Source organism: Canis lupus, chromosome 25 (genome assembly GCF_011100685.1).
Source record: "Canis lupus familiaris isolate Mischka breed German Shepherd chromosome 25, alternate assembly UU_Cfam_GSD_1.0, whole genome shotgun sequence".
NCBI lineage: Eukaryota > Metazoa > Chordata > Mammalia > Carnivora > Canidae > Canis > Canis lupus.
In genome coordinates this window covers 50190451-50314630 of record NC_049246.1, presented here as the reverse complement: position 1 = coordinate 50314630, position 124180 = coordinate 50190451, and the positions used below count along the sequence as shown (strand labels likewise).

Below are 124180 nucleotides of genomic sequence, written 5' to 3'. Positions count from 1 at the left end.
AGGGGAGAGGCAGAGGGAGAGAGAGAAGCAGACTCCCTGCTGAGTAGGGAGTCCCACGTGGGGCTGGATTCCAGGAACTGGGATCATGACCTGAGCCAAAGTCAGACACTTAACCAACTGAGCCACCCAGTGACCCTGTTGTTTCCTTTTTTTAAAATAAAAAAACATCTTTGTGTATGGTGAAAGAGAGTGGTCTAGTTTCATTCTTCTTCATGTGGATGTCCAATGTTCCCAGCACCATTTATTGAAGAGACTGTCCTTTTTCCAGTGGATAATCTTTCCTCCTTTATCAAATATTAGTTGACCATAAAGTTGAGGGTCCACTTCTGGATTCTCTATTCTGTTCCATTGATCTATTGTCTGTTTTTGTGCCAGTACCACACTGTCTTGATGACCACAGCTTTGTAGTACAGCCTGAAATCTCGCATTGTGATGCCCCCAGCTATGGACATCCACATGCAGAAGAATGAAACTAGACCACTCTCTTGCACCAGACACAAAGATAAACTCAAAATGGATGAAAGATCTAAATGTGAGACAAGAGTCCATCAAAATCCTGGAGGAGAACACAGGCAACACCCTTTTTGAACTTGGCCACAGCAACTTCTTACAAGATACATCCATGAAGGCAAAAGAAACAAAAGCAAAAATGAACTATTGGGACTTCATCAAGATAAGAAGCTTTTGCACAGCAAAGGATACAGTCAACAAAACTAAAAGACAACCTACAGAATGGGAGAAGATATTTGCAAATGACGTATCAGATCAAGGGCTAGTATCCATCTATAAAGAACTTATTAAACTCAACAGCAAAGAAAAAGACAATCCAATCATGAAATGGGCAAAAGACACGAAGAGAAATCTCACAGAGGAAGACATAGACATGGCCAACACGCACATGAGAAAATGCTCTGTCACTTGCCATCAGGGAAATACAAATCAAAACCTCAATGAGATACCACCTCACCCCAGTGAGAATGGGGAAAATTAACAAGGCAGAAAACCACAAATGTTGGAGAGGATGCGGAGAAAAGGGAACCCTCTTACACTGTTGGTGGGAATGTGACTTGGTGCAGCCACTCTGGAAAACTGTGTGGAGGTTCCTCAAAGAGTTAAAAATAGACCTGCCCTACGACCCAGCAATTGCACTGTTGGGGATTTACCCCAAAGATACAGATGCGATGAAACTCTGGGACACCTGCACCCCGATGTTTCTAGCAGCAATGTCCACAATAGCCAAACTGTGGAAGGAGCCTCGGTGTCCATCGAAAGATGAATGGATAAAGAAGATGTGGTCTCTGTATACAATGGAATATTCCTCAGCCATTAGAAACGACAAATACCCACCATTTGCTTCAACGTGGATGGAACTGGAGGGTATTATGCTGCGTGAAGTAAGTCAATCGGAGAAGGACAAACATTATATGGTCTCATTCATTTGGGGAATATAAAAAATAGTGAAAGGGAATAAAGGGGAAAGGAGAAAAAATGAGTGGGAAATATCAGAAAGGGAGACAGAACATAAAGACTCCTAACTCTGGGAAACGAACTAGGGGTGGTGGACGGGGAGGAGGGTGGGGGGTGGGGGTGAATGGGTGACGGGCACTGAGGGGGACACTTGACGGGATGAGCACTGGGTGTTATTCTGTATGTTGGCAAATTGAACACCAATAAAAAATAAATTTATTATTTAAAAAAATAAAATAAAATAATAAAAAAACATCCTGGCAGGTGTGAAGTGGCACCTCATTGTAGTTTCCATTCACATTTCCCTGATACTGAGAGACACAGAGCATTTTTTTGATATGCCTTCTGGCCATTTGTACATCTTCTTTAGGGACATGTCTATTCAAGTCCTTAACCCGTTTTTTACTTGGGTCCTTATGTATTTTTCTTTAAATTTTGAGTTGTAGGAGTTGCTTACATGAGGAGATTAATCCCTTATCAGATAGATGGTTTGCAAATATTTTCTCCTATTCCTTAGGTTGTTTTTGCATGCTATTGAATGTTTCCTTTGCTAGGCAGAAGCTTTTTAGTTTGATAGAGTCCCGTTTGTTTATTCTTTATTTTGTTGCATGTGCCAAGACTATTCCCATGGAGTTTTCCTTGTGTTTTCTCTTAGGAGTTTTACAGATAGGGGTCCTACATTTAAGAGTTTAATCCATTTTGAGTTTATGTTTGTGTATGGTATAAAATAAGGACCTAATGCATTGTTTTGCATTTTAGATACCTAACTTTCCCAGTTCCGTTTGTTGGAGAGCCTGTCCTTGCCTTATTGTGTACTCTTGTACAAAATGTCAAAGATCAATTGAACATACATAAATGGATTTATATCCAGGCTCTCTATTCTATCCTTTGATCTATGTATCTGTCTGTTTGATGGTATCATACTGTTTTGATTGTTGTAGCTTTATGGTACATTTTAAAACAAGAAACTGTGATACTTCCAGCTGTGTTTTTCTTTCTTTGTTTTTCTTTTCTCTTAAGATTGATTTGGCATTTAATGGTCCTTTGTAGTTCCATATGAGTTTTAAAACTGTCTTTTTTTATTTTTTTATTTTTTATTTTTTAAAGATTTTATTTATTTATTCATGAGAGAGAGAGAGACAGAGAGAGAGAGAGAGAGAGAGAAGCAGGCTCCATGCAGGGAGCCCGACGTGGGACTCGATCCCGGGTCTCCATATTCACGCCCTGGGCCAAAGGCAGGCGCCAAACCGCCGAGCCACCCTGGGATCCCCGTCTTTTTTTTATTTTTGTAAAATGCCATTGAGATTTTTTTGAAATATAATGAACATACAAGTGTTATGTAATTTTCAGGTGTATGATATAATGATTCAACAATTGTATGCATCACTCAGTGCTCATCACAATAAGTGTACTCTTAATCTCCATCCCCTATTTGAGCCATTGCCGTCTTCTTCTCCTCTCTGATAACCCTCAGTTTGTTCTCTATAGTTAAGAGTCTGTTTTTTCTTTTTCTATTTTTCTTTGTTTTGTTTCTTAAATTCCACATATGAGTGAAATCATATGGTATTTGTCTTTCTCTGACTTATTTCACTTGGCATTATATCTTCTGGATACATCAGTGTTGTTACAAATGGCAAGATTTTAATCTTTTTTATGTCTGAGCCTTATTCCACTATCTTTATCCATTTATCTATGAATGGACACGGGCTACTTTCATATCTTGTGGGTTGCAAATAATGCTGTGATGAATACAGGGATGCATATGTTTTTGAATTTGTATTTTCATTTTTGCAGGGTAAATACCCAGTAGTGGAATTGCTGGATCATATGTCAATTCTGTTTTTAACTTTTTGAGGAACTTCCATATTGTTTCCCACAGTGGCTGCATCAATGCAACAACTATGGATGGACCTACAAAGTATAATTCTAAGTGAAATAAGTCAGAGAAAGGTACCATATGACTCACTCATGTGTGGAATTAAAAACACAAAACAAATGATCAGCTTTGTAATATATTTTGAAATCTGAGATTATGATACTCCAGTTTTGTTCTTCTTTTTCAAGTTTGCTTCGCCTATTTGAGGTCTTTTGTGGTTCCATAGAAATTTTAGGATTATTTGTTTTAGCTCTGTGAAAAATACTGTTGGTATTTTGAAAGGGATTGCATTAAATCTGTAGATTTCTTTGGGTAATATGATCATTTAAACAATATTTGTTCTCCCAATACATCTTTTCATTTCTTCTTTTTTTATATTTTTTATTGGAGTTCAATTTGCCAACATATAGCATAACACCCAGTGCTTATCCCATCAAGTGCCCTCCTCAGTGCCCATTACCCAGTCATCCCATCCCCCTGCCCACCTCCCTTTCCATCACCCCTTGTTCGTTTCCCAGAGTTGGGAGTCTCTCAGGTTCTGTCATCCTCACTGATATTTTCACTCATTTTCTCTCCTTTCCCCTTTATTCTCTTTCACTATTTTTTACATTCCCCAAATGAATGAGACCATATAATGTTTGTCCTTCTCCTATTGACTTACTTCATTCCCTCCAGTTCCATCCATGTTGAAGCAAATGGTAGGTATTTGTCATTTCTAATGCCTGAGTACTATTCTAGTCCACAATAGCCAAATTGTGGAAGGAGCCTCGGTGTCCATGGAAAGATGAATGGATAAAGAAGATGTGGTTTATGTATACAATGGAATATTATTCAGCCATTAGATATGGGGTTAATATCCAAAATATATGAAGAACTTACGCAGCTCAAAACGAGAAAGAGAAAGAGAGAGAGAGAGAATTAATCCAATTTAAAAATGAGCAGAGGACATGAATAGACATTTCTCCAAAGAAGACATACAAATGGCCAACAGACACATGGAAAGATGTTGAACATCACTCATCATCAGGGAAATGCAAGTTAAAACAACAATGAGATATCGCCTCACATCTGTCAGAAGATGTAGAAAACAGGAACTTTCATGTACTGCAGGTGGGAACGCAGCCACTATGGAAAACAGTATGGAGGCTCCTCAAAATTTAACTATAGAACTACTAGATAATCCAGGAATTCTACTACTGAGTATTTAACCCCCACCCAAATGAAGACATTAATTTGGAATAGATATATACACCCCGATATTTATTGCAGTATTATTTTCAATAGACAAGATCTGGAAACAACCCAAGTGTCTACCATAGATGAATGGATAAGGAACACATGGAATAGGTATACAATAGAATATTACACAGCCTTAAAAAAGAGTGATATCTTGCCACTGAGATTTTGATAGATATTGCATTGAATCTGTAGATTGCTTTAGGTAATGCGGACATTTTTTTAAATAATAAATTTATTTTTTATTGGTGTTCAATTTGCCAACATACAGAATAACACCCAGTGCTCATCCCATCAAGTGCCCCCCTCAGTGCCCGTCACCCATTCACCCCCACCCCCCGCCCTCCGCCCCTTCCACCACCCCTAGTTCGTTTCCCAGAGTTAGGAGTCTTTATGTTTTGTCTCCCTTTCTGATATTTCCCACACACTTCTTCTCCCTTCCCTTCTATTCCCTTTCACTATTATTTATATTCCCCAAATGAATGAGAACATACAATGTTTGTCCTTCTCCGATTGACTTACTTAACAGTATTAAATCTTTAGTAAAAACCATATTAATATCTCACTTAGGTTTTTCACTATAGGATGTGAGTAGATGTATTTTGTCAAGTGAGAAAGTTTATAGAAAGTTTCATATAAATAATAGTTTAACTGTATCATCTAAATTTTGCTATTCAGAGTTTTCAGTACCATTTAGTTTTACTTGCTTAGGCTTTCAGTATTCTTTCTACTTTGACCCATGACTTATGAGGATGTGTCTTAAATTTCCAGATATTTAGGGGATTTTTAAATTTTTATTTTTATCCTATTATCTATCTATCTATCTATCTATCTATCTATCTATCTATCTATCTATCAATCATCAATCAATCATCTATCTTTACCTATCTATCTACACTTAGTATTTTGTTTTAAAAGGTTTTTTGTTTGTGAAAACTTTCCATCTATATTTATTAGTGAGTAGGGCCTGTGATTCTATAATGTCCTCATCAGATTTAGAAATCAAGGTTAAGCTGCCCTTACAAAATGAGTTCATTGGTATTACTTCCATTTCTATTTTCTGAAAAGGAATGACTATGCTTCTATCTTATATAGAAAATCACTGACAGAACTCTTTGCATCTATAATTTTTCCATGTGGAAAGCTTGGACTTTCAGAGTCAATGTCTTTATATAAAATTATTATTCAGTTTTTTGTTTTGTTTTTTTTATTTTTTATTTTTATTTTTTAATAATAAATTTATTTTTTATTGGTGTTTAATTTGCCAACATACAGAATAACACCCAGTGCTCATCCTGTCAAGTGCCCCCCTCAGTGCCCATCACCCATTCACCCCCACCCCCTGCCCTCCTCCCCTTCCACCGCCCCTAGTTCGTTTCCCAGAGTTAGGAGTCTTTATGTTCTGGCTCCCTTTCTGATATTTCCTACTCATTTCTTCTCCCTTCCCTTCTATTCCCTTTCACTATTATTTATATTCCCCAGATGAATGAGACCATATAATGTTTGTCTCTCCGATTGACTCATTTCGCTCAGCATAATACCCTCCAGTTCCATCCACATCAAAGCAAATGGTGGGTATTTGTCGTTTCTAATGCTGTGGTGTGTTTTTTTTTTTTAAATATCCCATTTGATGCTTCATCAATTTTGGAAAACTCAACTATTAGATATTCAAATATTGGTCCCAGCTCGTTCCTTCATTCCTTTATTTGAGGATTTCAATATATGTGAAGGCTTATTACCAAATCCTCTCTATCTCTTATTACTTTTCCAGTATTTTTGTCCTTTCATTTTTTCATGCTTTTAAGTATGAATATTTTCTTTTGATTGATATGGCAGTTTACTAAGTCTCTCTCCAGCTATGTTTAATCTTTGTTAATCCAATTCATTGCATTCTTGTTTGCAATTATTTTATTTTTTAATTTATACCTTTAATTCCTTGAACATACTTATTTTCAAGTCTATGTCTGAGATCTCTTTCTAATGTCTACTTTTTATTTTTCTTTTGTCACGTTTTTCTGAATGGCTCATTACTTTTGATTACATACTAGATAATAAATATTTTTAAAGGCAAGGGTAATTTAAGGCACTGGATGATGTTAACTCTCCTCTGAGAGAATTTCCTTTTGCTTCTACTCAGAAGTCAGACAAACAAACCTGACCACATTAATTCAATTAGAATCTAAAAAGATTTGGATCTGGAAAATGGTGTGAGACCTTGTGAAAGCTGGTCTACTAGGAACTTACTGCGATTTCTAGGATGTTGCCCTTCATACTCCCCCCTATTCATTGCCGATTTTTGCTGTCTCAGCCCCATGAGTCTGGCAGTCACTTCTCAGCATCTAAGCATCAACCTTAGTAGTTGACAACTTCCTCAAGGGAATTTTAATCTCACCTGTCTTGGCTTCATCTGTATTCCAATCTTTGCCCCCAAGGTCTTTCTGCCCTAGTTGGTGTCTAGTGCTTCCCAAAATTTTAAAAATAATTTAAAATACTCTATATTTCAGAAAGAGGGTGTGTCTGAAATACTTTTTCCCCATTGCCAGAACAGAATTCCTGTTATATCATTTTCCATTCTTTTCTTTTTGAACCTTTGATGCCATTTTGTTTTAGATTGTGTCTTGTGTACGAAGCATCGAAAAAAAAGTAGCATATTTTTCTTACCATTCTAAGAGCCATTTTCTCTGAAAAGGTAATTTATTACATTTATCTTTATTGCAATTTTTGATATGTTTAGACTTATAGCTCATGTATTTTCTTATGTGTTGGCCACTTTTCTTACCCTTTTTTGAAGAATTTCTGTACAAATTATTGATATTTTTCTTTCTCTTTTACTCTCAGTATTTGGAAATTACACGTTTATTTCTATTCTTCTAGTAGATACTCTTACATTTTTACTGCACATGTTAAAGTTATATTTTGTATTAATGTCTAGACTGAATCAGAATCTCCTTCCTCAAAGCCTGGGTAGCTCAGCAGTTTAGCGCTGCCTTCAGCCCAGGGTGTGATCCTGGAGACCCGTGATCAAGTTCCATGTCAGGTTCCCTGTGTGGAGCCTGCTTCTCCCTCTGCCTGTGTCTCTGCCTCTCTCATTCTCTCTGTGTCTCTCATGAATAAATAAGTAAAATCTTTTAAAAAAACAGAATCCCCTTCCTCAAGAGGCCAAGAGCATTAGAATATTCTTTCCCATAACCTCTCTAAATTAACATCATTTAGCATTTTAGAACTAGATTTCACTTTAAAAATAAACATTGTGTACATCCCGTATTAATGGTCATGAGGCTTAAAAATACATTTTACATTTTATTTTTTTACCATAATTTCTTTTATTGCTTGTTTTTATCTTTCTTTGAACCATTATTTTGCAGGAGCACATCACATAAACTATCTTGTTGTTTACTTGATAAAAACTATATACCAAATCTTGTTTGGGGAGTCTTTGGCTGCTTATACATGGCCATTCCTCTCTGGATCCAATTCCCACAAAATAGCACTTTTAACCTAATCCAATTCCCACAAAATGCCCTGCTATGCACCTTACTAAGATTGAGGTTGGTTTAGATTGGTTCAAAAGTAGATCCCAATCAGCGGGTGAAATCATGAAATTGCTTTCTCCTACTTGCATCTAAATACACTGGATTTAACACAACCCATGCCTACCTCCATAGCAATCTTCTCCTGTGTATTTCAAGGTTTTGATTACACTGTATTGGCTGCTCTTCACATCTTTTCCTTTTTGAAGTAATTCTTTAAAGTGCCTGATCACTGATTATCTTATTTCTGATTTTTGAGATTATCGTAGAGTTATTACATTTCCTATTCAACCATCTTGGCCCAATATAGATTTTTAGTAGTAGTATTTGTTTTGTAACAGTTACACCTATTATTTAGAGCTACACACTGGGCAAAGTGGTTTGTATTTCATCTTTTTTCCCTCAAATTTTTAATTAAATTCTACTTAACATAGTGCAATATTGGTTTCAGGAGTAGAATTCAGTGATTTATCACTTACGTACCATACCCAAGTGCTCATCACAAATGCCCTTGTTAATACCATCAACCATTTAACCCATCCCCCACCCATCTCCCTTCATCAACCCTCAGTTTTTTTCTCTGACTTTAAGAGTCTCTTATGGTTTGTTTCCCTCTCTATTTTTTCTGCTCGCCCCCCATACTTATCTGTTTTGTTTATTAAATTCCACATATGAGTGAAAGAACGTGGTATTTGTTTTTCTCAGACTGATTTAGCTCCATCCACATCATTCTAAAAGGCAAGATTTCGTTATTCTTGATGGCTGAGTAATATTCCATCACATCTATGCATATATATCACATCTTCTTATACCACATCTTCTTACCCATTCATCAGTCCGTGGATGGACGTTTGGGCTTTTCCATAGTTTGGCTATTGTTGATAATGCTGCTATAAACATTTGGGTGCATGTGCCCCTTCAAATATGTATTTTGGTAGCCCTTAGGTAAATATCTAGTCATGCAACTGCTGGGTCATAGGGTAGCTCTATTTTTAACTTTCCGAGGAACCTCCACACTGTTCTCCAGAGGGGGTGCACCAATTTGCATTGCCACCAATAGTGCAAGAGGATTCCCCTTTCTCTGCATCCTCACCAACATATGTTGCATCAAGAATTGTTAATTTTAGCCATTTTGACAGGTATGAGATGGTATCTCATCATGGTTTTGATTTGTATCTCCCTGACTATGGGTAATTTTGAGCATCTTCTCATGTGTCTGTTAGCCATCTGGATGTGTTCTTTGGAAAAATGTCTATTCATATCTTTTGCCCATTTCTTAATTGGATTATTGGATTTTGGCTGTTGAGTTTGATAAGTCCTTTACAGATTTTGGATACCAACCCTTTATCAGATATATAATTTGCAAATATCTTCTCCATAGGCTGCCTTTTAGTTTTGTTGGCTGTTTCCTTTGCTGTACAGAAGCTATTTATCTTGATGAAGTGCCAATAGTTCATTTTTGCTTTTGTTTCCCTTGTCTTTGGCAACATGTGTAGTAATAAGTTGCTGCAGCTGAGGTCACAGAGGTTACTGCCTGTGTCTCCTCTAGGATTTTGATGGTTTCCCGTCTCACATTTAGGTCTTTCATTCATTTTGAATTTATTTTTGTGTGTGGTAGAAGAAAGTGGTCCTGTTTCATACTTTTGCATGTTGCTGTCCAGTTTTCCCAGCACCATTTGTCGAAAAGACTGTCTTTTTTTTTCCATTGGATATTCTTTCCTACTTTGCTAAAGATGAGTTGACCATATAGGTGTGGTTCTATTTCTGGGTTTTTTATTCTGTTCACTGAGCTATGTGTTTGTTTTGTACCAGTACCATACTGCCTTGATGACTATAGTTTTGTAATATAGCTTAAAGAATGTAATTGTATGCCTCTGGGGTGGGGCCGCTGATCTGCTCAGCTCGGGTCCACCGGGCGGCAGGAGTATTACTCAGCCATTAGAAACGACCAGTACCCACCATTGGCTTTGATGTGGATGGAACTGGAGGGTATTATGCTGAGTGAATTAAGTCAATCAGAGAAGAACAAACATTATATGGTCTCATTCATTTGGGGAATATAAAAAATAGTGAAAGGGAATAAAGGGGAAAGGAGAAAAAATGAGTGGGAAATATCAGAAAGGGAGACAGAACATGAAAGACTCCTAACTCTGGGAGGCACAAGGGGTGGTGGAAGGGGAGGTGGGCGGGAGGTGGGGGTGACAAGGTGATGGGCACTGAGGGGGGCACTTGATGGGATGAGCACTGGGGGTTATATGTATATGTTGGCAAATCGAACTCCAATAAAAAAATATACCAAAATTTTTTTAAAAAATAGACTTAAAAAAAAAAGACTGCTTTTGCTGCATCCCAGAGGTTTTGGATTGTCATGTTTTCATTTTCCATTTGCTTTCATGTACTTTTTAATTTCTTCTTTAATTTCCTGGTTAACCCATTTCATTCTTCAATAGGATGTTCTTTTACCACCATGTTATTGTGGTCTTTCCAAATCTTTTCTTGTGGTTGACTTCAAGTGTCATAACGTTGTGGTCTGAAAAATATGCATGGTATGATCTTGATCTTTTTGTACTTGTTGAGGCCTGATTTGTGAACCAAGATATTATCTATTCTGAAGAATATTACATTTATTATCAAAAAAGAATGTATTCTGCTGCTTTAGGATGAAATGTTCTGAATATATCTGTTAAGTCTATCTGGTCCAGTGTGTTATTTAAATCCATTGTTTCCTTACTGATTTTCTGCTTAGATCATCTGCCCATTGCTATAAGTAGGGTGTTAAAGTCCTCTACTATTATTATCAATGAATTTCTTTATGTGTATTATTGATTGATTTATATATTTGGGTGCTCACAAGTTGGGGGAATATATTTTCTTTAAAAAAAAGATTATTTATTTGAGACAGACAGAGACAACAAGCGGGATGGAGGACCAGAGGGAGAAGGAGAAGTAGGCTCCCTGCTGAGCAGGGAGTGCAATGTGGGGCTAGATCTGAGGACTCTGAGATCACAACCTGAGCCAGAGGCAGGTGCTTAACTGAGTGAGCCACCCAGGTGTCCCGGGGGGGAATATATTTTCAACTGTTAGATCTTCTTGATGGATAGACTCCTTAATTATGTTATAATACCCTTCTTCATATCTTGTTACAGTCTTTGTTTTATTTACTTTTAATATTTTATTTATTTATTCAGGAGAGAGAGAGAGAGGCAGAGACATAGGCAGAAGCAGGCTAGGGCTCAATCCCAGGACCCCAGGATCATACCCTGAGCAGAAGGCAGATGCTCAACTGCTGAGCCACCCAGGCATCACCAGTGTTTGTTTTAAAATCTAGTTTGTCTGATATAAGTATGACTATTCTGGCTTTCTTTTTCTGTTAGCATGATAGATGGTTCTTCATCCCCTGACTTTCAATCTGCAGGTGTCTTTAGATCTAAAATGAGCCTCTTGTAGGAAGCATATAGGTAGGTCTTGCTTTTTATCCATTCTGATGCCCTATGACTTTTTTAATAATAAATTTATTTTTTATTGGTGTTTAATTTGCCAACATACAGAATTACACCCAGTGCTCATCCCATCAAGTGCCCCCCTCAGTGCCCGCCACCGAGTCACTCCCACCCCCTGCCCTCCTCCCCTTCCACCACCCCTAGTTCGTTTCCCAGAGTTAGGAGTCTTTGTGTTCTGTCTCCCTTTCTGATATTTCCTACCCATTTCTTCTCCCTTCCCTTCTATTCCCTTTCACTATTATTTATATTCCCCAAAATGAATGAGAACATATAATGTTTGTCCTTCTCCGATTGACTTATTTCACTCAGCATAATATACTTTTGATTGGAGCATTTAGTCTATTTACATTCAGAGCGATTATTGAAAGATATGACTCTAGCCCATTGTGTTACCCATAAGTTGGTGTTTCTGGTGATGTTTTCTGAAACTTTATAGTCTTTGTTGCTTTTGGTCTTTTCTTCCCACTCAAAGAGCCCCGTTTAATATTTCTTGCATGGCTGGTTTAGTGGTCATGAACTCTTTTAGTTTGTGTTTGTCTGGGAAATTCTTCATCTCTCCTTCTATTCTGAATGACAGTCTTGATGGATAAAGTATTCTTAGCTGCATATTTTTCCCATCCAGTACATTGAATATACCTTACATTCGCTTCTGGCCTGCCAAGTTTCTGTGGACAGATATGCTTCAAACTTGATCTATCTTCCCTTGTAGGTTAGGGACATTTTCTTTCCTTGCTGCTTTCAGGATTCTTTCCTTGTCAGTGTATTTTGTGATTTTGACTATGGTATGTCTTGGCAACGGCTGACTTTTGTTGAATTGAATGCAAATCTTCTGCTTCTTGGATTTTGATGTTTGTGTCCTTCCCCAGATTAAGGAAGTTTTCAGCTATAATTTGCTTTAATAAACTTTCTGCCCTTTTTAATCTCTCTTCATCTTCTGGGACTCGTATGATACAAATATTATTATGATTTAAGGAGTCATTGAGTCCCCTAAGTCTACATTTGTGATCCAATACCTTTCTTTTCCTCTTCTTTTCAGCTTCATTATTTTCCATAATGCTATCTTCTACATCACTAAGTTGTTCCTCTGCTTTGTCCATCCTCATTGTCATGATGTCCATTCAGTTTTGTATCTTAGTTATAGAATTTTTAATTTTGGTCTGACTAGATTTTAATTCTTTTATCTCTGCAGTAAGGAATTCTGTTGTGTCTTCTACACTTTTTTTTTCAAGCCCAGTGGTTATCCTTATGATTGTTGTTTAAATTTTAGTTCAGATACCTTACTTATCTGTATTGATTAAATCCCTACCCATTACTTCTACTTCTTGTTCTTTCTTTTGGGGTGAATACCTCCATCTTGTCATTTTGTCCAGAGTTGGGGGAGTGAGGTCGGAAGCTAGATCCTGGGTGTGTTTGGTTTGCTTGTTAAAAGAAGCTTCCACAGGGTAATCATTTTTTTTCTACTTGTGGACTTTCAGTTTTGTTCTCTCAGTCCTCAAATTTATTTCTTGGGTGTTTAGCATAACTTGATATTTATCTAGCTATGTTCAAGAGATGAGGCAAGTGTAGGATGCCCCTTCTCCTCTGCCATCTTAACTCCTCCTCCTTTTCAATCCAATAGAGCTTTAATTTGTATAACAATGTAATAAATGACACCCTATGTCAGCCAAGTATTTGTATTTTTATTATGAATTTTCATTAATTTTCAAGTTAATTAATTGTATTCAGAAAAGAAAGGGTTCAAAAAGATTCAAAGGACAGAAAAGAGATTTTTAAATTTCTGAACACATGAATACTGGCATATCATTTGAATACATAAAATTTATTTAAATATTATATATATTCAAATTATAAATTATATTATTAGTATATACATATAAATTATCTTATAAAGTATAAATTGCAAATTTTTGAATATATAAATATTTATACATTTTTATTGAATATTTATATACTTATATTTATATCAAATATATTCAATGATATATCAGTATTCATGTGTTCAGATACTATAGTCAAATAGTAAAAAAAAAAGTAATGTTAATCGACCTCTTCTTATACTATGCTATGCAGCTAAAATGCACTTGTGTGCTTATTTAAATAAGAATAATACATTCTAACAATATTGTGAGTCAAATATTAATAGTTCCTACAAATATGTAATGCCCTTCTAGGGAGCGTACTGCTAGTGACTGAACTGGACTCCAACCCAGGTCTTCTGAACACATATCCAGAATCAATTCTACACAAAAGCTTCCCTTTTCCATTTGCCCTCTATCTTAACCCTATCAGAAGTGACTTAGCCATTACCTTGGACTGTATACTAATAATATTAGAATTTATTTTTCTCTTACCGTGAAGTTACATACTCCCCTGGGCTCTGCCTTTGAACGAACTCAGCTGATTCATTAAAGAGTATCTAATGAGCTAATTAAACAGGAATAGAGTTTGACCAAGGAAAAGGCCCACAGAGAATGTAGATTCTGAGGCTGGGAGAATAGGGATTTAACCCCCTGGAGAGGTCAGCCTGATGACTCAGGATCCTAATGAGCCTGGTATGGTTCCCAACAAGCTCCCAAGGAGCATATCTGATCAAACTGTGTATCATAATGATTGTGGGCTTTTGACCCTAGCCTCTAGTGACCCAGCTTGGCAAGCCACATCTTCTAAGGTAGTCACTTTGCCAAACCACCAACACCTACAAAGTTAAGTTTCATAATCCACTTGTTCTGCTGAGCAACTCATCTTCACAAAAAGTCTCCTCACCTGTTGAAACTATCAAAACACTAAATAATTCAATACCTCATGGGACTAGAGTGGAAGAACATAGAACTATCCAAAAGCTAATTTGGCCAAATCCCATCTATATCCTTTATCTAGGAGATGAGGCCTAGATAAACTGGGATTTTACTTGCTAATATAAATTCAGAAAGCAAGCATAAGTAGGTACAAAAATAACAAAGAATACTTTGAAAAAGAACAATGAATAGGCATTTTTTCCAGCCATATGTTAAAGTTTATTATAAAAGTAATGGTCTCAAAAAAAAGTAATGGTCTCTTGTGCTTTTTGCTTAGATGAATGACCATTTTCTCTGTTATCAGCCTGAGACTATAAGTACCAGATACTAGCTTTCCTAGCAACTGGCCCAGTAGTGACCAACAGCACATAATGGGGAAACATCTGGAAAACACTTTATTCATGAACAAAAGAGGGAGGCCAAAGTATTTTCTGTGAAATAGATTGATAATGCCTTTCAACATTCAGTTCCCTTTATTACATTATAATAGAATCCTTATTATTAACTGTTCACATGATTACTCAAAATAAAGACAGTAATTTCATCTTCTCTTGCAATGGGTGTGATCACATAACCAAGTACTGATAAACGTAATATAGCAACAATTTTATTAAATAAAAATGACTAGAATTTGGTTAAGGACAGCAAAGCCTATGTCATTTTGACCTGGGCTTCTCCCATCTCTCCCTTGGTACCTCCATGGATTGGTAGCCTTGAAAAGCATCCTTGCAGACACTAGAAGGGGAAGACTGATGTTACAGTTCCTCAATCCCTACAGCACAGTCTCTGCTTCTCCTGATCTGTAGTCTCTTGGAAAAGCCACATTCATGCAGTAGCTGTTTGGTCTGACCCAGAGCCCCAGTCTACCCCTAGAGAATTATCTAAGAGTCACTCAGCAGGTGATTAACATTGAAGTTGCCCAATGCTGCAATATCAGCATTATTGGGATAAAGAGGAGCTCAATCAACATTTTAAAGGAAGATCTGGAGAATTAGAGGTCCAAAAAGGGGTTTGAAAAGCTTATACCTATCACTGGAGATCTATAAATTTGCATTCATCATATGGCTGTGTGCATGCCCAGGAACTATCAAAGGGGCCTAGTCACTCACCTGTCAGTGATCTTGAGGCTCTGCCCAAGCAGGAGGTGAAGGCTAAGACAGATGTGTAAATTGTCTGAACTTTGAAGTAGAACCTCAACACACACAGATCTTAGCAAAGGGTGGTAGATTTACCACTGAAGTCATTTAAGAAAATCTGAGAAATCATTGACTGACTATTAATGTAAGTCTGAGCAAGTAACTCTTAGGATCACAGGCTTAAAAATAAAAACATAATTTAAAAAATACCAAAGACTTTGGTATCCACACAATGTAAGGACTACAGACTACATAATTAAACCAGAAAAGACATTAAACAAACAAACAGCAACAAAAGCAACTACAATGAACCCTGGGGTTTATCTTTTTCCAGAGTTGCATTGTTATATTTTCCAAAATATCAATTTATCAATTAAAAATTATGAAATATCCAGAGAAAGAAGAAAATATGGCCACATTCAGAAATAAGGCAGTCAATTGGAACTGTCCTTAAGGGGGCCTAGATGGTGGCCATGTTTACTAGGCAAACATGAAATCAGTTTTTATAAAAATGTTCAAAGAACAGAAGGAAATCATGTTTAAAGAATTTGGGGAAAGTAGGACAACTGTGTCTTCTCAAATAGAAAATATCAATAAAGAAATAGAAAAGAAGTTGTTGGTGTGTGTATGTGTGTATCCATATCTATATCTGTATCTATACCTCCATATAAAAATTATGAGATGAAAAGTACAAGAATTATCATGAAACTTCACTAGAGGAGCCCAACTGTAGAAGATTCAACCAGCAGAAAAAAAATCAGTGAACTTGAAGACAGGTCAATAGACTTTATTCATTCTGGGGAACAGAAAAAGAATCGCCAAAAATGACAGAGCTTCAGATATCTGTGAGACATTATCAAGCATATCATCATATGCATAGTAGAATCCCAGAAGGAGAAAAGGGAGAGAATAGAGCTAAAAAAAGTTATGAAGAAATAGTGGTGGAAAATTTCCCCAAATGATTAAAAAAAAACCATTAATCTGTATATTTTGGAAGCTCAATGAATTCCAAAACAGAAATCCAAAGATATCTACACCTAAACGCATCATAACCAAACTGTCAAAAGTCAGACCAAAAGAGAAAGCAGCAGGATTAAAAATAATCCATCACATAAAATGAATCCTCAATCAAATTAATGACTGACATTGACATTAGAAAACAGGGAAGTCAGAAATTAGTGTGATGATATCATCAATCTGCTGGAATAAAATTGGCTGTTGACCAAGAAAAAAATCAATATATAGCAAACTATAAGGATATTTTGAATATCCTTCAAAAATGAAGAATAAATTAAGACATCTTCAGATTTTTTTTTAATTTTTCACTAGATCCTACAAGAAATACTAGAAAGTGTCTGACCGGAAAGAAAGGGTACTAGATGGTAATTCAAATCATGAAGAAATAAAGAGCACTGGTAAAGGTAATTACACAAGTAAATATAAAAGACAATATAAATGTATATTTGGTAACTTTTTTAAATCCTAATTTAAAATATAACTGCATGAAACAGTAATTATAAAACTCTATTAATTGGCTTATAACACAGAAAAATGTAATTTGTATGACAATAATAGTACAGAGGAGAGGAGGGAAGGAATTATATTGGAATAAAGGTTCTATATATTATTGAAATTAAATCAGTACTTAACCAAACTAGGTTATTTTAACTTGAAATGTTAATCTAAATCACCAGGGGAACCACCAGGAAAATTACTCCAAAAATAGTAAAGAGAAGGAACTAAAAGGGGACATTAGGAAAAAAAATATAAACATAAAAGAAAGAAATAATGCAGAAATAAAGGAGCAAAAAGGGCAAAAGACTTATAGAAAGCCAGCAGCCCAATGGCATGCATAAATTCTACAATATTGATAATTACATTAAATGTAAATAGATTAAACACTCCAAAAAGCAAAATGAACAGAATGGATTTTTTTAAAAATCAGAATCTAATGAATGTACTATCTACACAAGGCATACTTTACATTCAAAGACATAAATGGATTTTTTAAAAGTGGAAAAAGAAGAAATATACAAACAGAAATCACAAGAGAATTGTATTGGCTACACTAATAGCAAACAAACAAAAAAGACAAACAAAAAAGACTTTAAAATGAGAGTTTTACTGCAGATAAGAAGATTTTATACTAATAGATGGGTTAATTTAATAGGAAGGAAGATACAGCAGCTATAAATATATATGTACCTAAGAACTGAGCCTCAAACAAATGAAAAAAGAATGATAGAATTGTAGGAGATGTAAACAGCTCAACAACAATAGTGGGAGACCCTCAATAATTGATTTTAAAAAACTAGACAAGAGAAGATGTGATATACAATGGAATATTACTCAGCCATTAGAAATGAATACTCACCATTTGCTTCGACGTGGATGGAACTGGAGGGTATTATGCTGAATGAAGTAAGTCAATCAGAGAAGGACAATCATTATATAGTTTCACTCATATGAGGAATATAAGAAATAGTGAAAGGGATTATAGGGGAAAGGAGGGGAACTGAGTGGGAAAAATTAGAGAGGGAGACAAAACATGAGAGACTCCTAACTCTGGGAAATGAACAAGGGGTAGTAGAAGGGGAAGCGGGCAGGGGGATTGGGTGACTGGGTGACAGACACTGAGGGAGGCACTCGATAGGATGCGATAGGATGAGCACTGGGTATTATACTATATGTTGGCAAATCGAACTTAAATAAAAATATATATATTAAAAATGTACTTATTTTAAGTTGCAAATTTTAATAATAATATATGTCATCTCACAAAAGTGAATGTTCTGTGCTGCCCACAATGCTTGGCACATTAGATGTAATCAGTAAAATAAATATTTGTTGAGTGAAAAAAAAAAAACTAGACAAAAAATTAGCAAAGATAGAAAAGACTTGAACAACATTATCAACCAACTTGATCTAACAAACATCTATAAAATACTCCACCCAACAACAGAGTACATATTCTGTTCAAGCTTACATGGAACATTCTTCAGGATAGACCATTTTTTAAGCCATAAAACAAGTCTCAGTAAATGTAGAAGAATTGAAATCATACAAAATACATTCTCTGAAAACAATGGAAGCAAATTAAAAATAAATAATAGAATAAAAATTGGGGGATCCCTGGGTGGCGCAGCGGTTTGGCACCTGCCTTTGGCCCAGGGCGTGATCCTGGAGACCCGGGATGGAATCCCACGTCGGGCTCCCGGTGCATGGAGCCTGCTTCTCCCTCTGCCTGTTGTGTCTCTGCCTCTCTCTCTCTAAAAAAAAAAAAAAAAAAAAAGAATAAAAATTGGGAAATTCACAAATATTTGGAAGTGAACAGCATAGTTTTAAATAGCCCATGTTTCAAAACAGAATTTATTGCAAGATAGGGGAACATGGGTGAGTCAGTTAGGCATCTGCCTCTTGATCTCAGCTCAGGTCTTGGTCTCAGGGCTGCAAATTCAAGTCCTGCATTGGCCTCTACACTTGGAGTGGAAATTACTTTAAAAAATTATTGCAAGATAAATGAGAAAGTATTTTTGAATTCAATGAAAATTAAAACACATTGTATCAAAATTTATTACATGCAGCTAAAGCAGTGCTTATAGGTAAATTTATAGCTTTAAAGACCTATATTAGAAAAGAAGAAAGATCTCAAACAAAATGCCCTAAATTTCTACCTTAAAAATCTGGGGGAGAAAAAAGAAAGCAAATTTAACCAAAGACCAAGAGAAGGAAGGAAATAATAAAGATTAGAGTGGAAATTGATGCATTATACAAGAGAACAATGACAGAGAAAATCAATTATTTTTTAAAAATTTTTATTCATGAGAGACACAGAGAGAGAGGGGCATAGCCACAGGCAGAGGGAGATGCCTGATGTGGGACTCAGTCCCAGGTCTCTAGGATCAGGCCCCGGCCCAAAGGTGGTGCTAAACCACTGAGCCACCTGGGCTGCCCCAATTCTTTTTTTCTAAAGATTTATTTATTTACTCTTGAGAGACTTAGAGAAAAAGAGAGAGAGGCAGAGACATAGGCAGAAGGAGAAGCAGGCTTCTTGCAGGGAGCCGGATGTGGGACTCGATCCCAGGACTCAGGGATCATGCCCTGGGCCAAAAGCAGGCACTCAACCATTGAGCCACCCAAGCATCCCCAGAGAAAATCAATTCAATCAAAAGTTGGCTCTTTGAAAAGATTGACAAAATTGTAAGACCTTTAGCTAGACTAAGAAACAGGATGGAAGGGATACATAGTTCATAAAAAGTAAAAGTGAAATAGGATTGATTAGTATGCACCCTTCAGAAATCAACATTATTATAAGAAAATACTGTAAACAACTTGATTCTAACAAATTTGAAGACTTCAATAGAATGGACAATTTCCCAGAAAGTCACAAATTACCAACTGGACTCAAGAAAAAATAAATGTAGACTATGAAGTAATTAAATTAGTAACTTTAAATTTTGCCACAAAGAAAAGCCCAGGCTTAAATACTTTTACTGATCATTTTTATCAAACATTTAAAGGGAAAATAATGCCAATACTCCAAAACCCCAGAAATATACCCATGCTAACATGACCGGCTGATTATTGACACAGGTATGAAAGCAATTCAATGGCATGAAGATAGCCTTTCAACAATTGGTACCATGGCCATTGGACATCCAGAGCCAAAACCAAACAAATCAGCAAAAACAGCTCAACCTAAATTTCCCACCTTGTATAAAAATGAACACAAATGGATCGTGAGCCTAAGTGGAAAACTTAGAACTATAAAGCTTTCTGTATGACTTCTTATTTCTTACAGCTGCATGCAAACCGACAGTTATCTCAAGGTAAAAAGGTAATTGAAAACACTCCTCGGTGAGCTTGAGGACAAAACAAAACCTAACTGAACAAAGCCTTAGAAAGTGCCAAGGATTTCATAGGATAAAAAAATTCCACACACACAAAAAATCCATAGCTGTTTCCATCTTTGACAAAACTCTGTAAGGAAAAGGAATCCATTGTGCGGGCAGGGGAAAGGGGAGGAAAACACAGGCCGGCTTTCCATGAACTTTTAGTCATGTCATCTTTCTGGTATTGGGAGATGGAACCTAGAGGAGTCCTAGCCATGAGTGGCATTGCAGCCACCAGGAAACCTGTAGTCATGGGTCTTCACCTTCTGCAGGGGATAGGACACCAGGGGGTGGGGGTGGGCAGAGAACGAGTTGAGAGATGTCAGTCCTGCAAAGGGATGTACACGTGTGAGGCGGTGCGGGGTGGCTAAAGAAACCCATCAGAGGCGCCCACGGCTCTCAGCTACAGAAGCGTGGTGTGTGCAGCTACACTGAGAACTGCAGACTCTTTTGTGTTCCATCTCGGAGAGGCTGACGATGGAGCAGGGAAACTGAGAGAAACCCCTCCAAGTCATTGCTGACATTCCCAGAATGGGCCCGCTGGTATTCACAGCACTCTGCCATCCCCCCCCAACACCTCAGCATATTAAATATCCTACACTGAGGGCCACCTGGGTGACTCAATTGGTTACATGTCTGCCTTGGACTTGGGTCATGATCCCAGGGTCCTGAGATGGAGGCGTGTCAGTGTTGGGCTCTCTGCTCAGCCTGGAGTCTGCTTCTCCCCCCTGCTCATTCTATCTCTCTTTATCTCAAATAAATAAATAAAATCATAATAAATAAAATCCTAAAATAAATATCCTAAGCTGAAGGAATTTTTTTTTTTAATGGCAGAAACAGGAAGGTCGCTCTGACATCCCCTCCTCATCCCTCTTCCCTGAAAGGGGGCCATCAGACATCCCTGTTAGGAGGGCACTTGGTGTAATGAGCACTGGGTGTTACATGCAACTGATGAATTACTAATTTCTACCCCTGAAACTAATAATACACCATATGTTAACTAACTTGAATCTAAATAAAATCTAATATATATATATAATGTATTAGATATATATGTATATCTCTTGGTAGAAAGAAAATGATAAGAGATAGAGCCCTGCATCTTCAGGGAAGGAGTAAAGGATGCCAAGAGAGTACGGCTGAGCATATGAGAAATAAAAAAAACAAGTTTTGGAAAAAATAACAAGAGCCAGAAGTTCAGGAGGGGAGTCAGATGGAATCGGACAGATGGAACACTCCTACTGCTTATGTAATAGCGTAATATTAATTGGAGGTAGATATGCTATATTAAAGATGCATGTTTCAATTTCTAGAATAATCCCTGAAACTAACCGTATTACTTTCCTGTTGCTGCTGTAACAAATGAACACATCCTTAGTGGCTTGAAGCAACACAGAACTATTATCTTATAATTCTAGAAGCCAGACATCCAAAATGGGTCTGATGGAGATAAAATCAGCTGCACAAATGCTGTGCTCCCTCCGGAGGCTCCAGGAAAGGATCAAGGCTCTGCCTTTTCCTGCTTCTGGAGGCCACTGGCGTTCATGGCTCATGGCTCGTGGCTCCTGGGGGTGACACTGTAATCAGCACTCTTCCTCCCCTTCCATCCTTGTGATTACATTGTACAGATAATCCAGGACAATCTCCCTATCTAAAGAGGTCCTTATCGGGATGCCTGGGGGGCTCAGTCTGCCTTTGGCTCAGGTCGCGATCCCAGGGTCCTGGGATCCAGTCCCATGTGGGGCTCCCTGTAGGGAGCCTGCTTCTCCCTCTGCCTGTGTCTCTGCCTCTGTGTGTGTGTGTGTCTCATGAATACATAAATAAAATCTTTTAAAAAGAGAGAGATCCTTATCTTAATCAGATCTGCAAAGTCCCTTTGCAATGTAAAATAATATTTACATAGCTTAGGAGTTAGGATACGGGCACAGTGGGGGGACATCATGTGGACATCGCCACTGCTATTCTGACTACCACACTAACCAAAGAAGTAGAGCTAAAGTATCCATATGGACTACAAAATGAAACACTAAAAAATACACAATTTACCCAAAAGAAGAGAAGAAGAGAGAAACAGAAGCGAAGAACCAAAACCGTAGATAGAAAACATGGTACTAATGTGGGACATTTAGAACAGAACGTGCCTTTAATTATATTAAGTGTAAATGGAGTAAATATTCAAAACAAAGGACAGAAAGTTGCCTTTGTTTTTAAAACATATGTTCTAATTTCTGAATCAATAACCTTGCTTTGAAAAGACAGAATGTTTTGAAAGTACTGTTCACTCGGTTTCTCTGTGCTTGTCCAAGAATTGCAAAATGCCTGTCTCCTTTGCTTAGTGGTTTCCTGAGCTCGGGCATATGGGGCCAGTATCTTTCTCCTCCAATAAATATCCACTGCAAAGGCTGACGAGCATTTAATTGGCATTTTCCCCTTTGCAGAAAGAAAGGGGAATGTAGGCCAAGTAAAGTAGAAGCTTTCTCCAAGCATCCTTGACTGAAAGGATGTGAAATTCTCAGCCCGACACAGGTTGAACTGCCAAAACAATTTTCATCCTACCACTAGCTTCCAAACTCAAAGACATTAGCCAAACCTAATGTAACCTACACGGTTAGTATTAGTACCACGTTGCTTAGAAAGGGAACTGTTAAAAAAAAAAAAAAGAAAAGAAAAGAAAAAGAAAGGGAACTGTTCCACTAGGATTCTCTCTTCTTCTAAGTCCCAGGAACCTAACATTTAGAGTAAGCAGAAAATATTTTCCAAGGAAACTACTCTGGGTACTTTGTGACACCCATATTCCTCCGCTCAGCATGCCTACCCCATATTCCCATGAATATGTGCTTTGAATGAATGCTGCCACTTTCTTACATATTCAGAATCTTGGTCACTCTTGTTTTGTTGGAAGAAGGCACCAAATAGAGGATGGGGCAATTAGAGGTCTCCCCCCCAGGATTTTTAAAACAGCTTTAGAAGGACCAGAAGAGCAACTCACAACTGCCCAAAGGGGTGAAATAGGAAATGTGGAGCATGGAAACTGGTGGCAGCTGTTCTCTGCTGTGTAGACAAAGACTCTCTAGCCAGAGAAGGTCATAGACAGAGGAAATCAGGGTCTGGAAAGAGTGAGAGCGACCCTGAGCCCAGGAACCCCTGAGACCAGCTGGTCAACTGCTGTACCCGTTCTTCCACAAATCCATTCTTCAATGTCTTAGCTACCATTTCAAAATATAATCCAGCCTTTTCAAGATATAATCTCTTTCTCTCTCTCTCTATTTCTTTTCCTCATGGGACAGTCTTCTTCAAGCCAACACCAAGTTCTCTCCACCTAGGATATTCTCCTCCAAGGACCTCGCAGTTATTCCAATTACAGATGAAGGCCTCAAGCTATAATTTGCCTTTCTAATGTAATATGAACTTTCTATCCTCTGAGCCTATAATCACCAATGATATTGCTTGTTTGCAGCAGGACTTCTAGATGTGCTAAAAATTGTTATTTTTTTATTAAGGCAATTTTAAAAAGTATAAGAAATATATATCTTTCTCTATATATAAATATGTTTTTCTATCCATCTGTTTTGCTGTGTGACAGCTATTCTTGAAGATTTGGTAATTGTAAGAATATTATGCCAACAAATTTGACAATGGTGATGAAAAGTCTACATACTTTAAAGATTCATCTTATCAAATCTGACACAAGGCACAATAGAAAATCTCAATAGCCATATTTCAATTAAATAAATAGAATTTGTAAACAAAATCTTCCTACAAAGAAAATTCTAGGTCCATATGGTTTCAGAGAAATTGCTATCAAAACATAAAGAAGACATCAAAAGATAAAAAGATTGCAGACTAATCCTGCATTAACATACTCACAGAAGTTTCTAAAAATATTAGCCAAAATATGCATATATACAAAAAGAGAATCAAATTACGATCAAGTGAGGTTTATTCCATGAATTCAAGATTGGGAGAACATTTAAAAGTTTCATCATTGTAATTCACTATATTAACAGAAAAAAGAGAAAAAAAATATGATCTTCTCAATAAATGCCGAAAAAATATATCTTTGACAAAAAAAATCAACACCCATTCAAAGTTATTATCTCAGAAGTAGGAATATTCACTTGAGTTGAGAAGGGCATCTTCAAACTTATAGCTAATATCATACATGATGGCAAAAAACAAAATGTTTTTTCTGACATCAGAAATGAGGTAAGGGTATCTGCTCTCACCACTTTCATTTAACACTGTGCTGGAGGTTTGAGCAAGGTCAGGAAGACAATAAAAAGAAATAAAAGACACAGAGAATGAACAAAAAATCATTAAAATGTTTATTCACAAATAACATGAGTTTCTATGTATAAAATAATCAGGAATCTACAATCCAAAACTATTCAATCTAATGAATAAACTTAGGTAGGCCATAGGATATAACTTATACAAAATTAAATGTTTTCCTATATACCAGCAACAAATAGCAGGAAAATGAAAAACTTAAAAGTCATTTGTGGGGATCCCTGGGTGGCCCAGGGGTTTAGCGCCTGCCTTCAGCCCAGGGCCTGATCCTGCAACGAGTCCCGTGTCGAGCTCCCTGCATGGAGCCTGCTTCTCCTTCTGCCTGTGTCTCTGCCTCTATCTCTCTCTGTGTGTCTCTCGTGAATAAATGAATAAAATCTTTAAAAATAAATAAATAAATAAATAAATAAATAAATAAATAAATAAATAAAAGACTAAGATAATTATGTTGGCTAAATAAAAACCCTATAAGCTCCTTACAAGTGACCTTCCATAAATATAAGGATGCAGAAAAGACGAAAGCAGGAGTGAGGGGGAAATGTACATTACATAAAGTTAAACAAAAGAAATCTTGTGTAGTTAAACTAGTATCAGGTGAATGTACTTTAAAGTAAGAAGAGACTCAATAAATAAAAAGAGAAATTTTATAATGATAAAGGCAGGTTTGCATGCTGTTCGGCCTAGGCAAGTGTACCCCCCCAACCCCTTATGAAAGACTGGGGTCTTAGTAGTTTCTTGGTTGAGGTGTTAACTCATTCTGTATGCAACCTGGGCCACTCAACATCGTCCCTGTGGTACTGGGGAGTGGACAAGGGGAAATTGATGCAAGTAGGAAAATCATTCTGCTGACTATGTCAAGAGTAACGAAATCCTATGTCTCTGATCTAGGAGCCTCATGTCTTCAGCCTCTATGAAGCCACGGCAGACCTAACCATGAACTTACAAGCTTATAAAATCTCAGGTCCTTCAGTTCTTGACACATATGGGTTGCCAATAAGCACACGAAAAGATATTCAACATTATCAGTATCAGAGGAATTAGGATTCAGAGCAACAAAACCCTCTAACATTGCTCTGCATTCCTCACCCAGATGGAGTAATGCCATTTTTTAAAATATTACTCATCCTAGTGACTGTGAGATATTTTATTGGTTTTAACTTCTCTAGTTACTGATGATGTTGAACATCTTTTCATGTGCTCATTGGCAACCCATATGTTGTTACAATCCATTGTAACACTGAGAATGTAAAATAGTACAGCCAGTATGAAGATTATTTGTCCGTGTCTTATACAGCTCAAAATACATTTTCTATATAACCCAGTAATTGCACTCCTTAAGTATTTATCCAGGAGAAATAAAAACCTCTGTATACACAGAGACACATACACAAATTTATTTATTTATTTATTTTATACACAAATTTATAACTGCATTGTTCATAATGGTCAAAACAGAAACAACTGAAATGCCAATTAACAGGCAAATCAATAAAAAAGTATGGTGTATCCATAAGATGAGATACTCTTCAGCAATGAAAAGGAACAAATTACTTATATATACAACAATATGGATGAATCTCAAAAATGTTACGGTAATCAACAGAAGCCATCCTGCCTGGTTCCGGTCACATCACATTCTAGAAAAGGCAAATCTAATCTATGGTGGCCAAAAACTGATCAATAGTTTCCGAAGACAGTGGGTGAGGTCATTTGCTGCAAATGGACTTAAAGGAATTCTATGGAACGATGGGATGTTTGATCTTGATTGTGGTAATGTTACACAACTATATACATTCAACAAAGTTCATAAAACTGTACATTTAAAATGGGTGTATTTTAATAAATTAAAGCTCAATAAGATTGCCCTAAAATATTGTAATAAGAAAAATCTACAGAAGACATTATATTTCATAAGATATTAAAAGCTTCCTCCCCCCCCCCCCCAGTACACATATATTCACCTTAAGAGACTTCCTTCTTATTTCCATTGTTTCAGGATCATTTGTTGAAAACTACTTTCCCTACCTTGGTACTTTTCTCAAAGATCAACTTATCATTTTATACATGGTCAATTTTTAGGTTATAGTATATTTTGTTCCATTGGACTATTAGTCTATCTTTATGCCAATCTCACATTGATTTGACTACTGTAACTTTATAGCAGATCTTAAAATCAGGTAGTAGACATTTTCCAATGTTGTTTTCTTTTTCAAAAATGGTTTTGCATTATATGGTCTCATTCATCTGGGGAATATAAAAAATAGTGAAAGGGAATAAAGGGGAAAGGAGAAAAAATGAGTGGGAAATATCAGAAAGGGAGACAGAACATGAGAGACTCCTAACTCTGAGAAACGAGCTAGGGGTGGTGGAAGGGGAGGAGGGCGGGGGGTGGGGGTGACTGGGTGACGGGCACTGAGGGGGGCACTTGACGGGATGAGCACTGGGTGTTATTCTGTATGTTGGCAAATTGAACACCAATAAAAAATAAATTTATAAAAAATGTTTTTGGCTTTTGTAGGACTTTTCCTTTTCTGTAAAAATTTTAGAGTAAAATTTTCAATTTTGAAATCCTAATGGCATTTTTAGTTTGAGTGCATTATTGAATATATAAAACAATTCTGGGGAGAATTAACATCTCAATAATATTGGAAAATTTAATCTATGAACTTGGCATATCTCTCCATTAACTTTAGGTCTTTGTTATTTCCTTTCAGAAATGTGTTGCAGGGGATCCCTGGGTGGCACAGCGGTTAGCACCTGCCTTTGGCCCAGGGTGTGATCCTGGAGACCCGGGATCGAATCCCACGTTGGGCTCCCGGTGCATGGAGCCTGCTTCTCCCTCTGCCTATGTCTCTGCCTCTCTCTCTCTCTCTCACTGTGTGCCTATCATGAATAAATAAAAGAAAAAAAATTTGAAAAAAAAAAAAAGAAATGTGTTGCAGTATTTAGTCTTATGGATATTTTTCAGTCTTTAGTATGAGGGATGACAAAGGGTCAGGGTCTTCTGGCTCAGCCATTGGTTGGAGATCCAGCTATACACACTTGTGGGTGAAATGGCCAGAGGGTAGAGAAAAAATTGGGGGGGACTCTGAGACCGGGGAGCTTAATGCACAAGCCATCCAGGCTTGAATAAAGGGGTACCACCAGTGGCACCAGCAGTTCCTATTGTGACTTCAACGGTGTGAAAAATGCTGCAAGCTGAAAGAGATGTGTACTCTGGGGTATGTCTGGCAAATGCTTTTTTCTCGATCTCAGTCTCAGGAAGGAGTCGGCCATAGGCTGCCTTCATGTGAAAGGATCCCAATTTGCAAACAGCCAGAGTTCTCCGAATCCGCCAACTTACTGTCATAATTTGGTAGAAAGGATGCGGACTTGGTGCAGGTCTGAGTGTAAAAAAAAACACTGAGTTGATACCATGAGGATGGATGTCAGAAACTCGAAGAGCCAGCTGGGACTGCCTAGGGACAGGGCTGGTACCTGTCAACAAATCCAGCACAGACCGCAGGGCCCACGCAAATGGCCAGATTCTTAGGAATAACACGGTCGGAAGCCACCCGTGATGTCCCATGGGTGACTGAGGATAAGCTGCAGCCACAGCCTGACCCTGGGACGAAGGAACAAGCTCATGCATGACTGAACTGGACTTGGGAAGCAGCACATCCCACACCCGGGAGCGTTGCTGACTTCTATCCCCACCCAAAGGAGACCATGTCTGGAGGGGGGTCTGGACAACAGCAGGCTGCTGCGTCTGAACTGCAAAAAGCAGGAGCTCTATGGTTGCTCTTGGCCCTGGTGATTCACTCACACACAATTCTGGAAGGATCTGCGGTTTTCACAGGCTCCCAACCTGGAGCTCACAGCTAAAGCCCACGAGTGCCGCCTAGCGGCACACACTGGAATTCTGGATGCTTCTGGGGCCACCGAGCGGTGCATGCCCTCTGTCAGACAGTTGCCGGGTTGTTAGGTTGTTAGCGGCATTAATGCAAGCAAAGGCAGAGACCTAAAGTGTCTTGAAACTCGAAATATCCAGAATGTCTTGGGTGGTGTCAGAGAAGCAGTGATCAGGAGAGCTGTGCCTGGAAGAGCTCCGTGGTTAAACAGGAATGGTGCATTCTGGAGCAGGAGGCCTGGGGAGCATGAGGAGGGACTCGCATTCAGGACCGGAGCGGCCGACAGCCAGCTGATGACTCCCAGATCCTACTGTCGCTCGCCGGTGTCCTGTGAGCGGCTCTTTATTGACCAGCCGTAAGCCACTTAGGTGTAGTTCAGGGTGGCCAGACTGCCACCGGTTGCAAAGCTCAGCCACCCTTTGACCAACTGGTGGAAAAGCCCTGGTTGAGGAAGGTGAGAACCAAGCAGCTCAGAAGTCAGGGTCGTATGCTGTGTTCTGGGCAGTGATGGAAGGATCGGACGACAAAGCCCCCAAGTTGGGGCGTTCACTCGCTCACTGTGCGGCCGGGAGATGGGTAATGGGGGGATTGGCTAATAAAGGGCTGGCCGTGGGGGGCGCAGCCCTACAGAAAGCTCTGAGGAGGCCTGGGGCCCATTAAAGTAGGACATGTCAGTGGCCCTCTCGAGAACCATTCAGGGCCGCAGGGTGATCGGAGGCACCCAACAGGTATCCTGGTGCGCTCACTGGAGGGGCTCGGCAGGGGGAGGAGACCATCGAGGGAGTGGCCATGGGGCCGCAGCAGCACAGGGGTGGGCTGAGCATCCACACATTCCTGTCGCACCCTCGGAGGCAGAACTGACTGCAGGTGGTCGTGGGGCGAGCCGCTCACACCCGCCCATGCCTCCGGGTGCCTACGGACGGTCCCGAGAGGAGAAGACGCCCGGCATACCCGAAGGTAGAGGAAAATGCTCGGGGTGGTATGAAAGGACTGGGAAGACGATGCTGTACCCATTTGGGCCACACAGTGACATTTCTTCACACCAGGGACACGTCGCAGCGGCCAGCCCGTGGTGTCCAACGGCGGCCAAAGAGCGGGCTCATCAAACGGGCGCGCATTTTGTACTCCGAGTGGTGGCTTGATGGGGGGCTGGAAGAGGCAGTGGGGAGCGCACAGGGCTTGAGGGCTGGCTTGCACACTTCCATGGGTGTGCACTCACACCCAGCATGAGGGAGGCCCAGGGAGGGTCTCCACCGGGGAGACCCCCCCCCTTTGCTGAGGGATCATGAGCGGAGGTGCTGGGGAAGATGCGGTTCTCCCCCGACTTTTCCTGTCCTGACTGGTGGTCCTGGGAGCGGGGCTGAGACCAGAGGTTCGGCAAGAAACTGTAACGACGCTGGAAGCCTTTGTGCCCGACTTTCTGCGGGTTGACGGGGCGGACGGGGCCCAGGTCCTACGAGGACACCCGGAGCTGGCGGGGAATGCAGCCGTGCCGCCTGGTGGTTGAGAAGGTCCCCGGCTCCGCACTAGGCTGGCCTTGGCCACCAGCAATCAGACCCGCTCAGAGGCCCGACCTCGCGTCCCTTCCCGAGATGGAAAAGCTCATGCTAAAATCAGCGACAGGTGGAGAGAAGCAGCGATAAGCCTGAGGAGAGGGGAATGCATGTTTTGCAACAAGGGGATCCAGACGGGCTTGGAAACAAGACGCGGCAGGCGTCTTTATGACTTCAGAGAAAGCAGACATCTCTTAAACGGGATGTTAAAAATTAGTGCCCCCCCCCCCAAAGGAGCAAATGAGCCAAGGAGACTGTCGATGGAGGGGAAGGAAAGCGTCTTCCCGACGGTGTGACGGGCCAGCGGAGGTCCCGCGTCCACCCGAAGCCGTGAACTGCTTCCCAGGCGGTACCGCGAGCTGGTTTTCTGAATCTGGGTTCCTGTGCGTCCATCAGGGCCAATGGATGAGATTAACCGCATGCGGTTTAGAGGCTTGGCCTAATTAATACTTGTCCCAGGAGGGAGGAAGGGGTCCCCTTGGCCTGCGTCCCGCGAGCTGGGCTGGGGAGGGACGGACACCCAGACCGGCGGGGGCCCAGGGAGCTGTTGCTCCTGTGCAGCATGAGAAATGAGTGAGCGGATGAAGAGGGAAGACACAGTGAGAGAGCGGACTCGCGCTACGTGTAAAGGACAAAATATGTCTAAAGACACGAGGCCGAAAATTCCTACAGACGATGAGAGAAATCCAGGGAACCTGAACAAATAAGTGTGGGAGGCACTTGCTCCCCAAGGAGGGTCGCTGGGCGGCCAGAAAGGGCCTGAGTGCACGCCTGGCGCCCGGTTGTACGAGTGTGAGGGAGATGAGCCGCGAAGACGTCACACGTGTGCCCCAGCGTGGCCCCGACCCCACTGCGCCCCCCGACCTCCGTGGCCCTCCAACGTGGCCCTGACCCCACTGCGTCCCCGACCTCAGTGCCCCTCCAACGTGGCCCCGACCCCACTGCATCCCCCCAACCTCCGTGGCCCTCCAGCGTGGCCCCCGCCCCCCAACAAGTGAGGCCTCGAGGCTGCTCCATGTCCTCCGCCAGCTTGAGAGACGGTTCCCAGAGGGACCTTTGTTAGAGTTTAGGTTGATGATATTTGTGGGAAAAGTTCTTATCTTATACCAGAAACTCGGATTTCCGTGTCCCCGCGTGAATAACCACGTTCACGAGCTCTGGGGTAGCGCGGCACCCTGAGTGCACCCCCGGACCAGGCCATGGTGGCCGCGCCTGAAAAGTCCCGCGTCCCCGGCAGGGGTCATGCCCCCAGCCCTGCAGGGAGGCATAGGGGGTCCGAGGGGTCCACACCATGTGGATGGGGCTGAGTGGACGGGGGGGGGGGGTGGACCATGGGCAGGCGCGGGGCTGGTCATGGAGAGGCTGCCAGTGGCGGCGCCCAGGGGCCCGCGGGCCTGAGGTTCTGTGCTAATTGGTGGCGTGGGGCAGTCACAGCTCCGTGGCAGGTAATTGGGCCCTGGGGCCCCCACACGTGGGCCTGACGGGGACGGGAGCCAGCAGCCCTTCTCCCTGGCGCCTCCTTTAAGCCGGCAGTTGCTCCGGGGTGGCCCCTCAGGGTGTCGGAGAGAAGGGAGGCCAGTGGGCCTGCAGCCGTCCCAGGTAGGGTGCTGGCATCCTTCCTGTTGCCGAGGGGGCGTCTAGGAAGCCTGGACCCGCTCCTTCAGGGAGGCGGCAGGCGTGAGGCCCAGACGGAGCCGCCCGGCCCTGGCCCTGGCCCCAAGTGGGCGTGGGGGGACTTCCTCCCCCACGCTTCCCCCACCCTCCCCGGATCTCCAGCGGCCCCCTCTCCCCCTGAGCTCCGAAGCCTCCAGTGAGGGGCACAGCCCCGCCTCCCGCTGCCCACCCCATGCACCCCCGTGAGATGCTGTGGCCTCCCCGCCGCAGGGCCCCAGGGTCCGGAGACCACCCAGCGCCGCCTGGACCCCGCTCTCTGCCTCTCTGCCCCGCTGCCTGCCAGCCTGGCCCCCTTGCCCTTTGTCCTCCCAAGGACCCTGCGGTCTGCTGAACCTGGGCATGGAGGAAGGTTTCGGAAGGGGCCACTTTTTCCGGCTGGCGTCGACCCAGCCAGCTCCCAGTCTGCTGCCATCCAGAGCGGGGGCTCCCGGCTGGTGGGAGAGCAGGGCCGCAGTGGGTGCTCCCTGCAGAGTGCCACCTCGCCGCTGCCCTTGCCCCCATCAGGGTGCCGACGGGCCAGCCTGGGGAGGACGTCCCTGCCCTGCCCACCTCCCCGACTGCCCCTCGCCCCCCCATCACTCTCCCCTTCTCTGCCTCCACCTCCTTCAAACCTCTTACCTTGTCTTTGATGAGGCCAGAAATGACCACACATTTGCCTTAACACCGGGAAGTTTGGGGAGCTGCAAGAAGTGCAAAGGGATTCAAAGAAAACACGGAGATTGCGTCCCTCACACGCTCTGCGGGGCCCGGTGGACGAAGGGCCAGGGGCGGTGTCCACCCTTTAGTGGGCCGGTTTCCCGGTCAGGGTGGGACTGGCGCCCCTGGGCAGGTGCATCGGGCCGCTCCAGCCCTAACCCATAACGAAGCCCGGACTCCAGTGCCAGGCTGGACTCCTGGGCAGAACCCACGCTCCACCCCAACCTCGCAGCTGGGCGGAGCCCCCACCCCTGCACGTTGGGCCGGGTGGGACGTGGCGGGTCTGAGAATTCGGGGAGGAGCGTGGAAAGGGACAAGGGCATGTTCTCGGTTCCGTCTGCTTTCCCTGCCCTGCGGCTCCTCCCTCGACTGCAGCTCGTACCTTGGGGCCTGAGCGGGTTTCCCAGACGCTGTCTCTGACCGGCCCCCAAGTCACCTCCCGGAGGACTCTTGTTTAGATGCTGACGCTTAGATTCTTGCTCCGTGCACTTCCCGCGCTGCCCTCCATGGGGTCCAGACGCGGCCCCCGGGCCCAGGCAGCCCCCTGGGGGCTAACACCACCTCCTTCAAGACTCTGCCCCAGGCTCGCCTTCCCCTGATTGCCCGGCCCCCAGCGCCCCAGCCGCCCGGCCCGACGGCTCCTTGCCCCCCCCCCTCCCTGCATGCTAACAGTTACCTCTCTGGGGTGGCTAGTCTCTGTGGCCGGTCTTCTCCGCCTCCACTAGAACTTGCTCTTCGCCAGGGCGGAAGGTGTAGACAGCTTTCTCTCCCGACTTATCCCAGTCGCCTTGACGCAAGGACTGCGCATAGCAGGCCCTCGTGACCACACAGTGAGCCCCAGGTGACACCCTGCCCTGCGTCTCCCTGAGCTCGGACACCCTGGGCTTGGGCGGGAGGCCCCCGGGCTGGTCCACAGGCACCTCCACTCCAGCGCATCTGAAACTGTCAGGTTTAATCCGATCGGTAGTGAAATGGAATGGAGAGGCCAGGCAAACGGTCGAAACAGGCTTTTAATGGGTCGCACTCTCGGGTGAGGTTCCGCGGCCCGCAGGGGAGGGAGAGAGCAGGGAAACTGGCTGGGGAAGTCGCGCCGGGGTAGCCGGCAGGGGGGTCTGAACAGTTCTTGGCGGGGAAGATAGGGGCAGGGCGGCATTCCAGTTAGGGCAAGGGTTATAGGTTTTTGTGCGCTAAGTTAGGGTAGGGCGGCAAGGCGGCCTTATTGGGAGGTTGCTGGCCTGGGGTCGGCCGTCTTGAGGTCCCCAGCCTCGCCAGCCCAACAGAAACCACCTCCTCATCTCCGTCTCTTTCCGAAAGAGTGCTTTGCCCTCTCCACCCGAACGCAAATGAAGGCAGGTGCCTGGAAGACACCCCGGGAGTCTCCGTTTCTGGGGGGGCATCTAGTGGCAGTGCTGGGGGCTCGCGGGAAACCTTCAGGAGGAGGCTGTGTCCGGGCCCATCCTGCCCGTGGACGGGACAGCCTGGGGCCCGTAATGAGCTGGAGGCCACAGCTCATGAGGGGTGGGAACAAGAGGCCTGGGGTTCACGCCACGGGCGCTTGATGGACGGGGCTGGGACGGGGTTTCACACGCCTTTCTCTGCGGGCGGACGCGGGACCAGGTGAGGGCAGGAAAGACTGGATGGAGGCCAGCTGAGGCAGTGGCCGTGACCCAGGGTCGGGGTGATGGAGCCTGGATGGGGGGCAGTGCTGGAAGCCCACAGTGTGGACCCAGGAGACCTGCTTCTGGGGACATTTAGGATGTGCATGGGAAGGACTCTGTGCTCATGTAGCGGGTGGGCAGGGGGAGAGAGACGAGTGGAGCGGATGCTGGGTTCCTGTCCTGGACGGGGGGGGTGGACCATGCGCCATTTCCCGAGAGGAACAGGGGTGTGAACCCCATGGCCATGGAGGTCTGTCGTTGGCGGGGAGCCTGAGTGGGGTCCGCAGATGGACAGGGAGGACCGGGGTGGTCAGACGGGCACGACGGTGGAAGATGTGAGGCGGGTGTCCGCGCTCAGGCGGACGGCGAGAACAGGAGGCGGGGCCCCCGCTGCCAAGTGCAGAAGAGGCGGGAGTGAAAACGTGTGCCCAGAAACCAGCGACAGGTGGGTCCCTGGCACCTGCAGGACAGCCAGACCCGGATGCGTGGGGACGGAAGTCAGGGGGCGGTGGGGGGGAGGCAGGGGCAGACCACGGCTGGAGGTGGAACAGGAGAGGACGGGAGGCTCCTTACAGAGCCGGGCAGCGGCCACAGGGAGGACAGGAAGGAGGGAGGCGGGAGGGGAGCCGCGGCAGCCGGCTCAGGGGTGGGGGCGCTGGCAGGTGCCGCAGGGTGCCCTGCCCGACGGGGGCTCGCAGCGGCATCCAGCCAGCTTGCCCCAGATCTTCCAGTTTTCCAAGAGAAGCCAGAAATCGGGGTTTCTACGTGAATGCTCTGGTTTCCCACCGTGATGGCCGCAGGGAAAGTCGTCAAGAATTCTCCTTAAGGAAAGCAAAGGGTAGAGTGGAGCCGTCGTAGCGGTGTCCGGGGCGGGCAGATGTGGTTCAGATTCTCACCGCGCCCGCAGGGACACCCCCTCCCCACCCCCGCCCCGTGGGGGAAATGTCAGCCGCAATCTTGGACGGAGGCGTCGCTCGCGGGCCACGGTGAGCGGATCTGCCTGCAGCATCCCTCGAGTCCGCGGGAAGGGAGCCAGGGGCTGCAGGACCCGCAGGCAGGCCCCCGACGCCACGTCCCTCGGAAACTCAGTGCCTGGGGTCACAGGAAGAAGAGGCCTCACTGCTTCCTTAGCAGACGTGCAACCCAGGGGCTGGGCATCATCCACTGAGCAGCCCACCCTCACCTGGCCGATGACATCCCGGTGCCCTCAGGTGTGCCTCGGCGCTTTCTGTATCGTTTCTGCGCCGCCCCATCGACGACCAAGGCGGTGCTCCCTGTTCTTCGTATTTCTTCCTATCTTCATTTTTACGGTCAATCCAAACTAGCAAGTCCTCTTCATTGGTCTCCTTTTCTTTTTCTTTTTCTTTTTTTTTTTTTTTTTTTTTAATTTTCATGGCTATTCCCATCGGTTCATATTTTCAGGTGATTCTAAGAATTATTTCTTCCCGTTTTAAGAAAAGCAAGACTTGGTGAGATTTCGAAGACAATTCAGTGAATTTTTGACATCAATTTGGAGATATTGGGATCCTTGCGTTAGGATGTTTCTTCAGCATGGAGCATTCTTATTAGTAATTGCTGGGATATGGGATGACTACTTTTTTAATATTCGCTTTGAAATCCCTTGATCGATTGTAATCATCTCCCGGGCTTTCTAGGTTAAAAGCCACGTGATGTGGAAACAAGGATAGTTTTGTCGATGCCTTTACCCCTTGTGTAGTGGGTACCAGCGCGTTTTCAGGAGGCTCCATCTCCATCCTGACCTCAGCGGGATGGGACCGACCCTCGTGTTCGGCTGCAGGGCTGCTGTAGGCTGTTGGCTGAGACGGGGATTATTTATCACGTTAAACCAAATCACCTCTCTGGGGGGACAAATGTATAAAACACTGGCGCAGTTTTCAGTCGAAGCTTTTCAGCATCGGCCGGGCTGTCACCGCAGTCGTCCTAATAGATTTGCTAGCGGCGAGCTCCCCTCCCAGCCCTGGAACAGAGGAGGACGGTGCACGGCACGTGCGCTTGTGCGCGTGTCGCCCAGCTCTGCTTGCCAGCACGCTGCTGGAATTTCGTGACTATAGTAAAAACAGGTTAGGCCGGCGGCAGGTGGCTTCCCTTTGTGCGACGCTTGCCAGGGCCCTGTGGTATCAGGGAAGCACCGGGCCTGCCGTGCACCGGCTTACGGAGCTCGGGAAAGCCCAGCCCCTTGCAGAGTTGCAGGCACAGGCGGGGGAAGGAGCATCGGGGCCTGTCGGTGTCCCTGCAACGGCTCCAGCCATCCCCAGATCGCTTCCGTGACCATGTTGGGCTTTCTGTTTCCACTGGCCGGTCTCTCGGACGGTCGTTCCTCTGCCGCAGACTCTGACCTTTGCTGTCCCGCAGCAGCTCTCAGGAGCCAGGAAGGCTCGGGGGCACCGGAAGCCACAGGAAGGCCGCTGCAGGGATGCGCACAGTAGGTGCTTTATGGTGCTGCCCATCCTTCCCCTGCCACCTGCTGACTCTCTCTCTGTAGTCGGTACCTTCTCTCATCCCTCCAGTGGTGGCCGTGGGTTCCCTATTTTCCCATTTATTGGATGTGCTCCCTACTCTGTGGCTGCCCCCAGCCAGCTCTTGCCTCCGTTGATCAATCCTGTTCTTTTTCTTAATTAAAATAGATTCTTCCCTTCTCTTTCTTTCTTTCTTTTTTAAAAGATTTTATTTATTCATTCATGAGAGACACAGAGAGAGAGAGAGGCAGAGACACAGGCAGAGGGAGAAGCAGGCTCCATGCAGGGAGCCCGACGTGGGACTTGATCCCAGGACTCCAGGATCATGCCCCAGGCCAAAGGCAGGTGCTAAACCACTGAGCCACCCAGGGATCCCCCCTTTTCTTTCTTTCCTTTTTTTTTTTTAAGATTTTATTTATTCATGAGAGACACAGAGAGTTCCCTTTTCTTTCCTCTGCTTGTCCTCCAGTGGGCTTAATATATTTCCTGACTTTTTGAGTTTAATACTTACCTATTTTTTTCCCCTCCTTTCTGGCTAAAAGGGAAAAAAGCATTTAGAAGCACAGAACCGCCCGTGAACATGTCTGGCCGAGTCCCGCGTGTGCATGCGGCGTTGCTGGCCTCACCCCCACCCACCCCCCACCCCCACCCCAGGTCTGTAACCGCGGCTCTGGTTTGCTCGCCGACGTGGGAGCTCGTTAGCAGAGCGCTTTCCTCTCTTCCACACGGTCAGGAGTCCCGTTTAGCTGATGTGAACCGATTTCGATGCTTTGGTCCCATTGCTTTTAGGAAATTGGGGAATCGATGATGTCCGGTTTGGAGATACCGTGGACTGTCTTACGCTATTACAGATCATTTTTTTCCAAACTTTCTGTGGGCCCTTCCCTTTCTTCCAAGGTCCTGAATATAACAGCCCTTCAATCGGCCGTAAACCATGTTATTCTGACGCTCCGCATCCTCACCCGCTCCCGCCGGGGGGCCGGGTGGGGGGGTAGGTGAGCGGCAGGTGCTTGTCTGCGGCCTCCTTCCTTCTGCTGCTGTCTCTGCACCGGAGCCACCGCGGACTGCGGAGGTCGTGCTGGGGACCAGCAGGTTCAGAGAGAAGACCGGCCAGCAGGTCGGCAACATTACCTGATCCGAGGCTAATTCTGAAATCAGGCTTTCTGGTTGTTTGTCTGATGCACCCGAGCTAAGCCTGGCCTCAGCCCTCCCGAGCGTCTGCTTCTGCAGGGTACGCGTAGTCTGGAATAGACTCCCTCACACGCGGAGAGTCTCCTCCTTGTGCCAGATGTTATTCTGCTCACGATGCTCGTGGCGACCGGTGCACTTCCTTGCCTGTGACCGTCCCCCTTTATTTACCTTCTCAGTGTTTTCTTCACTTTTACACTCTAGTGTGTCCTTTCAGGACCTACAGGGGCCACATCCTTTTGGGTGCTATTGTTTACTTCAAGGAATTTTAAGAACTCACGTTACTCTATTATAAAGTCTGAGAACAAGAAATACCTGTGGTTTTTCTTTTAAAGATTTTATTTATTTATTCATGAGGACACACAGAGAGAGGCAGAGACCCAGGCAGAGGGAGAAGCAGGATCCATGCAGGGAGCCCGACGCGGGACGCGGGACGCGGGACTCGATCCCGGGACCCCGGGGTCATGCCCTGGGCTGAAGGTAGATGCTCAACTGCTGAGCCACCCAGGGGGTCCCCGTTTTGTCATTCTATGCGATACCTCATTCGAGGCCACAGGATAGCTTCACTCCCAGTGACCCAGTCTGTCTGTAGGTTTTCCATTGGGATGTGAACTGTGGGGAAATGTTTACCTACTGACTGTTTAATCCAGCACATAACATTATTTTTTTAAAAGGAGCATTTGAGAATTTAAAAATAAGTAATGGATCACCATTTTGAATAACTAACACGAAACAAAATGGAGAAAGTAGCAAACTATCTCGTGGAGCCCTCTCTGTCCACCACTGTGTTCTAGGCACCTGCTTCCCACCCGGACAACGGGCATTGCCGGGTCCCTGCGTGAGGGTCCCACGTGGTCTGCTCACCTATGTGCCCTTACTTACATGCTAAGAATATCTAGAAGATTCAACTCTATGTCTCCGAAATCACTCCATACCTGCAGAGAGCCATGTTGCTTCTCAGTGACTGCTCGGTCGTCCAAGTACAGACGTGACAAATTTACTTAGGCAGCACTTTGTCCTTAGAGGGTACTGTCTGCCTTTCCTGCTCAAACACTTTTTATTTTGTGACCTTTCGTTCATAGAGCCTATTAGAGTCGGGTCAGAAGGCAGCCCGCAGCTCCACGTATCCATCTCAACAATTCCAGACTTCTGGCTGGAACCAGATGGGTTTGTTTTCTGTCTTGTGGATACCTCTGGTAGGGGGAGCTGCAGCCGTGGGGTCAGAGGGCCTGGGTTTGTGTCATGGTCTTGGATAAACCCATGAACATTTTGATTTGAGTCTCACTTTGTCTGAGCATGAAGATGTCAGCTTTGCTTTCCCGGGGCCCCGGTGATGATGGCAGGATGTGTTTCATGTTAAAATACTTGGTTGGTGATGGTGATGAGGGTGACATGGTCCTTTGTCCCATTGAGGCCAGATCCGGGGACCCACACGTAGGATGGGGAGAGCCACATGGGGGCAGCCACTGGACTGTTCTGGAAACAGAATGCATGTAGGAGCCCTGTGTTCACCCACCTTCCCCCCATCACACCAGTCAGGTGCTGGGAAGATAGAGGCCCTGGAGAACATTCTAGACTTTTCTACTCTTGCTGCCCTAGCCACCTTTCTGTCATATCTTTTCTTTCCTCCTGAATTGGATCAGAATCCTTCCCTTGCTGATATGCCCTCCTGGTCTCTTTTTGATGTTATGGGTCTTTATATTTTTCTTTTTAAGATTTTATTTATGAGAGAGAGAGAGAGAGAGAACATGAGCAGGAGGAGAGGCAGAGGGAGAAGCAGCCTCCCCCCCACACCAGGCTTCATCCCAAGAGGACCTCAGGATCATGACCTGAGCCAAAGGCCGGTGCTTCACCAACTAAGACACCCAGGTGCCCCTGAGTTTTTATCTTTTTCCTCTTTTGTCGTATTTTCAGCGGTACTGAGATGACACAAAGATTGACATGTGAGCGCTCTCCTCTCTTGACCTGGGAGACTCCTGCCACTCCTCAAGGCTCCCAGCCCTGTGGGTGTGCCAGGGTCTGGGGTCTGGCTGCCCTGGGACACTATACCCCAGCATCCTATAAGCCTGCTGCTGTCCCTTCCTCTTATAAAATTGACTCTGAAACCAGGTGGAAGGTTTAGTATCTATTGATTTAGAAAGAATGTGCCAGATGACCAACAACAGGCCCAGGCAACCCAGGGTGCAGACAACTTGGATTTCCTATTGTCTTTAGAATCTTTGGAGAACTCGGGGCTGTGGGGAAACAAGACCACCAACAAGACTTGGGGGAGGATGTGGGTGGGTATTCCAGAGCCCTGTCCTCCTCAGCATGACCAGCCTCAGGGACACCAGGAAGCTCCTGATGGGAGAGGCTTCAGCTGGAGATGGTTCCTCCTCCCCTTGCTGCTGATAGAGCCAGACATCTGATCGTTGGGCCCACACCCAGCTGGGGGTGAGCTCCATTTCCCCCCCGCCCCGAGCCCCCGCAGCCCCTCACTCCGGGACGACGGTGTTTTGCAGGCCTGGGCGTCCGGCTCACAGGATGCGGGGACGGAACGCCACCAAGCTCAGCGTCTTTGTCCTGCTGGGCTTCCCCACGGCCCCTCAGCTGCAGTACGTGCTCTTCCTCGTCTTCCTGCTCACCTACCTCTTCGTCCTGGTGGAGAACCTCGTCATCATTGTCACCGTCCACCGCAGCGCCCCCCTCCACAGGCCCATGTACTACTTCCTGAGCACCCTGTCTGTCCTGGAGGTCTGGTACGTGTCTGACATCATCCCCAAGATGCTGGGGGGGTTCCTCCTGCAGCAGAAACTCATCTCCTTTGCTGGCTGCATGACCCAGCTCTACTTCTTCAGCTCCCTGGTGTGCACCGAATGCGTGCTCCTGGCCTCCATGGCCTACGACCGCTACGTGGCCATCTGCCACCCCCTGCGCTACCAAGTCATCATGACCACGGGGCTCTGCGTCCGGCTGGTGGCCTTCTCCTTCGTCAGCGGCTTCTCCATCTCTGTGATCAAGGTGTACTTTATCTCCAGGGCCACGTTCTGTGGCTCCAACGTCCTGAACCACTTCTTCTGTGACATTTCCCCCATCCTCAAGCTGGCCTGCACCGACTTCTCGACCGCGGAGCTGGTGGACTTCATCCTGGCCTTCATCATCCTGGTGTCGCCCCTGGTGGCCACCGTGCTGTCTTACGGGCACATCACCCTGGCCGTCCTGCGCATCCCCTCGGCCACGGGCCGCTGGAGGGCCTTCTCCACCTGCGCCTCCCACCTCACCGTGGTCACCATCTTCTACACGGCCTTACTTTTCATGTATGTCCGGCCCCAGGCCATCGATTCCCGGAGCTCCAACAAGCTCATCTCTGTTCTCTACACTGTCCTCACCCCGATAATCAACCCCTTGATCTACTGCCTGAGGAACAAAGAATTTAAGGCTGCCTTGAAAAAGGCTCTGGGCTTTGGTCAAGTTCCCACGTAGAGGGCATGCCCTGGCATTCTACTATTCTGGAACATAATCTGAAAAAATATATTTTCTCTGATGGGGCAATTTAGTTTGGAATAATGGGAATTCCCTCCATCATGACAAAGATTGCTCCCGCTTCCTATGTCTCCTTCAGCTCATGGAAGGAGCTCAGTACCAGAGGAGCTGGTGTACTTACACGACTAGTTTCTTCATTTTATATCCGAGCAAAGTGGAATTCGTGTTTTTTTTCATCCTTACCATTGCCCTGCGCGTTTCAGGAAAGAATCAAACATACCAGGTCATCTGAGGTGTTAAAGTCCTAATAATTGCAATGTTTTATAGAGTTAACTCTTGGGCAGCCCGGGTGGCTCAGCGGGTAGCACCGCCTGCAGCCCATGGCATGATCCTAGACACCCTGGATCGGGTCCCGTGTCGTGCTCTCTGTATGATGCCTGCTTCTCCCTCTGCCTGTGCCTCTGCGCCTCTCTCTGTGTGTCTCTATGAATAAATAAATAAAATCTTTTTAAAAAGTAAAGAGTTAACTCTTAGAGATGCCTCGGTGGCTCTGCAGTTCAGCATCTGCTTTGGGCTCAGGTCATGAACCCGGGTTCCTGGGATCGAGTCCTGCTCAGGGAGGAGCCTGCTTCTCCCTCTGCTGCTCCCCCTGCTTGTGCTATCTCTCAAATAAATAAATAAAATCTTAAAAAAAAAAAAGTCACAGTTTCAGGGGCACCTGAGTGGCTCAGTGGTTGAGTATGTATCTGCCTTCGGCTCAGAGCATGATCCTGGGGTAGAGATCGAGTCCCCCATCGTGCTCTCCTCAGGGAGCCTGCTTCTCCCTCTGCCTGTGTCTCTGCCCCTCTCTCTGTGTCTCTCATGAATAAATAAACTCTTTAAAAAAAAAAGTTGACTCTTGGACTATGTGGTGAGATGAGCCTCAAGCGTCCCCACAGCAAACTCCGTCCAGGATCGTAAGAACCTATAGACTTTTGTTTAAACACACAATATTTCTTCTGCAAAGTCCTGAGCTAGCCACCAATCTCTCCTTTTTCTGGGCGTCAGCCCCTCACCCATCAGCTGCTGAAAGATTAAGACGTGATCTTGGTTGAGCTGTAATACAGGCAGGCGGGGACCATGTCTGGGGACCCTCGCAGTTCTACATGGTGCCTGGTGGGCAGTTGACAAACATTTGTTGAATTAGTTCCCCGAGATACAAAAAGGACATTCTCAGTGTGGTCGTCAGGGAACAACCTGGAGCCTCTGGAGACCCCAGCCTCATCCCCCAGGGAGCCCTGCCCCAGGGCCACGAACAGGACCTGGCACCCTCGGAGTGAGTGTCCTGTGGGGCCGGGCACGCCGAGCCCCAGGTCAGATCCTCAGGATGTGCCCAGCGTGTGCCCAGACCCTTCAGACATTCCAGGTGACTCTGATCGTCTCCAGGCTTCCAAAGCCCCAGTCTGTTGGACGACTGGGACCAAGTAAGAGAACACGTGGGCAGGCACCCACACCATCAGGGCAGGACTGGGGACATGAGGAGGATGGAGGGGTCCGTGGAGACCAGCAGACAACCCCAGGGCGCAGACGGGACAGCCCCGCGGCCTCCTTGCCCTCCGCCCCCAGGGTCTGCAGCCACCAGCCCTCCTGGAGCCCTGGAGTGTAAAGATGCGCATAGGCCCTTTGTCCTCACTGGTCCTTATCAGGAATCCTGTAAAAAGTCCCGGAGTGATGGGCACTGAGGAGGGCACTGGACGGGATGAGCACTGGGTGTTATTCTATAGGTTGGCAAACTGAACACCAATAAAAAATAAATTTATATAAAAAAAAATCTGGAGTTCAGGGGAGCGGGGGCTGAGACCGAGTCCTGGAGCGTCTCTCACAGGCGGCGGGACGGGCTTCTGCACTCGGAGCAGCCCCGCCGCGCTGCCTGGGACTCTTGCCCCCGTCTTCGCTCACTTCTTTGCTGGTCTGTCCCGGTTTGGTGTCCTTGCTGGCCGGCCTCCTGCGTCAGGCCCGAGGTCCGTGCTGGAGGGACAGAGGATGGACACTCGCCCCCGGAGCCCAGCGAGGCGGGCATGGCCACCCGGGGCGACGGCCGCTCGGCAGCCAGAGGGGAGAGGGCGAGCCCATGGGGGGCTGCAGAGGCCCCCCCGGGGCCTGTTCAAGGTGAAGGGTGGTCAGGGGCCCAGGCGTGCTGGGCAGCGTCCGTGTCACCAAGGCCAGAGGCAGGGGCAGCTCGAGCGTGGGGAGCTCAGAGAGGCCGGTGCTGGCGCCCTGCGCTCACAGAGGGACACCTGAGGGGCAGGTGGGGGCAGCGCTGAGAGTGGCCCAGGCTGTGGCAGGCGGCAGATGGGGGATGGGGGGTTAGGATGGAGAGGATGACCAGGCCAGCGAGGGGAGGCCGTGGCGGAGGCTGCAGCTCCTGGGAGGGGGGAGCACCGCCTGCCCCGCTGGGAAGCTCCTCGCAGAAACTTCTGTGGGTAGCAATCGGCCCGGGGCTGAGGGGGCTCCAGGGCACTTCCAGATTCCAGGGGAGGGGCCGGATGGAAAACAGCTTCTCAAGGAGACGGAGGCCGGGGAGCTCGTCTGAAGGGCAGCAGGTGTTTCCTGGGCCCTGGGATTTGGAGACCATCTGGAAGCCCGAGGTTCCGGGAAATGCCATGAGATGGGCAAGATTAGGGCCCAGGGCCGAGGAATTGCACTCAGGCCAGGGGAGCGGTGGGGCTTCCCTGAGGCTCAGGACGGTAGTGGCAGTTGGGGTTTGGGGTGTTTGGTTTAAGGGTTCACGTATTTCATGTTCACATCAGGAGGAATCTGGCAAGCAGGGGCAGGGGCAGGTGGCAGGTGCAGGGGGCAGGGGGCAGATGCAGGGAGCAGGGGCAGGGGCTGGGGCAGGGCCTGGGGCTGGGCAGGCCTGTGGGAGGAGCGGGGCAGGGTGGGATTCCAGGGGAAGGGACGGGAGGGGCAGTGGTGAGGCACAGGGGAGGCCCCGCGGAGGTCCTGAGCGGGGGCGTCGGGACCCGCCTCGTGTCCTCCTGGGCCCTCTGGCTGCGGGCGGCCACCTGGGGGACGGGGACAGCTCGGGCGGGGTTGGCTCTGGCTCTGACCGGCAGCCGCTGTCCGCACCGACCCGCCCTCTCGCGAGCCAAAGCTCAGCGCAGCTGTGACCTGCCCGTCGCTGGGTGCAGGACCCGGGCTGGCCTGGGGGCGCGGCTCCAAGGTCAGGGACACCGCCACCAACGTGTGTGCCCATCCAGCCAAACGGGGGCCACGGGGCCTGGGCTCCACAGACCTGCCCAGGGGCCCTCAGCCGGGGTGGGGGACCAGACTGGCCCCAGAGGCACAAGGACCCGCTAATTGGCAGAGAGTCGCGTCGTCAGCTTGGCGGGGGTAATTGGGCCCTGGAGTCCCCGAGCTCCCGCAGAAAAGGCCACAGGCGGTCCCCCGGCAGCCTGCTTCTGCGGAGCGTGTGGGTCGCGCCGCGGGCAGCCTGGGCGTCGCTGGGCACGTGGAGAAGCCGGTCCTACCCCGCGGGCCGCCTCCGTCGCTCCGTGAGGCTTCCGGGGCCGCAGGTAGGAGGCAACAGTGTCCAAGCCCACGCCTGGCCCATTTCGCTGTGACGTTAGAGTAGGACGCTTACCCTGCGATGCGGCGGCGTGTGCGTGTGTGCTCGCGTGTGTGCACGCGCCTGTGCCTCCCCGACCACAGATCTGCCCACACCCGCCCTGGGGCAGGGGCTCGGAGCGGGTCCCCTCTGCAGGACACCTCGTGGGGGAGGTGGCCTCACGGCAGCCGAGGGAAGGCCTGGGGACCCGCGGAACTGTCTCCGCCGTTGTCTATTCATGTCGAGTTACCCCGAAATGAGTTTATTTATTTATTTATTTATTTATTTATTTATTTATTTATTTATATTTAAATATTATTTATTTATGATAGTCACAGAGACAGAGAGAGAGAGAGAGGCAGAGACACAGGCAGAGGGAGAAGCAGGCTCCATGCACCGGGAGACCGATGTGGGATTTGATCCCGGGTTTCCAGGATCACGCCCTGGGCCAAAGGCAGGAGCCAAACCGCTGCGCCACCCAGGGATCCCCTGAAAGTTTATTTAAAAAGAAAATACATCCGTTGTCCAAGAGCAGGGGAGGGGGAGCGCGCTTTCAAGGGGCCTGGATGTGTAAGTAAACTCGGGCTTCCACGGAGCTGATGGGTCTGGCACAAACGCGCCGGCTCCCTGGCGCTTCCCAGCGGGCTCACGGCGGCTGCGGCGGCCGGACACACAGGCTCCTGCCAACGTCGCTGTGCTGTGCACGTCGGAGCGTCCCCCAGGCTCCCCGAGTTCTGCTCCGCTCCCCCCCCCCCCCCCCCCCCCCCCGGCCTCGGCTCCCGCTGGCTCCTCCACAGCTCTGGCTAGCCTCCTCTGCTGCCTTGAGGAGCCCCCGTGGCCTCCCGGGGGGTCCGCCCGGTGCCCTCCTCCCATCCAGCCACCTGAGCACCCCGTCCCCGCCGGAGCACATAGCGCCCTTCACTCACCACGTGGCCTCGATGACCCCAGGCCCGCTGGGGCCGGGCACCACAGCCCCTCCCTTCCCGGGAGCTTTCCCGACACGTGTCCCCTACCCAGGCTGGCTGGGACTTGCTCTGGTTGTCTGGTGGCCCCGACTTCTTGCCGAATTCCGTCTGCTCCTGCTCAGTGTCCACTGCATGGACTTGAAGGGACCTTCCTGGTCTGTGGCAGATGCTGAGGCCTCTGGGGGTCACCCAGGGGCCCTGCTCTGCATGTGCCCACCGGAGGGTCCCTAAGTGAATATCACCCAGGGTCAGAGCTCTGAGTCCTGGTCCTGCGCCCTCCCCCTCCCCGGGCGTCCTGCCCCTCTGTCTGCACAGCTGCTGCCTGGGCACCCGTCCTCGTGTTCCCGGTGTGGTTCCTCCCACGGGCCGGCCGCCCCAGGAGCATGTGCGTATGCATGTAGTGGTGGGTGTATGTCCACAAACGTATAGGGGTGTGTGTGTGCACCTGTGCATGTAGTGGTGTGTACATGCTCGCAGCATGTGTACGGTGGTGAGTGTATGGTGGCATGCATGTGCACGTGCACGGTTGTGTGCTGTGCTGTGTGCATGCATGTACGTGTATGGTGGCATGTGTGCAATGCTGTGTGTGTATATAGTGGTGCGTGCATTGCATACAGGTGTGTGTGCACACATGTGGGCAGTGGTGTGTGTAGAGTGGTGCGTGCTCATGTGTGTACAGTGCATGCATGCGCATAGTTGTGTATTGTGGTGTGTGCATGCCTGTGCGTACAGCGTGTACATGTGTGCCTGTGTACAGTGTGTGCATGTGTGTGCAAGTGTGTATGGTCCATGCATGGAGTTTTGTGTGTGGTGTGTGGGTGTGCGTGTGAGTGTGCAGCACGGGTTGAGGTCAGGGCACGTCGGCCAGAGAATCGGGGCCCCTCCGTCACTGGCAGCAGCTCGCTTCTCCAGAGAGAGGTGGGCACGACCCCACTTTGCTGTACCAGGTTGTCTTCCCGTGGCGACCGTTCCATGCCCTGGTGCGACATAGCAGGGTTGGATCACCAGCCTTGACCATCTCTAAAATTTAGGGGGAAAATTAAACAAGGCTTCGTCATGACCGTCCTGACTGAGGTGGTGGCAGCAGTGGATGTCAGCGATGGCCAGGGCCCCAAGGCGGGTGTGTGCTTGTCCACAGGACCCCACGCCCAGCGGGACCAAGGGAGCAGGCCCGGCCGTCGCCACCCGTCCAGGAGACGGCTCCGTTCCTCAGGCCCCGCGCACTCCTCCCCCGCCCCTCGTCTCTCCCAGCTCCGGCCCCGTAACTCAAGCACCAGGGCCTCCTGCTCAGGAACGTGGACCCAATTGTGTCACCACTAGGTCCACACCCAGTTGGGGTGAGCTCCGTTTCCCCCCTCCCCCGACCCCCCGCAGCCCCTCACTCCCGGACGACGGTGTTTTGCAGTCCCAGGCGCCCGGCTCACAGGATGCGGGGACGGAACGCCACCAAGGTCAGCGTCTTCGTCCTGCTGGGCTTCCCCACGGCCCCTCAGCTGCAGTACGTGCTCTTCCTCGTCTTCCTGCTCACCTACCTCTTCATCCTGGTGGAGAACCTGGTCATCATCGTCACCGTCCGCCGCAGCGCCCCCCTCCACAGGCCCATGTACTACTTCCTGGGCGCCCTGTCTGTCCTGGAGGTCTGGTACGTGTCTGACATCGTCCCCAAGATGCTGGGGGGACTCCTCCTGCAGCAGAAACTCATCTCCTTTGCCGGCTGCATGACCCAGCTCTACTTCTTCAGCTCCCTGGTGTGCACCGAATGCGTGCTCCTGGCCTCCATGGCCTACGACCGCTACGTGGCCATCTGCCACCCCTTGCGCTACCAAGTCATCATGACCACGGGGCTCTGCGTCCGGCTGGTGGCCTTCTCCTTCGTCAGCGGCTTCTCCATCTCTGTGATCAAGGTGTGCTTTATCTCCAGGGCCACGTTTTGTGGCTCCAACGTCCTGAACCACTTCTTCTGTGACATTTCCCCCATCCTCAAGCTGGCCTGCACCGATTTCTCGACCGCGGAGCTGGTGGACTTCATCCTGGCCTTCATCATCCTGGTGTCGCCCCTGGTGGCCACCGTGCTGTCTTACGGGCACATCACCCTGGCCGTCCTGCGCATCCCCTCGGCCACGGGCCGCTGGAGGGCCTTCTCCACCTGCGCCTCCCACCTCACCGTGGTCACCATCTTCTACACGGCCATGATCTTCATGTACGTCCGGCCCCAGGCCATCGATTCCCGGAGCTCCAACAAGCTCATCTCTGCGGTGTACACTGTCCTCACCCCGATAATCAACCCCTTGATCTACTGCCTGAGGAACAAAGAATTTAAGGCTGCCTTGAAAAAGGCTCTGGGCTTTGGTCCATCTTCACGGTAGGACAACCGAACGTCCTGAAACCTAATTTGTAGCGATGATGAACCGCTATCTTAGGTGGCATTTCATGCTTTTTAACGTAAGTCTTCAATGAAATTTAGCAAGCTGTAATACCACGCACAGATAAGAAACCCTCAACAGCTTTCATTTCCATAAAGGGTAGCAGTCCGTTTGGGTGGTTTTTTAAAGTTTTTTATTTATTTATGATAGTCACAGAGACAGAGAGAGGCAGAGACACAGGCAGAGGGAGAAGCAGGCTCCATGCACCGGGAGCCCAACATGGGATTCGATCCCGGGTCTCCAGGATCGTGCCCTGGGCCAAAGGCAGGCGCTAAACTGCTGCACCACCCAGGGATCCCCGTTTGGGTGTTTTTGAGGGTCTTGTGCATGCAGTGGTGCAGATGCTTTTATGTTCCTTTCATTCAGCGTGATGCTTGAGTGAATCCTGGATGTTAACTGCATGTAGCAATGATGCGTGCACATCCTGTAGAGCATTGCACTGTGTGAACGTATCACATGCACCTACACGTTGGTTGTGTGGACAGTGTTACACACAAAGCCCATTATTACTATGGCCGGTACTGCTGTAAGCATTTGAACTAATTTTTTTTTTTTTTTCTGACATGCATTCAGTTTGCCTAGGCTAGATAGAGGTACGCACAGGTGACACAATACCTGCTGCAACACAAAGTATGCGTTTGGGCGGTTTTAGTAGAAACTGCCAAACTTGTTCTCCCGGGGCGGATACACCAACTTTCGCTCCCATGAGCAGTGTGGAGGGTCTGAGCAGCCTGGAGCACACCCTCCCCATCCCCGACCCTTGGTGCTCTATTTCTCAGTGCAGCCGTTCTGCTGGCGTCATAGTGGGATCTGGCCGCACTTTAAACTCTAGTTCCCTGATGACAAATGCGGAGTGCCCCTGTGATGCTCGCGGTCTGCTGTCCTTCTCGGGTGCCCGTCACCATGGCGTCACCTAGTCTTATATCTAGTTGCCGTTTCTGTTTAACGCAAGGACATTCTTACGTAGTCTGGACACATGCCTCAATTGTCGCATTTACTGTGAAAATGTCCAAGCTTCTGGGCTTGCCTTCTCATTCCCATAAGGGCATTTTTAATTTATTTATTTTTTAAAGATTTTATTTATTCATGAGAGGGACGCAGAGAGAGAGAGGCAGAGACACAGGCAGAGGGAGGAGCAGGCTCCCTGCAGGGAGCCAGATGTGGGACTCGATCCCGGGACTCAGGGATCACGTCCTGGGCCGAAGGCAGACACTCAACCGCCGAGCCACCCAGGTGTCCCCCATAAGGGTGTTTCTTTAATGAGGAACACTGCTCTATTATGACATCTAGCTTGTCCATTCTCTCCCTTTATACTTGGCTTATTTTCCATTTAAGAAGTGCTTGCCTATTCTAAGCCATAAAGATAATTTAATTCCTATTAATTCTAGATCCTCTTTAATTCTAGAAGCTTTGCTGTTTTACCTTTCATGTCTAGATTTACAACCCATCTGAAATCGGTTTTTATTGATGGTATGTGATACACGTTAAAATTCATTGTTTTCTATAAGGATATCGATTGACCCAGCGCCCGCCCTGTATTGAGAAGATCCTGCCTTCTCCTCTGCGCTGTCACCCTTTCCATAAACCAAAGGTCTAGCTGTCTGCCCACCCATCTGTCCATCCATCCTCTTCTTTTCAGACTCCTTGTTCTATTCCATTTGTCTATGTGTCTGTTGCTGCACCAAGGCCAGGCTGTTGTAGTTACTATAGTTTTTTTTATATCCTGATATCTGGTATTAAATGCTCCATCCTTGTTCTTGTTTTTCAAGACCACCTTGGTTGTTCTTAGCCCTTCCCAAATGGGTGGGTGGGTGGGGATATAAAACTGAGAAATGGCCTGAAATCGGGGATCCCTGGGTGGCTCAGTGGTTTAGCACCTGCCTTCGGCCCAGGGTGTGATCCTGGAGTCCTGGGATTGAGTCCCACGTCGGGCTCCCTGCATGGAGCCTGATTCTCCCTCTGTCTGTGTCTCTGCCTCTGTGTGTGTGTCTCGTGAATAAATAAATAAAATCTTTAAAAAAAAAAACCTGAGAATTGGTCTGAAATTTGTTGGATTCTTATTGGGCTTGTAATGAATCTATAGATCAACCTGGAGAGAACGGTCACCTTTACGATTTTGGGGCTCCTAATCTAAGAGCAAGGCACAGTCCTGTATTCACATACGACTTCCTCAACTTCTCAGTACTATTTTGTGATTTTTCAGCGTATCTATCATCTGCATATTTCTGCATATATTTGAGTTTGAGTTTTTTTTTAAACTAACACAAATGGTAGCTTTTATTTTTAATTTTTTAAATTAAAAAATTATCTCTGTTCCTTCATTCCTGGTACATATAACATGATCTTTAAACTTTCTTTTTGAAACAGTTATAGATTTTCAAGAAGTTGCAGACAAATACAGAGGGAGGTTCTCTGTGTCCTTTGCCTAGCCTTCACTGCTGGCACCATCCTGCATGACCAGTTCAGCATCAATACCAGGACATTTACTTCGATGGAACCCACAGAACATATTCACATCCCACTATGGGAAATGGGAAATTCACCCATTTCCCTGGTGATGGGTGACGCTGAGTGTCTTTCCGTGTGTCTGGTGGCCATCTGGATGTCTTGTCAGAGACAAAGTCCATTCATGTCTTCTGCTCATCTGCAGTTGGATCATATACGTGTGCTCATCTGTGGGTGCCTGTGTGCATGTAGCTCCATAGTTTTATCACCCGTGTGGCTTTGTGGACTACCACCTTCACAGGATGTGGAATGTTTCCATCACCACAAGACACATCCTTGATGTCCTAGCCTCTGGCTACCGCTAATCTGCTCTCTGTCTCTATGTTGTTATTTCAAGGATGTTTCATGAACGCAATCATAATCTATTTGAGGTTGGTTCTCTCTATTCAACAAAATACCGCTGTTTCCACCAGCAGTAAGCAAGTGAGCGGTTTTTGCAAGTTCCCCAGCATCGGGATCATCACCATGTCTTGCTTAGCGTTTCTGGGAGGTGCGTAGTGACATCTCATTGCGGGTTTATTTTACATTTTTCTAACTGCTAATGATGTTGAGCATCCTTTCCTGTGCTTATTGGCCATCTGTGTGTCCTATTCAATGAAGTCTGTTCAAATCTCTTTCCTAACCTCTCTTTCTCTCTCTTATTTTTCAAGATTTGAGAGTGAGAGAGAGAGAGAGAGAGAGAGGAGAGCAGGGGGAGGGGCACAAGGAGAGAGAGAATCTCAAGCAGACTCCATGCTGAGTGGGAAGCCCCACATAGGGCTTGATCCCAGGATCCTGAAATCATGACATGAGCTGAAGCCAAGAGTTGGATGCTTAACTGACTGAGCCACCTGGGCACACCTCCCGTTTCCTAAGTGGATTGTTTCTGAATGTTCAGTTTTGAGAGCTGTTTACATATTCTGGACCCAAGTCCTTTGTCAGATCGCACACCTTTTCTCCATCTGACACCTGCCTTTCCATTTGTGTAGGGTCACTGATGGAAGCATTTCAATTTTGCTTAGTTCCAATGTACCACATTTTCCTTTTGTGTATCATGCTCTTGAAGCCAAGTCCAAGATTTCTTCCCCTGACCCTTGGTCCTGAAGGTTTTGTTCTATGACTGTTTTCTAAAAGCTGTATAGTTTTACATTTACATTTAGGTCTGTAATCTATTTTAATTTTTGCATGTGGTGTGAAGATCATATCAAGGTTCATTTGTGTGTGTGTGTCCATGTTCGTCCAGTTTCTGCAACACCACTGTGCAAGAAGCGATCCTTCCTTTACTGAATCGCATTTGAATCTTCGTAAAACATCAGTTGAGAATATTTGTGTTGGTTTATTTCTGGTCCTGCATTCTGTTCCGTTGATCTGTGCGTCTGTCCCTCCACCAACATGCATGGGCTTGAGAAATGTTGCTATTTACTAAATTCTTAACATAGCAAGAATGATTGCTTCCCTTCATTCTTTCTTCTTTTTCAAAATGAATGTGGCTATTCTAGGGTCTATATGTTTCCTTATAAATTTTATAATAAGCTTGTTTATGTGTACAAAGAATCTTGATGGAGTTTTAGTAAGAATTGCATTGAACCTACAGATCATTTTGGGGAGAATTGGTGTTGTTGCCTGCTGAGTCTTCCAACCCAGGGACATAGCAAATCTCTCCGATGATTGATGTTTTCTCTGACTTCTTACTCTGGTGGATTGTGGTTTCCAGAACACATATCCTATATATGCCTTGTTAGATTATACCCATGTAGTACGCTTTTTTTTTTTTCCTGGAGCAATTACAAACAGTACTGCATTTTTAAATTTCAGCCTCCAATTATTTGCTGTTAGTATACAGAAAGGCAGATTTTTGTGTGTTGACCTTGTAACCTGCAGCCTCACAGACCTCATGTATTAGTTCTTGGGGACTTGGGCGTACATTGCTTTGGATTTTCTACATAGCCAACCATGTTATCTGTGAATAAAGGCAGTCTAATTTCTTCCCTTTTCTTCTTCCTTTCCTATCCTTTCTACTCCTGCCTTATTGTACGGTCTAGGATGCCAGGGCTGTTGAATGAGAGCAGGGATGGTAGGTATCTTTGCTGTTTCCTCTCTTACAAGGATTAGAAGGAAGGCATCAGCCCATCACCATCGAGTGTGATGTCAGCCATGGGATTTGCAGACATTCTTTACCAAGTTGAATGAAGCAGCTCTCCCTTTATTCCCTGCTTGCTAGGTTTGGTTTAAAAAAAAAATCAATGAATGAGCGTTGTTATCTTGTCAAATGCTTCTTCTACTGCAGGGGTTCTGATCACTGATTCTTCTTCACCTGTTAAGGTGGATTGTAGTGACTGACTTTTGAATAGAAAGTCGGCCTTGCATCCTTTAAACAAATCCCATTTGGTGGTGGTGTAGTCTTCATTTTATTCATTGCTGGATTCAATTTGCTAAGGTTTTGCTGAGGATTTTGGGGTCTAAGTTCAAGAGAAATATTGGTCTATAATGTTATTTTCATTTTTTTGTGCTATCCTTGCCCATCTGAGTATCATAAAATGGGCTGGGAGCATTCGCTCTTCTTCTGTTTTCCAGAGGAGACTCTATAAAGTTAAATCTTTAAGTGTTTGACAAAATTCTCCACTGAAATCATCTGGGCCTGGAAATTTCCCTTTTGGGGCAGGGGAGGTGGGGGAAATTATAAAATTACAAATTCAATTTGGATAACTTAGGTTATCAAATCATTGTTAGGGCTTATGTCTCTTTTCCGTTTTGTTTCTTCCCTCTGCTTCTTTTGTCTTGCCTTATGGTTGGAAACCTTTTCACTTTCTAGAGACCCATCAAGATTAGTTCCATCATAATAATAGTTCAATTTCCTTATGAGGTGGTGTTTTGGTTAGTGCCATTCTGTATCCTATGGTTTCCTTACCGGTTGCTCTGGATGTGGCCGTGCATACCTGTGACCTATCACAACCTGTCATATCACTGCTTTACCACTTTGGGTGAATAGTCAACTTCTGTTGACATCCTTGTGCCTGCCCCACTTTCTAAATGTGAATGCTCTGAGTGTTTCCTCCATGCACAGCAAACATGCTTCGACCATCTGATGTGATCTGAGCAGCTCATGATGAAAGGTCATTTAACCCTATGCCATGGTTTTCCCTTCATTCTAAAGTTCCCATTCTCCTCTTGCCACCATCTTCTTTGCACTTGCAAGCTCCCGTAGCCACGCTTTAGGGTGGGGTCTGATGGAAGCAAAGTCTCTCAGTGTTCCTTCACCTCAGAATGTCTTTGTTTCCCCCCCTTTACACCTGAAGCACAGCTATGCTGGATGCAGGAGTCCCAGTCCAGGGGCTCATTCTTCCTCTGTGTTGATGGACAGTCCCCCCAGTGTCACCAGCTGAACCCAGCAAGAGTCTGCCAACCAGTGGTTGGGGAAAGTAAAAGAGGAACACTTCCCACATAATTTCATGAATCCAGTATTATCCTGATAGAATAATCTTACAAAGACAGTCCAGATTGAAAACTACAGCCCATCTCTCTCATGAATATACATGAAAAATTCTTTTAAAATATTTGCAAATAGGGTCCGGCAATATACCAAAAGCATGAGACAATCTGACCATGTGGTGTTTAGTAGGATTCAAGACTGGTTCAATATTCAAAAGCCAATCAGTGAGATCCACTGTATTAATAGGCTGGAGCAGAAGTTACATGCCTCTATCCATAGATGCAGGAAAACGGTTTAACAGTATCTAACATCATCCACGCTAACAATTCTCAGAAAACAAAGAACCGAGGAGCTGCTCCAACTTCATAAAGAGCATTTATAAATCTCCCGGAGTTAGCATTACACTTTGCCAAAAACTGAGTGTTTTCCCCTAAGAATGCAAGGAGGTGGGGCTCTTGCCACTGCCGTCCAACACAGAACTAGAAGTTCTGTCCAGTGTAATAAAGACAGGGGAAGAAGTGAGGGGCATCCAGGCTGGAAAGAATGAAATAAAACCGTTCCTACTTATAGATGACATGACTGTCTGCACAGGAAGTCCCCAGGATTCTGTACAACATCTTCTAGAACTAACAGTGTATTCAGCAAGGCCACAGAATACACACTAAGCATACAAAAGCCAGTTGTGTTCTTATGTACCAGCAATGAACACAAGTGAAACAAAATTTAAAATACCATTTGATTTCCCCTAAGATCGGGAACAAGACAGGGATGTCCACTATCACCACTTCTATTCAACATAGTACTGGAAGTCCTAGCCTCAGCAGTCAGACAACAAAAAGAAATAAATGCATTCAAATTGGCAAAGAAGAAGTCAAACTCTCCCTCTTCGCCAATGACATGATACTCTACCTAGAAAACCCAAAAGCCTCCACCCCAAGATTGCTAGAACTCATACAGCAATTTGGTAGCGTGGCAGGATACAAAATCAATGCCCAGAAATCAGTGGCATTTCTATACACTAACAATGAGACTGAAGAAAGAGAAATTAAGGAGTCAACCCCATTTACAATTGCACCCAAAAGCATAAGATACCTAGGAATAAACCTAACCAAAGAGGTAAAGGATCTATACCCTAAAAACTATAGAACACTTCCGAAAGAAATTGAGGAAGACACAGAGAGATGGAAAAATATTCCATGCCCATGGATTGGCAGAACTAATATTGTGAAAATGTCAATGTTACCCAGGGCAATTTACACGTTTAATGCAATCCCTATCAAAATACCATGGACTTTCTTCAGAGAGTTGGAACAAATTATCTTAAGATTTGTGTGGAATCAGAAAAGACCCCGAATAGCCAGGGGAATTTTAAAAAAGAAAACCATATCTGGGGGCATCACAATGCCAGATTTCAGGTTGTACTACAAAGCTGTGCTCATCAAGACAGTGTGGTACTGGCACAAAAACAGACACATAGATCAATGGAACAGAACAGAGAATCCAGAGGTGGGCCCTCAAGTTTATGGTCAACTAATATTCGATAAAGCAGGAAAGACTATCCACTGGAAGAAAGACAGTCTCTTCAATAAATGGTGCTGGGAACACTGGACATCCACATGCAGAAGAATGAAACTAGACCACTCTCTTGCACCAGACACAAAGATAAACTCAAAATGGATGAAAGATCTAAATGTGAGACAAGATTCCATCAAAATCCTAGAGGAGAACACAGGCAACACCCTTTTTGAACTTGGCCACAGTAACTTCTTGCAAGAAACATCCATGAAAGCAAGAGAAACAAAAACAAAAATGAACTATTGGGACTTCATCAAGATAAGAAGCTTCTGCACAGCAAAGGATGCAGTCAACAAAACTCAAAGACAACCTACAGAATGGGAGAAGAGATTTGCAAATGACGTATCAGATCAAGGGCTAGTTTCCAAGACCTATAAAGAACCTATTAACCTCAACAGCAAAGAAACAAGCTAACTCTGGGAAACGAACTAGGGGTGGTAGAAGGGGAGGAGGGCGGGGGGTGGGAGTGAATGGGTGACGGGCACTGGGGGTTATTCTGTATGTTAGTAAATTGAACACCAATAAAAAATAAATTAAAAAAAATAAAATATAATCACCCTAAAAAAAAACAGTAAAAAAAAAAAAAAAACCTAAATGCAGGGTCCCTGGGGGGCTCAGCGGTTGAGCATCTGCCTTCGGGGTCCTGGGATCGAGTCCCACATCGGGGTCCCTGCAGGGAGCCTGCTTCTCCCTCTACCTGTGTCTCTGACTCTCTCCCTCTGTCTCTCTTGAATAAATAAATAAAATCTTTTAAAAAAAAACAAAAACAAAAACCTAGATGCAGAAGCCAGACAATAGAAGACCAAAATATCACCTTTAAAGGGAAATCCTGGATTAGATCCTGGACCAGAAAGATCTGTGGAAAAGCTGATGAAATTCAAATAAGATCTGTGGATTGGTGTATTGTATCGTGTTGTGAATCTCCTGCTCTCTGTCTTTGTACTGTGGTTAGCAGGCCAGTAATAGCATCAGGGGAAGCTGGACAAAGGGTATATGGGAACTCTCTATTTTGGCAACCTGCCCGTAAGTCGAAAGTCATTTCAAAATTTAAATGTCTCCTTTATTACTAATAAAGCTCTTATTAGAAAATAAAAAAAAGAAACAAACAATCCAATCATAAAACGTGCAGGAGACATGAAGAGAAATCTCACAGAGGAAGACATTGACATGGCCAATACGCACATGAGGAAATGCTCCGCATCACTTGCCATCAGGGAAATACAAATCAAAACCACCATGAGATCCCACCTCACAGCAGTGAGAATGGGGAAAATTAACAAGGCAGAAAACCACAAATGTTGGAGAGGATGCAGAGAAAAGGGAACCCTCTTACACTGTTGGTGGGAATGTGAACTGGTGCAGCCACTCTGGCAAACTGTGTGGAGGTCCCTCAGAGTTAAAAATAGACCTGCCCTACGACCCAGCAATTGCACTGCTGGGGATTTACCCCAAAGATACAGATGCAGTGAAACGCCGGGACACCTGCACCCCGATGTTTCTAGCAGCAATGTCCACAATAGCCATACTGTGGAAGGAGCCTCGGTGTCCATCGAAAGATGAATGGATAAAGAATATGTGGTTTATGTACACAATGGAATATTCCTCAGTGATTAAAAACGACGAATACCCACCATTTGCTTCAACGTGGATGGAACTGGAGGGTATTGTGCTGAGTGAAGTAAGTCAATCGGAGAAGGACAAACCTTATATGGTCTCATTCATTTGGGGAATATAAAAAACAGTGAAAGGGAATAAAGGGGAAAGGAGAGAAAATGAGTGGAAAATATCAGTGAGGGAGACAGAACGTGAGAGACTCCTACCTCTGGGAAATGAACAAGGGGTGATGGAAGGGGAGGTGGGCGGCGGATTGGGGTGACGGGGTGACAGGCACTGAGAGGGGCACTTGACGAGATAACCACTGGGTCATATGCTATATGTTGGCAAATTGAACTCCAATGAAAAAATACTTAAAAATGAATGAATGAATAAATAAATAAATTTTCAAATCAAAAAGAAAAAAATAAAAATAAATAAAAATAAAAAAATAAAATACCATATGAAGACACTAAACATTTTTTAAGTGTTTAGGTGTACTCGACCCAAACTGTAGAACTTCCATGCTGGAAAGTGTGCGGTGCTGGCGGCAGGACTCGGAGAGGGTGCAGATAAATGGGGGGGGGGAAGGAGGGTGGGGGGGGAAATCTGCTGGGCATGGGGGGTAGGAGTCAGCACAGCAAAGAGGCTAATCCTCCCCAAACTGCTATGCATGTTTATCACAATTACTATCAGAATCGCAGCAAGAGTTTCCATACGTACAGGGAAGACGACCCTAAAATTTATATGAAAAGGCAAAAGTAGAACGGCTAACAGTTTCGAAGGAGAATAAAGCTGGAGGAATTAGTCTACTGACCTTGAGACTCCCTCTACAACTACAGTCATCGAGGGTATTGTTGCGACACAGATGTTGGTGGGACAGACCAGAGAAGCCCCATAGAACTACTGGCGGCTTCTGTAATTAAAAACTTTACTCAAGTAACGGTAGATTCACACGCAGGTATAGGAAGTAACACGGAGATCCTTTGCAAACTTCGCCCAATTTCTCCCAAAGATAACATTCGCGTGACTCTAGTAGCGTCACCACCGGGACATGGGTGCTGATCGTCCGCTCACCTCCTTCAGACTTCCCGCGTTTCCTGTGCTTATTTGCGTCTGCGTCACTGTGCGTGTCCTAAGTTTTACAAAACGTTTTCATCTGTGTAGGTTTTGGGTCCACCACCTCCACCACCACCGCCCCCCTCAAGACACCGAACTGCCCAACACCACGCGGATTCCTCGTGCTGGTCTTGTCAGTGCACCGCCTTACTCTCATTCCTGCAAACTTCCCCCCACTGCTAACCCTGCGGCTATCACTGAATGTGGCCTCGGTCTCCAAAACGTCATTTCAAAATTGTGTCAACGGAGTCGTGCCTCCTCAGAAGTCATGTTCTCAGAGTGCGATTCCTCGTTCTTTTCCACGTCCGTGCTGGCTGCACTCCGTGGTGTGCACTGGTCCGTTTACCGCTCACCCTTTGAAGGACACCCCGCCTGGTTACCCCAGTGTCTGGCTGTTATGATACAGCTGCCACAAACGCCCATGCACAGGTTTTTGTGGGGACACAAGTTCTCGGGGAAGAAGTCAGAGGTGACACAACAATAGTGCTTGGGATCTAGGTCAACAATAGTGCTTGGGATCTAGGTCTAGTCAAGTGCTTGGGATCTAGGTCAAGCTGTACATGCCGCCACGGGCATGCGCACACGCACGAGGCGTGTGGGTTCCTGTGAGGTTTCCATCACTTGCTTTCCATTGCTAGCCAGCGTGGACGTGTCGGGTGCTACACACACGATCTCACGTGGAGACTGGAGAGATTATGATCTGGGGGATGGTGTTTTACAAGCATACACTACGTAAATGTGAATCATATTAGTAGTCTCCCAAGTCATGTGACTTCGGGATAGAGCAAGAACCTGCCATTCATCCAGAAACATCCACTTTTTCTTATGAACCAATATTGAGTTTTCCCTCACTTGGTTTCACTGCGGTAGTGATCATATAAGGAGCCAGACCGGAGCTGGACAGAAGCACGGCTTGCAGGATATTTGTAAACGAAGCTCATCTGGAAGTGAATTCCCTGAGCCCGTGGTTTTCCCGCCCCAGTGTTTCTGGACAGGGAAGGACACGTTGGTTGTAGCCGGCTACACGGGTCTCCATCGGGGGCAAAGCTGGGAAAGAAAACGGGCAGCGCTAGAGACAAGATGTGAGTGGGATGGATAACGGGGCAAGATGAGAACAGACAACAGAGGGTGCCCCCCCCCACCCCCGCCAGCCTGGAAGGGGCGCTGGGCTCCCTGGAGACAGAGGTTGAGCGGGGATGAGGTCTTGGGCAGGAGGTGACCCCACGGGGCAGGAGGTGCACCTGCAACGTGGAGGAGCTTTGCTTGGGGCTGGGACTTGGCGGGGTAGGAAGCGAGGGTGGGTTTAGCAAGGGCGCCCCTCAATGGGGACCACTGCCCCAGGTTTCAGGGCCCACCCGCCATCTCCTAGTTGCCCTGCATCCGCCCCCTGGGACCCCGCATCCCGACCAGCACCAGCTTTCAAGCCCGACAAACATCCGCTGGAAGACCTTGGTTTCCAGCCCCGCGTCCCACGCTGGCCCCCACCTCCCCGAGCATCCCCAAAGGCCGGGACCCAGCGCAAGTCCAACCACAGAAAACCCTTCAGAGCAGCGGCCAGAGGAGAGACCCTGCTGAGCGACCCCTGGGAGGGCGCAGTTCCGGGGAGCGCTCAGGGCTCGCGGGGTCGGGGGCGATGCTGTCCGAGGAGGTAGGGGCGCCAGGGGCCCGAGGCCCCCCATCCCGGCCGGGAGTACGGACATGCGGCGGGGAGCCCTGTCCTGCATGTGCTCTGGGCCGAGAGGTCCGTGTCCACCCCGGGCCCCCATCCCGGCCTGGAGGATGGGGTCGGGGTCGGGGAGCCCTGCCCTGCGCCCTGGGGCGGCGAGGTCCGCGTGCACCCCGGGCCCCCGTCCCGGCCGGGAGGATGGGGTCAGGGTGGGGGAGCCCTGCCCTGCGCCCTGGGGCGGCGAGGTCCGCGTGCACACCTGGGCCCCCATCCCGGCCGGGAGGATGGGGTCGGGGAGCCCTGCCCTGCGCCCTGGGGCAGCGAGGTCCGCGTGCACCCCGGGCCCCCATCCCGGCCGGGAGGATGGGGTTCAGGGTGGGGGAGCCCTGGGCCCTGCGCCCTGGGGCGGCGAGGTCCGCGTGCACACCTGGGGCCCCCATCCCGGCCGGGAGGATGGGGTCGGGGAGCCCTGCCCTGCGCCCTGGGGCAGCGAGGTCCGCGTGCACCCCGGGCCCCCATCCCGGCCGGGAGGATGGGGTCAGGGTGGGGGAGCCCTGGCCCTGCGCCCTGGGGCGGCGAGGTCCGCGTGCACACCTGGGCCCCATCCCGGCCGGGAGGATGGGTCGGGAGCCCTGCCCTGCGCCCTGGGGCAGCGAGGTCCGCGTGCACCCGGGCCCCCATCCCGGCCGGGAGGATGGGGTCAGGGTGGGGGAGCCCTGGCCCTGCGCCCTGGGGCGGCGAGGTCCGCGTGCACACCTGGGCCCCCATCCCGGCCGGGAGGATGGGGTCGGGGAGCCCTGCCCTGCGCCCTGGGGCAGCGAGGTCCGCGTGCACCCCGGGCCCCCGTCCCGGCCGGGAGGATGGGGTCAGGGTGGGGGAGCCCTGCCCTGCGCCCTGGGGCGGCGAGGTCCGCGTGCACACCTGGGCCCCCGTCCCGGCCGGGAGGATGGGGTCGGGGAGCCCTGCCCTGCGCCCTGGGGCGGATGTTCAGCTGCGCACCGGCAGCCCAGGGGACGCAGGGGGGCGGCCTCGGCTCCGCGCCCCGCACCCCCGATCCCGCGCAGACGCGCTCTCGGTCGCAGCCCCGGGGCCGGGTCGGGCGGCGGGACCCGCTCTGGGCGCATGCGCCGCCCCGCCCCCCGCGGCAGCTCCCGGCAGGCGCCGCGGGCACCCCGTCCGTGACGTCACGCGGCGCGCCGGCGGCGGAAGAGGCCCCCGTCGCGCCCGCGTCCCCTCGGGTCCTTGAGCCGGTGCCGAGCGCGGAGCCATGGCGTCGAGGCTGCTGAGAGCGCTCCCTGCGTCCGCGGCGGCCGCCCTCCGCGCGGTGAGGCGGGAGCGGGCGGCGGGGTGCTGCTGGGCCGTCCTCCCGGCGCCGGCCCGGTGGTGGGAGAGGCCGGGGGGCGACCCGGGGGGCGGGCGGGGGGAGGGCGAGCCGGAGGACACGGGCCGGGGGCGGCCGCAGGGGACGCTGGGAAACCGGCTGCTGTTTGTGTTTATTGTAACCGGGTCGCGCGGGTGCCTCTGCCTGCAGGTGCCTCGCCGCGCGTCGGGGTCGGACCGCGGAGGGCCCTGCCTGACCTCCCAGCTGAGCGTGCCGGCCGGAGGGTTCGCAAGAGGACGGCGCAGTGGCCTTTTAAAAAAAAAAAAAGCCTTTATTTATTGCTGAGAGAGAGAGAGGCAGAGACCCAGGCAGAGGGGGAAGCAGGCTCCATGCAGGGAGCCCGACGTGGGACTCGATCCCGGGACCCGGGGTCACGCCCTGGGCCCAAGGCTGATGCTCAACCGCTGAGCCTCCCAGGGGTCCCCAGTGCAGTCTTTTTTTTTTTTTTTTTTAAACATTATTTATTTATTAATGAGAGACAGAGGGAGAAGGAGGCTCCCTGCGGGGACCCCGACATGGGACTCGATCCTGGGACCCCGGGTCCCGCCCTGGGCCCAAGGCAGAGGCTCAACCGCGGAGCCCACCCCCCCCTCCACCCCACCCCCCCATCCCCGGGCGTCCCCAGTGCAGTAGTCTTACTAGAAAGCCACCTACATGTTTTCAGGACACGACTCAGGCAGCCAAAGAGAAGAAACCTAGGAATAGCGGTCACCTTTATAACTGCAGTGTCCTGCGAATGGCTAGTGGAAGTGAGGGGCCCAGAATCGAGGAGGTGCGCGGGGCTGCAGGTGCCAGCATTAGGCCTCCCCGCCCCCCCCACCGTCGGTCACAGCGTGCTCACTTGCTGCTGGTACCCTCTGCAGGGGGTGTGGGTGAGCTTCAGCCAGTCCCGAGAAAACAGGAGTAGGATGGAGAAGGTAGACGGCCCTGTTACCCGGGTAATTGAAGGAATTGGGAATGTGTCGGGAAAGGTCAGCTGTCCCGTGTGGTTCTGGAGAGCAGTAAGACACGACCGAGAGCGCGGAATCATGGAGAATTGTGCCACGACTGTGAAAAAGCACTCTGTAACGATTTCAGTCGGTAGTTGGCTGTGGCCTGGTCAGACGTTCCCAGGCACCTGCTGCGAGCCCCGTGTGTGCCGCGGTCAAGCTGTGGGCACGGATGGAGAGCGTTTGCACCGGGCTCCTGGGTAGCCAGGGGCAGAGAGCTTAGTTTCCAGGGTGCAAGGTGCAGCGTGACTGGCACCCCCTTACCTCCTCTGCTGCTCCCCAGTCCACTTGGCATGAGCTACACTGGCCTTGCTGATGTTGCAGTGCTCTTGCCTCCACTCTCCCTGAAAGACCCTCTTGCAGATGTCCAGCTGGCCAGTCCCCTTGGCGCCTTCACATCTTTGTCCACCCGTCACCCTGTCCCCCAGAATAGCATACCTGGCCCATACGCTGTGCTGCCCTCCCCAGCACTTATTTCATATGCAGTGGACAACACAGGTTTGAACTGCGCAGGTCCACTTATTTGCTGATTTAAAAAAAAAAAAGTACAGTATTGTAGTTTCTCTTCTTTATGAGTTTCTTAAAGTCATAAAGTTTCCTCCAGCTTTATTGTAAGAAAACAGTGTACGGTATGTATAACATACAAAATACACGTTAATCGATTTTTTATATTATCAGCAAGGCCTCCAGCCCACAGGAGGCTATTAGTAGTTAACTTCTCGGGGACTCAAAAGTTATACGTGGATTTTTAACTGCACAGGGGAGGGGAGGGCAGCATCCCAGCTCCTGCATTGTTCAAGGCTCAACTGTAACAACTTTTTTTATTTTGTTGTCCCGTTGAATCCATTGGCTCGTTTCCATATCCACATTGTCTAGAGAAAGTGCTTTGCATTGTGTAGGCTCCTGATAAATACTTGTTGAATGAATAAATAAGTGAGTGAACGTTTCTTTATATGGTTTTTGGCTAGTTTTAATACTTTCAAAATAAGCTACGCATTCCAGGGATCCCTGAGTGGCGGGCCCAGGGCGCGATCCTGGAGACCCAGGATCGAATCCCACGTCGGGCTCCCGGTGCATGGAGCCTGCTTCTCCCTCTGCCTGTGTCTCTGCCTCTCTCTATGTGACTATCATAAATAAATAAAAATTAAAAAAAAAAAAAGCTACGCATTCCTATTTTTCCATATTCTATCGATATTCCTTATTGATCCGTATAACCTTTATATACACTAGGGATTTTCTTAGCTGTTTGCCTTTTGATTGTGTCTCTTTATGTCGTGTGTTTTGTTATGTGTGTTGGTGGGGGTAGGTCATTTGGCCTTTCGAGCAGAGAATAGGTTAGGTATGTTGGAGACAGGAGATGAAGCGGGCATTGCATCATAGATGAGAGACGTGAAGATGTCTGCACAGTCGTGGCGGGGATAGGGAGGAGACAGTTTGCTCCAGAGTTAAGGTCAGTAGGATTTTGTGAATGATACGGTTGAAGGAAGGAGTAGGATATCCAAGGTGATTCCCATGTGTGCTCGGTTTTGGTTGGTGGATGGCAGATAGGGAGCTTGGGGGGAGAGCAGATTCGGGGGGGTTAGGGTATGGATGTTCAATTTCAGTTCTAAGCCTGTCAGCTTTCAGATATTTTCAGGTCCTCTAGATGGAGCTGTTTAAAAGCAGGTAACCATCGAGTCTGGAGCTCAGGATGAAGTCTGGACTAGAAAAATGCTCTGTTCCTCTTCTCTCTAACTTCCATTTCCTTCCTCTCTGTCTTCCATCCATCCATCCATCCATCCTTTATAGAACACGGTATGCATATTCTATTCCAGACCATGAGGATTTAGCTGTAAACAAAGCGGATAGTCTCTCTGTCCTTATGAACTTACAGTAGGGGTGGAGCAGGGAGACCAGTAGTTAAGTAAGTAGGTAATAAAAATGTAGGTATTGGCATTTTTATCACCAGGGGTCTTCTCGGCCCTTTTCCCTAATGGCTGCTGGTGCCTGCAGTAACCAGAATGCTCACGTGGTGCTGTTGTGTTTTTCAGGGAGGAATCCATACAAGTGCACAGTGTAAGCTACAGTATGGCCCTTTGGCATACATACTCGGCGAAAGAACAACCAAAAAGTTCACGGAACGCAGCAAAGTGATAACTGTAGATGGCAATATATGTTCTGGAAAAAGCAAGGTTGCGAAAGAAATAGCAGAGAAATTAGGTACGGACTTCTGTCTCGTGGAGTACCTTCCTCCCAGGTGCACAACTGCTTCTCTGAGTTTGGTATTACTGTAGCATTGACTAGGTACAATTGGGCCCAAGGTAGGCATTTTACATTTTTAAAATACATTAAACTGTGTTTTTAATGATTGCATTTAATGAAAAATTTAAAAATTCGTACTGGTCGTCAATTTGAATTGGAGGTTTTTCTTGATGATGTCAGCAGAGCACGTTCACATGAGTGGTCTTATTTGAGCTTTGTGACAGTCCTCAGAAGTAGAGCCCCGCTTACTGCTGTCACTCACACGTGGGTACACTCCATAAGAAGCTGCTGTCACACGGCGGCTGATTCGTACAAAGCCAGGATTTGAACCCTGTGTCCTGACTCCTGGTGAAGGTGTTTGTCCATCATCCTTTTCTGTAGTAGTTGGCTGGTGCCCACTTGAACATGGGGGGCTCCCACAGTCCCAGGCCCTTTCCTTTTGGGGAGGAACTTCCATGGGAGCATTGACCCCTGGCAGCACAGCCCTCTCGCTGATGTGCTTCTGTTGCACACGTGTTCTAGATAACGTCTTCAGTGTCTCGTGTAAACATGGGTGTGAGGGTGGCTCAGCCTCAGAGATGTGTCTAGATGGGGCTTTGTTCCTGGAGTCCGTGTTGCCCGCGAGGGCAGATGAGGCACTCGTGTCACGTTTCTTCTTTCAGGCTTGAGGCACTTCCCTGAAGCAGGGATACATTACGCCGACAGCACTACAGGAGACGGCAGGCCGTTGGACGTGGAGTTCAGTGGCAGCTGCAGCATGGAGAAGTTCTACGACGACCCGAGGAGTAACGATGGCAACAGCTACCGCCTGCAGTCCTGGCTGTATGCCAACCGCCTCCTGCAGTACGCGGACGCCTTGGAGCACTTGCTGAGCACAGGTGCAGTACCCGTGACCTGGTAGCTGTGGGGCGTGCTCAGCACTCGAACCCTGTTCTGGAGTCGAGCCATTTTAGATTGCCACGAAGTAGAGCTTTTCTTTGAGAGTATTTGATGAGGCAAGTCCTGTCTTCTTAAGAAGATCATAAATTCCCCGAGATCCACATTATTCCTGCTTTGGAATAAAATTCACTTAGTGTTATTTCATTTCTGTACTGGAGTGAGGTTCATGGATTATATGGAATTTCCATGCCGCTGCTCTAGGCTCCTAGGTGGGATGTATCCACAGATGCAGGAAAGAGAGAGCCTATAAATGTGATGAAGGGGAGTCACACGTGCAGTGGAGCCAAGCCGTGAGTCACGCAGAGATGTGACACACAAAGTAGGCTTGTGTCTGAGGGCCCAGGGTGGGCTGGGATTCACCTTCTCCACCCCTGGGTAGCAGCTAAACCTGGAGAAAGTGCAGAGGCCGGGGGGATTGGCGGGGTGAGTAGAGCACACAGAGCCCCATGGGCCCATACAGTGGAAGGAGGTGTACTTCTGGAAGTCTTTGGAAGCCGGCAAGAAATGGACAAGGGCCATATATTGGGTTAGGCACTGTTTGGGAGACGGGGAGCAGGGGTCAGGACGTAAAGTTAGTGCAGAGAAGGGTCCAGTCCAGAAGGGACTGCATCATCCCGGGTACCAGCAGTGTGGGGTTGAACGTGGCTCCTACCCCAGAATGTGCTGGTGTAGCAGACACTGCTGTCCTGGGCCAAAGCTCGTGAGAGAAGGAGATGCAGATTGTATGAGCCGCGTGTCCACCCCTTACGGCAGTGGTGGTCACTACAAGTCAGCTGTCAGTTACCTGGTGAGCTCATTTACAGACCGCTTAGCTGCCACCCAGAGGGTCGTGGTGTGAGAGCAAGAAGGTATTTTGACAAGGGCCCCAGGTGGCTGAGGAACTGGTTCACAAACCTGCATTTGGGAACCACTGCCTTGTGTTCTAGCAGACTCCGCTGTGCGGTACATGTCCCGGCGGGGCTGCACATACACAGCACCTGCTCCGGGGAGCCTCTGCAAATGTACGGTACATGCTCTGGTGGGCTTCACCATATGGTACATGCTCCAGCAGGGCTCCGCGTATATGGACATGCTCTAGCCAGTCTCCACATATATGGTACATGCTCCAGCGGGGCTCCGCATATATGGACATGCTCTGGCAGGCTCCACATTTATGGATCTGCTCCAGCTGGCTACGTGTATATGGTACATGCTCTAGCCAGTCTCCACATATATGGTACATGCTCCAGCGGGGCTGCACGTATATGGTACGTGTTCCAGCGGGGTTCCACGTATGTGTACGTGTTCCAGCGGTGTTCCACTCTGCAGTAATGCTCCAGGGGGCTCCACATATATGGTACATGCTCTGGCAGTCTCCAAGGATACAGTATATGCCATGAGATGCAGGATTCACTCTTCAGTTAAACGGTTATAGAGGAGTCAGGTTATTGTCTTGTTTTTCCAAAATTTTCCTAGTGATACTTTTCCTCAGATGAAGGTAATCATGATTTTCGTTAGTGCTGCTCCTGAGAAGAAATGTGGTGTCCCTTGTGATACCTGTACCAGGACCCGGCTCACAGCAACTGCGTGGTGGCTCAGAATACATACTGCTACTGGGCTTACTTCAGATTCTTTTAGAAGCATATTTCAGCCCTTTGTTAGGATTTCCTATTAAAGTCAAAAAGGAGCATTTTAAATGAAAACTTACTCATTTATTCTTGTTATGTTAATCATTGAACACTGTGTGAGTGCCTGCTGTGTGCCAGGTGCCAGGTGCGTTCTAGAAGCCAGGGTGTAGGAAGCGAAGCCTGCAGCCTCCTGGAGCTTACACTGTGGTGGGGAGATAAAGAGTAAACGTGAGATGCTCAGAAGGGGTTTGCAGTGGGGCTGGGGCTGTGCTTCCAGGTGGGAAGGTCGGGGAGGCCTCAGTGCTGGCACAGCAGGGCTGAGTGCAGGGATCCTGGGGGGCAGGAGCCAGGAGGGACCGTGCTCAGGGCGGCTGTGGTCACAGGAGGACACTGTCACATAAGTGCCACGAGTGGGCTGGGAATGAATGAGACAGAGAAGTTTGGCCTGGGCAAGATGGTTTTCCTCTGGGGGAGAGAGGAAGCCATGGGAGGCTTGAGCGCAGTTTTGAGAGTGCCCATCTGTGTCTGGGAGAGCGGCTGGGAGCAAGGGCAGAGACAGGCCCTAGTTGGTGCTGAGGCTGGGACCTTGCCAGCAGTGAGGAGGTCTTCCTTGGGGGGAGGTGGCTGTGGGAGCCGTGTAGAACGGTCGGGTTCAAGACGTGGTTAGGAGAAAGTTGGTGGTTCACTTGGTTCACTGAGACTTGGGCACGGGGCATGGGGGGAGAGTCATGCATGCTGCTGGGGACTGGCCAAGCAGTCAGACGGGGGCAGGATTGGGGTGGGTAGCTGGGGTGGGAAAGCTGTGGTTTCAGACAGAAATACTTCCCTCTTAACTAGGTAGCTGGCAGGAGGGGACAGTGTTACATCACCAAGACCAGGGGTGTTCTACTAGTTTTTGGAAATGTTTAGTATGCGAATGGTGTTATCAATAACTTGACTTTCTAAAATGAAGTTACTTGTTCCCACTGGCTTGATTTTTACCTGATTTCTGATTTTTATTTCCCTGTTTTTATACAGGACAAGGTGTCGTATTGGAACGCTCCATCTTCAGTGATTTTGTTTTCTTGGAGGCGATGTACAACCAGCAATTCATCCGAAAGCAGTGTGAGTCGGGGCTGCAATCAGGCCTTCTTGGGTGTGTTGTGTTGCTTTGTAAAGGTTCTATAGATTCCCCTTGCACTTAGGGTGCCCTCTGTGCATCTATTAAACATAGGACTAGATGCCATTACCTGTTACATTAACATAGGAAAAAAGAGGGTTCCCTCCACCCTCTTTTCCTCCTAAGTTCATATCTCCTGGTGAAAGCAGAGGTTCCACCTAACCTTTCCCAAAACCACACCCTCCGTCCCCATCTCTCTTCAACCTTGCAAAATACCTAAGCCCACTTCCTCTGATCTGGTTTAGTTTCGCTGAACTGACCAATTTCTAGTGTGTGATTTTGTGTGTCATTCGGAGGTCTGTTTTCCTTGTGCCGGCACCTGCATGACAGCATGATCATCGTCTTCTCCTTCTGTCTGATATGGTGCTGTCCTAATGCTTCTAGGGACAGCCACAGCATGTGGGGGGAGTTGAAAGTGCGACAGGTGGCACATGGACGAGGCTAAGGACTGGTCAAAGGGGGCCTGACGGAGGAGTCACAGACAGGTCGGGGAGGGGCCGGGAGGACATTTCACCTGAGAGCTCTGCCGGCTGGAGCTGGCGGGTGGCTCACCCTGGAGGGCAGAGTACCAGGGGCTGGTTCGTGAACGGGCAGTGGAGCAAGCCAGGAGACCATGAGGGATCCTCTGCTTACACGTTCTGCTGTTAGGGTGGTGCCTGGGCTCGCAGAGAGCGCCGCCAGAGCCCTTGCTTCTGGCCCGGGCACCGGCCCTCTCTGGGCATTCGGAGCAGCAGTAGGGGTTTCTGGGGCAGGCAGACACAGCAATGTCAGTGCCCGTTCCTCCAGGGTGCTGTGGGCACACACAGGAGAGCTCTAACTGGCTGGGAGACCCGGGGCTGCCCTCGACAGCATCCCTGAGAAGTGGGCCCGGGCAGGCTGGCAGCAGGGTGCCGAGGAGCTAGGTGAGGCACGGCCGGAGGAGCCTGTGGTGTTGAGGCAGGGAGGGCCCGTGCTGGCAGGGACGGCGCAGGACAGGCCTGCGCCCCGGCGAGGATGGTTGGCTTCTTCCTGAAAGTACTGAGGAGCCGCTGAAGGTGTTGGGTGTGGAAGGATGTGGTCGTGTTGAGTTCATTCGTCAGAGGGGAAATCAAAGGAAAGGAGGCCTGAGGGGGGGAAGTCAGCGTGGGATGGCGTGTCTTACTTAGGATGACGGCCACACTAGGTACTCAGCTTTGCAGGGGGAGATGGGGGAGTCACACAGATTCACCAGGCTTGCTCCCCTGCAAAGAGGGTGGGAAGCGGCAGCGGGCCGGGATGGAGGTGTCACTCACAGGCGTGCCGAGTTCCAGATCCCCGTGAGATGGTCCGGTGCACGTTCTGGCTGGTGGTCATGTTTCACAGACATGGCTTGGGGGGCTCGGCAGACAGGAAAGCCCCACCTGAGACCTACACACGGTGGCCGGGGTCCTTGGGCCTTCTGGGATTCTGGGCAGGGAAGCCTGCTGCGGAATTGAAGCTGAATCAGGTCAGTGAAGGTGGCCCGGGCACAGTGGTCGCACGAGTGTGCAGGATCTCCTGGGACAGCAGCTGAGAGGTGCCCTTGGGGAGGCCATGACATCAGCCAGAATCCTTTCCGTGTGGGGCTGGGGGAGAACAATGACTTGAGACTGGCTGGTGCAGCACGAGGTGGAAGATGGCCTCAGAAGTGGGAAGCTCCCAGGAGCACGGAGAAGGAGGCAGAAGAATGCGCATCTTGCCTGAGGGTGGGCGAGGCTGGCCTGGTTCCGGGCTGACCAGGTAGGAAGCCGGTATCAGGCCGAGTGTTTTCTGCCCGACAGGAGGACAGTACCCCCAGGTGAGCCTCGGGCACTCGCTGTCCCCTCCCCACCGTGCATCGCAGAGCCTTGCCGACCTTTGGGTCTGTCCCGAATTGCCGCTAGAGCCACAGTTGCCAGCCGTGGTCACCTGAATGTTTCCTTTAGAGCAGAATTGTCTTTCTGTGGCTCCTTGTGTGATTCCCGGAGTTTGTTGCTTCTGGAAGTTTCCACCCTGTGGATATCTGCAGAGCTGGCTCTGGTTCCGTCGCTGTACGCGGAGGCCATCTGGGGGCAGAGTGCTCCTCGGAACAGCATGGATGTGCTTAGTGTCACAAGTTACGGGGCTGTGGTCTGTGGCCTGTTCTGCCCAGTGCTAACTCGAGGACAGTTCTCTCTCTGCCTTAATTGCTCTTTTATTTCTTATTAGTAAATCTGCTTCACTAGGTAGTTCTGTGTAGTTGATTAAATTTACTGAAGTACGTTGGAACCAGGAAAATATAGTTTCACATTGTTGAGTTCTTTGGAAAATAAAGTGCATAACAAACGTCTGTACTCCTGGAGAATATGAGACTGTTCTCTCCTGCTGTACACAGCAGGGGTGCATGATGCGTTCCAGCCACGGGCTGCCAGGGCGGACGCTCGTGCCCTCCCCTTGCCTAGGAAGTAGATGTAGGTGCTGCATTATGGTCGGATGCCCTTAGAATATGACCTTTCGAATGTTCCTAAGGCCTGTGTTTAAGTCTCATCGTTCCACCCTGGATGTGACGTGCTGTCTCTGGGCCCCCTGCTTGGGGTCTGACAGGGCCGAGCGGCACTGGGGTGCGGGGCTGTGGGAGTGGCGCGCCCTGGCACCTGCAGCAGGTCACGGGTCACATGTGTGCAGCCAGTGCCGACAGTGGTGCATTCCGGATTCAGATTGACATGTGGAATTGCCTAGACCTTTGCGTTTTTATTCAAAAGGGCACGTGTTGTGAACGCATGTGGTGGCCTGTACGTGACGGATGTGCCTGTCTTGTGTGTCCAGGTGTGGACCACTACAACGAGGTGAAGAAGGTCACCATCTGTGAATACCTGCCTCCTCACGTGGTGATCTACATCGACGTGCCTGTTCCAGAGATCCAGAGTCGGATTCAGAAGAAAGGAGATGTAATTCAGCTTTTCAGTTGAAGACCACTCTCTTTTCACGTGTCCTCGTTATTTTGACGTAGATCGGCACTTACTGGTGACGTTCCCAGCAGTTCGCTGTCGGGCACCGCCGACCTTCACGGGGATGGGCGGCACGCAGTGGGGCCCCTGAGAGCGGGCCCTGGTCAGCCCTGCTCTCTAGCAGTGCTCTGCAGCCCCCAGCGCCAGCCCACTGTCATGCCCTGCCCCCTGTCCCCCGAGCCACCCTGTGAGGATGGGTCAGTGTCCTGGGAGGCCAGCTCTGCCCTGCACCTTTCTGTTCTCTAGTGGGGTTTCCACGCCCTATTTTTCTCCTGCAGATTGTGACTTCTAATATCCTTCAGTTCTTCCCTCCCGCCTAACCCAGATTGAGCCCCTCTCTCTTCCGTGCATGGAGACTCTCGAACAGCCGGGCAGCTGTCTCCACACGGGTGGCGTTGGGTGAGCCTGGATCAGGGCACCGAAGCTGCGGTTGGAGCAGCTCACTGGCTCTGCGGGCACGATGCAGGAGACGGGTCACGAAGACCGTCACTGCCCCTCGGGCGGGTTCTTGTTTGGAAATACCAGTCCCCCCCCCCCAAAAAAAAAAAAGAAAATACCACTCCCACTTAGAGTGGTTCTTCCTGGGGCAGAATATGGGTTTCTCCCTGATGCTGGGATGAAGTGTATAGTCGCGTGTGGGAGAGGTCAGCAGCACACAGGGAGACGAGGAACGTGTCAGGCGAGGTCAGTGCCCGGGGGGATCACGAGATGGGAGATAATGTGGCTTGCTCAGCTGTAGGAGGTTTTAGACTGAAACTTGCCTCTCAGAATAGGAGTTTTCAGCTTCTGAATTTGGCTTAGCACACGTCAGGCGATAAGGGAGGCGAGCAGTGGAGAAAGTGGGAGAGGTAGTTGGGGTGTGAGGGGGGAAGGCAGTGTGTGAGGGTAGGGGGAGAGGTGGGCCAGTGCCCCTGTCGTCAGTGGTCTGCTGCCAGGCTCTGTATGTGTGCACATGTGCTGTATGTGTGTCATAGTGTATACTCTGCTGTCTGTGTGTATACGTTCGTACACGTATTCTCTGTACCATATGCTCTTTGCTGTATGTGTACACGTGTGCGCTGTATGTACTGTATACCATGTGCTCCATGCTGTGCATATATGTGCACATGCTGTGCGTGTGTGCTATGTACCGAATACCATATGTTCCGTGCTATATGTGTGTATATGTGCGTGTGTGCTGTATGTGTGCCGTACGTATATACTCCTGTATGTGTGTATACATACATACGTGTATTCCCTGTGTACATGTGCTTTATGTGTGTGCGTGTTGTGCATGTACTGTACACCATATGCTCCGAGCTGTGTATGTGTACACATATGCGCTGTGTGTACTATATACCATATGCTCCGCGCTGTGTGTATATGTGCACGTATGCTGTGTGTGTGCTGTGTGCGTACCACATACCATATGTTCTGTGCTGTATGTGTGTACATGTGCGTGTGTGTGCTGTGCATGTGTGCCCTGTATACCATATGCTCTGTGCTGTATGTGCCCTGTATACCATATGCTCTGAGCTCTGTGTGTGTATATATTTGCACACATGTGCTCTGTGTGTACTGTATACCACATGCTCCATGCTGTATGTGTGCATGCGTGCACACATGTGCTCTGTGCTGTATGTGTATATACATGTGTGTGCTCCATGATGTATGTGTGTATACATGTGCACGTGTGCTCCGTGCCGTGTGTATACGTGCACACGTGTGCTCCGTGCCATGTGTACTGTAAAAGGGGGCTCTTCTGATCCCATTCTAAGCACGTGTCTTAAAGCCCGTGAGAGGTCATGCTGTGGGATCCCCTGGGTAGATGTGGGCTTCACTGTGGGAGAATGAGGATGATCCTGACCAGTGCCGAGGCCCATTCTCTGTCGTCCCTGCAACTACCACGACTTATTCCAAGACAACCGTGTCTGTTGCTTGTTTTCCCCTCGTATAGATGCCCAAGTGAAAACAAAAGTCTAAACGTGTCACTTGTTTTCTTCTGTTTAGCCCCATGAAATGAAGGTCACGTCCGCCTACCTGCAGGACATCGAGAACGCCTATAAGAAGACCTTCCTGCCTGAGATGAGGTGAGCCAAGCGCGTGCTTGGTTTCTGTGACCGGAACATCTGTACAGACGGCCCCCTCTGCCCAGCAGCCCAGTAGTCCGCTCTCATGACTGCAGTGCACGTCTGTGCTGTTTTAACCTGACGTGTATGAGCGAGAATGACACACATTTCAGCTTGACTGGTGGGGGTTTTCAGTTTGCATATTTTGTCCATACCTCTGTTGTATTTCCAGCATCATTTGAAGCTGGGAGTAAACCCGTGCTGTATCTCACAGTGGTGAAGCTCTCTGATGGTGTTGGCATCGGAGAACTCTATATTTTGACCTGAGGTGGCAGCTGAACATTCCTGCTTACCTGGAAGGCTTGCTCGATTCCGCGTGGAGAATCCATAAAAGACAAGCAATCCCTGAAGATACTTCTAAAAATTATTCTTAGAGGTTGTTTGGATACAGTGAGATCCCACAGATTCTCCTGTTTGTTTCCCTCCTCCTGCTGTCATTGTTCCTTTACTGAAAGCACAAAGGGAAACGTTGTGCGCTCTGCTCGTCATCCTGTGGTCCGTGGGCTGCCCGCATGTGAGGGAGGTAGCGGCCACTGTCGCTCGAGTCCCGCTAGAAGGTCTCTACCAGCTTTTCTTAAGTTCTTTTAAACCAAAGCCTCTTGATACCTAAAATTTTCATTCCATAGTTTAAGATTTCAACATATGAAATTGTGAATAAAAACAAAGTACATTGTAGTAATTTTGGAAGAAAAGTTTGATTTGTAAGTTGAAAACCAAGTTTTTTTACGCGTAAGCATTGATGCTTACATTACTGCCTCTCTCTTGTGATAAGCTGTTACCTGGCAGCAGTACGGGCAGGACGCTGCAGGCCCATCTTCCTGGTATACTGCTTTAAGACCAGAGGTGCAGGAAAAGTCAGTTTTTTAAAATCTGTGCTAAGGGGAATGTCTAGAGATACATGAAAAAGCAGAAGAAACAGCTTTCATTGACCCTCGTGTGGGTTCCAAAAACTCTTGGAGATCTTCTGACTACAAAAACATCAACTGAAAAATTCTCAAATAGAATTTCTAGCTAATAATGCCCAAGTTCAACTTGCCAGTCAGGGTGAGGTTTTCCTTTACTTTGCGGTTATTTTCAAGAACTCCTCAAGGGCTTCCTGGTCACAGAGTGTGTTTAGCAGCCGTCCTGAGCGTCTCTTGCATCATTTGGTTGCCAAGACTTGACTTGCAGTGGGAGTTCACCCTGCAGCCTCACGTGCTGTGTGCCCTGGCTCCCGTACGCCTCTCCGAGGCCCAGAGTGGTGCTGGTGTCCATCGTGCTGGCCGGCTGGCCCAGCCTAGCATGTTTGGCGATGCTGATCCCTGCGTGGAGTGGAGCAAAGCAGTGTTCAGATCCTTACAAGTCAGGGCAGGCGATGTGTGCTTTGTGTTTCTTCGGGTGTGGACCTCATGGATCACGCACAGAGTTTGGACATCATTGCTTGGCAGTGCCTGACATGACAGTTCCTGTGGGTGGAACGGCCACTGTGCGCTCAGCGCACCCATCCTGGTTCAGCGTACTGAGCCTGATGAGTTTCAGCACAGTGTCGCAAATGCTCTTAGCCTGGGAGGTGATATCCAGTCCTTCCCCACGGTCCTGGCCTCAGGCCCTGATCATATAGGCCAGGGTGTCTCCTGCATCCCTGAGAGGCCCCCGCTCGGCGTTCAGAGCCCTTATTGGCAGGCAGTGCCGAGGATGTGCAGTGCTCTTTGGAGCTTTGTGTTCTTGTGAGTTCACGTGGGGCCTCACGGCCTGTGCTGAGTCCTGGTAGTACAGTGCCTCCTGCTCGGATGAGAAGCAGAGGCTCACACTTTGGGGGAGAGAGCTCCCCTCCTTCCTTCCCAGGATGTTTGGATGTTTCTCAGGTCCAGGCGTTCATGCCACCATGAGTCAGGAGGTTTAGACTTACAGAGAAAACAGACCTCTGTTTTGAATAAGAGAAGTGCTTTTAGCTTGAATGTTAGTATTTGAAGTAGAGCGGATTTACTGGACACGATTGGTGGCCACTGTCTGGGAGGCTCTGGATGCCTGTCTGCTCCTGAGCTGGCCTCACCTGTGTGAGCTCTTTCATGACCGGGACACATGGCAATGCATCATTGTCTTTTTACATGACGTTTGTGAGCACGTGAAGAACGGTGAGGCTTTAGCCGAAGTCAGCATTGGTGAGATTTTAGGAGGCAGAGTGAGCTACCAGAGGAATTTTCTGGTATTTTCTGGCCATGTCAACATTGACGCTTAAAATTGTCGGAGAACGTGTTTTTATCCTCATTACCTGATTCTGAATGTGTTGTAAGTAAGTTTGAGCGATAGCTCGGTTTAGCAGACATCGGTGCATCACTCATGAAGACGTTTACTTTGCTCTGTCTGTAAATGTCGCCATCAGCACCGCGGTTCCCAGAGACCTGGTGGTTCCTGGGACAGGTGGGTCTGGGGCGTCAGTCGGTTTTGAGTTGCTCCTTAGGCCTTGCCGATGTCCCCAAATCTGAGACCCTTGTTGGCCACCCTCTTTGTTCCGGCCTCCTTCACAAACCAGTAGGAGCGAGAGGCGAGCGCGACCCAACAGGAGGATTTGCTTTGTCCTGTGTCCTCTGTCGGTTTGTTACTGGGACATTTGGCATGGGATGCTGCTCATTATAAGCACACAGAAAATAAAAGTTCATTGAATTGAGTCACACGGAAGATGGAAACATTAGGCTTTGAAATTGGCTCTGTAGGTTTGCAGTCGATGGTCTGGAATCTCAAATTCTGTCAGCAGAAGCCCCATCTTTGTCCCCTTGTCCACCCCATGCAGCGCCTGGTGGGGGCTTCGGAAATGTGCCGATCGCTGTGCTGGAGGTACCTATCACTGCTTTCCTGACCTGTGACTGCTATGCCAGGGAGCCACATCGATTCTGGGCGTCTCCATTGCTGTGTGATAGACAATAACGTTTCCATGCCAGCTGCCCTCCCTGGATTGTCAAGGAGTGTCCCCAACCTGTGCCCTCTGCACACTTGGTTTAATCCTGACGTGTGTGGCTTTAGAGGGAGATCACCTTTGTGCCTTTCTCCTCATAGTGACGGTGGGAGGCCGCAGGCCCTTGAGGAGCAAATACACTGAGTTCCCTAATGATGGGTAGCTTTTACTCCAGCTGGAAGGCGGGTGCAGTGAGCGCACGTTTCCGGCCTTATGGATCCATCGTCATTCTGCTTATGGTTTCTGACCATTTTCACGTATCTTTACTGATGCAGAGTTGCAGTGACTCCGCTGCAATGAGAAACGGTTACCTAGTTGGATGGCTTCCTTTGAATGTAGGATATAGGCTTATCTATAATCACGGCTCCTCAGAAGTTTGGGCTTAGTAGGAGTTGGTGGTAATGATGCTAATACAGGTACTTCAGCGGTACCGAGTTCATTAACCTGGGGGCTGGCTGCAAGGTGGTTCCCGGCTGCTGAAGCTGGATACCATTGCAGAGGGCAGATGGGGAGTTGAGGTTGAGCCCAGCTTGTGAAGCCTTGGACTCTATAGACTGATGCCCATCAGTAGGGAGGTGCTGTGGTAAGGACACCTAAAAGAGGGAGCGTCCTTGTTTATGCCGTGCAGATGGTCTGTGGGACGTCTGTCCATGACATTACGCTGTCCCCTCTGTGGGAAGGGGGTCAGACATTTCTGCAGTGATGGGCTTTCCAGTGGGACTCCGGTCTGGGCAGCCTTGCCGGCCTCTCTTGTCGGGGTTGTGGCCTGGGATCGCCCACTGGCTGGTCTGGAGGTGGTGGCAGAGGCAGCCTGCTTCATTTGTCAGGTGCAGACTTAGCAATCTGTTGGCTTCCAGTCCTCTCCCGGGGGGGCAGTCTACCATCCGAATGGTGGTACACACGTGGTGGGGGAAATGGGCAGGCATGCTGGAAATGGCAGCCTGCTGCCCCCTTCTTTTTGGGACCTACCTGTGATTCTTCAGTGTCCAGACTAAGGGCCAAGGACTGAGGAAACTGAGCTGCTGCCTTTCTGCTGCAGAGTTGGGTTGAAACAGGTCATCGTGACACAGTTGGTTTGTCTCCTGGATTCCAGCAGCTCAAGTCCCCCGCGGTGGTCCTCCAGCCCCCCTTGACTGCTTTCTGTGCCCCGTGTCCCCCTTGGCCGCTGGTCTCCTGCTCACCACGTTTCTGCTGCTGGCAGGTGCTCCTCAGCCATTCTAGCCACACGAGCCAGCATGTGTCCAGCACATTGTTCTAGCCTAAGAATGCAGTCTTAGTGTTTATAGGGGTAGACTTTAACGTCATGTGTTAAAGCTTGCAAAATTTACATTACGTTAAGCTTGCAAAATTTACATTAAATTCTCGTGTTTTCTTACAGTGAGAAATGTGAGGTTTTACAGTATAGTGCAAGGGAAGCTCAAGATGCAGAAAAGGTAAGAAATTGGTGGGAGAGTTTATAGTTCTTAAATTTAATTTGTATATAAGGTTCTTGTAAATCGTATGACCGGTTCTGCTCCTACAGGTCTTAGAAATGTTTGTATTTCATAAGCTAAAAGAGGTACTAAGCCAACCTGTTGCACTCCCATCATGAGATTTTCATTTTCGTTTAAATAATTCAGTTTCTAAGATCCTAAAATTGTAGAAGATACATTATTAAGTGCATTTGTAAAATTCAAGTCAATCTCAGTGCAATTTTCAGGAGAACTTAATGAATAACAGCCAAAAAATTTGAAAAAGAAAGGAACATTTGCCTTTCCCAGTACAGAAACATAGTCCAAAATCATGGTAATGAAAGCGCTGTGATGTTAACACAGGAATTAATAAATAGCTTAATGGAATGGATCAGAGAGTGGGAAACAGGTGCATGTGTCAGCACACGTGTGTGCAAGTGTGTGTTTGTCTTGACTTTGGTAAAGGCAGTGCTTTGAAGGATAATAACGAAGTAGAAGAAAATTATTTCTTAAATGTCATTGGGGCAATGGATCATCCATTAGACAAAAAAAAGGTCCCATTTTTATATATATTAATCATGAATTACTAAAATGCAAAACAAAAGGTATAAAAATTCTAGAAGAAAATAACTGGTTTTATGATCTGGGATCGAGGCCTATGTGGTGGTATGAGCAGGACTGAAGAGGTGACTGCTGCGGTGCACACCTGCGGCGGTCAGCTCCCGGCGCGGAAGGGGTGAATGTTGCGAGGAAGGTCTTCTCCACAGAGTAGTGCCCTCGCTTAGGTCCGTGTCCCGGTGCGGCCTTGGGACAGCACTGAGGACTGCACCCGGCCTGTTGTGCTTGGATGACACTATTCCACATGCTTTTGTTGCTGTGACCTGAACGTGTGTGTGTTTACACTATTTTACACCTGGACAGACTGTTCAGATGCCATGCGTCTGAGTAGAGGAACACGTTCCCTCTCTAAGACCACGCTGTGTTTTGAGTTCATAACTGAATGTATCAAATGCTTGAAACCTAAGAGAGGATCCTGAGTTTGGCATGTTTGGGGGCAGCCCCTCTGGGAGGACTGCAGGGTGCGGGGTGGGGGTGTGGAAACAGGTTATTAGATCTCTCTAGGAAGTGCATCAATTTTCTTGTTGTTCTGTTGCCTTCAGTGGCTAGGTCTTATGTTCTAGAATGAAGTCCCTGGGCAGGAATTGAGCAGTTAGTCACTGACACTGGTGCCCCCCTTCTTGATTCTTCTTTTGTCCTGTGCTGCTTCTCCCAGCCTCACGTGTAGTTTCTGCACCACTCGTGTGTTAACTGGGCCACACTGGGGGTCACCTGGGCCAGGCTCCCACACTGGGGGTCATTGCCACCCCCCAACCCCAGGGTCACCTGGGACCTGGCACCCATACCGGGGGTCACCTGAGCTGGGTTCCCATGCTGAGGATCAGTGCCACCCCCCAACCCCGGTGTCACCGGGGGCCCAGCACCCACAGGGGGTGAGCGCTCTGTCCCATTTCTCACTGAAGCCCATCTGTCTAATTTTTCTTTTTGATTTCTGTGGTGATTCTTCCTGCTATATATTTGTGGCTTACGATGTGTTAAAATGCTGTCTCATTTAAATTTCCGAAGTGGGACTCTGCATTAAAACTGGAATTGTCTCTGTCTTAGGTAATAGAGGATATCGAATACCTCAAGTATGACAAAGGGCCGTGGCTCGATCAGGACGACCGGACTTTTCACCATCTGCGGATGCTGTAAGTTCCATGCTGTTGGGAGCCGCGCAGATGGGACGAGGGGCTGGGTTTTTGAGCACAGGCCCTGGCCTGCTGTAGAAACTTACAGAAGTTTGAAGGATTTCTTTTTCAAGTTAGATGTTAACAGTGCCACCAATAATGGGGTGTATCTCCTGTTCCCTTCAGTCTCTTGCATTCTGTGGTCTGACAACTAATTAATGGATTGCCAATATTAATTCAACAGGTAAGTTTGTGTCCACCACACACCAAGCAATGTTCCAGATTTAGAGTCCAATATAACTTCCACTTTCCTCTTCTCTGGGCACTTTGTCCTCCAGCCTCCAGGCCCAGGGTGGTGGGGAGAGGGCTCTAAATCTTGCTGCTGGTTAGCTGGTCGGACAGCACCCCGCCTCTCGCAAGCACACAACGAAGTGCTCTCTCCAGCTAGTGCCTGACATCCTCCCAGGGACATTCGCTGTTCTGTTCGGCCAGCTGTGTCAAGACGGTGAATGTCACGTGCTTGGAGCCATCGTCACACTTCCCATGCCATGAAACGCATCCCTTGGTCAGGGCCACACTATGCTGATGACCGTGTGTATGAGTGCCCTCGGGCTGCCATGACTAGTAGCCACACACCGGGGGCACTAAAAACAATGGAAGTTTATTCTCCTGGCTCTGGAGTCCAGAAGCCCAAAATGAAGGTGTTGGCAGGGCCACCCTGCTCTTCAGGTTCTAGGAAGAGTCCTTCCTGCCTCTTCCAGCTTCCTGTGGCTGCTGGTGATCCTCCCTCCGCGTTCCTCAGCGCGTGGCTATGTCACTCACACTCTGCCTCTGTCCTCACATGGCCTTCTCCCCTGTATGACTGTCTCTGTCTACATTCCTCTCATCCTATAAATTCAGTAGTCACAGGATTAGGACTCAGGCCAGTCCCCTGTGATCACATTTTAACTTCTCTCTGCAAAGGCCCTGTTTCCAAATAAGATCACGGTCACAGGTTCCAAGTGCACATGAACTTTGGGGGGACACTACTCAACCCAGTACACCATGTGTTTTGAGGTCCCTGAACCCAACCCCACACTTGAGAAGTCACAGGAAGGACTCGGAAATCACAACGTTAGCTGTGCTCATGGCGCAGGGGATCAGCAAGGATTCATAGCTGGTCCATGAGGAGAAGGACACGGCAAATGTGGAGCAGTCCACGCGCGGACCACGATGCTCCCTCCCTCCATGAGGGACATGCCAAATGAGCTGCTTCGTTCACGAGAAAAGCAGTGCTGAACACATGGGCATGGGCGGTATTTCTGCCCACGGGGCCCATCAGATGCTCGGCACCCAGAGTTTCTATTGAGTGCTAGTCATGCTGGCACCTTCTGCCTTAGCAGCTATGCACGTTCCTGACCCCCATGAATCCCACTGTACCCTGGTGCCTGGTGTGCAGTGCCCCCGCCTTAGGGCAGTGTTTAGTAGATACCAGCCCAGGGGGACCGCGGTCTCAGGCCTGCTCTATTTAGGACAGTGGAAAGGCCTTCTGTGTGCACGTGAGCTGGGCTTCTGGCAGAAATGTCTCGGGCAGGAAGGCGAATCTAGACCCAGGAAATGTAAGCATCCTGTGAGGGTCTGTGTCTGCCCCTCCATGAAGGGTGGGACCCATGGTACTGACTTCCCCCTTTGTCTCCAAAGATAAGCTGTGCTGGAGGCTCAGCATTGGCCTCTGCCCTTGCCATGCTGGGCACACAGTGGCCGGGCCACATCCGTTTTGAGGAGCACCAGTCTGGGTGTCGAGCCCATGGATGATCTCTGGCAGAGCTGGGCCCCAAGTGCCACCTTCCTCTGCACTGGATATTTTGCTAGCTCACAGCTTTTCTTTTGATAACTACTGCACTTATTTTTCTGTACTCGATGCACCCTAATGTCAGCATATATAGAAGCCATATCCTGTGCTTGAGATGGGATAATTTCTCATGTTGAACCTATTGCTTTAGTTTTTAAAAGTAAGACCTAAAATTTTACTTATTTTTAGCAGTTTTTGATTTATGCTGGAGATGGAAGAAATAGGATATTTCATGGGAAGGATCCTATGGTTGTAGGGTGGGGTTTGATGCAGAAAGGGAAGGAGGGTTCCTGGGGGAAGGCTGTGAGTGGCCTCTGAAGGTGTGGCCTCGTGCTCCGTGGCCGTCCATGCTTCTGACGGGGTGGAGGAAGGGTGTGACCAGGGCCTGGGTGACGGGGATATACCTTAGGCGTGTGGGACTTCTCTGATGGCTGCCTCTGTCTTCATGGTGATGGAAAGTGGGTCATCATCCACGAGGGGCAGTGGGGGTGGGGAAGGGCATATTGGAGGTTTGAGGAAGCCATATTGGAGGAGGACAGGTACGAAATGTCTGGGCCTTGGCGTGGGGAGGGCCGGCCTGGAAGTGTGCTGTGGATAGCAGGGCAGGGCAGTGGGCCTGATGTCCAGTGGAGGGAGCACCCCTTCCCGCCCTCTGCTGCCCCAGTGCCCTCAGGCAGTGGGCAGAGCTGTGCATTTGAAGAGGATCAGCGGGTAGGAGAGGGCAGGAGAGCGGAGAACCATACAAAAGCGAATGAGTGTGATGGTGAGAGATTGAATGTGGGTGAGGCTAGGTGGAGAACACAGAAAAGGTGGTTGAGCTCAGTGCATGAGAGGTGGGAGTCACACCCACTCACACAGGTCCAGGATCGGTCCGGTCACCTGTGGTTCCAGCACATTGCACGTGGTCTTGCTCCCCGTTGGGAGTAAAAGCGGGGTGAACTGGGTGCGGTCGTATAAACACACTGTACAGCCCTCCGTGTGTTGGAGAACTGTTCTCCGGAAAACGCACACCAGTCTGCGAGCTTGACCATCCTCTGGACGTCATAGACTAACTGTGTAGTGCAAACAAAAAGCTAATGGAAATTTTGTGATTTTGACACAAAAGATAAGTGTTTGCTTTACTTTGCATTCTATGAACATGAACTTCAGTTTATATTTTTTTGCCTATTTTTCATTTGTGAATTTGTATTTATATTTATTGACCTTTTTTAGGGATCCCTGGGTGGCGCAGCGGTTTGGCGCCTGCCTTTGGCCCAGGGAGCGATCCTGGAGACCCGGGATCGAATCCCACGTCGGGCTCCCGGTGCATGGAGCCTGCTTCTCCCTCTACCTGTGTCTCTGCCTCTCTCTCTCTCTCTCTCTGACTATCATAAATAAAAAAAAATTAAAAAAAAAAAGATATATTTATTGACCTTTTTAAAAAACCAGCTTTTTGTTTTATTGGATTTCTCTATTTTTCTGTTTTCAGTCTACCTGATTTCTGCTCTAGTTCTTATTTTACTAACCTGCTTTCTTTAGGCTTCATTCATTCAACAAGGAAGGAAGCCTTGTTCTCTAGGGTAGAGGCCTTGATGCTCAATTTCAGGTCCTCATGCGTGCACCCAGTGCTGTCGGCCACCCTCCAGTCTAGTCCCAATTGTGATCTGAGTACAAGCAGCGTGTGATTTCTGCTCATTTGCACTGGTGCAGGGGCTTTACGTGGCTGGGAGTGTATTCCGTGCAGATTCGTGATCCAGTTGAACTTAGGAAAAACGTGCGTCCTGCTGTTGAGTGGAACGAGGAGGTGTCAGTGTCGGGGGCACCAGGCTGCGTGATGGGGGTGTCAGCTCATCCATGTCTCCCCGGCTTCTCTGCTCACAGGGGTCTGTCCACCGGGGAGGGGGCGGCGAGCTCCCCAGCCACAGCAGCACGTCAGCCCCTTGCGTGCCGGCTCCTGTTTTTGCCTCCTATAGTTTGATGCTCTGCTCTCAGGTGCTTGCAGCGGTTGTGTCTTCGTGGAGGACTGACCGTTTTCTCACTGCGGCATGCCCTGCTTCGTGCCCGGTGATTGTTCTCATTCTGCAGTCCCTGTGTCTGCACGCTTGCCTCTGTTCCAGCTTTGGTTGGTGTAGGCGTCTTCCTCCACCCCTTTCCTTCGACCTGAGTCTTGTTTACCGTGGGTTCCTTGTAGCCAGTGTTGATCCGGGTCTCATGTTTTTATCTGTTCTGACAGCCTCTCTCCTTTAATTGCTATGTTTGGACGGTTCGCTTTTAAAAAGAACGTTGATACATGTGGATTAACGTTTACGGTGTCTGTCACTCTTTTCCGTTTGTAGCCTTTGTGCTTTGTTTTCTTTTCCTCCTTTTTTCTGCCTTCTCTGTTGTAACAGAACATTCAGTGTGATTCCATGTTCTCTCCCCTCCTAGCAGACCAAGTGCCTGCCTCGTGTTGTCGTAGCTCTGGGGCCCCCGGGGTGCATTTGCAGCTTGTCTCCATCCGCTTTCCGATGGCCCTGCCGCCTCACGGGGTGAGCAGAGCAGAGCGTTCCCGCTTCCTCCCTTCCATCCAGGTGCCATCATCTGCCAATGCGTCGCCACTCTTCTTCCAGGACAAGTAATTGATTTTCAGGGATATTTTGTTGTTGTAAGGATAGGAGTGATGGCCTTCAAGCTCTTGTTGGAGCTGAAACTGGAAGTCTCTGTTTTTAAAAACTGGTAAACTTTTTTTGTTTAGATGCCTATATGTGTAAATGTTTTTGTGAACTTATGTAAACAGAGTATGCATCGTCTCATTCTAAACCTTGCTGAGAACCCTGTGTCCTTTGTTTTAGCTGCTGTGTAGTGTCTTCCTCTAGGTCTGAAGCCTCGAGGTGTTAGCCTGAATCAAGTTACAGTGTCAGCACTGGACCCAGAAGCTGTTCCAGAAACGTTTTCCTGAGGCCACAGCACTGCTGCCTGGTGGGGGCTTCCCTCACTTTACAGGTGTGGAAGCCACGGCTCAGGAGCACGGACCTGCCACGGGTGGGGAGCGGCCAACATGAGCCTCCCTGTGGTCCTGAGCACAAACCATGCCGCCTCCCTTCCTCTCGGTGGCTCAGGCTAGGATCCTGGCGGGGTTGTCCCCTCCTCCTTCAGCTGTCATGCTGCCAGGACCCTCCTTTTGCCTGACGGCCCCCTTACCACACACCCTAAGTGACACACTAAGGTCTGTGTGCTTGTCCCTGGTGATTTCACACCTTGTCCTTTTCTTTCATGACTTTTGCTGTCCTTGGGGTTTAATCCTTTCATTCTTTTTTTCTTTTAACTTTTTTTTTTTTTAATTCGACAGAGCATGTATGTGCGCACACAAGCAGGGAGGCAGCAGGTAGAGGGAGAGGGAGAAGCAGGCTCCCTGCTGAGCAGGGAGCCCAGTGTGGGGCTCCATCTCAGGACCCGGGGATCATGACCTGAGCAGAGGGCAGATGCCCAACCGACTGAGCCACCCACATGCCCCTGGTTCCCTCATTCTTGATATTTATTCCTGCCATCTATTATTTCTTACTCCTTCTCGTCCTGTGTGCACACACCCACCAGGTTAATTTTCATAAAAATGTCACAGTGGCCCTGTTTTCCCTTCACTCTGGATCCTTCTGTGGCCTGCCGTCATTTAGTTGTGAATCCAAATTTCATTTCTGAGTAGTTCAGAATCCTGATCATCTGGTTCTACCTCTTGAATCTGTTACCTCCTCTACCTGCCTGGTAATTATCTAAAAATCCTAGTTTATGTCTAAGCCTTTCCCCCCTGAATACCTTGTCTTAACTTCTCCCTGCTTTATTTGCAATTCTGGTTGGCATCAGCGACGGCTGGACACAGACGTCAGGCAGCATGTGAGGACGTGGCTGGCTTCATGCCCTGCTGTCCCACTGAGGCCAGGTGCTGGGCCAGGGCCTGGTGACTTATTCCACCGATATCAGGGTCGTGTTCATTTGATTCCAGACTGTGTCCAAAATGGTGTCTTCAGATCATGATTTTGGTAATCACTTAGTTGCGTTTTTGTCTGGAGAAAGATTCAATAATTCCCTTGAAGTTTACAGATGACAGCATCCAATTCACTGTTCTGATTTATTTTGCTATAAATGGCCTATCACTCCTTCTCCCCATCTCTTGCTCCCCTGCCCCCCGGATATTTCATAACAGTGTGGAACGGTAATTGTGTTTATTTTCATGTGAGTGTCATTTCTTAATTTGGGGACTCACATGAAAATTATGACCAATTTTCTAAGATAATTACTGTAAACATCCCATTTACTAGTTATACTCATTTTGTCTAGAACCTGACCAAATTACTGGTTTAGTGCATTTTTGTTCCATCTCAGTTACGTATGCCGGTGTATAATTAAGTGTGTGTGAGCTTATGCTAAGAGACAGTAACTGTATTTGTCAAGCTGGTAGCATTTTGTGTCCATATGCATACCCCATGACTTACTGGCTGGCGCCCGCCATGCTCACCTCCATTCCTGTGTTGGGGACTGTGATCCCGAGGCAGGGCTCCACGTGTGCAGGGCTCCGAGCCCCTTCCTCCTGCTTCCCCAGCGCCTGGGCCGCCCTCCTGCTCACCCCATTTGCTTCATCACAGACACTTCTGCTTCCTGTGACTCGGGGACACAGGGTCCTTGTAGTAGGAAATCCCAGTAGTGCCAAGCCAGTGGGATGTGAATCTAGTATCAGAGTGTAGGGTTCGGACAGAGCTTTGCAGTTCAGGACAAGCCAACAGATAGACTGTAGACATGGTTTAGAGCAGGGATAGACATTCTGTTAATTGGGAACCAGTGTGAGCCATAAAACATAATTTACTAGGTATTTTTTCTGTCTTTTCCTGCCTCATTCTTTTAGAATATGTGGCACACCGCCTTGTGTTGTAAATCAAGCTGCACTACTCTTCATCATCTTCTTTGGGCACTTTGGCTTATGATGTTAAGAGGATATATTATCCTCAGCCAGTTTCTGAATTCTTCTCAATTAGACTAAGTGCTTTGTGAACGGGATGTTTTCTTTCTCCGCTTTTTGCTCCCTGGGTCATAAAGTGCTTCCCATCGTCTCTGTTCCTTACTTATCGTCAATCTAGAGTAAATCTCGTTGATGGGAGGTTATGACTTTTGGGATTTACGGGAGACATAACACCATAGGCTCATCCTGATAGTCACTGCTTAAGTTCATGGTGACAAATTGACGGAGCAGCTTAGCCAAGTTTAAATAAGTTATAGACAGTTGCAGATTTTTTTTTTTTTTTTTTTTTTTTTAATGTTCGAAAACAGTTGGAAACCTATTTGTTGAAAGATGCACTGTTTTGGGGGGGAGGTTTCGTGTAGACTGTACTTCAGCCGGATGAGGCATAGATGGCACTGTTGCTCTGCATATTGTGGACCAGCTCCTAGGCCAACAATGCCTTTCAGATTTTCCAGAATTCTGTGGGTTTTTCACACTATTGAGAAAACCAAATCCTCCACCTCGATATTTGTTAACGTTCAAATACATTAATTTCATTTTAGTGGAAATGGTTTATTGTGATATCACTTGAAAAATCATCTTTACAAAACAGTAAGAATAATTTGTTAAAAATAAAGAAATGTGTATTTGTGCATTATCTACAGTAGCCTACAAAGATCTAGTGTAAACAACTTACTAGGAGGGCTGAGAAAGAGTCCTCCTCTTGGAGTCGATATGTTGTAGCCACTTGGGTGCCCACATAGATACGCTTGGGAAGATAGCAGGTTTGCATTTCCTTGGGTGATACTTGTTACCAAAGTATTAGTCCGTGTGTGACAGTTTGTACTGGTGACACTCAGGATGTACCTTTTCCTGCCCATTGCTCTTGTTGGGCCTGCCGCAGGTTCTCGGTAGGAGAGGGCCCCAGGAGCCCAGGCCCCGATGGGATGGGACGTTCTGACCACGGCAGTCTGCTCCGGGTGCCAGTGGGCACTAGCTTGGGGTTTACGTGGGTTTGGACTCTTTATCATCAAAGTAGCTGAAAGCCAGATGCTTTTAAAGAACTTCCATTTGGGCCATTGTAAACAGAAACATCTTCTGCCATTATAACTCATTAATGGGAAAGTGGTCATTTAAAATAATTATTTGCTTTGTTTTGAACCCTAAAGAAAGGAGACTTTATTTAAGTGTTTCTTTCTAAAAGCCCCCAAAATGTTTTTCATCTTCAAGTATAGTGGTCATATTCAGACTAAACTTAATTTGAAATAAGCAGTTGTAACACAGTATAAATATTTTAGAGTTGAGCAAAATAAAGTGGTGAAACAAGGAGCATATCCTATGATTTGTATTTGTCAGTGCCAAACAAGGCAGAGAGTTAGACCTTTACAGGCCGCGGGTACGCCCGGCCGTCCTGTGTGGGCCTGCCCCACCCTATGCTCCTGACTTCTCCGTGGCCCTTCTCCTCCTGGAATCTTTCAGGCAGGACAGCAAGAAGCTGCGTGGTAAATCTGGAGGGACCAGAGTCTCTTGCTGCCTTTCCCTGGAGATTCATAAATTTTGCATGTTTGTAATGAGGGCGCACTATGTGCATGACACTGTTGTGGATGGCGTTGGGTTTAGTGTTTTATTTGTGCCATTCCTGTGTTTAAAACACAGCGTGGCTCCTTTTTTATTCTTCCAAACCTCACCCATTCCCAAAAGGTGATCCTCTCTGTCTGCTCAGGCTTTTGGAAAACTCTCCTCAGGTTCTGAAGGTCGCTTCAGAAAAGCAGCTGCACACAGACCTCACGGTCTTTGGGATGAAGGTTTGCGTCTAGAGGACTGCCCTGGGGGTGAATGTTATTTATTTGGATGTATGATTTTTTTTTTCTAATTACCCTTACAGCTTATTTTGTTATATTTATTTTGATGGTTTAATGAGATCTCTATTTGTCTTATTTTGTAGGGTTCAGAATAAGCTGGAGGTGCTGAATTACACAACCATTCCTATCTATCTCCCAGAAGTCACAATCGGAGCGCACCAGAGTGACCGCATCTTCCATAAATTCACACAGGTGGGATTCTGAAGCCAGGTGAAGCTGTCTGCTGTGGGCCCCCGTGAATGGCACCTGGGTCACGGCTCTGAAAAGTAGCTTTTGTGGGTTTTTTTGCCTCTTTCAGTGAAGGAGATTCCTTTTCATTGAAGTAATTCTTTCTTCCCCTCACGGTCATGTCTAAAGCTGATACAGCTCCTCCCTCCGCAGGGTGGCGTGTAGTGGGCTGCCCTGGGGAGGCGTGTCGCAGGCAGCCTTCTTCGTCAGCATGTTATCTTGATCGCAACGTACCATCTGCTCTTTAGCTCTTGTCAACGTGTCTTCAGTGTCAAATTGTACTTGGGGTATTGCCTTACTCCTTATGCTACGTCCATCCATAAAGGATGAAAGCGAACGTTCCTACTGGGGGTCGGCAGAGCAGGTGGGAGAGTGCAGGGGTGGGGTGCGCAGCTGGGCCAGGGTGAGGCAGAGCTCAGGAGGCTCCGACTGTGTTATTGATCGTCTTCTCTGGTTTCCATACCTTTTTAGTGAATTATTGGTTTCCAGGATCATTTGTGGAGGGTCATTTTAGGCAAAATTCCATGAACTGAGGGGATGGATACTCGTGAGTTGTATTGTGGAAGCCAGCAGATGAGGGAGAGACTTCTCCAGGAATCCTGACGTCAGTGGAAGACTAAGGACACGATCCATTTCTGCATCAGCTGTGGTTGGGGGGTTGTTATTGGCAGATGTGTGAAAAGATTACATTTAAATTAGATCGCCAAGCTGAGCAGCCAACATTTAGATAAGTTTAAATCTTAAATATTTTTGCATTCCTATAATTCTGTGATGCTTGCAAATTGCTTGAAGCACTGATTGGATGTCCGAGTATATCCCGTTGCTTGCTCTCTTACTTGAGATACTTGGCATGTTCTTTAATAGAAGTTCTTCTGGTTGTTTTGAAAGTGAGTGTATACGATGTTGGAATTTGGGGAAGTACATAAAACCATGAGGCTATCACTCAGCAGTACCCACATTAGCATGTTTGCACACTACTTCTTTGTGACTGATGTGGGTGTGTAAGTGTGGGTGGCAGCGGTGGTAGTGTCTGGGGGCTGGGCTGGCCTCTCCCTGTGCTTGCAGGTGGTTCCTGCTCTGCAGTGGATGCTCACCAAGGTCCTGCTGAGCCTGGTGCACAAGCCCTCATGACTCCCACCTTGGTCCCAGCAGCCACCATGAGACTTGGGTCGGCGCCCCTCTGTCTTGCCAAAGCCTCATGCTTGTGTGCACAGCCTGTGGTGCCAGGCCCACCCCTGTGGCCCTGAACGGTGGCTCCCACTACCCAGGAACCCGGCCAGGCCCTGGGACATGGGAGTCCTGGCTTCCAGGGAGCCCCCTCTCTTGCCGCAGCCTCGAGGGCGGCCACTTCTGTCTCCCCCATGCTTGTTGGTCCAAAGCACTAGTGCTTTGGGCTTTGAGGTGTGTGCACACAGGAGATACATAGTAAATTACCTAGTGAGAAATTTTTACCCTTTTAAGTTAAAAAAAAAAAAGTCATCTGATTATGTCAGTGTGTTGACTTACTAATAATAGAGCTTTAACATCTCTGTTATTTTAGATGACCTCACTTTTAGACAAGGAAACCGTAGGCTGCAAGCTCAGATTTTGGAGTCACTGATAGGTGGTAATGATTAGTAACTTTTTCTTATGCTCTCTGTTTGATGAGCGGTGCTGGCTTTCCATTTGTGTGACTGATACAAAGCTTCCTCTCTAAATTACTTAGTTTTTCTAAATGTAAGCAAGGAATTTGGCTTGCAGCTATGACCCCAGTGGGGAGGGGGCCTCAGATGACTTGAGTGGCCGAGCTCCACTATCGACCACAGGTAGGGCACGTGCAACAGCATAGACAGGCTCAGGGGGGGCTCGTCTGTGGTGGACAGCCTGCCACACCACGGAGGGTGTTCTTGACGTGGGTGGGCCCTCTGGGTGGCCCCGCTCAAAACCAGTCAACTCCCAGGTGACCCCCAGCCCTGGCCATCATAATGACAATTGTGGGACATGTGGGGACTGTCAGAATTACCTCTATATGGAAGGTGGATGTTTAAAAGTCCCAGCATGTAAAGAGAAAGAAAAATGCGTGCTAGCAAGTAGACAGCTGGTTTCTCTCTAATCTGTACACTGCCTTTTCTTCCCCTGCCTTGGTGGGTCTCTAGTTCACGGGTGAGTAGGAGGTACAGGTGGCTGTCCCAGTCTGCTTCTGCTCTCATGGAGGAAGTTCTCAGTAATTCACCACTAGGGTTACGTTTGCTCTAGGTTGATGTAGATATTCTTTAAGAACTTAAGGAAGTTCCATTTTATCAGTAGTTGAATTTTGGTCACAAAATTGGGTATTTTTTTTATCACTTGTCTGCTCTACATGATTTTTTTTCTCCTTTTTCTTTTTTAAAGATTTTATTTATTCATGAGAGACACACAGAGAGAGAGAGAGAGAGAGAGAGAGAGAGAGACAGGCAGAAGGAGAAGCAGGCTCCATGCAGGGAGCCCGACGTGGGACTCGATCCCAGGACCCAGGGTCAGGCCCTGGGCTGAAGGCGGCGCTAAACCGCGGAGCCACCCAGGCTGCCCTCCTTTTTCTATTCATGTGGTCAGTTACACTGTGAGGCCAGCCTTGATTTCATGGAGTCCCACTTTGTGTATCCTCTTTGTATGTAGCTGACCCAGTTCATGTATTTAATTTAGGATTTTTGTACCTATATTCTTGAGAAACTGGATGATAATTTCCCTTTGCTGTGACACACTCCCAGGAGTCATCAACACATGTTGTCCACATCACGCGGACACCCAACACTGAGTTGAGGTGGGATCGTCATTTTTGCTCCCTGAGAATTTGCATAAGATGAGCATTACCTCTTCCTTCAGTGTGTGCAAGGATGGAGCTCCACTGGAACATTCTACAGTGTAGATTCAGTTTCTTTACTAAATATGGAATATTCAGTATCCTGTCCTTCCTTGGGAAAGTTGTATGTATCAAGGAATTTGCGCCTTTTCCTCAGGTATTCCATGACACTTCTGAGGATGACAGGACAGGCAGTGTCTGAACGTCCCTCAGTTTGGTTCTGTTTGCTCTTTGCCCAGGACTGGGCTTCAGCCGTCTGCCTTTTCCAAGGAGCCTCCCGGAGCTCATCACGTGGGGCCCTCACGGGTCAAACGGACTCTGATCACTTGGCGGAGGTGCTGTCATCATTGTCAGTTACTCTCTTACTCCTTGTAATTAATCTTTTCAGGGAAAGTACTTTGAGATGTTGTCAATGTCCATTTCCTCCTTGGACTGCCAGTGGCTTGAGCCTCCACTGATTGTTGTGGCTCCGTTGTTAATATGATGGTCACCAAATTGTCGCCTTCCCACTTCTGTCCCTCACCCAGTATTGCTTACTGTTCAGTGTAAGCCAGTGCTTTCTCTTCTCCCTGCAGATTCGCTTATTTGGACTCTTAGGCCCACACACCTGTATTTACTTCTGCCTCTGGGTGCTGGCAACTCTAGGCTCGGTAGCGCAGCAGGGTCCGGGCACCTCCTCACATTGCGAGGGGCCTGGCTCCCACGGCCTTGGGGTACGGGCATCCTGGGTTGATCGGAGTGTGACTGTTGCATACACGCTTGTCGGCCGCAGTGAGCACCTGTGTCCTGGCCCCCTGCGGGGGGCCCCCACCACATGCATCTGGACTTCTGTCTCGACTTTGCTTGGGGGTTCCTGATGTTCTTTGGCTGACATTCGTTGCAGTTTCAGAAAAGACTGGCTAGGACCTCTTCAGTGTGGCCTGCACCCCTCTCTGTGTGCTCCTCTTACTGGGCTCTCCTCAGCCACGTGGACGGTTGTGCATGTTCTGTGCCCTTGGGCACTTCCCTCTGTTTTTCATCCTGGGTTCTCTGAGCTTCAGCCAGCATGTTCTTCTCATGTGGCTTCCAAGGAGCTCATCGTCCCAGCTCTTTCTCATTTGCTCTCAGACCTGCCTTTCCTTGTTTCCCAGTTTAATTTTAATCATAGTCCTGTTTGATCCTAGAATTTCCATTTTTTCTAATGTCAAGTTATTTGTGGAGATTAGTTTGTAATCAATTTCTTGAGCACATTAATCACAAAGTAATCTGGTGACTGCTCCACCTAGACCACTTGCCCCGGTCCTTTCATGGCTGCTGATTCAGTCCTGTTTTTCCTTCCTTTAAGTGCCAGTTGTTGTAAAGATAGCTGGAAGCTATGGATGGCATTCTCTTACCTGAGGAGGACACAGGTGCTATTTCCTGGCTGGTCACCAGAGTCCATTCACAGGCCAGTGTAGGTGTGCCCCTCCCCTGCAGCTCCTCAGGCCCCCAGCTACCCCTGTAGGAGGGGGAGGACCAGGCAGCTCTTCTTTTCTGCTTTCCTCCCTTGGACCTGGAAGCTCCCTGCCTTGGTGCCTTTGCACAGGTTTTTTCCACATAGTGCCCGTCTCTCCTGGTGGCTCAGGTGGGGAGTGTCATCGGCACCAGTCCACTGAGCCCTGGATCTGTTAGCCTTTTGAACCACAGACATGGTGGAGGGACTTGGCAGTTGTTTCCCATTATTACTGTGTCCTGTGTGTTAATGTCTGATCTTTAGTTTGTGAGTATTCGGAGAATCTACTATGTTGGACTTAGGATTTTAATTAAATGTTTATAAATCCTGAAATTTTTAATTTTATAATTTCTAAGCATTTTTAAAAAGTATTTTTAGAATAGTATTAGATTTGCAGGGAAGCTGTGAAGCTGCTGGAGAGTTCCTGTGCGCCCCGCACACCTGTGCGCTGTGTCGTTGCAGGGATGAACCAGCATCCGTACAGTACAGTTTGCTAGAGTCCATACTGTATTTGATTTCCTTAGTTTCCCTGATGCTTTGTTTCTGTTCCAGGACGCCATCCAGGGACCACATGACAACGAGTTTGGGATGTCTCCCAAAGCTCCATTTGGCCATGACTGTCACGTTTCCTTGTGTTTAATCCTTATGTCAGTTTTAAGGAGGGCAGATCAGGTACTTTGTAGACTGTCCCCCAGGTAGGGTTTGTCTGACGTTTTTCTGAAGTTTAGCCTGGGTTTATGTTTTTGGGGAGAGAGCCCCCAGAGGTGAAGTGCCGTTCCCATCACATCACGGACCACACACATGTCACCGCTGGTGTCGGCCATGCAGGTGCGCGTTCCCTTTGCAGAAAGTGAGCGTGCGTATGGTAGGCTTTACATGTGTCCACTGAGTGGGAACTGTGTCAACATTTAGAGGAACGCTAATGTTTTTAAAGGAAATCCAGTTGCTTGATATTTAAAAAAATGATACAATTAGATAGAACATAAATAATAGTGACCATTTGCTCTCATTCGCAGGTGTGCACACCCATTCTTACCAGGTGTCCCTCTGGAGAGCACCTGGCGGGGGGCGTGGGGATGAGTGATGCAGCCGTTATGCTGATTTCACATGCAGCAGCTGCAGAGCTGGGGAGAGCTGTAGCTCCCAGAAGAGGGGTCCCCGGCCAGGCGGCAGAGCTTCCTTCTGGAAATGCTCGAGGGAGCAGCAGTTGCGGCTGGTCTGCCTCTGAGACCCCTGACACACTGGTTGGTTTGCTGTGGGGGAGGCAAGTGAGCAAGCAGTGTGGGGACATTTCACAGAATTGTTTCCTTCAAGAGGAGGAGTTGTTCAGTGTTGGAGCAGAGGGCATGTTGTGGCCACGTATTTCCTGGAACAAGTGGGTTGGTGGGCGCCGTTATGGCAGGGACCCTCAGAAGTCGACTGCCCTGCTTGGCTGTCATTTTGTAGGAAGAAAAATTTTTGTAATGTTGAAAATGTGTTTTAGCCAAACTACCAACAGCATGAGAAGTTTCTATAAACTAACTCACGCAATAAAGGTGATAAAGTTACTAAAGTCACACCTCATAATTTCATGAGGAACTTGAAATGTATTTGCACCGCGCTTACAGAGACACTTAGGACAGAGGAGGTGGTGCTCTGCATGTTGTAGCACATCCATTACGTATTATGCATATTTTATAGTAGACACTGAACTTGCTGGTACTTGTGGTTAGGAATTATTGGATAGCACTTCTGATTCTTGGAAGCAGGAGCAGCGCACTGACCTTTTGTTTTTAATTAAGTGTTATAGTCTTCCTTTCTCTTTTAGGATCTTTTTGCTCTTTAGAGAGTCTTTGCTGTTTTGGGTCTGGGCTTAAATTTCTTTTCTACTTATACCAGCGCTTTCTGGGTCTCGTTGATGGGATATTTTTCTTGCTTATATTTTCAGTGGCTTCTCTTTCTTGGGTTCTGTATCTGGTGACGCTGGGTTTGGAGAACCATCAGACTTTGTCATTTATCATTTCTTCTGATTCTTACCCGTGGCAGCTTCTTCCCTTCTGTGCTTTGGACACAATGGACACCGAGTTCATGCTTTGTGGGCATCTCTCCACGGGCATTTAGTGAGAGTCCCTCCTAAATCCAGGATGCCAGGTTCACTTTGAATTCAGATTAAGCCGCCGTACTGTTTGGGTGTAAGCATACCTCAAACGTTTCATTCGCCGGGGCATCCGACATTGTTTGCCAGCTCTGGCCGCCCCGCTCCTGGAGAACTGTTTGCTGCTGGCCTGAGACTCACGATGAGCAGGGACTCCGGGCCCCAGAGGTGGTGAGATTGGAACCCCACCCCCGTGTGGACAGACTGGCTGTGGGTCCCGAGATGGCAGCTGAGGTCCCCTGGCAGGGCAGAGGGGCTCTCTTCCCTTCCTCTGACGGTGCTGTCCTCCTGGGGTGTGCTGCTCTGGAGGGAAGGCCCTGCCCATGCTCCACCTTGCTCAGACCAGCGTCTTTGCCTTCTGTCTCCGGGCAGCTCTTCCCGTGTCCCCAGGGCCGCAGAGCCTTCAGCTCACTGCTCTGGTTATCATCCTGCTCTTCATTTTTAGCCCCTTGTGATTTCTTGCAGAGCTCAGCAATGCATTTAAAAGCATTTCTCGAGGTTTTATATCAAGAGCTCTTTCAGGGCATGGGGGCTGTTGTTTTGCTGGAAATGGAAAGCCTCTCTGTTTATGCTCTGAAAGCCAGTTTTGGTGTTGGTTTGTCCTGTGCCCATGCTGCAGAGGAGCTGAGTTGGAAGCTCTGTGTCTCTAGGCTCAGTAGTAGGTGTTTGCTCAGTGAACCCCCAGGACAGAGCATTCATGAAATCCCCAGAAGAAAGACTTTGTATCTCCTGTTACCATCAGAGAACCCTGTCCAGGGGACGTATTCAGATGTCGTGGGAGCACTAAGATATTTCGAGGAGTTACAGTCTACCCCTAACACTTGCTGCTAAGCCTGACACTGCCGCCGCCACTCCCCCAAAACGGTCACCTCCAACATTTTACGTTTACTCAGTTATCATTTGGCAAGTATTTGTTGTTCCAGGCACTGTTCTAGGCATTGGGGCCACATCAGGGACTGAAACAAAGTCTTTCTCTCGAGGAACGTATGTCCTGGTTTGGGGGAAGGAGGGACAGATGATAAATATATAGTAGCTCATCAAAGTGTTACAGGGCAAAAATAAAGTTGTCTCGGGTGGGAGGTGTGCTGCAGAGAGGGATAGAGGGTACCTGCAGAGGGTTGTGGGTGAGGGTACCAGCCTCACCCACAGGCAGGGGTTGGGAGGTGGAGGCAGGCTGGACACAGTCTGGGGAGAGAAGAGCCCACCATGGTGAAAGGAAGGGGCTGGGGGTGGCAGGCAGAGCTGGAGGTGAGGTTGGAAGGTAGCAGGGCATGACCAGAGGGGCCGTAGGCAGTGCCGTGAGGACTGGGTTGTCGTTTTCATGAGACTAAGCCAGTGCTGTGTTTTGAGAGTGACAGCATCTGAATTATGTGTAGGAACAATCGCTCTGCTTGCCATGTTGGATTTGGGTTTGCTGGAAGGGAGCAGAGAAACGGGGGTGAGAGATGGTGGGGACATGGCTCTGACCTCCGGGCAAGCTGCATTCCCTTACCCAAGAGCCCCTGTCTACAGTGGCAGTGTTGCTCTTTCCCGTTAGTGGAATTTGTTCTTCTGTGTCAGGTTTGCAGCTGAGTAAGCTATTGTCCAAGGGTTCCAGCGCAGGAGGGTGCTCAAGGGAGGGACGTGGCCTCGGGGTAGGGGTGGGCGCCTTGGCTGGCACTGGGCATGGTGTTTGTCTCACTGCTTTCCTTCTAGACCTGCGGGGGGCATGGTCCCCGGAGTGAGTGTAGACCACACTGGGAGCTGTCCTCTGAAGTGGAGGGGTCGTAGGGTGCTAGCTGGCCTGTTGGGTCGGCGGGGGCGGGGTGGGGGGGAGTTGTAAGAGGGAAGCTGCTTACTTGGACATTGGGTTTCGTTGGGCCTCAGGCAACATCATCACGGATACCTGTTACCTTTATGTTCACTGAATTCCCCGATGAACTTGGATGAACCCAGAAGGCCTGACTCACTAGAGAACTTTCCAGGGGACACCCTGTCCCCTCTGTCTGCATGCTGGACTGGTGCTGTGGTCTAACCTGCGTGCAGACCACGTCCTCCTTGTCAGTGGTACTCACGGCAGCGCCTGTCCCAGGCTTGTAGAGCATGGTGACCTCTGGGAACATGGGGCGTGTCCCCTTTCCTTGACCCTGGGCTACTGCACCTGCCACCTCCTTGTCAGGCTCAGACTCCTCTGTTTTCAGGACTTAAGTAGATTCTGCAGTTACGGTGACAGGTGCCATTGGCATAGCTGTTGAAGTGACCACTGACCCATTGCAGCAGGGTGGGGGTGGTTGGTGGGGAGCAGAAGTGCCCTGGCCACCAGAGGAGCTTCCTGTTCCCCTGCAGTGTGCTGGCCTGGGGCCTGGGGCCTGGGGCCGGGCGGGTGGGCCCGTTAGCCGGTGCGTGGGCAGCAGGGGAGGGCGGGGCAGCTGGAGTAGAGCCGCTCCCAGGGCCAACAGGCCCTGCTGCACCCGCACGGTGCTTGTTTACCTGCTGGGGAAGGTCGAGGGTGGTGCAGGCTGCCGGGCCTGGAGAGATCTGGGTGGAATGGTAGAAGTAGGCTTTCCCTATTTCATCGGCCTATTGTTTTATTTCAAAAGGCTGAGACGTTCTCAGTCTGTTTATGGGCAAAGGGGCAAGAGCCCGTGTGAGGTGAGGGAGAAGGTGCAGGAGGGCCAGAGATTGTGGAGGCACAGAAGGGGTCCCCAGCACACTGGGCGGGTGTGGCCACCCCAGAGGGGTCCACAGCGTTCCCACAGGGCAGGCCGGGGCTCCTGTGGGAGGAGCCCCCTGGAGGGAAAGAGGAGCCCTGCCCAGTAAGACCAGGGTGGATCAGGCCCCTGTGGTGCCAGAGACCCTTCCCACTGGTCGGCCGCTGGCCCGGCGCGTGGAGAACCTGCCTGGAGGGAGGCGGTGGCACGGGGGGGCAGCAAGCTCAGCTCGGTGCCGGGCACGCACGCCACCCAGCACGGGGCTGCGGGCACCAAAGCCTCTTGTTCCCTAGTTGACATCACTGGTGCTCCTTCCAGGGCCGGGTTTGGGGGTAGATGATAGCTGTTTGACTTCCTGCGTTTACATCTGCATAAGACCAGCACTTTAGTGTTTAGTGTCGTGTCCCACGTGAGTGTCTGGGGATAGAGTTCCCCCGGAAGACGTCTTGACCACCTGTCAAAGGTGACGTTCTCCAGCTACTGAATGTTCATGTGTCACCTTTGCACAGTGGTCCCTGTGGGTCCTGTCACCTGTGTGGCTTTCTCTCAAGCCCGCCGGTGGGGACGATGGGAAGATTGCCACCCTGAGCCCCAGGGCAGTGCTGGCCCACCCAGACTGTGGCAGTGCAGGCCGTGGAGGTGACCCCCGGTGGACTCCGGACCCCTGCCCCTTAGCTGGCCTGCCAGAATGTGTTCACAGGGTCACTTTAAGGAGAGCGGGTGTGTGGCGGCCTGCAGCCAGGGCCCCCACAGCATTGTCCGGCTGCCTGTCCTGTGTCCCCAAGCCTGGGCCTTGATGCCCCCCTGAGCTGAGGCATCCCTTGGGCTGAAGAGTCCCGCTTCCTCCCGTGGCTGGACAGACTCTGTGACGCGGGCCCGAGTCTGCGCAGCGTCCGAGTCACAGGGTCCGGCCGGCTCATTTTGGCTCTTGGGGTTTTCTGATTTTTACTTTTGCTCGTGCTCGTAGTCTGAGGTACAGCGTTTGTACTTGGGCACAGCAGTCTGAGGCCGTGAAGTGGCCCAGGGCCGCAGGGTTCGACTCTGTTTCTCCCGGCTGCTCTGCCAGCCTGCAGGCGACGCCCCGTTGGGGCTCTGCACCGAGGATGGAGTTGGTGTGGTGGCGCCGCTTCCCGCCCCGCAGAGCAACGAAGAGGCCTTGCCGCCGGTCGCTGGGAGCTCTCCGGTGCCAGTGTTCCTCTGGTGCCCGTTCCCTGCACGCTCCATGTCCTGTGCCAAGGACGCAGGGACAGACCCGGTGCCGTGCCCTGGAGACCTGCCGGCCGCTGGGAACCACACACACGTGGGCAGAGGACATGACGTAGTTCCCAGGCTCATCGGTGTCAGATTTCAAGAATCTCAAGAGGTTTGCGGGATGAAGGTTTGCCAGGTGCAAGAGGGGCCGGGGGTCTTGGGTGTTAGTGAAGGCTAGAGGCAGAGCGGCAGGGTTGGGGGTACCAGCTCAGGTAATGGGGAAGGAAGGAAGAGGAGAAGACGTAGAAAGGACGTTCATCAGTCCTGTATGATGATCTGTGTGCTTTATTCGGGATTGCTCATTTACTGCCAGAAACCCTCTGGGGTGAATTTTAGAGATAGGGAGACCGTGAGGCTTGGGGGCAGCTCAGGGTAGCACCCTACCAAGGGAAGATGTGGAGAACTGAAGTTGGGGCGATGGTTTGGAAGACACTGTCATGGCCAGTGAGTGGTTCCTGTTGGCTAGTGGCAGGTACACAGCCCGGGCTAGGTTCCTGAAGGGCCTTGCAGCCCTCGTGCTGGTTGGCAGTAAGAAGGAGAGGGTCTCTGGAGGAATGGCTAGGATGGAAGTGGGGTGCATGGGACAAGGGCACCTGGGGCAGGGGCGAGAGTAGAGAGGCAGGGCTGATGGGGAAGCAGGGCCCCAGGATGGCTAATTCCCAGGGTCTGGGCCCAGGGCCCCATGCTGCTGCCACAGGGCGTCCGGGCTGTTACTCTTCCCAAGGGTGAATGAGCCTGCAGGCGCTAAAAGGCTGGCTGAGGTGGAGGATATGGGGGCTCCACCCCGTTGCAGCCCCTTCTGCACAGCAGCCAGCCAGGGGCTGCTGGGGTGACCCCGTGCACAGCTGGGCCTGGGGTCCCTGCGTGACACATGGGGGTGAGCGTTTCCTGGTTAGCTGTGTTGGTGACCTCAGGACAGAGAGGATCTAAGAGTCTGTATGAATAGGATTTTGTTTTTTTAAAGATTTTATTTATTCATGAGAATATAGAGAGAGGAGAGAGAGGCAGAGAGAGAAGCAGGCTCCATGCAGGAACCCGATGTGGGGCTTGATCCTGGGTCTCCGGGATCATGCCCTGGGCCAAAGGTGGGGCTAAACCACTGAGCCACCCGGGCTGCCCTGAATAGGATTTTAAATTCTAGTTTTGTTTTCTTGATCCTGTGACCTGGCTGTTTGTTCAGCTCTGCTGCTGGTCTGGCTGGAGTCCGGGGGGCTCCCAGGCGCCCGTGGTACTCCAGGGGACTGCCTGAGCAATCTTTGGGTTCTTCTGAAGTGTCATCTGCAGAGGGACACGGCATCTGGAGTCTGGGAATACATATCCATACGTTTCCCATTCACTCGGCCCCCATTCTGCTGTTGGAACAGACCCGTGCACGCACACGTGAGTGCTGATGTGTGCATAGCAGCTTGCTCATGTTTTAAAGTCATTTTTCAAATACTGTATTGGGTCACTTTTTATTTCTGTGCAGTCCTTCCTTGGGGCAGACAAGCTGTGAATTGGTTTCCGCTTTACCGATTCAGTGTCTTTTCAATTTAGGGAGGCCAGATGCTATTAAGATACGGTGCTCCCTCCACGAATCTGATTGTGTCCGAGACAGTTGCCAGGACGACAGAGTCTTCTGCTTTCTCTCCTGCTATTTTTATTTCTTTACTATCTCAAGTTGTTTTTGTCTCAGCCCCAAGTTAGCATTGTCTAGAATAGCGACGCTTCATAGCTGGAGTGTGTTGACACCGTGTGCTCTTGCCTCTGTGTTCACTTGGATAAGGACAGACTCTCGGTACATGGGGAGCCTCAGGGTCAGTTGACCTCAACATGCTGACGTTTAGCTTCCTGGAGTCCTCTCGACGTTCAGACCTTAGTTAGAACTTAATCTGGTACCCGGTTGTTTGTGTTAAATTATAGATTTTCCATTTAGAAGTTCATTTAAGAGCAAGAGCGCGTGGAGTCTTCAGTTGTCCTTTGCTCACAGGGCTGGAAGACGCGCTAAGATGTGCTGCGCTGCTGCTGCACCTCCGAGCTCCATGCAGGGCGCGTGGCTGAGGCTCACGCTCATCACCGGTCCGTGTGCCCCGTTGTTTAGATTTCTACGTGTGGAAGATAACGTGTTCCCTGGGGAGACTTTGCACCAGGTCCTCTGGGTTGAGTGTCCTTGCAGGGTATCCCATAGTGTCTGTGCCTCTGCTGAGGTCCAGTCACGTGTAACATCCTTGCACTCAACCTGACAAACCCCAGGTGCCCGGACTTTGCAGTGTATTCGGCCAGTACTTCTGTTTCAGAATTTCTGCAAAGAATACTATTTTCAGGTATTCAAACAAGGGTTTGAGTTAGGAGCTTTTCCACTCACAGCTGATGCGAGTCATTTAAAGTGTATGATCCTGTGATGCTTATGGCAGTGGGTTTGGCAGCTAAGTAGGGATGTATTTGTAGCAGGTTGTGGTGTTTGTGCTAAAAATAGAAGACACTCTTAAAAAGATGGCTTTTGGAAATTGTCTTTGATAAAATAAGATTTTGGAGGGGGAGTTGATTTTAGTTTTTCGATTTGATTTATGCTTAGCAGTAATGGAAAATCGGGGAAATTGTATATCAAAGAAGTGACTTCACTAAATTTCTTCAGTGCTCTTTAAAATCAAAGAAATGTCCTTAGAGCTCATTAGCCTCTATGTGTAATAATGGATAACAGAGTGAAAATTGGAATCCTCATCACTCCAGACTTACTTAGCCATTTGAGCTCCTCAGAGCATCTGGAAAGAACAGAATCCGTCATACCTGTTAGAACCCACATCCTGCCCCCAGTGGGGTGAAGCGGATCCAAGACAGATTCATTTAATCTTTCTTTAAAAATTCACTTTTTGACAGTCACACAACAAAGGACTTGATACATGTATACAGTTCTCCAGGAGAACTCAGCTAAGGAACTGTGAGCGTCCCTGAGCGCCCCCGACACGACTGCCAGGAGCCAGAAATTCCCCGGCGGGACTTTGCAGTGAACCTGAGGGGTGGGAGACCATGAGAGTCCATCCCCAGGCCAGTGGGCAGGAAGGGCCGGGCCCCGGCACATGCCCAGGTCCCTCTCGGGCAGAAACTGGAGCAGCAGAGCTCTATGCATACGGACTGGCGGGTGACGGGAACATGAGGGGAATGAACGGAATTCGGTAAAACTCAATGAAGGCAGCGTGTGGGTGAGAGAGACAAGCTACGACATCTTCTTCAACCGCGCACACGAGGAGTTGCTGTTTAATTCAACTAACACGTACGCGGTGTCACAGAAGATATTCCTGGACTTGAGACGTGAGGGTCCAGCCTGCCGCCAGCAGCCAGGTGGCTCAGCAGGTCACTTGACGTCTCTCCAAGGAGAGACGGTGCCCGCCTGCCCCTCGTGGCGTCAGAGCGCATGAGGCGGTGCCGGCAGCAGGACTCGCATCGACAACTAGGCAGGTGACTGCACTGGGCGTCACTCAGAGACGAGCACCAGGAGGAGAGACGAGGGACGCGGTCGCCCCGTCAGCGCCAGGGCTGTGTGGGGTGGCCGGCCACAGGAACCTCCCCACAAGAGCAGGGGGCCAAGACCAGTCACCGGCCCTCTCGGGAACCTGGAGGCCGTGTCCCGGGGCTCCCCGCCTGCTCTTCCCCGAGGGAGGTTGCTCACAAAGCAGCGGTTTTGGCCGCACGTTGGGGGAGGCCGGCGCTGGCCGGTGTGCAGGGCTGCAAGAGCCACGGCCGTCGGGGTAAGAACGAGGGGGCCGGGTGTGAGCGGGTGACGCGGTGCCCCTGCCACCACCCTCCGGCCCTGGGAGGGCCCTTCCCAGGTAGAGGCGAGGTCTCCTCCAGCAGGGACCCGCTCTCACACTTCAGCCCTGTAGCAAGTGAGGTTCAGAGTTACTTTGCTCTTTTCCTGGCTTCTTTTGGCTTAGTTGATTATCGTCCTCTTCCGTTTCATTTCCGCTGCTGCACCTCTTGTTGCACCGTTCACGGCTGCCCTGGGCTGATAGGGTGCGCGTCTGCCCCTCGCCAGCGGCTGCTCTCACAGGGCCAGCCACATCCGGCCAGCCCGCGACGACGGGTGGCTTCCGTCCAGGCCCCTGGCCTCGGCAAGGCTGTCCTCGTGCAGCGTACTTCACACGTGTAATAAAGCTCACGTAGCTTTAGGCGGTCAGTTACCTCTATAAGGAGCAAAGATGTTTCCATGGCCCTTGACCCTGGCGCGTAGCTGTCCTGTCTGCGCGCTGTCTGTGCAGGCCCCGGCCTCCGTGTGGCGGCTCGGGCGGCCAGAGTCGCCTCCTGCAGTAGCCGTTCCCACCGCACGGGTCTGCCAGCCATGAACCGCTAGCTCTTGCTCAAGAAAGATACTCGCGCTTCCGTTTCATTTTCATATATAACGTCACCCAGCCTAGATTCCTGTGTTGGCCGCTCGTTTCCTCCGACACCCTGAGGTCCCCCCCACACCCCTGGCCGCTCGGCTTCGTGGACAAGTCTGAGGTCCCACCGTGTGCCGTCCTTGGGCCCGAGGGACATGTTCTCTGGCTGCTTCTGAGACTCTCCGTGTCTTTATCACTGCGTCCCAGCCACCTGGCGACCTTGTGCTTCTGGGTGGCTTTCTTTGGGTTTATCCTGCTTGGGGCTCACGGAGCGCCTCGGATGTGAGCCGTCCATCGTTTCCCTATCATTTGTAACACGTTCAGTCAGGATCCCCCCGAGACATCTTTCTTAACCCCTTCTGAGGACTCTCGACAGTGACCCACAGGTCACCGAGACTCTGTCCGTTTGTTGTTGTCCTTTTTCTCCGATGCCTCACCGTGGATAGTTTCTCTTGTCCTGTCTCCAGGTTCACAGCTGTGTCCTTGTGTTTATGTGATATGCTTTAATTCCATTGGGTTAGTTTGGGTCTTCCAAGAAACAGAAGTCAAGATAGGATCAGATGTTGAGACTTGGGGAAACACCTGGGAAGGGGAAAGGGGAAAGACATGTGGTGCAGGGGGCAGAGGGGTCTTTAGTTCTTGGTGCCCTGTGCCGTCTGCGACAGGAGAGGAGGAGCGCAGTGTGGCGTAGCAGCGGCGCAGGGTGGCCCAGGGCCAGTGGGACCTGTCGGTGGAGCCCCACAGCCCCCCGGAGCACTGGAGCAGGCGGGCTGAGATGCTCTGCTGCTCCCAGCCTGGCTGAGTGACCGCCTCCGGGGGGGTCGTGGCACAGCAGGACCAGGGTGGTGGATCGCAGGGGCAGCTGCTAGCACTGTGAGCACCTCGGAGCGGCACATTCTTGTGGCAGCCACACCCATCCAGTGGATTTTTATTTCAGAAATCTGCTTTTTCAATCCTAGGAGTTTGTTTCTTTTTATGTTTCCAGTTTTCTCATTGACTTTCATTTTTCACTTAATTCCCTGAGCATATGGAATATTTTTATAATAGGTTTCTAACGGTCCTGTTTCCTAATCCGTCCTCTTCATTACCTCTGAGTCAGCTTGATGTGTTCTTCCCTGGACATGGGTCACCTTTTCCCCCTCACACGGCTAGAGGCCTTCCAGTGACTGCTGTCCATGGTGAGTTCTTTGGTGTTGAGTACTGGATCGTGTTCCCTCCCTTGGAAGAGCGGTAGGATGCTTACTCTGCCTGGCGTAGATCAGCTTCCGCTCTGCAGGTTTGAGTTTGATGTCTTAGCTTTTTGGTGAGTCTTACGTAGCTGGACTTGGAGGGAAGGGCTAACCCGGTACCCCGGTGTGCGGTGAGCCCGGCTGCTGGGACCTCGGTCACGCTGCCCGTCTCCGGGAGTGTCACCCCACACGTGCAGGGACACACACACACCCCAATCAGGGCTCCTTTTCTGCCCACCCCACCCCCCACCCCACCCCCAGCTCTGCCCACGGGTGCTAGCCACCCTGACCTGTTCGTCCAGTGTCCAGATGCGGACGGCTGAGGGGCGAGTCCGTGGTGGATTGGTCTGGTGGCCCTCATGTGGCCCGTCCTGAGCTGCAGCGCTGGCCAGGGTATGGGGGTCCAGGTGGGCTGCGGTCACTGCAGCTGCTCCTACAGGGCGTGCTCTGCATAGTCTTGTCGCCCTCGCTCCCCGTCCTGCCACCTAAGCCGTTCCTCCTCTCTGCTGACCCGCAGGTCCTGTCTGTACCTGAAGCCTCTGTTCCTGTAGGTCAGACCGGGTTTCTCCAGCCTCAGGCACCTCCACTTTCTGAGGAAAGTATTTCATGAGGTCAGAAAAAGTGGGATTGATTCACGCCTCAAACACTGCCGGGGCATAGTGTGCTTCACATGTAGATGGAGTTCGGAGTTTTTTCCCAGGAGATTCAGTGAATATATGTGACTTCTTCTCAGCTGGGCTGTGTCCAAGCTGCTGGCATCCAAAGCTGTGTGGAGAGCGTCCCCGCTGTGTGCTTGAGGGAAGCGGCTGGGAGAAGCCTCCGTGTGTGACCCCCGACCTCATTGGCCACCTCATGGCACAAATACTGACCTGGCTCGGAGCATTGAGTGGCAGGGACCTTTTTCTACAATCCTGGAGTTTAAAATAGAGTCTCACAGTCAAACTCCGTGGCATCACTTTGCATTCAAAAGGTGCCCGTTTAGCCGCCTCTGAAGCCTCACCTGGAGCTCCGTGGCCCCGTTGCCGAACATGGGACCTGGCATGTGTGGCTCTTAGCGCATTGGTTGAATAGGTGAACTTTTCACCAAGTAGTAAAATCAGGTTCAGTGTCCTGTCCTTCCCCTTAGGGCAGTGGGCAGCATGGTTTTGTGGGGGTTTTTTTGATGTCGTTGTTGCTTTTAGGAAGAGTCAGAGAATAAATAATTGAAGGTTTATGCCCCCTCTGCCACAACTGCTCAGTTGGTTCCCCTGCTGGGCGGAGAGCATGCACGCCACATGACCAAGCTCCAGCGAACCTTGTTTTTACGGAAAATGGTCGTCAGGCCGGATTTGGTCTGCAGGCGGGGCTTTGCCGACCCGGCAGTAAAAGGCCAACAGCCTGGTGTAAATTCCCAGGGGAGCTGGAAGCCCTGACTCCCACAGTGTGAGCAGCAGCGTGATAATCTGGACCAGAGTCTTCTGCATGGGAAATGAAAGCCATCCTGATTGCTGTGTCAGCATCTGCTCATTGTTTACTTTTTCCTTGAGTAAGCAGTTCCACTTCTAGAAGTTCGTCTGAAGCACATAAATCTGGAGGGGCGCACCGGAGGGTTATTTCTCATCAGGAAAGCTCGACAGAGTAGGGCCTGGCCGCTCAGGAGGTGCCGGGGCCAGAGGAGCTGGAGGCCCAGCGGGCGGGAGTGGACTCAGCCAGAGGACGCGGGTTCGGATTCTAGTTCCGTGGACATTCTGGCCGTTGACCCGGACAAGCTATGTAGCCTTTCTTTTAGGGGGAAGGAAAAAGAAGTGCGTGTGGTAGAAAGTAGTAGGAAGGGAGTGCACTCAGCACGAACCGCCCTTCCTTGGCTCCTGGGCCCCGGAGAGGCAGCCCTGCGGGAAGTTTCTCCTGCGCGCACCCTTCCAGGGGTAGTTTGGTCCTTCGCAGCTTTGTTTCAACGAGCAGATGCACATAGGAAGTAACATGGAAGAAGCAGCTAATTTTGTTCCCTCAGCGTGAAGTGTTCTGAGCAGAAACCCTCCCTGGGGCCTCTGTTGGCCGACACATGCTGGGCAGGGACCTGGGAATCCGGAATCGAAGTCCAGGGACGCCGCCCCGAGAGGCCCAGGGAGCCTGCTGGTGAGGCCGCGCATAGCTTCCGGCTGGGCTCAGCGCCTCTCATGGCGTGCGAGCTTTGCTTTGCTCTGTGGCTTCAAATTCGCTGTGCAAGGATGCAGGCGGGCCCACACGGCCACACACCAGCCCTTCCTCAGCGACGGACTCCGGCGAACGGTGGCGGGGAGCACATGCTCCTTGCTGGGGACACGGGTGACGTTGGAGAGCCTTCCGGAGCTCTTCCCCCAACAGGTGCACGCTCTGGCGCCTGGACCCAGTGCTGCGGGTGCTCCTAGAGCTGAACAGGGGTCCCTCTCGGGTGGGCCCGCTCTTGGACCCTGTGGAGCCTCTGCTGCCGACGCTGCTGTGCCTACCGTGCCTACACGGCAGTTGGGGGCGGGGGGGCGAGCCTAGGGCGCCCCGGCCTGCGCTCCCTCCTCATCCTTGCTGTCGGCGGGTCGCCTGGTGTCTCTGCAGCTGGGGCCTCCATCCGGGTGCCCTGCCTCACTGTTCAGACGTGCCCCGCGTGTCCTGCAGGCAGAGCATTCGGGTGTGTCCCCTGGGGCTGCCGCAACGAGCGCCCTCACGCAAGCTGTGGAAGCAGCAGGCCTGTGTTGTCTCAGCTCTGAGGTCGGGGGTATGGGCTCAGGGCGTGTTCCTCCTGGACGCTCCAGGGGCGGGCCTGTTTCCTGCCTGCCTCCGTGGTCTGGCCGCCTCCTCTCGTCGACCTCGTGGGCCCCTTGTGCCGACCCTGGGCCCGCATGGACAGTCCAGGGCAATCTGCAAAGCCCCTTGTGCCGTGGGAGCTCGCGCAGGCCCAGGACCTGGGGTTCGGGGTGTTGTTCCACCGGACACGGTCCCCCTCCTTGACGCAGGCACTCCATGGACGCCCGTGCTCGTCCTCGTAGTACGAGCTTCCCTGAGCTGCCCCCTCTGCCCTCCTTTCCTTGGCTTCCCTGGGCCCCCGCCTGGAGCCAGGGCGACTGCCCCAGGCTGCCTCAGTCCCACTCACCAGGCCGTCTGCGTCCACAGGTCAGGGTCCCCACGGCATCTCCTTGCTCTTCCCTGGGCACCCTCAGCGGTTGGGGCGGCGCACACCTGTGGATCCCAGCACAGCTCCGTGTCTGGAGCCTCGGACCACCTTTGGAGCTGCCCCTCGCCTTCCCCGCGCAGTGTCCATGCCAGGCCGCCGCCTGCCCTCCCTGCTCCCCTCCTTCACTCGGGGCTTCCTGAGCTCCTAACACGTGAGGGAGCCCAACATGACTGTTAGTTCCTGTGGCCCCCACGGGGTGCGCTGCCTGCCGCCGGCCTGGCCCAGCAGCCACTGGTGCCCTGGTGCTCATCAGAGCCAGAGAGCGGAAGAACTGGCCTCGTCCTGCCACTGCCTGTGGCCCGTGTGCAGCCGGGGTGCCTGCCTCTCCCCAGAGTGTCCCCCGCTCTGTGCGGTGCTGCCCTGGGCTGTGGGTGTGTGTGGGGCCCGTTCCCTTCCCAGCTCCCCCCCAAGACTGACCTCCTAGGGAGCTGGGTCTTGTCTCGTGTTTTCCCTTTGGGTTCCGAGCGCCCCTGGCACCGGGTGTCCCAGCCTGAGTAGCAGAGCCAGCCTGCCCTTGCCTCCTCTGCCCATGTCCAGCTCCCTGCTTGGACACGCCCAGGCTCAGCCCTGCCGCCAGCCCCCGGCAGCCCGGCCTCCGCCGCAGCCTCCAGAATCCCCCTGCAGACCTGCGTGACCCGCACGGGGCTGCCGGGCAGGTAGTGGGGAGAGAGTGCGGGTCCGGGGCCTCGGGACCAGCCAGTCGGCAGAGCTCTGTGCGGCCTGGCGGCGGCCCTCGCAACCTCCATCGGGACTCCCCTTGCTGTGGCCACAGATAAAGGAAGGACTGATTTATTTTTAAATCCTTTAGTACCTAAGGGCAAAATATGGAAGGTTTTTGTACGTAGTGTATACAGATCTGTCCACATTGATTTGAAAACATGAAAACATAAATTCAGTGTCTTGCTCCCATTTAGTAACTTGGCAAAGCCTACATGCTCGAGTGTTTGCCCGGCCCCACGCAGCCCTTCCCTCCAGGGTGAGTCGTGTGCAGCGCCATTGCGGGCTGCCCCGCGCTGTGGCCGGTGCTGCCTTCCGTGGCCACCCAGAGCCCACCGTGCCTGGTGTTGCCGCAGACGCCTCTGCCCGTGGGAGTGGGCTTTGGCTGCAGGCCGTGGGAGGGCCGGCAGGAGACCTCTGGCCTCCCAGCCCCACTGCTGCCCCGACACACAGCCCGCCAGGGGCCAGTCTGCCTCTGTGACCTGCCTGCGTAGACCCGGAGGGCGGAGGGTCTGTGGTAAACCCACCGGAGTCCCCCCGAGTGTGCTGTTGCAGCCAGGACCCTGGAGAGCAGTGCCCTCTGTGGGTGTGAGTGGGTGCTTCAGCATGACTGCGTTTTCACACCGAGGCCCCCCAGGCGCCTGCACGTGTGGGTGCCCGCAGAGCCCCATCCCTGCAGGGCGCTCGGGGCAATAGAGGCCACCGGGGCGAGTGGGGCTCGTGTGCCTCGTCAACCGTTGTGACCATGGCTTTCCCTCCCACAGCTGCCAGGCCGCAAGTACTGCCCCGGGTACAACGCGGACGTGGGTGACAAGTGGATCTGGCTAAAGTGACGGACTTCCGCCCCGCCCCCCACGGGCTGCATCGCGGCGACGACGAAGAGGCTGCCACCTGCCGCGTCCTGTGGACTCCACGTAGCTTTAACACGCGGGGGGAAGGTAACGGACTGGGGCGCGGCCTGGCCAGAGCAGGCTCCCTGTAGAGTAGCTGAGCCCGGGGAGGGCCTCGGGGTTACGAGGCTCCTGAGGCTCCGCAGCTTGTAGCTTTGTTCAGGAAAACCCTGCTGTGGAAGGCCAGATTACTAGAGGAAGCTCCTTTCATTACAGCTGTGCTCTGTGTCCTGCAGATCTTGTACTTGGTGGCCTCTGACTTCAAGAAATAAAACTGCTTCCACGGTGTTTCCCTGCATCCTACATCTGCACCTGCACTCGTCACGTGTGTGCACACGCGTGTTTGCTTACACTTCACCACCGTGCGCTGTCGTGGGTCTGGTTTACTGAGACAGAGGCCAGGACTCGGGGCTTCTGAAGCGCTGACTCCACCTCGCTGGGCGGCACACCTGCGGCGGGAGGGGGAGGCCAGGACAGGGAGGAAGTCGCCGTGGGAGGACACGGGTGTGTGGTGCATTTCAAAGAAACGTCAGAAAACATGCCCGATGCCCATCACCATCCGGGCTTGAAACCCCCCCAGGAGGGGAGCACGAGCTCAGAAAGTGCAGTGACGAGTACAGACGGCGGAAAGGCTCCTCTCTTTACTGAAACCTGGGAAACCGGCCCTTGTAGAGGTGGGTGCTGTGTCCCAGGAACGGCTGCACGTCCCAGGAACGGGAGCCCCCGGCCAGGCTGGCCCTGCCCCACACACAGGCCCCTGGCCACCCGCCCCGTTTAAACCTGGGTGATAGAAGCGACATGCAGTGTAGGGTTCCGCTCCTCGCCCTGCGGGCTGCCCTGGCTGCCGCTCGGGTGCCCACTCGGGTGCCCGCCATCCCCTTGGTGGACAGGCAGGGGAGGCCGCAGAGGAGGCCGCAGACCGCCCCTCGGCAGTCCTCCCCCGCCCTCCCCCTCCCCTCCCACTTCTTCCTTTCCCCTTCCCACCTTCCCTTTTGGGGAAGGGGTGTTTTACAATTGAAAAGAAAGTTTCCCAGCAGCAGCGTGGGAGTTGGAGGCCTACCTCAGGGTGGAAGCTCTGCGCCTCCCTGAGAAACCCTGCTCTCACCGCTGTGTGGAGGTGCACTCGGCACCCGGCCAGCCGTGCAGTGTCTTCTGGACTAAGTGCCTCACAAACCATTAAGGAGAAGAGGAAGGAAAAGAAAAACCTCTTTAATTATCTTGGCTGTCCCCGATGTCTCGGCCGTAATGAGCTCGCTCTCTGCGGCAGCGTCCCCACCGGGGGGCGGGGGGCGGCTCTGCTGTGCGGTCAGGACCGCCGGGTGGGAGCAGCTCGCTCCACCCGCGGACACGTCCCTCCCAGCCTGTGTGGGGCGCCCGGTGACCTAACCCCGTGGGGGGCGCGCTGGTGGTTTGTGTGCTGAGAAAGCCTCTGTTTCACTTCCCGGTGCTGCCGGCCTGTGAGTGCCGGGCAGAGAAAAGCAAATAAACAGTGACCAGGGCGTCTCTCCAGGGAGACCTGGGAGTTTGGGAGGCGCCCCTGCAGGGTCTCCGTACTTCAGAGCAGCTGGCCTCGCAGAAATGCCGACAACCCCAAAAAACCCCAGAGCTGAATGAAACCGTGCGTGTTGAAACCCGCCGTGTTGGGGTCTCAGCGCGCCAAGGACCAGGTGCTGTGCTGTTGCGGCCGCGCGCTCCCGTCCGCAGGCTTGCTCACCGGCTCCGTCTCACGGAGAAAGTGCTCATTTTTTCTTTAAAGAGCTTTTCTGTTCCGTCAAATTTTGTAACCCAGAGAGGTTAGGAACATTTAGCCCCTCGAAGGGAGTTAGAGAACGTTCCCTCCATCCACCTCGGCCAGCAGGTCGCCGTGTCCTGTGGCCGCCCCGCTCCGCCAGCACGGCTCCCGCAGGCGAGGAGGCTCGGCCCTGGGGCAGGGGAGCCTGCAGGCCCTGGACCTCCGCGGACGCTTGCCAGGACCCATCCTGTTTCTCCAAAGCCCATTTTTTTTCCCCAGCAGCCTGCTGGCCGCTAATCTGGCTTGGGATCTTTCTGTGTCCTGCTTTCCAGTGACCCGTTTCTGGGTTGGTGGTTCTGCGCCGCACACATGTCAGAACAAAGGCAGGCCGGCAGCTGCTTCTTGGGGGAAGGCACAGTCCATGCCCACCCTGGGCGCAGATCTGCAGGCTGTGGGGCCTTGGCAGAGTAGGGGCGGAGAGAGAGCCACAATCACTGTCATACATTTGGGCTTTTAGAGGGAAAGAGTAGGCGGCAGCCCCTGGCTGGTCAGGATTCGATGAATGAAGCATGTGCCCGGGTAATTCTAGGTTTTATATCTGGAGAGAAATAAGAGCTGGAAACCAGAGGCTTTGCTTTGGGAAGATCACGAGCCAGCACTCAGAGGCAGAGACTCCGCGGCCACCCCCATCAGGAGGGATTGTTTCATACTGTCGTGGACTTCAGGGGGAAGAGGGCCCCGTGGAGCGACGTGTCCCCAACCTGAACAGGGGAGCCTCCGGGAAAGGGCCCCCCCGCCAGCCCCGATACCCCCAGTGTGTTGGGGGCCCCCAGGCTGCGGAACCCCGTTTGAAACCACTCCCCCAGGGGCCCCGGGGGCGCCATCGGCTAAGCATCTGACTCTTGATTTCGGCCCAGGTCGTGATCTCAGGGTCCCGGGGTCGAGCCCCACTTCGGGCTCCGCGCTCAGCACCGAGGCTGCTTGGGTTTCTCCCTCTCCTCCTGCTCCCCACCCCACTCGCGTGCTCTCTGTCTCTGAAATGAATCTTTATACGGAAAGAAACTCCTCCCCCAAAAGAGCCTGAGTTCTCCCCGTGTAGCCTGTGGTCGTCCACGCGGCTCGGTGCCGCCGTGCCGCAGTCGCTGTGATTTTCCTCATTAGACCTGTCACTACGTTTCATTTGTCCGCGCTACTGACTTGAAATTCTTAAATAAAGAATTGTTCTAATCAGAGTAGTACCCCATTTTTTCATCAGCGACGCTTCCTAAGTGAAGGCCGGGAAGCTCCCTGGTGACGCCCGCATCTGGAAGCCCCCCCACCCCCGTTCAGTGCCGTGTACTTGCAGGGAATTAACCTCTTTCAGGGAGGCCGTGCGAGGAGTCTGCTAAAGATCCAGGAAGCATTTTGCTCTGCACATAGACGCAGCGGCACACGGCAACCCCCCCGCAGTGGGTGCTCGCGGAGCCTCCTGAGTCCCTGGCACCGCACGCAGCCGCAGGCTCGGATCTCTCGTGTGCAAAAGTGGAAACCGCTGTGAGGCCCCGGGACCCGGCAGTGAGGCGAGCATGTCGGCCGAGCGGGTCCGGGCCGGCCCTGGGGGTGACGCAGAAGAGCAGTGGCTTCGGGCAGCGTTGGCTGCTCCTGGTGGATCTGGACGGGGCCGACAGCGACAGGGCCTCAGGGAGCGTGTCGGGGTGGGTGGACGCCCTGCGGGCTGCGGCAGGGACAGCACAGAGGAGGGAGCACAGGGTCCCTCCCCCAGGAGCTTCCTCCAGGACGTGCAGGCCCCCAGGAGTCCCCGCCCGCAGGTTGCCAGGCACTCGCCGCTGCCCGCCAGCCCCGTCCTGTGGGGCAGCCCTCCTGGAGGGGAGGTCACCGCTGTGGACACCTCGTCCCTCCACCCGAAGGCACCACGTTCCCCTGAACGTCGCGGTGGAGTGCGCTCGGCCCGAACCCTCCGTAAAAGCCTGGAGGCCCGAGGACCATTTCGATCTTCATATTCCAGCCACTCGAGGCGAACAGGGGCCCCAGCCCTTGCACCGCGATGACGGGTGTAAGGACGGGCGGCCGGGTGCCGCGTTGGAGCCCACGTCTGGCCCCTGGGGTGCGCCCCCCGCCGGCCCGCGCTCGGGGTTTGTATGCTGAGGAAGGCCCTGGCATGAGTGCTCGGCCGAGACCCAGGCTCCTCCGGGGGACCCGGGGAGCTCGGGGGACGCCCTGCAGGGTCCCCTTACTGCAGGCCGGCCAGGGTTTAGTCTCACCTCAGGGCTGCGCTTGGCCCGGCTCCCCGTGAGCATGGGCTGCTCAGGGCTCCCGCCGAAGGGGACTCGGTGCCGCGGGTGACGGATCGGCCGGTGAGCGTGGTCGGGGGTCCCCGGGGCGCAGGTAGGCAGGGAGTCAGCAGCTGGGGCCCGGGGCGGGGGCGGGTGTTGGGGGCCAGGGACCGGCGTGCCCGCCGTGGGGTCGTGCCGACGCTGGCCTGCGACCTGGCTGCTTCTCCCGCGGCTTGCCCCCCTCCTCCCTTCCCAGCCCCACACACGGGGTGACACCCGAGGCCCCTGCCGTGTCGGCCCCTAGACCCTTCCGTCAGGAGTCGCGGCTGTCCGCGGGGCTGAGCGGAGTCCACAGCCAGAGGCTGCTGTCCGTCGGCCCCTGGTTCGGAGCTCTCGGCTGCGCCCTCCCCGAGAACGCAGTCCCCTGGCCCCGCTCGTGCCCCCCCGGCCCCCGCCGACCCCAGCGCACCTGCCTGCTAGTGCTAGTGCCGCGGTGGCCTCGCCTCGTCGGGCATCTGGTGAGCCTCACGCCGCCCCTCCCCTCCCTGTCACAGCTGCTGGGCCCCAGGCACCTTTGGGAGAGGACCCCGGGCTGGGCCTCGAGGAGGGTGGCGGGCGCCACGTTCAGGACGGCCCTCAGCCCTAGTGCCGGCCGCGGGACAGCGAGCTCCCGGTCATGTTGCCGTGGCCCCTGCCACCCGGAGGCCTGGACGCCTGCACCGCGGCTCGGTCCGCACACCCGGCTCCGGCACGGCCCTCCGTGCACACGCCGTCTGGCGTCTGCACACTTGACCTGAAGCTTGCCTCTCGCTGGAGAAACGTAGTAACTTCATTTCTGTTGAAACGAGAAGCAGGAGGAGCCTGCTCTACCCCGGCCAGAGCCGCAGTGAAAACCAGCCGCTCCTGCGAAGGGGGAACCAGCCTCGCGGAGAGGATGTCGTCGAGCTGCAGCCCGGCTCCAGCCGCCAGAAACCCCCCGCACCGAGCTGGCCAACCGGCCGTTTGAGCAGCGCTGCCGTCCGCGGCGGGCGCAGCCCTCGGGGCCCTTCCAGAACCCGCCGCCGCCCCGGTGCTCAGGCCGTCAGGGCCCACGGGCCGCCTGGGCGGTCAGGGCGCGGCTGCACCTGCCCCGGGGAGCCCCGGTCTCTGCTCGCCCAGCGGGCACCTGTGCCGTCCGTGTGGCCGCCTCGCGTCGGGTCTGCCCCGCCGGGCCCTCCGCTCTGAGTGGTGTGGCCGCGGGCCGCGGGGGAGGCTGCGTGACCCGGCCGGGCGGACCCCTGTGCCTGGAGCACCGCCCCTGACCCCGGCAGCCCCCGAGGGCTGGGACCCGCTGCCCGGAGCTGACGGTGCCGTGCTGCCGGCGGGCCCTTGGGAGGCTGCGGGGGAGGTGCTGCTTCCCGGCCTCGCCCTCGGCTCCCAGACCCCCCACCCCAGCTGAGCGCTGCTTCTGTCTCACGTGTCCTCCTCTGTCCGCTGAGGGCCCTGCGATGACATCGGCGCTGCACGGCGTCAGGGCCGTCCCCACCCCAACATCCTGACACCTGCGAAGTCCCTGGGCCGCCCAAGGTCGTGGAGGCGCCGGTCCCCGCGGTCAGTGCCTCTGGGGGGCCCTCACGCTGCTGCAGACCCCGAGACACCTCGGGGAACCACGGGGCCGTCCTGCCACCTCCCGCCTCGCCTCCCGAGGGGCCTGGCCGGGAGGGCTCCCCGGAGAGCCGGCTCCGTGCTCTTCTGTGTGTGGAGGCGTCCACCGCCCCGTCGTCCGCAGGTGTGCGTCAGGCCCGCCCAGCCCCTGGGGCGGAGCGCGTACTGTGTCCCCACGGTGGGTCCCAGGGTGGCTCCCGGGGCTCCCAGGGAGGATGCGGTGCAGGCGTCCTGCCTGTGGTGGGAGCGGAGAGGAAGCCGGGGCCCTGCGGGCCCTGGTGCAGCCTGCGGTCCGAGCGCCTGCACCTGTCACGCGGCCAGGGAGAGCCCTGGCCCCGGCTTCCCCCAGACCTCCCGGCGGCTCCGGCACTGCACGCAGGCGGCTCCCGGGGTCGCCCGGCGACATCCCTCCCCTTGGGTCTCCCGCCTGCTTTGTCAGGGGTGTGGACCTGGCCCCGCGAATGGGCACAGGGACCCCGGCGGCCCCCCGCGTGGCCAAGACGGAGGAGGCCTTGGTGAGGCTCCAGGGTGGCCGTGGCCCATTCCCACCCTAAACCCTCTGGCCTGCTTCATGGGAGACGGAGAGGCGGTCCGAGGGGTGGCCTCCTGCTGCGGCCCCTCCACCCTGGACAGTGCCGGGTCCTTGGTCCGGGCTCCTCTGCTCCTCCCGGAGGGGCCCAGAGACACCGCGAGGATGCGTGAGGTCTGGGACTCCTAGGTTTGTGGGGAGGCTGGTCGTCAGCCACGAAATTCTGTCCTCGAGGCCATGCTCCCGAGAGAAGGACAGAGCCTGGGGCTGGGGGGGGCCGTCTCCGGGCCCAGCCGGGGTCCTGGGGAGCCATTCTCATGGGGGCACTCACAGGAAGGCCCTGGACGACGCACAGCAGGGCCGGTGGGCCCCCCAGGGGGTGAATGGGGAGCTCCGAGAGCCCGGCCTTTCCTCTCTCTGCCCCTGGAGCCCGTAGCCGCAGCCAAGCTCAGCCTGGGGACGCGTCCCTCAAAGTCAGCGTGGCCCCGGCCATGGGGAGCGGGCCGACGGGCGTGAGGGCCTGCGGACGGACAGACGGACGGAGCTCTGCCCCGGGGGCGTGTGGTGGCCCCGGGCTGCCAGGGGGCCGTGGAGCCGCCAGGGCTCCTTCTTGCTTCCAGAAGCCCCGGGCCTTTGTTGGCTTGCAAATCCTCCTCCTTGACCCCAGCAGCCAGCTGTGCTGAGGAAACACCCAGAAACGGGTGTGGTGGGGGCCGCACCCCCCGCCGGGCCAGGCCCAGACCAAAGTGGTGCCCGCCGATAGCACGGGCCTGACGGCGACTCACGGCGGCCCTCGGCCAGGACAGGTGGGCGCTGCCAGGCCTGCGGGGCCGGGGTCTCCACCCGCTGCAGGGCCACAGGGAGCTGCCGGGCGGGGGGCCTGGTTCCCAGCACTCGTGGGTCCTTCCCATCCAGCATCGGGACCCTTGGAGCGGGGCCGCGGGGCCAGGCCAGCTGCCCCCCTCCTCGGGAGCTGGGGTCTGGTTGTTGGGGGGGGGCGGGTCGGTGTGCACCCCTCCAGCAGGCTGGGTCCCCGGGGGCCGATGCTGGTTGGGGTCAGCAGCTCCAGGGTCAGCCTGTCTGGAGGGCTCGGGGGCGCAGGGACGGAGCTGCCGAGTCCCCGAGCCGCTGCCTGGAGGAGGCCCTGGTGTCCAGGAGCCCCGAGGGCGGCCCTGGCTCCTCCCAGGCCTGGGTTAGCACCGCGCGCCCCGAGAGCTGAGGGCGGCCGCTCGGGAACACGGGGAGCCCACCAGGACACCCTTCCGGTCCTGGCACCTGGGATGAGAAAGCCCCGCGGCCGGGGCGGGGCAGGGGCAGGCTGGCCCGGGGACACCCCGACCTTCCTCAGGAGCCCACATCCCAGCGTCCGGAGCGCGAGCCGGTCGGCGCCTGCCCGAGGGAAGACGGACTTCACGGTCTTCGGGTTAATCTTCCTTTCTTGGTCTGACTTGTGCACCGGTCGTAGAAGAGCTGCCTGTGCCCTCCCAGTGACGTCACGCTGCCCCCCCCACAGCAGGTACGTTCCTGTGGGACTAAGGTCCGTCCCCAGCGGTGCATTCAGAAGGGACACGGACGGCAGAGGGCAGCTGAGCCTCAGGCTGTCCCACCCCCGGTCCCAGAAAGAACGGACCGGGTGAAATCGGGGAAAGTTAGACGCAGAATCCAGCAAGACGCGGACAAGGTGGGAAACTGTGCAGACGGGGCAGGGCAAGAAGGGGCCACTCTGCCGCGGAGCGGGGTGCAGTCGCCCGGCCCAGAGCCACTGGGCCCCCTCGCTCGTGCTGCAGTATGGGGACGGGCAGCAGCACCTGGCGCCACCCGCCAGCGTGGGAAGGGCGTCCAGGACGCAGGCTCTGCTGGGCCCTGTGGGCCTGCTGCTCCATGGGAGCTCGGGGTGCTCCGACAGACTGGCTCCGGCCTGCAGGCGGCAGGACAAGGGCGGGGGGAGGGGAGAGCACGGGCTGGGGCAGGGGAGGGGAGGCCAGGGGCAGGGCAGGTCCGATGCAAACCACCCCCGGAGCACGAGGGCTCACTGCCCAAGGCCCGTCGCCGTGACCACAGGGCAGGGACGACAGCAGCGCCCAGAAGTCTCCCGACCTCCACCCGACAGTGGAGCGCGAGAAGCACACGGATTCGGTAAACACGCCTGGAGAGGGGCCGTCGCAGGGAGCGAGCGAGCCTCCAAGGGCCGGCCTCACACAGGACGCTCAGAGCCGCCGACAGGGCCGGGGACCGGGGCGGGGACACCCCGATTCAGCAAGTGGGCTTTTATTTAAGAACCTCAGGAATAAGAAATAAATTCTTATTTAAGAATGCGTGTCGGGATCCCTGGGTGGCGCAGCGGTTTGGCGCCTGCCTTTGGCCCAGGGCGCGATCCTGGAGACCCGGGATCGAATCCCACGTTGGGCTCCCGGTGCATGGAGCCTGCTTCTCCCTCTGCCTGTGTCTCTGCGCCCCTCTCTCTCTCTGTGACTATCATAAATAAATAAAAATTAAAAAAAAAAAAAAAAAAAAAGAATGCGTGTCAGCGGACGAGCCCTCGGGCGTCAGGATGTCGGGCGTTGTGAGGCGGGGCTCCCGAGTGGAGCAGGTCTGTGCCTGCGGGACATGTCATGGGGCATGTGCGGACACGCGTGGGGTGTGGATACGTGCGTGCACGTGTGGTGCATGTGTGTGCGGGTGTGTCCCTATGACCTGTGGGGGGGGTGTAGGTGTGTGATGTGCGTGCGCATGTGACGTGTGCATGCGCCTACGACTGTGTGACGCGTGTGTGCGTGTGATGTGCGTGCATCTGTGTACGTGACGCGACCCTTCAGGGTTGAGGCCTCTGTGTCATTTCTTGGGAATTCAAGGTGAAAGGCGCGGACGGTTGTGCAGAAATCGTTCAAGCTCGGAAACCGCGCTCACTTCCGTGTGCACGTGGGCCACGGCTGCCGGTGAGGGACGTGGGACGTGGTTCGGAGTCGCGTCCACAGGGCCCTTGTCCCAGGGTAGCCGTCCCCGACGTGCACGCACCGAGGAGCCTGCGGTCGCTCGCGTTAGCCCTGAAAAACCAGGTGAGGTGCAGCCGCTTGTGCTGTGGGGGGAGGGGTGTGTGCAGGGAGGGGGCGGCGGGGTCGCGGGGCTCTGGGCGCCCCTTTCCTGTGTGTGGAGTGCTGAGGGCCCTCCCTGCTCACCCCCGGGGGCCACGCTCTGCTCCCACCCGACGTCCCGCGCGCAGCGTGTTTAGTGCAGTACGTGCCGCCTCCTCCTCCCGCCCCTTGTGGTGCCGACCCAGCACCGTCCACGGGCGGCCGGCGCCTGCTTGGTCGTGTCCAACGGCCTCGTGTGGTCCGACCCCCCGCCTCGCGCCTCACCCTCCTGCAGTGTGGACACGCAGACCCCTCACCGCAGGGCCAGCCCCACCGTGTGGGCACCATGTGGCCTTCCTCCTTGAACGCTGCTGTCTACACCGTAGCCCCCAGTCACTGGGTTCTGAACTCTCACGGGGCTGCGAGGCCTCAGGAGCCCACAGCAGCACGACAGGATTCTCCCAGACATGCCGATCCTGCTGTCACCGGTGGACACCCACTGCCACCGTCCCCGGGGAGACACCCGACTGTCACCGTCCCCAGGGGGACCCGCACTGACACTGTCCCCAGGGATACCCCCACTGACACCGTCCCCGGGGGGACACCCACTGACACTGTCACTGTCCCCGGGGGGAACCCCACTGACACCATCCCTGGGGAGACACCCGACTGCCACCATCCCTGCAGGGACACCCACTACCACCGTCCCCGGGGGGACCCCCACTGCCACTGTGCCCGGCTGGAAAGGCCAGTTTGCCACCATCCACGCTGTGCTCCTCCAATATCCCTCACCCGTCAGGGTTGCCTGTTCCTTGGACCCCTCGAGCGGTCATAATGCCGGTGTGACCCGCTGCCAGCAGACGGCAGCCACTCCCACGCGTCCTGTCCTGTGTCGTGAGAGCCTGGTTCCTCTTCCTTCCTGAAGGTGAGCTGCTCCCTCAGGGCACGTGTCTCCTTGCGCTGCCCGCAGCTCATCGAGAACGACGCGCTGCCCTTCAGTCCCCCCCGCGACCCGGAGGACCGGCTCCAGGCCCCGGCTGGCAGCAGGACCGCGACCCCCGTGAGCACGACCCCCATGAGCCCCGCACTGTGCGTGCGGGAGACTCGGCGTGTCCAGGTCGCCGCGGGGGAGCCGGGGGTGAGATCGCCGTGCTGTGCGGTCCCCCGTTCCTACACGTGGGCACGGGCCGTGGCGTAGATCAGGGCCTGGCCCCACGGCCCCGGGCGCCCGCCACCTGCTATGTCAGGGAGGCTGGAGCGGACCTCGCGGGCACCACGTGCGCTGCTTGTCCTGAAGGGCGGCCTGGACGACCAGCCAGAGGGGCCATGTGGCCAGGGGCCTCCCGCCTCGCCTGGACCGCAGAGGCTCGCGACCCCCGCCCTGACCCCGCGGAGCCCTGGGGGTCCCTGCACAGAGACGGGCCATAGCGGGAGCCGCCGCCTTTGGGAGGTGCCCGGCCCTGCACCGGCCCCGCCCCCCTCAGCACAGCTCCGTGCCCGCCCGGCGTGACCGCGTGGCCCGGCTTCATTCCTGGCTTTGTGCACGCGGCAGCTGGGGCCTCGCGTCCCGCCCTCGGCCCTGGGATTCCTTCCCCGCGTCACCGCTGTGTGTTTTGCCCGCATCTGGCGGAGGGACCTGTTCCTGTGTCGTCAACGTGCAGGAGTCCCTGTCCCTTCCGGAAGTGGTGGACGTTTCACGTATCTTCGACCATTTCTTGACTTTTTCTGCCCCCTTCTAGTCCCTCATGATGAACTTGTACATCTTTACCCCTTGAACATTCATGCGGTCGGGCTTTTATTCTTCCAGATACACAAGCAGAAGCGCGGCAAGAACAGACGTGCGACCGGCGCCGCAGGAACACTGGGTGCAGCGCGCCGCGCGGGGAAGGTGTTGAACGTGGCAGCGCCGCCCCCTCGGTGCTCTGCGCTGATGCGCGTCGTCCCGCAGCTCGGCCTCGTCGCCCCAAGGCCACGCCCGGGCCGCCCCCGCCCTGCTTGGTGAGGGGCTGAGGGCTGGGGGTGCCTGGACCCGCCGAGGCTGAAAGGCCGGGCGCCTCGCCGGCCACCCCTGCTCCGCTCACGTGGGAGCCAGGGCGGCTGGTACGCCCAGGGGGACGGCGGGCGCGTGTCCTGGGAACGTGGGGACACTCAGCAGGCTGCTCGCACGGCCTCTGACCCGCCGGGAAGCTATAGCTGCGGAGCAGGTCCTGGAGACCCGACAGCCCCGCGTGCTGACACCTCGGCGGCCGAAGGGTGGCAGGTGCTGGGCGCCGCCTGGGTAACAGGTGTGTCACGGCCGCGACAGTCACACCGGCTCAGGGCGCCCGGCCCACCCTCGGCGCGCTGCACACCCGCCTTCGAGGGCTGAGCCGTTTCTGCGCCCGCTTTCCAGATGAGAAAGGTCGGGCCCACGAGCAAAGGTGGGGGCTGCTGGCCGTGGGGAGCTGGGCACACGCGGGTGCTCGTCACTGTCCCCGTCCCTGTGAAGGAGGGAGAGACCCAGGGAGCACGTGGGGCGGCGACCAGGCTGTGGGGGCAGCTCAGAGGGCCGTGGGCGCTCGGTCACAGCCCGGTGCTTATGTCACCTTGAAGGGGCTTAAACCAGAATGACTCAGACCAGGTGACCAGGTGTCGGGGCATGCGGGGACACGCGGGGCCCCCTGCACTGTGGCGGGTGTGCACACGGCGCGGCTGCCCTGGAGGCAGGCAGTGTGCGTCCTTGCGAAGGCCGGTCTGGGTGGCAGGTGACCGTGTGCCACGCCCGGGTGTCTGCCCCAGCGTGTCGGGAGCCCGTGTCCACACCGCAGGTGCGCACACACCTCACGGCGGCGCCATCCACGGTGGGCAAAAGTGGGAACAGCCCAAATGCCCATCCTCAGGGGGACAGATATCCGACACGTGGCGCGGCCACCCGGGGATTGTCACGCAGCCACAGAGAGGACGGGAGGGCGGTGTGGACGGGCCTGGCAGCCTGGCGCTCCGCGAACGCAGTCGGTCCACGCAGACCACGCGTCACGTGGGCCCCTGGGCTGGACACCTGCAGACTCTCCCTGCCGGCGCGGGACGGAGGCTGGCGGCGGAGCACCAGGGGCCCTCGGGTGACGGAGTGTGCCGGCCACAGCCCGCCCGCCTGCCAAGAGCCGTCCCCCGGCACCCTGGGATGCTGACCGCTCGGGCTCCGGGAAAACCATCGCGTTCCAGGAGGAGGCGCGACGAGAGGTGCATCTCTGCCTCCGGACATGCTCACGACATGCTCACGCCGGCCAGGTCAGCGGGGGAGACACGGCGCGGCCGGGATCGCGGACCTCCCGCCCCGCGGCTTGTGGCGGAGAATCCTGCTGCTCCCACTAACACTGTGCCCCCTCCTTCTCCCCCTCCCCTCCTTCCCCTCCTTCCCCTCCCTCTCCTCCCCCTCCCTCTCCCCTCTCCTCCCCTCCTCCCTTTCCCCCCTCCTCCCCATCCCTCCGCATCCTCTGGAGCAAACCGAAGAACAAGGGCTGGATCCGCAGTCAGCATTTTAATAACCGCGCGAGCCCACTGCCTCGTCAGCTCCTAGGAGCCCGGAGCGAGCAGGTGCTGACAGTCCCGATCACGGGCCAATTTCCAGTTACGGCGACATCGGACATTTCCGAGAATCTCAGGGGTCCCTCAGGGTGGGGATTGCCAGGGGCGGCAGGACATCCGGGCGACATCATCTGTGACCCTGACTGATGGAGACACACGTGGGGAGTTGGGAGCAGGTCGGGTGATACACGGCGGCAGACGGAGGGCAGGGCAGCCCCTGGGGGGTCCCCGTCACCGGTGGGGGGCGTCCAGGGACTCGGGAGACACGAGGGCAGGTCCGTCACTGTGCCACTGGTTACCCCACGTGGGGACAGTGCTCTTTCAGGGGCATCACCTGCATGGCTCTGGCTCCTGCTGGGCACCTGGCCCCTGGGGGGGAGCACCCAAGGGTGGGGGGAGACACAGGCCAGTGAAGAGGAGGAGGATGCTGTGTGGAAGGGAGGCTGTGCCAGAGCCGCACAGCGGACGCTCAGGGAGACCTGTGCCACCAAGCAGAGCTGGTCCGCGTCCTGTGCTCCCCAACCCCGCAGGCTGCCCCCCCAAAGACGCACACGTCAGCCCCCGGCCACAGGCCCCACGGGGGCTGCAGTTACAGGCCGCTGCCCCCCGGGCTCTGCCCGCCCCGCCCTTGTCTCCTCCCCCACAGCCTGCTCCTCTGGTGCTCCCGCCTCCTCCTGGGACAGGGGTGGCCTCCCCGGGACCCAGCGGGGCCACGCAGCAGCTCACGTCTGCCGGCCCAGGGCGTCTGCCGTGGCTTCCCGGGAGGGAGGTTTGGGTCGCAAGGCGCTGGGGCGGCCCGCCTGAATCGGGAGGCAGGCCGGCGGCCGGAGGCCAGGCAGGACCCAGGCCGCAGTCTTGAGGGCGCCTTCCCTCCTCCGGGCACCTCCTTGTGAAGGCCTTCCACTGATTGGGTGCGGCCCACCCACATTACGGAGCAGGATCTCTGCTCTAAGGGTGTCGATGGCGGGCGCTAGCCTCACCTTCCAGACCAGCGTGTGGCGAACTGTGGGTGCAGCGGCCTGACCGGCAGGCACTTGAGCTGCCTACTGGCTCCTGCACGGGGTCCCCAGCGCTGAGCCGGGAGCTGGCCTGTCCTGGGAAGCAAGGGAGCTTCTGGGAGCTGCAAACATCCCAGCAGAGGCTCTGACCAACAGCCCCCCCACGCCCCTGCCAGGCGCCCCATCTGGCTGAGGGAGGCCAGGCTGCGGGCGACCCGGTGGGATGACCTCGGCCCCCGGGGCCTCCGCTCCTCCCGCAGGAAGGAGTCCGGGGTGGTTTCAGCCCAGGCACGTGTGTCAGCGAGTCCCCTCCGGCACTGGGTAGGGACACGGGCCAGCCCCAGGCCCTGGCAAGTGGCCGGTGAGGGAGGCCGGAGGCCCCCGTGAGGAGCCAGGTGGCACGGAGGGCCTTGCAGGGGCAGTGCCCACCAGGCCCTGGACCCTCTGGGGGACCGGGGGGGGGGCCCAGGTGTACTTTGGAAAGAAGGGACCTGAGAGAAAACAAAGGGCACAGCGGAGCCACCAGCGCGTCCTGGAGGGGACCCCTGTGTCCATGGGCCCCCCCCCCCGTCACTACAGAGGAGGGGTGTGGGCTCCGAGGGCGTGCCCATTGCTCGGGGGGACACAGCGCAGCCCCTCCCTGCCAGCCCGGGGGTCCAGGCAGTGGCCCTGAGGGGCGGGCCCTCCGCGAGGTCAGCAGGCCGTGGAAGCAGGATGCGGCTGCCCAGGTGGGTGCGGGTGGAGGGCTGCCGAGGCCCAGCTCAAGGGAGGAGGAGGCACACGGGCCGCGGACGGAGTGCGCCGAGCACCTGCTACGTGCCGGGCCCTGGGGGACATGGGGCGGGGGCGGGGGAGGGGGAGGGCTGGGAGAGCCTTCCAGAAGCGGGGGAGGAGCCCTGCAGGTGGAGGGCAGGCACGGAGAGCTCCAGGGACCCGTGGGGACCGCGAGCGACCCTGCGGGCGGCGGGTCGGGGTCAGATGGTCGGAGCCAGGGGCACCTCCTAACAGGGAAATCAGCCGCTTAAGTGGGGTTTCCAGACAGGCAGTGGTGTGGTCGTGGGGTCCGTGCTCGCGCTTTGCGTCTTCCGCAGGGACTGGGTGCCAGG

General features: G+C 51.6%; 3 protein-coding genes across 4 annotated transcripts; all 3 read left to right on the top strand.

Annotated features, from left to right (window-relative positions):
- The first annotated feature begins 40381 nt into the window (after window positions 1–40381).
- Window positions 40382–41320, top strand: OR6B2 (olfactory receptor family 6 subfamily B member 2). Its single transcript, NM_001389146.1, is given in 1 exon segment — window positions 40382–41320. A coding segment is annotated over 1 exon segment (939 nt).
- Window positions 41321–47298: 5978 nt separating this feature from the next.
- On the top strand, window positions 47299–48237 carry OR6B2C (olfactory receptor family 6 subfamily B member 2C). The gene has a single exon (NM_001388864.1). The coding sequence runs from the start codon at window positions 47299–47301 to the stop codon at window positions 48235–48237; it is 939 nt and encodes a 312-aa protein (NP_001375793.1).
- A 13112-nt stretch (window positions 48238–61349) lies between these two features.
- On the top strand, window positions 61350–109553 carry NDUFA10 (NADH:ubiquinone oxidoreductase subunit A10). 2 transcript variants are annotated; one of them, XM_038574385.1, is made up of 11 exons: window positions 61350–61485; window positions 64562–64730; window positions 65435–65650; window positions 68336–68422; window positions 71259–71380; window positions 73430–73509; window positions 77859–77913; window positions 79594–79679; window positions 88380–88488; window positions 104990–105067; window positions 109138–109553. In XM_038574385.1, exons 1-11 carry the CDS (start codon window positions 61429–61431, stop codon window positions 109204–109206), a joined length of 1128 nt encoding a protein of 375 aa, XP_038430313.1. In that variant the 5' UTR covers window positions 61350–61428; the 3' UTR covers window positions 109207–109553. The 2 variants fall into 2 exon arrangements, with proteins under 2 accessions (XP_038430313.1, XP_038430314.1); XM_038574386.1 differs by lacking the exon at window positions 104990–105067.
- Window positions 109554–124180: the final 14627 nt, after the last annotated feature.

Coding starts and splice junctions, on each gene's coding strand:
- OR6B2C (NM_001388864.1), top strand. CDS start 47,299: ATGCGGGGACGGAACGCCACCAAGGTCAGCGTCTTCGTCCTGCTGGGC.
- NDUFA10 (XM_038574385.1), top strand. CDS start 61,429: ATGGCGTCGAGGCTGCTGAGAGCGCTCCCTGCGTCCGCGGCGGCCGCC. Junction 68,423..71,258: donor GCAATTCATCCGAAAGCAGT/GTGAGTCGGGGC, acceptor TTGTGTGTCCAG/GTGTGGACCACTACAACGAG. Junction 77,914..79,593: donor AAGCTCAAGATGCAGAAAAG/GTAAGAAATTGG, acceptor TCTCTGTCTTAG/GTAATAGAGGATATCGAATA.